The sequence below is a fragment of the Carassius carassius genome, chromosome 36, assembly GCF_963082965.1.
Source record: "Carassius carassius chromosome 36, fCarCar2.1, whole genome shotgun sequence".
Taxonomy (NCBI): Eukaryota; Metazoa; Chordata; class Actinopteri; order Cypriniformes; family Cyprinidae; genus Carassius; species Carassius carassius.
In genome coordinates this window covers 7,570,747-7,673,605 of record NC_081790.1, presented here as the reverse complement: position 1 = coordinate 7,673,605, position 102,859 = coordinate 7,570,747, and the positions used below count along the sequence as shown (strand labels likewise).

The 102,859-nt window shown below is 37.1% G+C and overlaps 6 protein-coding genes and 1 long non-coding RNA gene across 8 annotated transcripts; 6 read left to right on the top strand and 1 right to left on the bottom strand.

Annotated features, from left to right (window-relative positions):
• Nucleotides 1-3,510: 3,510 nt before the first annotated feature.
• Nucleotides 3,511-4,588, top strand: si:dkey-228b2.6 (uncharacterized protein LOC563918 homolog). The gene is made up of 3 exons (XM_059525535.1): nucleotides 3,511-3,772; nucleotides 3,846-4,029; nucleotides 4,189-4,588. Exons 1-3 carry the CDS (start codon nucleotides 3,576-3,578, stop codon nucleotides 4,501-4,503), a joined length of 696 nt encoding a protein of 231 aa, XP_059381518.1. The 5' UTR covers nucleotides 3,511-3,575; the 3' UTR covers nucleotides 4,504-4,588.
• Nucleotides 4,589-5,200: 612 nt separating this feature from the next.
• odf2a (outer dense fiber of sperm tails 2a) lies at nucleotides 5,201-17,896 on the bottom strand. Of its 2 annotated transcripts, none has more exons than XM_059526073.1 (19): nucleotides 17,325-17,896; nucleotides 16,347-16,466; nucleotides 16,093-16,164; nucleotides 15,760-15,933; nucleotides 14,934-15,121; nucleotides 14,705-14,843; nucleotides 14,465-14,596; nucleotides 14,303-14,377; nucleotides 14,147-14,218; nucleotides 13,945-14,061; nucleotides 13,608-13,793; nucleotides 8,061-8,170; nucleotides 7,834-7,969; nucleotides 7,568-7,678; nucleotides 7,125-7,388; nucleotides 6,483-6,583; nucleotides 5,946-6,108; nucleotides 5,734-5,859; nucleotides 5,201-5,651 (listed from the first exon to the last, which is right to left on the bottom strand). In XM_059526073.1, the coding sequence occupies exons 1-19, from the start codon at nucleotides 17,325-17,327 to the stop codon at nucleotides 5,478-5,480; spliced, it is 2,463 nt and encodes an 820-aa protein (XP_059382056.1). In that variant the 5' UTR covers nucleotides 17,328-17,896; the 3' UTR covers nucleotides 5,201-5,477. The 2 variants fall into 2 exon arrangements, with proteins under 2 accessions (XP_059382056.1, XP_059382055.1); XM_059526072.1 differs by having other exon boundaries at nucleotides 16,060-16,164; nucleotides 17,325-17,895.
• Nucleotides 17,897-25,406: 7,510 nt separating this feature from the next.
• fam219aa (family with sequence similarity 219 member Aa) lies at nucleotides 25,407-37,711 on the top strand. The gene is made up of 6 exons (XM_059526071.1): nucleotides 25,407-25,661; nucleotides 32,046-32,145; nucleotides 33,811-33,913; nucleotides 34,040-34,120; nucleotides 36,055-36,109; nucleotides 36,674-37,711. Exons 1-6 carry the CDS (start codon nucleotides 25,602-25,604, stop codon nucleotides 36,830-36,832), a joined length of 558 nt encoding a protein of 185 aa, XP_059382054.1. The 5' UTR covers nucleotides 25,407-25,601; the 3' UTR covers nucleotides 36,833-37,711.
• Nucleotides 37,712-40,384: 2,673 nt separating this feature from the next.
• On the top strand, nucleotides 40,385-48,887 carry zgc:109965 (Nicalin-1-like). Its single transcript, XM_059526070.1, has 16 exons — nucleotides 40,385-40,534; nucleotides 41,213-41,387; nucleotides 42,452-42,642; nucleotides 42,825-42,969; nucleotides 43,864-43,961; nucleotides 44,075-44,152; nucleotides 45,255-45,358; nucleotides 45,510-45,598; nucleotides 45,961-46,100; nucleotides 46,201-46,379; nucleotides 46,930-47,017; nucleotides 47,139-47,177; nucleotides 47,367-47,539; nucleotides 47,808-47,861; nucleotides 48,381-48,459; nucleotides 48,627-48,887. The coding sequence occupies exons 2-16, from the start codon at nucleotides 41,231-41,233 to the stop codon at nucleotides 48,681-48,683; spliced, it is 1,671 nt and encodes a 556-aa protein (XP_059382053.1). The 5' UTR covers nucleotides 40,385-40,534; nucleotides 41,213-41,230; the 3' UTR covers nucleotides 48,684-48,887.
• A 1,313-nt stretch (nucleotides 48,888-50,200) lies between these two features.
• Nucleotides 50,201-53,592, top strand: LOC132116671 (uncharacterized). The gene is made up of 5 exons (XM_059525533.1): nucleotides 50,201-50,752; nucleotides 51,877-51,994; nucleotides 52,155-52,314; nucleotides 52,585-52,716; nucleotides 53,309-53,592. The coding sequence occupies exons 1-5, from the start codon at nucleotides 50,630-50,632 to the stop codon at nucleotides 53,400-53,402; spliced, it is 627 nt and encodes a 208-aa protein (XP_059381516.1). The 5' UTR covers nucleotides 50,201-50,629; the 3' UTR covers nucleotides 53,403-53,592.
• A 602-nt stretch (nucleotides 53,593-54,194) lies between these two features.
• myorg (myogenesis regulating glycosidase (putative)) lies at nucleotides 54,195-59,336 on the top strand. Its single transcript, XM_059526068.1, has 3 exons — nucleotides 54,195-54,334; nucleotides 55,793-56,253; nucleotides 57,270-59,336. Exons 2-3 carry the CDS (start codon nucleotides 55,991-55,993, stop codon nucleotides 59,062-59,064), a joined length of 2,058 nt encoding a protein of 685 aa, XP_059382051.1. The 5' UTR covers nucleotides 54,195-54,334; nucleotides 55,793-55,990; the 3' UTR covers nucleotides 59,065-59,336.
• A 4,175-nt stretch (nucleotides 59,337-63,511) lies between these two features.
• On the top strand, nucleotides 63,512-74,411 carry LOC132116670 (uncharacterized). The gene is made up of 2 exons (XR_009425673.1): nucleotides 63,512-64,990; nucleotides 74,097-74,411. It is a non-coding gene; the product is annotated as an uncharacterized LOC132116670 (long non-coding RNA).
• Nucleotides 74,412-102,859: the final 28,448 nt, after the last annotated feature.

Genomic DNA, 102,859 nt, shown 5'->3' with positions numbered 1-102,859 from the left:
GATTAGTGTCTGATTTTAAGAACATAACATTTTATGTAACATTCAGAACATTTGAACTACTGGTTTACTGCTTTTTAGAACAAATAATAAACCATTAAACATTTTTAAAAAAACTATTATTAATATACATACATTAGTATGACTACTGGTGTTATTTATGCCATTGAAATTACGCTAAATGGTTGCAAATTTATTTTCATCTCTGGTGCCAATTACTAATAATTTTCCAGAACTAAATTTATAAAAAAAAAATGTATTGTATTTGTTTGAGCAGGTCATTTATTCCTTTATTTTCCTATAATTACATTTATTTATTATTTTTGCAAGCTTTGTCCTTAATTTATTATCAGCAGGTCTGGTTTCAATATATCAATCTGATTTTAATATCAAACAAATGACTGTCTCTACAAATTATAATGAATAAGGGGCCCAGTATGAATATTGCAGTTTATTTGCAATGCATGCTAATGTCTAAACACAAAAACATTCATCTTTTTGACTTCAGGAGCTTTTTTATTTGCTCAGCAGGGCTGTTGGCATTTCAGCAAGTGGGCGTGCATATTAAGTCACTGCTTCACTGTAGAAAACTCTATGCCAGCTTCAAAAAGCAATGGTGCAAAGCGTTAAAATCTTGCAGGTATTTTTTTAAACACTTTGCATAAGCCAGAACTTAAGTGCAGTACAGAACATAATATAGTGACAACATAACACCCCAACCATTACACAGTTTAGCCAGAAAAGTGCAACTGAATTATTAATAAAATATTTAAGACCCACCTTCAAAGAGTTTATACAGCATATATTTTATTATAATAACAGTCCAAACATTGTTATACCAGAGGTTTTCCAACATTGACGCGTTATAGGAATAAACCATTATCTAACCAAAACTCAAAGCTATGTTTATAATAAACACTGTAGATTTAAGAAGACCATCAGTAAACAATAAAAGCCAAGCAAAAGCCCAGGCCTCAGTTCAGAGAATTAATCCAATGACAGACCAAGAGAGAAACAGGCGCTGGGTGGATCCTCAACAGCCTAAATGCATAAATTAACATTAAACCAATGCAAACACACAAATTGTGTATTCTGAATCGACAGAACAAGGCACACCGTTTAAACTAATTTCTTTCTTTTTTTTTTTTTTTGGCAGAGCATTTGGAATTGGAGATTGCTGATTTATCTGCAAGTACTGATGCCTTCCCTATAAACCTGATTTAAATGAATCCCGCACAACTTTCTGTATCCGCGCATGTTTAGTTCATAATCTAGCCGTGAATATAGGTTAACTTAGCTCTCTGCAGCTAACGACTTCTTTGGGCAGGGCAATGAAAAGCTTGTCTGAAAACGTATTTAATTCATGATATTGGCATAACAATGTAATAACAGTAAATTTTTAGTAAAATGAGAGAGGCGTACTGTTCTGTATATTGTTAAACTGATGAAAATGGTCGTTGAAACGCCCAGCACGGCCCTCGGCATAGAAAGCGCGACATAAACCCAAGCATTCCCTTAGTTTTGAACTAACACGTCAAGGTATTGTGTTTTCTTTGTAAAAAAAAAAAAATACACAACTGTAAAACTGAGATGTTGTATAATATCATACCTTGCCGAAGGATTTGCTCTGTTTTTCTGGAGCTGTGTGAGAACGGGTGGCGACCTCAACGAATGAAATAGCAGCGTAGCGCGAGCGATCGAATGGAACGCACTGGAGTTGCGCGAGACGGTGACATCATTCACTGCAACAACGAGCCGAAAGTTGACGGAAAATGACGAAGCTGTCTAGTGCGCCCCATAGTGCTTTGAACCTCTGCGTTCTACATAAAACATTATTTCTGTGTATAACATAAATAAATGCTGGCTCAATTGATTTTGTAGTTTGCTGCTGAACGTCAATTTTGGATAGTTTATCAATTTAATTTGCTGAATTTCCTGACTGTAGTGAATTTAAATGATTCTGTGTCTATTTGTTAAAATCCTGGCTGTACTCCTGGTCTGGAAAACACTGCCATAATTCAATTCAATTCAAGTTTGTTTGTATAGCGCTTTTTACAATACAAATCGTTACAAAGCAACTTTACAGAAAATTATGTTTCTACAATATTTATATATATATATATATATATATATATATATATATATATATATATATATATATATATTTATAATAAATCAGATTTCTGCTGTATCATGGTGTCTTGGCACATCCAGATGAAATTTGCAATAATGCCTAAATAAAACAGGACAATAATCAAAAAAGACCAAATGACTGATATAAATTGGAATATACCTGCACATACAATTGTAAATTTGTATATTGTTATTCCTTATTTACTTTTTTTCTGTCTCAACAGAAATGTATGGCAAAATTGAGTTAATTCTCGGGTCTTTTTAAGGGCTGGATCCTGAACCTTGTGTAATTCCTAGTTACCACTGGATGTCAATCCCTTGGCAGAATCAGACAAACAAATAGAGACATAATTAGCGTAGCTGCTGTTTCGACCAAGCAAAAACTATTTGTTTAACCCATGGAATAATGATGTGCATTTGATCAGATATAACTGCAGTGCAAGATTATGAGATGCATCATTTGAATGCTTGTCCAAAGAGATGTCTTTAATCTAGATTTAAACAAGATAGAGTGTGTCTGAACCCTGAATGTTATTAGGAAGGCTATCCCAGAGTTTGGGAGCCAAATGTGAAAAAGACCTCCTTTAGTGGACTTTGCTATCATAGGTAATACCAAAGTCCACAGTTTTGTGACTTATGGAGCGTGATGGATTGTAGCGTGACGGAAGACTAGTTAGGAACTAAACCATTAAGGGCCTTGTAAGTAAAGAGCTTCTGAATCAAAACAGCTTGACAGAGATGATGACAGTGATCATCTGACTGATGCAATTATATTTTCTGACTAAAGCAAAATGTTCTGGTCCCAAAGAACAGAGTAATACAGGTATTAAATGAGATATTTTTTAAATATAGCTTATAATCAAGTATAGGAAAATATAAATATCCTAAAGAGAGAGAAGAGTGCTTTTATAAACAGAAATAAAAATGGCACACAGTAAATAGAATACATGTTTTAAATTAAACTCAGACCTCATTTTATTATACCTTAACAGGCTATTCTTTTGACTTTGGCAGCTAATGGCTTGCAAATCACCCAAGTCTTCCAATAGAGCCGTTCAAGGTGGTAACCAGTTTCTTTCACAGCCCAGTTTTGTCTGAGAATTGTTCTGTTTAACAGTCTTACAAATAATTGGCATTTTATGAATGTCGATGTTCATTTTCTTCTGCAAGAGAAAAGGGGAGGGTACAGAAGATTTAGCAGAGAGGAGCAATGTAGCAAAATCTGCCTCCAGGAAAAAAGAAAAGAAAAAGTATAATAAAAGGATGACTAAATCTAAAGTTGGACATATTCGATTATTTATTTAAAAACTTTTGGTGTTTGGTGTGCAGTTCGTTGAAGTTAAATCTCAGAAATCTTTTTGGGAGGTGTCTAAATGCTGCTGCGAAGAAAAGCCCATCTCATAACCATCATGTAAACAAAACACAAATATATCTATTCACAGGTGATGTGTAAATCGCCCATTACCACCATTTACATGAACGAGAACCAGCAATCACCGCACTATAAAGCCCGTGCATGCAAAATCATTCATCACTCAGGTCAGGAACTTTGGTTAAGGTCTGTAAACAGAGTAAAAGAGATGCAATCGTGTGATTTCTGCGGATACGGCTCTGGCGAGAATACCCACGGTGTCTCATTCAAGTAAGTTTGCAATAAGTTTGCCGTTTAGCAGTATAACAAAACCGTTCAGTTACTGATCATATTGTTCTCTCAGATTCCCTTTAAAAGAGGAACATCGTCGTCATTGGATAGTGAATATGGGGAAGGACGCGGAATGGACTCCATCGGAATCCTCGTCTCTGTGCTCCGCTCATTTCACTCCGGATTGCTTTGAATCTGGATCAGCGCGTTTACACTCAAACGCGATTCCGACTCTATTTAATTTCACACAGTCTAAGGTAAATCTCTATCTATCTATCTATCTATCTATCTATCTATCACAGACTTAAAATTCGGTTATTTAGAGCCTTCATTTTTTTACGCATAACCTTCCAACCGAAGATTTTAACAAACCATAAACAATTATATTTAAAAATGATTAAACTTTTTTGTTTCAGAATCAGATGCTAAATGACACTGAAAATCTCCCTCCACAGCAAGGAGCTACTGAATCCAAAGAGTCTTCCAGATCATCCTGCTCTGACTGCTATAAATATCTGCAGGCCACAGAAAGAAATTACCAGCTAAAATTAGCTGCTGCTCAGCTTCAGATAAAAGAGTACAAGAAGAATCTAGCAGAGGAGTCACGAAAAGCAGCAAAATGGCAGAAGCGAGCAATAGTTTTGCAGAGCGCAATCAGAGCAATGAAACAAAGGGGGTCAATACCTGCTTCAAGAAAAACATCTACACCTAAAAATAATCATTTGGACTGAAAGAACACATAGTCCACACAATGATTTTCAAAATACTTATACATATAATTTACACTTTATATGTATACAAAATATTCTTACCAATTAAAAAGCAACAGTGGAACATTAGTGTTCGGATATTTCACAAGACAGGTCATGAGTTGAATAAAAGACAAAAAAGTGCAAGTTTAACTTTACACAAAAAAAGATGAATGGTTACAGTAATTTAAATGTATAGCACCAACGGACATTTTACTACAGAAATTCTATGCTCTCAGCCTGACAACAACAATGTAACCTTGAATAAAAAGATGTTTCTGCATTATGATATAGATATATTCACATAATGACCCTGCTATAGTTAAAAAACAACTTTGGCTGAAAAATAAAATGATAAATCCTGAGTTTGTTGTCATTTTGTCTTATAAACCAACTCAAGTACTATGCTAATACAAATTTAAACAGGTGATTGTGATGTTTTAAATGGTATTTTATGGATATGAGATTAATTATTAATTCCAAGCTCTTACTGTACTTTATACAACCATTATTATACTGTATATAATGTTATTATTTAAACTGACAATCATATTCTGCTACAACAAAGCAATGTGTATGTTTTATATACAAGCATACAAGCAAAAGCTCTATCCAAATTATTGTAAGCATAGTACAACTGTCATTTTAAAATGTAAATTAAATTTTTGCAAGAAGAAGATAATATCTTGAACTCTCTTTATTGGATAATGGCCACCTTGAGACAAGGCAAAATGACACAATCTGTATATGAAGACCAGAATTTTCATTCTAGGATGGATATGTAATACTAAAAAGAGATCTTTCTTGGTACTCGCCAGTAGCACGTACAATGAAGATGATAAATTAATAATCCTTCAAGAGTAAAGTACAAAGCACAGCAAAGTCGAGGTCATCGGTAGTGACCAATTACATGCCAGTCCACGTAAAGGAAGTCTAAAAAGACACCTGAAAGAGCTTCAGATTGGTGAAGGTGTGCGGAAAGAGGATCCAGTGGGAGCAGGATCTCCAAACACATTGACGTAAGAAGATTTGAGGAACTGGACATAGTTCTGGAGGCTGCGGTTTGTGCTGTCGGACTGCTCCAGTCTGTCCTTGACATCTTGTAAACGGCTCTGGTACCTCCGCTCAGCCTGTAAGACAGATATGGGTGTTTTGACAATTTTTTGACAAAAATATCTAACAGAATTGCACATATGGAGGATTTTCGCTGACCTCCTCTTTGGCTCGTCGTAACTGGTTGAGCTCAGTTGTTGCTCTGCTTAGTTGAGTTTCTAAGTCAACAATTTTGGACTGTGTGACACGCTCTTTAGAGGCTGCTCGCTCCCTGGTCTGGGTAACCTGTTAATCAACAGGGTATCTTCAATAAAAACCGAGCAATGCAAATGATTAAATCCATGTGTTTTCCAAGATGTAGTGGTACAGACCTGCTGGCGAGCATCGTTCAGGGCCTCCTCCAGCTGTCGAGTCAGAATACTGCACTCTCGAGACTTTTCTTCCAGACGCACCTGGTTGCTATGAATTGTTTCTTCACGTTTTGAAATTACCTGAATGAGGTCTCGATTTTGGGAGTTAGCCTCCTCTAGCTTCCTGTTGACAACAGAAGATAAAATGAAACCCAAAAATAAAATCCTCATGTCATTCCAAACATGTATGATTATTTTAAGCAATGCATGCCATTTTTAATGCCATGACTTTATGAATTCTGCTCTGATTTAAGATGTTTTTAAGACCAGAAGAAATTATTTTTAAAGAATGTTAGGCACCAAACAACATTTGAGCCCATGAACAAGAACTACATTTATTAAAATATATTTTTATGTTCAACGGAAGAAAGAAATTCCTCCAGTTTGTGAATGACATGAGAAAATGTTGACAAAATTGTAATTTCTGGTTGAACTATCCCTATAAAACATGAACCACATTTGAATTAATAACAGAAAATTTGTGACAAAGTGGCAGACCGTTCAAGGCCCTCTACTTTGTGCTGAAGCTGCTTGTTTTCTTCTTGCAGCAACATGTTCTTGTGTCTCAACATTTCTGCCAGACTTCCCTGTTGCTCCGCCTAAACACAAACCACCAAAACAAATACAATTCTTTCACTAAAAACATAATATATGTACTACTGGAGATCATTAAAAATAAAACGTCCTTTTACAGTTTGTGTTTGCTTTTGTTTTAATTTGAAAATACAGTAAAAATCCCCAATTAACTCAAATTGTCCATATTATACCCTTTCTTAAAATCTTATTTTACCCCACTTATGTTCATAGTCAAAGTTTCTTGCATCAGAATCATCGTCATTTAGATTTTCCACACTGTTGCTAATGTATCTTTAATACTTCTATATGTAAATTTTACAACCTTTGTTAGGAACTGCTAACCTATTTTCATATTAAATAGGACATAACAGCCCGCCAAGTTGCTGAACACTGAATAGCCATTGATATGGTAAATGTTGGCAGTCACATGTTCACAGAAGTGTTGTTAACACTGAAGAGCTTTGCAGATTTTTCTTCTAAGGCATTTTTGTTCAACCAGTTTTTCTGCATGTTTTCAACATTAAATGCAAACCTATTTCAAGGACTTATACTTAATAAACACACCTTGATGCGTAGCTCTGCGAGGGAGGTGCCAAGCTCTGTGTTTCTTCTCTCTTGCAAGCGCTCCTTCTCATGAGCTTCCTGCAACTGGAGTTCAGCGTGTCTCAGAGCTTCAGGAAGTGGCTCCAGCTCCGCCAAACGACCTTGAAGCTGCTTCCTGACCGTCTGGATCTCCTCGTTTATCTCGTCTCTTACAGCCTGGGCTTCACTTTCAGCCACCTGCAGACGTGCAGAATACTCATCTGCTTCGGCACGGGTCTTCTGAACCTACGTTCATGAGAAACATAAAAAGTCGTTTATAATAAACGTAAAATATTAGTGTATTTTTAATCAAAATAAATGAAAAGACTTCTTTAAAAAACATAATTCCAAACTTTGGTTTAGAAGAGTATTATTAGGAATTCATAATTGTGATTAATGAGTATGTTAGAATATTATGATCACACCTGGGCTTTATAGCTGTCCACCAAGCTCTCATACTGTTTCACTGAAACTTTGAGCTGCTGGACCTCAGACTGGGACAACGTCAACTTCTCTTCCAAGGCAGACAATGTGGCCTGCACAAGCACAACAATTCAGTTTTCATTTGAATTCATTTAACATATTTATTATAAAGGCATAAGGAAGTATTATGGATAAAATGTGACTGGTGCTCAATGTAAAAAAAACAACAAATTGGTGACTTGGACATTACAACTGCAAAGGGACAAACCTTAAGGCTCTGGTTCTCCAGGCGTATAGTAGTGCTCTCTGTAGTGAACTCATGAAGGCGATCTAAAATGCCATCTCTCTCTGCTCGGGCTTTCTCTTCCTGCCCATGCAACTGTTCTGTAAGGTCTGTAATACGGCTAAAAGAACACACAAGAATGGTTTGCATGGCTTTCTGGGATGCAGGATTATGATTTGCATTATAACATAGAGGACACAATCACCACTGACCTGTTCAACAATGTGATCTCCATCTCTAGCTGTCCTTTTTCCTTCATCTCTTTTGCGTGGCGACTGCTCCAATTCTCTGCGGCTGAGACAGCATCTGCCAACTGGGCTTCCTGTAAAGATAATTTGATCATTTTATATCATATACTGGCAATGAAAAATCTACACTAACATTAAAAAGTTTGGGGTCGGTTAATTTTTTTTTTGCTCACAGATGCTGCATTTATTTGCTAGTAAATGCAGTTAAAAATATATATTATTGTAAAATATTAATGGAATTTAAAATAAGTGTTTTCTATTTTATTATATTGTAAAATGGCAAAGCTGAATTTTCAGCATCATTACTCCGGTCTTCAGTGTCACCTGATCCTTCAGAAATTAACAGAATATGCTGATTTGCTTAAGAAACATTTCATATTATCAATGTTAAAAACAGCTGTGTTGCTTCATATTTTTTGTGTAACCCATGATATTTTCAGGATTTGTTGATTAATAGAAAGTTCAAAAGAAAAGAATAAAAATGTTATATATAATCTCACATCAGTCACTTTTGATCAATTGAATGTGTTCTTGCTGAATAAAACTTACTGTCCCCAAACTTCTGAACATTACTGTATATTCGGTTGTTAAAGGATGACGTAAGAAGCGCAGTTTCCGGGTCCAAGCCTCAACTCGCTTCACTTGAGAATACGACCTCAGCAGCCGTTTATGAGCACTGTTTATTCATATTAATAATTTAAGCTAAACGCTTTCAAACTTACGGTGTACACTACAGTCTCCGTGCTCACAGCGTCCCAAACAAATAATTTATATATATATTTTTTATATTTATATTTTCATTGTCTGGTTATCTCGGACTTCGGTATGGACTTAAAGATTAAGATTATAACTTTTCCGCTAGTATTCTATCACATTGTGAGTTTATATTAGCACCTTTTGTTGTTTTCTCGTGGTAACAGATAGAGCGTTTAGACCGAGCGCCAACCTCCCGCTCTCTTTCGTGAGGCCAATAAGGAAGTGACTAAAACTGCAATTCATCGACTGGCCGCTTGAGGCTGGCTGCAAAAGGAAGTCAGTCCCATAGACTCCCCATGTTAAAATGCCCAATTTTACAGCAGGAAAAAAACATGTTTACAGCATGGTTCAAAAAATGATTTTGGTCTAAATAGATAATTTTGCCCTTCATGACAACTGTGAGGGGGGTGAATTTTTTTTTATAACTCACCCGTTTAAATTATATTAAGACTTAAAGTTCTGCATAATTAAGGGCGTGGCCACTTGAGTGACAGGGAGATTGCCGCTGCTGACACTCCCATTTTTGATTGTCCGGGAGAGTCGCGCGGTGACGCGCTGCCAAGATGGCGACGGCCCGCTCTACACACTTTAGGCTTCAAAAACTCTCTTCAGTAGTCTACGGGTGAAAAAAAAAAAAAAAAAAAAGTAGTCTACGGGTGACGTCACGGACACTACGTCCATATTTTTATACAGTCTATGGTTATGTTAAATGGTGGCGTTCTCAGTGGGGCGATCAAATTTTTTTTTCTCATGGTTCTCATCATTCGGCATGTGCCGCTACTCTTCTAAATAAATTTAAAGGCGACGTACTGGAATTGGTTAGCTCAAAAGAAGGTAGATGGTTACTTACAGTTGTTAAACTAGATAACTCTATATTTGTTTTAGGGAATTTCTATGGTCATAACTCTTCAGTTCAAGCAAAAAATATGTCTACGGAGGTCATTCATGCTACATCAACACTGATGGGGAAATATCAAGGTGCCTTTTTGATAATGGGTGGTGATTTTAATGATGCCCCAGATGATTCTTTAGATCGTTTCCCACCTCATATGCATTCTACTTCAAAATTTAAATTTACCACTGCATTATGTACCCATCTTTCTTTAGTGGATATTTGGAGATTCTTGAATTTCAATGAAAAGTGTTACTCTTGGAGTAATTCCTCTAGGTCTTTACAGTCAAGGATTGACCTATGGTTAATCAACCCAGGATCTGTTCAATATGTTATTGAAGTTACATACTGCCATACACCTCTTTCGGATCATAAAATGATTGTTTTAACACTTTCTGGATCCGATATTAAAAATAATAGTATGCGAGGCTATTGGAAGATAAATAACAATGTGCTTAGTAATGAAGGGTTTGTAACACAGGTTCGAGAAGTAGCACATAGTATTTTTGGAAATAAACAAATGTCACATGTTAAGAAATGGGAATTATTTAAGTTTAAAGTTAGGCAGTCGGCAGTTTATTTTAGTAAGCAAGTCAAAAAGAATAATTTGAATAAGGAAAGTGCACTTATGACAGAATTAGGTTTGCTTTTGAAAAAAACGAATCTTACAGAAGATGAAAAAGTCAGATTGGAGACTATAAAAACTCAAATTGATCAGATATATATTAATACAGCAAAAGGGGCATTCATTCGTTCTAGAGCCAAGTGGTTAGAAAAGGGAGAAAAGAATACAAGCTATTTTTTTTCACTAGAAAAACGAAATTATAAAAGACAAACGATCTCCTCTCTTAAAATTAATGATGTTCTCACTTCAAACCCAAAACTGATTACAAATTATGTTGAATCGTTTTACTCTAAGCTATATGAATCTGTATTTGAAATTGATAAATGTTCAGATTTCTTTGAGTCTGTTAAGCAATTTGTCTCTCCTATCTCTACTCCATTTCGAGACCTTTGTGATGAAGAATTAAGGAAACAAGAGATGGTTACAGCTATTCGCGCAATGAAAAAAAAAAAGTCGCCAGGCACAGATGGTCTTTCAGTTGAATTTTATCTCTGCTTCTGGGATATTATCGAAAATCCGTTATTCGAAATGTATAAGGAATGTATTGAGTCGAACGAATTATCGACTTCGATGAAACAGGGATTAATAACTCTCCTTCCGAAACCCGATAAAGATCGTTTGATATTGGATAACTGGCGTCCTATAACATTATTAAACGTAGATTATAAACTATTATCTCTTGTGTATGCAGTTCGCTTGAAAAAGGGTCTAGATGAAATTATAAGTGAGTGTCAAACTGGATTTATGGCTGGCCGGCACATAAGTTGGAACATTAGACTAATTTTGGACTTGTTAGACTATTCAAATTTAATAGATTCAGAGGCTTTAATGGTTTTCTTAGACTTCCACAAAGCGTTTGATACGATTGAGCATCAGTTTATGTTTAGGGCTTTTGAGTTTTTTGGTTTTGGGGATAGATTTGTTTCTATAATTGAAATGTTTCATAAAGGTATTAATAGCTCTATTAATTTATACCCAAACACTTCTAAACGTTTCCCCATCTGTAGAGGAGTGCGCCAAGGCTGCCCTATAGCCCCTTTCTTATTCCTTATTGTAGTTGAGTTTCTCTCCATAAAGGTTTTGAATTCTCCAGATTTTCAAGGACTTACCATCTTTAACAAACAGCTTAGATTAACTCAGCTTGCAGATGATACTGTTCTTTTTTTGAAAGATAAAGAACAGTTGCCCGCAGTTCTGCAGTTGGTAAGTGCATTTTCTGATGCCTCGGGTTTACTGCTAAATATAAATAAATGTGAAATAATGTGCCTTTATGAATCAAAAGAAAACTTTTTTTGTAATATCCCAGTAAAGAATATGATCAGGTATTTAGGAATAAGTGTAACAAAAGATAAAGCGGAGAGACAAGAACTAAATTTTTCCCCCAAACTTAAAAAAACTCAAAACATCTTTAATAACTGGCTTCAAAGAGATTTGACTATTATAGGCAGAGTCTTATTAACCAAAGCAGAAGGGGTATCTAGATTTGTTTATCCAGCTTTATCTCTTTCTGTTCAAGATTCGATTTGTAAACAAATTAATGATTTATTCACAAAATTTGTTTGGAGGAATAAACATCATCATTTAAGAAAGGAGGTTCTTCAGGGTCCAAGAAATGAAGGTGGTTTTGAGCTTTTGGATTTTTTCGATTTAAATTATACATTTAAAGTAAAATGGCTCAGAAACTGTCTTCTTAAATCAGACTCAATTTGGTTTTTTATTCCATATAATATTTTTAAAAAGATTGGAGGTTTAAACTTTTTGTTATTATGTGATTATTCTGTTAGCAAACTGCCTGTGACATTATCCAACTTCTACCAACAAGCTCTTAAGGCCTGGAAGTTATGTTATGTACATAACTTTTCCCCACATAAAGCAATATTGTGGAATAACGCTTATATTACAGTAAATCGGAAATCTCTTTATTTACAGAGCTGGAAAGCTAAAGGAATTTACTTTTTATCTGATCTTTTAGATCAGTCAGCTCAGTTTCTTTCCTATGAAAATTTTATGAATAAATGGGCATTCCCTATTAAATATAGAGAATATCATTCTGTGATAAAAGCCATTCCCGCAGGTCTATTGTTGTTAATGAAAAGTCATATGCAGTCCCTTAGTATTTGTAGAATTGAACCTATACTTTATTTAAATGGGGTGGACATTCACAGTAAAAAGTGTACCAATAAATTTATTAAGAATATATTTTATAAAAATAGATCCTTTCAGCCTAGAGGAAAATTTTTCTGGAATGTTTGCTTCCCAGAGATTATCTGGAAAAAGGCTTGGTTGCTTCCTTTTCGGTTTTGTATATTTAACAAACATCGAGAAATACATTTGAAAATTATTCATAATATTTACGTTAGTAACTATGCTTTATCAAAATTTATGGATATTGATGAAAATTGCTCCTTTTGTTCTGATCAGCCAGAAAAAATTCTTCACCTTTTCTTTGAATGTTATCATTCTAAAAAATTTTGGGAGGATCTATCTTTGCATTTTCAACAAAAATCTGGTTACAATTCTAAACTAACATCCAAAGATATTATCATATATTTTGATTCAAAAATTGTTTCGGTTAATTTTATGATGAATCTTATGATTTTATTAGGTAAATTTCATATTCACAAGAGTAGAATAAATAATTCTAAACCTTGTTTGAAGGTTTTTTTGGCTGATTTTCAGTTGTATATTGAGTCTCTCAAAGGTATTGATAACAAAAAATGTAGTGATACAATTATATTTGCTGAAGAATTGAAGCTAATTGAAAAGTAAATTAATATGCTGTTTTCTTAAATTTTATAATTACTGGTTTCTAATTTTTTATTTATTATAAATAGATTGCCCCTATTGTTATCTAATTTTGTAATTTTGTTTAAGTTCTTTCTGTTTTTAATTTTACTTACTTTTGTATTCTTAATGCAATAGTGTTGATTGTATCTTTTGGATGTCATGTTATTGTTGTATGTTCTGTTTTTGTTAATAAAAAAAAAAAAAAAAAAAAAAAAAAAAAAAAAAAATACAGTCTATGGTTTAGACACGGAAGCGCTGCTACGTTACGTCAGACTTAACAAGCGAACAGTAAGCCATCCATTTCCAGAGTCATGAATTAAGCAGAATTGAAATGAGATGCAAATCACTGAGCTGTCTTTTCAACAGCATACTACTGCTTGAAACATTTATTGTAGCAAACTGTTATTTAAGAACATGTGTAAGCAGTAGACATTAAGCTCATTGAACTCACTATCTCCAAGAGCTGGGAACTGAGCTGTCCCACAGTGTCTTCACTGCGTTGTGCCCGCTGTTTCTGTGCCCGTGTGGCTTTTTTCAGGGCCTCCTTACCAGCCTCCACTTGCTGTCTGAGGTCACGCAACTGATTCTGCAGGTGATCTACCTCCCCCTGCTGCTGGCTGATGGATCGCTCTAGATTCTGAACCAAATCAACACACTTTCATACATTCATAATATACCATATATACTTGATTCTATCAAGTTATTCAGCAATCAACTAGACATGTCAAGTAGAATAAAATGACAGTGGCACATGCCATTAAGTTCATAGCCAATGCTGTATGCATTACCCTGATCTGAACATTGAGACGGTTATTTTCTGCCTCTTTATTGCGTAGCTGACCCTGCAGATGTGCTCGAGTGGACTCCAAGACTTTGGACAGTTCAGTGGTGGTCTTTGCACTGTCCTGTTAAAATGGAAATTTATAAAGGTTCACAAATAATTGTCAGTGTCGTGTCTAAAAAAAAAACCTGCTTAAAAATACAGTTTACCTTTTCACTTTCTAACAAGGAAGTGAGCTGGTTAATCTCTCTGTCTTTGTCCTGAAGCTTTACAAGAATACGCTGGAATACAGAAAGGAGTTAATGGTTATGAAATATAAATAAATCAAAAACACCTGTTTACAGTGCAACATGCTTTACACAAACCGAATTTTCTGCTTCCACATCAGAAAGTTTTTTCAGAAGCACATCTTTCTGCTCTAAGAGTCTTAGTGATTCCATCTGTTATAACACAAAGTAGTATAGAAAGGTGTTTTAAGTACATTAAAATGAAGTTGTTCAATAATATTATTTTGTGCAGAGCAGTACTTCTCGACTATGCTGTTCTCTCAGAAGATGTCTGAGGGCTCTGTTAGTGCTCTCAAAAGTCTCCAGCTTCTGCAGCAAGAGCTCTTTCTGCCGGGTCAAGAGCGTTGAATCGGATCCGGACATCTTTTTCTCCTGGACAAAGGTATGAAAATGTTGTTTCTGGCTCTTTTTCAAGATATTCTAGTTTCACATTTTCACAAAAACCAATCAGAAATGTTTTGAAAGGTGTATTCTGCTCACACTCGGACTCCTGGACATATGGCTGACTGTTTCCCGGAGGGCCGACACCTGCTTGGCGGCTGCACTGCTGTCCATCTCTGCTTCCAGCAGTTTCCTGAGGAGAACATCTTTGTCTGGCTGCAAACTGTCTCTCTCTGATCTAGACAAGAAGAAATGGTTCAAACTGAATTTGAAATTTGTTATACATAATAGCAAAATGTTAAAATGTCATCACACAATTTCATCACACCTCTCAAAATCATTCCCCTCCAGCATTTTTTCCATAGACTCCCGTAGGCGGGAGTTCTCCTGCTCTGTGGCCTCCAGCTCCCGGGCGACCTCTGCAAGCTCCTCCTCCTGCTCAGCGATGACGCGCTGTGATGCGCTCAATCTCTCCGACTGACGCTCTAGCAGCTGCTCCTTCTTACGAAGCTCTACCTGCAAACACAGACATCACACACTTTTATTTATTTCACATGTGTACCACATTAACTGTATTATACAACACTATTCTATTTACTATATAAATGTGTGTGTGTGCAAAATAATCATATTATAATTTATTGAATTCAGTAATTAGTTATTTAGTAAGGATGCATTTAATTGATCACAAATGACAGTAATGGTTTCCACAAAAATATTAAGAAGTACAACTGGTGTCAACATGATGATGATAAATATTAGATTCATATGATTTCTGAAGTATCATGTTACACTGAATACTGGAATAATGGCTGCTGAAAATTCAGCGTTGACATACTATATTAAAATAGAAAACAGTTATTGTAATAACATTTCACAATATTACTATTTTTACTGTATTTATTAACGAATAAACGCAGCCTTGACTGACAGTTAGAAACTTCAGTCATAATCTTAAATGATAGTGTTAAATCATAATCACAAAAAAAAAAAAAAAAATTCTTATACCTGATTCTATAGTGTATATAAAGTGTATTAGTTTTTAATTAGTGGATGAATATTTTCTGGGATATAATTTCGCTGAAAAAAAAAAAGAATGACAATAAAATTGCCTTTGAAAAATTTCTCCATTTCTCCAATCTCTTATTTCTCACCTCATTTTTCAGAGAGCTGACCTCTGTCATAAGGCTGTCGATCTTCCTCTCGTACTGATTGATGCGTCCATGCAGTGCCTCTTCTTCATCCGTGGAGAGATCTTCTATTCGGAGAGGAGACTGGGAACGTTCTGGTTCCTGTGGAGGTGTTATCTCCAGACGATGAGATGGCCCCTAAAATATACATAAATATCAAAACATCTCAAACAACAAAAAACGTTTCTTTCTGCATAGTGTGTTATATTTTACACAAATTGTGCACAAGCACAAATGGGAATTTATCTGTAATATTTAATTGACCTCCCACTTATATGAGGTCTCTCGTGTTGAGACCTTGCCAGGTGGGATCCATGGGACCCTCGACTTCACCTTAGCCGTAGGATGCAAGCTACTTTTAGTTTTAACCTGGAACATAAAAGACATACATGATGAGTGATGGGTTCTTATTTCTCAGCAGCATTTATAGAATTGAAGCTCCACTCCTCTATAGACATTTCTTTATTCTTGTGTAATGATCATTGTAATTAAATATTTAAGAGTATTTTGAGGATGGTTGTCTGTGCACAGACTACAAGCTTATGTTATACCTGGGCTGTCTTTGTAGGGCTGCATTTTGTGCTCTTCTTCACATGCACGTGCACAGGTGTGGTCTCGTTCACATGCACGTGCAGAGGTGGGGAAGAAGAGCTTGTTCTCGTTGATTTTCTCTGCAAAAAAAGATAAATATCAATAAATAGGACTTTGCGAATTAATTTTATAAAAACATCCAGATTAGACTGCTAGAACTAAGAAATATAGAATCCTGTATATCATGTAATGCATAGTCATGTTTAATATACATGTTCTACATCACTGATATTAATAAGTAGGTGGCATGTAATATTTGACATCTCTTAAAAATGGGATGTCTGATGATCTAACAAATAAGTTAAAAATGCATTATAAATAAACAGATATAAAAACATATACGTGCGCACACACACACACACACACATACATTTTAGTATTTTAAATTAAAATTAAAATGCATCCAGTCATAACCACTACACAAGTTATGTACTGGTCTTTGTTTATTGATCAGGGAACACATGTCTGAAGGATCATTTTACTGGTCTTACATCTTCAGGTCATGTTTCAGATGACAGTGCTCAAGACTATCAGAGGTAAACCGAGACCACCACAACAGACCCTCCTACAATTATGACTTACATCTGGCTTAACGTAAAGGTTACATCAAATTCTCTATATCCAAGAACATGTATGTTCATAACCATATACCACCATTACATCACAAATGGACTCAGAAGTGAATGAAAGCCAAATAGGACACTAAGCTACAAGCTAAAAGGCAATTCACCTCCCGAGGAAGCTGAAACGAGCTTTTACGGCACATAAACACAAAGACACATAAACAGAAATGACACAGAAATCATGAGTAAGACAGAGAAACTGCAAATAGAGCAGGAGAATTGTCTATTAATCAGTAGGAGTATGGTTTGAAGATGTCTACAATACAAAGTCGTTAAAACATAAAGCGAAACTTATTTATTTGCACACAGTCTTACCATGCGAAATTACAAACATTCAAGCGTCGATACGGGTAAAATGTATATAAAAATAGTTGCGAACTACTTCAGCTTTCTTTTCATCCCAGAGTCTCAAAACCCCTTACTTCCGGTGGGTAATCGGTCTTTCATTTGATTGGCTGATTCAAAAGGTTTCGTTGCGAGTGCGTGATCGTGATTGGAGGAAATCGCCTGACCTTGGTCAACGTTGTGTAGTACGCTGTCTATAGCAACGGTGTCCCTAGAAACCAAGCCTAACAAAAGCCCAAGCTTCAGTTGTTGTCAAGAATCCAAACAAAAGCTTAGAATCTCTGTTTAACGACACTGCAGCGATGATCTTTGTTCGACCAGAAACTATAAACAAGTTGTGCAAATGCTATCTATTATTTTGTTTCAGCGTCAGTTTGGTGAGCCATGTGACAAAAACCGGAAGCTAACAATAAATTAAATTGTCTATCTAGTAGATTGTGTTTTATTAACATCTACACCTACCAGAACCATAAACATACCCTTACAATAATTCAAAAATAGTATTTAACGTTGTAAAGTGTGAGAAAAAATACGCTATATAGACGTGCGCATGCTCAGTAGTTTTGTATGCCTTCTGAAAACATCAAGAAGCCTAAAAACCGTGAAGCTTTCAAAATAAAAGCGTCAATAAATAAATAAATTGTATATTTTACAAATGTAATCTGTTTGTTTAAACCAACCAATTTTAACGTTAAGAGTATAAGTACATTTCACAGTAAAAAAAATAAAACATCTAGTTTTTTTACTATAATGTTTTCCACAATATAAATAATGCTCATTTCACATCTTTGGCATCAACAAAATCAAGGTTCCCTTTCATAGGTCACTTCGATGCTGCGGTGACATCACCGTATGGGAACACCCCTCGGTGTGACGAATGTCTGAGGCCCTATACCATCCCGCCAATTCTATTGGCCAAATAGCGCTTGGCACCACCCCTACGCATGCGCACGCATCGCATACCTGGGTGCCGCGCGCTATTTCGCTCAGATTTCATTCCTTCAGGGAAGCGAATCATCTGTGCCCTAGAATCATCTCGCGTTCTCAGCGGTTTCTACGAGCAGTGCTAACTCCTCTTCGCGGACGCGATGAATTTCCGAAAATGTAAGGAACCGTGTACCAGGTTCATCACAAAGGGAGACTCACATGAAAGGTGTGTAGTATGTTTAGGCTTACATCACGCACAGGCGGCGCTTAGCGGCCTTTCCTCTTGTCCCCACTGTGATGGCCTGCCGCTCAGAGTACTGCGCTCGAGGGTGGATGTATTTTCTAATGTCACCCTCGTGTCTAACCCCTGTCATGTCACTTCTGCGGCTGCCGAGGCATCACACGAGGTGATAGCTTGGGGTGACACGTGCGACATGGATTTTGAGGACAGCGCAGCGCTGGAATTTTCTCCACGTCGCTCGCTCTCCCCTACCCTGGTGCAGGAAAAGAGCTTTATTGAACCGGTCGTCTTCTCTAGAAAGAAGAAGACGTTGTGGACGTTATGACGACGACATTTTATCCACCGCGGCCTCGGGGTCTGAGGACTTCGCGGCCGACACTAGCTCTCTCCCTCCTAGTGGACAGGAGAAGCATGTTTCCCATCCTACAGTGAGCTGTTGGATGTGGTTTCTCGCGCGGTGGGTAAATTGGGACTGGATTGGGAGGTTGAGAAGGCCGAGGCCCAACCTTCATCTAAGCTGGACGACCGTTTCTTAACTAGTCGTACACCTGTGCAGCCCCGAAGGCCCTTGCCTTTTTTTCCCGGACCTCCACCAAGAAGTTTCGAAGTCCTGGAAACAGCCATATTCGGCGCGTATCACTAATGCTGCGGCTGCGGATTTCGCCACCATTTATGATATGGCGAACCATGGCTATGCAGCGATGCCTCCGGTGGAAGAGACTCGGCCGCGGCATGGAAGTCTCGCCCCCTTCTTCCCTCTAAGGCATGTCGAGACACATCCAACCTCGTTGGGAAATCCTACATGGCCGCCGGCCAGGCGGCTGCTTCGCTCCACTCTATGGCGGTCCTTCAGGCCTACCAAGCGGAGCTCTTAAAGGAACTCAACGAAGGGGAGGGTATCACACCCGAGGCCGTGAAGGAGTTACGACGAGCAACGGATTTGGCGCTACGCGCTACCAAACATACTGCTCGAGCAGTGGGCCGTTCCATGGCTGGTTTGATTACGGTCGAGCGCCACCTCTGGCTTAATCTCACCGATATCAAAGAAAAAGACAAGTCTTTTCTTATGGACGCCCCCGTTTCTAAGGACGGTTTGTTCGGAGAGGCTGTCACTTCGGTGGTGGAAAAATTTAGAGCAGCAAAACAGCAATCAGCCGCTTTCCGCCAGCTGATTCCTCGCAGGTCCAGGGAGGTTGAACGCCAGCGGGCGCCCGCGCGTTCTCGCTCAACCCCCTCTCACCGCCAACGAGTTGCCTCTCAGGAAGAGCCTTCACCTATGGCGCCCCCTCGTAAGTATTGGGGTCATAAGGTTTTTCCACCGGCTCACCAGCGACAAAGGAAGAGGTTAAACCTGAGCTCGACGGCTAATGCCTCTCGTTCTCGGGCCCCGAATAGCAGCTCCTGATGTTCTCGTTGCTTGCCAGGGACTGTGCCCTCCATTAGAGAGCGCTGTTGGACCGCTTTTGCGCATCCAACCCTCTCACTGCAGTCCCCATACTCAAACACTGACTGTCTCGCCGCAAATAGCGCCTCGAGCAGCATTGGATCGAGTTGTCATGCCAAGCGTTCCCTTAGACACTCTGCGCAATTCAGCTTTCAGAATTCGAGGGACGGTTCAAGTCGACCCGTTTATGACGGCTCATACAGTCGCCGCTTTTTCGCTAGCGAACACGTGAACACGTTTCAGGATTATACACAACGATACGCAACGACTTTTACGCATGCACTTTGTAATGATAATAAACCTTTGTATTCATCCGGAAGAAGGAGGCGGGAACCGGCGGACAATCAAAATGAAACTTTAATAACAAAATAAACACAAAACAGCGCACCAGCCCCTCACGGACGACTGGTGCGCACAAATAAAAACCAAAACACAACTAAAAGCCCAGGCCTGGTCCTCTCTCGTCCTTCACTGTCGTCGCTCCAGTTTTATATCCTTCCATCTCCTCCATGGGCCTCGAGACCGGTGGGTCGAACAGGTGTAGTTCATCTCCAATCACTCCACCGGCCTCGCTCCCATGTCCCTCGGCCCCGCCCCACTCGTCACATACCCCCATCGCCCCTCGCAGGCCGGGGGGTACTCCCGAGACTGCGCTCTACTCCCCCCCCCCCCCTCCCTCCGGGGGGGCCGCTCACGGGGACCTGCGGGAACCTGGGGGTAGGACAGACGAGGCGAGAGAAAAGGAGATGGAAGGAGGAGCGACAGAGACGAGAGAGGGGAGAGAGGAAAAAAAAAAAAAAAAAATCCGGTTCCCAGACGCACCGCTGCTCGGCCCTCCACCAGCTGGGTGATCTCCTCCGCGGTGCCTGGCGGTGGCTGGCGGTGGCACTGGACGGCCCTCGGCGGACGGCACGACACTCCTCCGCCGCCCGGTGGACGGCGACGGCTCCTCCGGTTTTGGGCAGCCGGCAGGAGTCCCCCGTTCCCTGCTCCTCCCCGTTCCGGCGGATGGCAGCAGGCTCCGGCCACCTGGCGAACGGCGCCGACTCCTCCGCTCCCCCACGGACGGCAGCCGTCTCTCCACATCGTGGGCGGCCGGTAGCGAGCTCGCCCGTCCCCGGCAACTCGCTCCAGCCCACCGCCTCGAGCGTCCATGGCGGCACACTCCTCGCCAGCTCGATGGCACCGCGGATTCACCACAGCGGCGAGGGATCTTCAGCAGCGCGTCCCTCCTTCTCCCGGGCTTCGGCACCACTGTAATGATAATAAACCTTTGTATTCATCCGGAAGACGGAGGCGGGAACCGGCGGACAATCAAAATTAAACTTTAATAACAAAATAAACACAAAACAGCGCACCAGCCCCTCACGGACGACTGGTGTGCACAAATAAAAACCAAAACACAACTAAAAGCCCAGGCCTGGTCCTCTCTCGTCCTTCACTGTCGTCGCTCCAGTTTTATATCCTTCCATCTCCTCCATGGGCCTCGAGACCGGTGGGTCGAACAGGTGTAGTTCATCTCCAATCGCTCCACCGGCCTCGCTCCCATGTCCCTCGGCCCCGCCCCACTCGTCACACACTTCTCCTGTTCACGAACGCCACAAGCTTTTCGTGCCCGGACATTTTAACGCGTATGACAGCGTAGCAGGAAGTCGAAATTTTGAGACGCTAATGTTGTGACAATTCGTCACGGATACACCATTCAGTTTTGAAAAGGCCCGTCTCCTTTCCGCGGAATTCTTCCCACGGTTGTGAAACCGAAGGAAATAGCGGTGCTGCGACAGGAGATGTCAACTCTGCTGAGCAAAGGGGCTATAGAAGAAGTACACCCCTCTCAGATGGAGTCAGGGTTTTACAGCTGCTATTTTGTGGTACCAAAAAAAGACGGCGGGTTGCGACCCATTCTGGATTTACGCCGTTTGAATCTTGCACTCAGGATGAGCAAATTCAAGATGTTAGCGGTAAAGTCTATTTTGTCTCAGATTCAACCAAACGACTGGTTTGTCACGATCGATCTGAAAGATGCATATTTTCATATTCAGATCATCAAGAGACACAGGAAGTTCCTCAGATTCGCTTTAGAGGGCAAAACGTATCAGTACCGCGTTCTTCCCTTTGGCTTAGCTCTGGCTCCCCGTACTTTTTCTAAATGTATGGCTGCAGCTCTGGCCCCGTTGCGGCTCCAAGGCATTCGCGTTTTGAACTACTTAGACGATTGGCTGGTAATAGCACAATCGCAGACTCAAGCACACTTTCATCTGGATCTTGTGCTGAATCATTTAAACAGCCTGGGCTTACGCACAAATTTCCAGAAAAGTGTTTTAATTCCCTCTCAACGGATAACCTTTCTGGGAATAGACTTGGACTCTCGTGCGATGACAGCAAAGCTATCTCTCCCGCGCCCTCAGTCTATCGTGTCATGCGTGCGTAGCTTCAAAGCGGGTCGCACAGTGGCGGTGAGCTTGTGCCTCTTGAGACTTTGAGCTTGAGACTTTTAGGTCTAATGGCAGCGGCATCCCCCATAATCTGTCTGGGATTGCTTCACATGCGCACTTTTCGGTGGTGGACGAAAAGACGGAACATTTCACCCTGTTGTCTTCCGCATCGGATGATTTCGGTGACACGGAGGTGTGTTACGTCGATAAAACTGTGGATGTCAACCGAATTTCTTCTAGCCGGGGTTCGGCTGGGGATTTGTGCTTTCCGAGAGACTGTCACGATGGATGCGTCTTTGATCGGTTGGGGAGCTGTTTTTCAAGGGCGCCCAGCCCACGGAGTGTGGACAGCGACACAACGCAGTTGGCACATAAACAGGTTAGAATTACTGGCAGTTTTTCTAGCTCTCCAGTATTTCTCGAATCTGCTGATCGGCCGTCATGTACTGCTTAGGTCAGACAACACAGCGGTTGTGTCATATCTGAATCATCAGGGAAGATTACGATCTCGCCCCCTGTGCAGGCTGGCGAGACATATTCTTCTCTGGTCTCAGAACAAATTTCTGTCAATCCGAGCGGTTCATGTCCCCGGACGTTTGAACTTTGGAGCGGATTTGCTATCCAGACAGACTCTGGAGCAGGGGGAATGGAGATTGCACCCCCAAACGGTGAACCTCTTATGGCAGATTTTTGGAGAAGCAAGAGTGGACTTATTTGCGTCGAACATGACTACGCATTGCCCGCTATGGTTCTCCCTATGCCCTCCATTGCCCCTGGGCTTGGATGCGTTAGCTCACAATTGGCCCAAAACCAGCTTGTATGCTTTTCCCCCGATTCGTTCCCCCGAGTGGAACAGCTGATGCTGATGGCTCCGCTGTGGCACACACAGCCGTGGTTTGCGGACCTGATCAGTCTGTTAGTGGGCTCTCCATGGGAGGTTCCCCTCAGACAGGATTTATTATCACAAGCACAGGGAATGATTTGGCACCCAAGGCCAGATCTATGGAAACTGTGGGCGTGGCCTCTGAGCGGAGTGAGCTAGTATGTCCCGGTCTTTCTGTTGAAACCACCGAGACTATACTGAATTCTAGAGCAGCTTCTACGAGGCGCTTGTATGCTTTCAAGTGGAAACTGTTTACGACCTGGTGTGGAATTCGTAATACGGATCCAGTTTACTGTTCAGTGGCTTCAGTACTGGAGTTCCTTCAGGACCGTTTTTCTGATGGAGTGAGGCCAGCCACTCTAATAGTTTACGTGGTCGCCATTTCAGCCAACCACGACTATATAGATGGTGCCTGAGTGGGCCGTCATCCGCTGGTTTCTCGTTTTATGCAGGGTGCGCGACGACTGAGGCCTTTCCGCCCTGTGCGAGTTCCTTCATGGGATTTATCTATTGTGTTACAAGGTTTATCAGGGCATCCGTTTGAGCCCCTGGAAACTATACCGGATAAAATCCTGACTCTGAAGACAGTTCTTCTCATGGCTTTATTCTCTCTCAAGAGAGTTGGGGATTTACAGGCTCTTTCTTTCTCCATGGAATTTGCACCGGGCTCTGTAAAGGTGTTGTTGTGACCGAGGCCTAATTATGTCCCTAAGGTCGCTTCTAACCCCTTTTGTTTTCAACAAGTGGTCTTGGAGGCTTTATCCCCTGCTGAGGCGGGGTCAGGAGATCTAAGTCTTTGCCCTGTCAGAGCGCTAAAGTTGATCAACAGCCCCATGGCGTGAGTCTGACCAGCTGTTTGTCTGTTTTGGACATAAGAATAAAGGCCATGCTGTCACAAAACAACGCATGTCCCATTGGCTGGTGGAAGCAATATCTTTAGCCTATGAGGCGCGCGGACTCGCTTCGCCCTTAGGAATTAGAGCTCATTCCACGAGAGCAGTGGCTTCTTCACGAGCTTTTCTCAGTGGATCTTCTATGGATGATATCTGTGCTGCGGCAGGTTGGTCCTCACGAGCACTTTTATCAAGTCTTACAGTCTGGATGTGAGGATGGCTCCTGGCTCACGGGTTCTCTCCGCTTGAGCAGATGCTTCCTTGGATCCCAGCTATCAGGTACGTCAGGCGTTATGGTATAGCGTTCCCATACGGTGACGTCACCGAAGCATCGAAGTGACCTATGAAAGGGAACATCTTGGTTACGTATGTAACCATGGTTCCCTGAGTAGGGAACGAGATGCTGCGGTCCTGGCCGTTCCATACCTTGATAGCATTCTTCTTCTTCAGTTCATGAAATCTGAGCGAAATAGCGCGCGACACCCAGGTATACGATGCGTGCACATGCGTAGGGGTGGTGCCAAGCGCTATTTGGCCAATAGGATTGGCGGGATGGTATAGGGCTTCAGACATTCGTCACACCGAGGGGTGTTCCCATACGGTGACGTCACCGCAGCATCTCGTTCCCTACTCAGGGAACAATGGTTACATACGTAACCGCGATGTTTGCTCTTTTTATACAGTGTATGGGTTTGCTGTAGACCTCTGAAGAGACTTGACTGGATTTTTGTGGATGTTGTTTCAAAATAAAAGTCAAGCAAAGGCGTAATTTAAGCAATCTAAAACACCACAAGATGGTGATAGCGACCCGTATGTAGTTTTTCACTGACACTTGTCTTTCAAAGTTTCATAAAAGCCCACACATACAAAAAGTGTTTTTTTTATGAAAAACAAGAACAACAACGTTGCCACTTTCCATTTTTTTTAACTTGATTTACAAATATAAAACAAAACCACAGTATTTAACACAACAAACAAATCATTCATATAAACAATAATAAACTATAAAGGTAATATTTTAGCACTTGTACAAGTATTACATTGATATGATAACATTATCTGCACGAGAATCATATTTAATTTGCCAATAATACAAAGCTGGTTTTGATCTGCAAATCTACCGCATATTTAATTTGATCTGGACTCGTTTTCGCCTGCACGGCACGCTCTAATCAATCTTTCAGGCTTATTAATTATTCATCTCCACGTCATTATGGGAGGGTCCCGGACCCGGAAGTCAGATGTTGCTGTTGAGTCACCCCTGACTGGTAATAGCAATATGCAGATAGCGGAAAACAGCTAGAGGTGATGCTGGAGAGCTAGGCATCTTTGAACCGTCCCAGAGAGGGAATAAATGCGTTTTTCAATTAGGATATCACCTCGAGCATCTGTGCTTTACTTTACAAGACTGACGTTTTATCAAAATGATGGAAGAAATTGACAGATTTCAAGTGCCACCGGTAAATCCAGAAATGAAGCTGCTGGTGAGTATCACTCACTCGCTCTACGTAGAGAATAACACTGTGTACCTTTACAGGTCGTGGGAAATGACACTGTGTGAGAAGACTAGTAATTTTGTATTACCTAACTGAACCTGCTCCACAAACGTCAGGCACATTAACTTACCAGATGTCATCTAAAGGATCGGTGGGGTTATTTATACAAAACCGACATATCTATGCTGATACTATGCCAGTTGCTATGGTAGGCTACTGACATGTACTCAGTCGCGTTTATGTTTTCGTAAACCTGCCTTAATGAGACCCTAATAAATCACTCACAACACAAGTTATATACTGATGATGATATATTTTTTTTGACCGACAGAAATGGCTGTTTGTTAATAGCTGTCCGATTCGTGAATATTACGTTCTTTTGAATCGGAGCTTTTCAATGAATCGGTCTTCTTGTTTATTGAGTTTGAATCAGTTCGACTCCCTGTGAATCGGACCGGAAAAGACGCTTAGGCTATTGTTCAAATGAATCGCCGAGAACCAAATGATTGAGTTCAATTTGAGTGATTGTGTGAAATTGTTATTTTACAAAACCAAATAGCAAAGTTTTTACAAATTAACTGCTTTGCAATGTTTTGTTGTGGTAATATCAGGACCACGTGATGATGTGTTATGATGACTCAAACCAGTCTCTAAATGTTTTGATTGTTTTAAGCTTAAAGGCCGTGTTGCAGGGTAAAAATTTTTACGAATTTGTGCAATTTGCTTGTTGGTAATAAACATTTAAACTGTTATCCATTGTATTTTATGTTGTTGGGTATCACAAAACGGAATATAATACGAAAAAGTAGGTACTATCTTACAGCGGTCTCCTTTCCCCCATAATGCATTGTATCACGTCACGTTGGGGAGAGAATTTACCAAAGCCCGCCTTGAGAGCATTGAGAGTGACTAGAGAGAGACGAGTGGTAGACGAGAGTATTCAGATAACGCAGATTATAGATAAATACATAGACTACATATATCGATAGATAGACAGACAGACAGACAGATAGATAGATAGATAGATATCGACCAACAGCGACCCAAACGCACTCACTTCCCTACAACACAAGCTTTTCAGCGCAGTTTCCATGGGACAGCACCCACACAAGCACCTGCCAAACCCAGCGACACACACGCGGCTACGTTTGCAACAACATTTTCACCGGAGAAAGAGATAAACGCTTAGAAACGTCCATATAGCTAGCATGATGCCTTCTATTTCTAGATGACAAAGACAACGTTTACCAGTTCTACGACACTATGACAAAGGTTACCGGTACTTATATGAACTAACGTCATGATCAGTGCCACTAGATATAAAGAAAACGTTGATTTTACACTCGGTGCTACTCAATGACAGTAAAAAAAAAATTATATATATATATATTATATACCTCTTCCACCTCTTCCTCATCCCAGTCAGTCGCTATAACGTTAGTTCTGATGCTGCGTTCCAGGCAGGTTTTTGAGCTCGTAATCACTATTTCATACCACGACTAACGACTTTGTACCGTTCCAGGCAAGTTATGCTAAACTTTCTGAGTACAAGGAATTGTAACTAGATTATTTTTTTTATTGCAACGGTACATTGACCTAAAATTGTTTTTTTCAACGTGTACCACTTGCATAAACACTGCATCCGTAGGCAGTATTATCCGTAGGGGCTGTCATTGTTGTTTCGTGTGCTGTGTGACCTCGGAACTCGGAGTACATCGATCTAGTACGAGACACGAGTTCACGGGTGGGAAGTCACGAGTTTGATTGCCGTTCCTGTGCACTTTCACGGGTTTAAGGTTTGAAAAACACTGGTTACGGGTTGCCTGGAACGCGGCATCATACTAGACTGAGGCTACCTTTCCTCGACTTCTCCCCAACGTGACGTCATCGCCGAGTTGCATAAAAAACCATTAATACCAAAAACGTAAAAAAAGGTCTTTAAGACTATTTTTGAGACATTTAAAAAATGATATACATATCTTGAGTGATTTTTGTACCCATTAATCGAAAGTGGTGGTTAACCTGCAACATGGCCTTTAAACTGAATTAGAATTTGCACACTAAATACAATTAAAAGTACAATAACAAATAAACTCTTCAAATAACACAAATACTGTAGAATTAAAGTTGTAATTAATTACCGTCCTTGTGCTTTCATAGAAACAATACAAGCCGTAAAGTACTTGACTTGAGTAGATTTGATCCCGTCAGCCCAGTCAGACACATACATCTTGAATTTCTTGAAGGTATTATTTGTTTCAGAGCTTGTGTAAACACATCGATTTCCAGTGAAGTAAGTATGTTTTCATTCAGTTAGCAGGCCTGCACTATCTGGCTGGACTGAAGTGTGCACTTAAAAAAATGCTGGACTGGTGAGATATGGCCCGGCTTGATAATGTCATTCCTTTTTCATTGGCGCCCCACTATTCCCAAAGTGGCAAAGACCCAGCTGTTACTCTATACAACATACTGTGCTTTCTAATTGCAATTCATTCTTCTGTGGACAGAAAATGACATACACCGACTATAATATGTCTCCATCCTTTTATGAATTTACTAGTTATTGGCTTTCTGATTTGTTGTACCATACATACATAGATGAAAATGACAGTCTATTAGGTTACATAAATAAGAAAAAAATGACCAATTTAATTTCAGAATGCCATGTGGATAAAAGGAAGGCTGCAATAACAGTTAGCTGCCACAGCGCTTGTCGGTTTGCGGTGACTGTAATTTTGCCAAGTAGGCAATTTTCCAGGATCAGCATCTTTTGTTGGCTCTAGAAAACATTCTTGTCGAACAAACATTGTCCTGACACAAACCCTTATCAGTAAATACCCCTTAGATGAACCCATCCCACCCCTTTTATTTTATATAAATAAATTATAATATAGGGCTATAGAATATATTTGTTGGTTATTGTTGATATTCTGATTAACCACTATCATGGTAGTCACCTTGGTCCAGAGTACATCTTGTCATATAATCCCACCAATCCTTTTCATCGCCTCAGCTGTGTCAGCATTCACTCATCTTCATCTCCTTCATCAACCAACATCACCAAAATGCCACATTGACATGACATGTGGTTCCTGTTGTTAAAGTTGACCTTCTCATTGACATTCATTAGGATGAACATTAGTCCTTGTGAGAGATTTTACATGAGACCTACAGGTGTACAATGTGTCAATGTGTCAGAGTCATCATAGTAACCATGTTTTTGATGTGTTTCTGTTGATGTGTGAGACTAGCACTGCTCTAGATCAATGCAGACTTGCTTATGTGTTTCAGTTCCTATAGATTTCTGATCACCTTAATCTTGTAGATCAGCTTTAAACAATGAGACCAGAGATTAGGGTTGCATCAGATTGGGTTGTGTATGTTCTTAGGCTTGGTTTTCTCCAGTAGATCTTGCATAAATTTCACGGGCAGTTGTACATGTAGCTGGAATATGCATGACTTTAATGTTGTTCTTTGTGGTGTTGCTCTGAGATTGTGTAGCCTGTGTAGTCCAACAAAGACTGCCTGGAAAGCTCAATAACATTGGCTTACTCAACAGAGTCCTTTGTAGACCACAAAGTACAAAAACAGATAGCATTTTTACATTTATTTTGACGTGAAGCATTACCTTGCTTTGAAGGTGTATCCTGATGCCCAGCATATGATTAGATTCTTCAGGAGCTTGATGGTATCCTGCTATTACCCACAATCCCCTGCTGGTCTCTTCAGCTGGTGCTGAGCTTAAAGGGTTTGTGAGAGCCCTTCCAGGCCTAGAGCTGGCACTATGCCAAGACTGAATCAGTGGGCAAAGAGGTTTCCTTCAATAACAAGTCTACTTCAGTGGATTTCTTTATGATACAGATCTAGTGACCCCTCCAAAGGTTTTAGCTTATTTTATTCTGCTGACATGAGCTAAGCATATATATTTATATGTATATGTATATATAGAAACAATTTTTTATTGATACAGTTTGACACTTTTATAATATTTTATTAATAATGTTTATACATGAAATTATATAGTGGCCTTTATATTTTCAGATTAAGGGTACCATCATGTTTGGGTTTCTGTGGCATCAGAATGTTTGAAAACCCTTGTGTTTCACAATTCACAGCATTCTATCTACTGACCAGATTGTTTGTTTTTTGTGGTTTGAAGTTTCAGTTAGTCATCTGGTGTGTCATGAACTTCACCAAAAACATAGCATTGCTATAATCGCATGACTCTAGGGGCTCATGATGACAGCCCAAAGACTCTCAGATGGCCACATGGGCCACATCCAATAAAGGCAGGCTTTTTAGGTCATAATAGGCACTCTGTTGGAATAGGCAGTTTGGGTGTGCTGTCAACATTCCTCCAACAAGCTCCCTCTGTTCTGCCTCTCTCCATCCTGAGTGATATCACAGAGCAATCCGACCCTACATATTGAAGGCTGGAGCTACAAAACATGCCTGGTGTCATGTAGCCAACTATGCAGGAAGTACCCGCCGGTTACTATGACTGCTAGAATCTCCCTCCTTTCATCCATCTCTTCACCAAACAGCTGTGCAGAAAAGAGGTTGTGGAGAAGATAGGGTGTCTATTGGCTCGGACTTTGAGTAGTAATAAAAGCTTGTTGTAAATTTTATATTGTACAAGACCGTAAGATTTGTTTATCAATCTGTCCAATTTCAGTGCCATTATATTTCTAAATGAAATTAATAAAGAATCAAGACTTGAAATATTGTAAGAGACCTTTAACTACTAAACATATTTTACTGGACAGTAATACTTTTAATTTTAAAAACTATTTTTTTTTTAACACTGCAGTTTTGTTCAGAATTTATTTCAATAGATGTTTCGGAAACACTTTACTTAGCCTTTATGTATAATGCAGTATAAATGTTTTTATGCATTAATTATGCCTTGTAATGCATGTTATAATACATTTTATAATCTTATGAATAATGTAACCACAGTTAATACACAATAGCTCTGTTTTACAGACAGGGCTTAGGTTAAGCTAGGTTTAGGCCATAATTCAGTTAGGACATTTAAGTAGCTTTTATTAACATGCCTTGGATAATAATACTACTGGTGTGCATCTTGATACTTAACAATGAAACATTTTAAATTCAGTCAGTGCAAGTTTATTTCAGTCTATGAAACCAGGGGTATCACACTTATCAGTTAATTGTTAGACTATGCATTTTAAATCCGGTTATAATTATTTACGACTTTAAGATATTATGAATAATTATAATGCATTATACCCTTTATAATGCATTCTACATAAATGTCTTAAATGAATAGTTCACGAAAAAATGACAATTCTGTCATTATTTACTCACCCTCATGTCGTTAGAAACTGTAAGACCTTCGTTCATCTTCAGATCACAAATTAAGATATTTTTGGTGAATTCTGAGAGCTCTCTGACCCTCCATAGACAGCAAGGATACTATCATGGTCAATGCACAGAAACGTAGCAAGGACAATGGTAAAATAGTCCATGTGACTTCAGGGGTTCAACCGTAATTTTACAAAGCTACGAGAAGCTACGCAAAGAAAACGTATTAAAAAATTCATGTGCGCACTGTCTGTCTACTGAACGTAAACAACGCAGATTATGTTAATTACATTCTGGGTACACTCCAAAATGGTGAAAGACGGTAACTCGGGGGGAAAGAACGGTTGAATAAACTATGTTGTTAATTGTTTTATTTTCACACGAAAAGTATTCTTGTAGCTTTGTAAAATTACCATTGGAATTTTTTTTGTTGGCATAAATCAGAAAATACTGATAACTATTAGAAAACAATAATTTTCACGATGTTTTAAGGAATAAAATCTTGTATAAATTCAGGCAAAATCTGGATTCATCTGATAACCAGTAGCTTTACAGTACATTGGGAGTTTTCGACTGCACAGACCCTACATCTATCTCTGCTCCCAGAATCAATAAATCGCTGGAGCACAGCTGTGAAAGCAAATCTGAGACGTTTTGAGAGAGATGTATTAAAATGACCCGTTCTGGTGACAAGATGGTGACATTGTGCTGACTCGTGTTATTTCACCCAACCCCAGCAAAATCAACACCCTTGATACACGGCCTGTCTCACCAGATGCCATTATTTACAACCGATTTCGCTGTCTGTTTTTCATCAGCACACCGAGCATGGTTGGAGTTTTGTACCAGAGGGATCCATTCTACATTACACGGTTTCACATTTGAAAGGGTTTTCTCGATTTACACTCTCAATTCTTATTGAATCTACAACTTTCTCGAGATCCATTTGTCAGCTACTCGATATTGGAATTGTGTTGTTTTCTCATGTAGTGAGAATATAGTGTTGCATCTACCTGATAAGTGGGATTGTGTTTTTGTCTCCAGGATCCTGCAGCAGCGTCTACTTTGGAGGCTGAAACAGAAACGAGAGAATCAGAGTCAGTTGCCATCAACTACAAGCCCTCTCCACTACAAGTGAAGATAGGTGAGGCACTTTCAACTTATGCCATATCGTCACCAGTGTAATTTGTTCATTTGAGTGTAAAAACGACTGTATTGATTTTCCCACTTGATATTGTGATTGTGAAGCATACGGTTTGGAGCGAGAGCTAAGAAGCGATTAGCAGAGGCCGTGTAAAATGGATGACCGTGGTTTTCGAAAAGCAGGAGTGTAATGAGCCTTCAAGTCTGAATGTTTCTCTCAGATAAAGTATCTACAGCTCTTTAAATATAATTGTGGAGCCTTTTTGGGCTTTCCTTTTCTACAAAGAAATTTGAAATATGAGCATAATAATTTCTGTGTAAAAAAAACATCCTTACGTAATTCTTTAGGTTTCAAAACCATCTAAATAGTAATATATATTTTTGACCGTCTATTTGAATATTACAATTTTTTAATGCTCAGTTTCATTTAAAGCAATCTACTTTACTTTATGTCACTGGTAATTTAATAATTAATGGAATAATATATATATTTTTTGATTTGGTATAATGCTAAATGTATACATTTATCAGTTATCAACCATAACATTAAAATAATTATTGGTAGTCTGTTACCAACCATGCAATGTTATTTTACATACTATTGTAGTATTTATTAATATTATCTTTTATTTTATATTTTTCATTTTAATGTTTAATTTTGATTAATGTTGCATGCTTTTGTTATTTTAATTGTATGTTTTTTTTAGATTTCCATTTAGCTTTAATTTATTTTTATTCCAGTCATTTTAGTATTATTTAAGTTAATAAATTTCAGTTATATAAAACTACTATTTCAGTCTTTTTTCTATTTTAGAGTTTTTCATAAAATATTTGTATCTTATTTGATTGCAGTGTCATGTCAATTATTTTATTTATAATTATTTATAAATAAAAAAAACAGCAAAATGTAATCTTTGCGGGTTAAATTAAAGTAGAATAATGTCTTGAATTCTTAGGAACTATATCATTTCCACAAAAAAAAAAGAAAAAAAAATTATATATATATAAATTAAAAATTAGTCAGTTTCCCCACAAATAACAGGAATAAAACAAAAACAACTTTGCTTATTGCTCAGCCCTCTCTTCTGCTGTCTCTCTCTCCTGTCCTGCATCTGTATATCACATCACTCTCTGTTCAGTGTTGCTCTGTTTGGGCATCCTGAAATACAGCAGTTGCTGTTGTTAATTAAACTTCACTTTACAGTCCTCCCTCTGACAGTCTTATTACTTATTGCACCACATAGAAATCACACACACACACACACACACACACACACACACACACACACACACACAGACACACACAGATCAATGTGTGTAAGTCACGCAGAAGTCAAGCTCAGAATTCACGCCTGAAGAAACAGTTCTCCAGCCAGAGAACCACACAGAATGGAGAATATTAATAAGACTGTAGTCTCAACTCATAATAAAACTTTGTGTGTTGCCATGGTATTTATCTGGATTCAAAAGAACTACAGTTTATGGAATTTATGCAAAGAAGACTCAGTGTTCAGTATGCAAATGAATAGGAGAATGAGGATCAATAACAATTCCGTATGCAAAATTACAATCGCACCATCGCTGTTGATTACATTTTGAATGCTGAACGTTCTATCAATAGGAGACTTACAATATGTGATTTGTTTTGAATTTGTTCTTTCGGTAGAGAAACAGCGAGAGCTTGCGAGGAAAGGCTCGGTGAAGAATGGAACTGTGGGTAGTCCAGTCAATCAGCAGCCCAAGAAAAATAACGTTATGGCCAGAACAAGGTAAAGTAATAACTTTATTATTTAATTTATCTATCTACCTACATTCACATTCCCATTCAGGCATAGATGTACATGTTTGATTGAACTGGTCTGACAGTCTCTTCTATTTTTCTACTCCTATTACAGGTTGGTTGTCCCTAATAAAGGCTATTCATCCTTAGACCAGAGTCCAGATGAGAAACCGCTTGTAGCACTGGACACTGACAGGTATTCACACTTAAAACGTTATTCTGTTATTCTCTGGGAAGTGTTCTAGAATTCTTTTGTGAATATTTCTGAATGCTTTACTTCAAGGGAAGGATTAGAATGTATCAAATGCTGAGAAATGGTAATAAATCCTCTAATTAAAGCTTTGTGCCATTTTCCTAGCAGACACAATGCCAGCCATCTCCATCTAAAAAGGACCTGACATTTAATCAAAATACCAGCTAATTTTAAAGAGAGTAAAGCTGGTGCTCTTAAGACTGCCGTGAAAAACTGACATAAGCATAAAAGATTTAAAATGAATGTGCTTTTCTGAATGCAAAGCCAGACACCAGCTTTGGCAAAATGAATCAATAATTGCTCTTACAAACAAAAGCAAAAAGTCACTTCAGAGATTTTCTCATCTATCACAGCAGAGACCCCTATTAAATATGGACCAAATTGTCTAGGAAGGCAGAAGCAAGTGTCATTATCTTATATCGTCTTAGTTTTATTACAGTTTAAATGAACTGTTCTATTTGAATATATTTAAAGTGTATTTTATTTCTGTAATGTAAAGCTGAATTTTCAACAGCTATTACGCCAGTCTTCAGTTTCACATGATTCTTCTGAAATCATTTTAATATGCTGATTTGTTGCTTAAGGATTTTTAAAAACCGCTAAATAAATGTTTCAATAAAAAAAAAAAAAAAAGTCCTTACCTTAACTTTAGAACAATAGTGTATGCAAACATGCGTACTGTGATGCATTTACTTAATGATGTGTTTTAAAGATTCATTTTTATAATTAGAGTGAATTCTATTTAGAAATATTAGTGTAAAATACAGTTTTTTGACCTTATTCATTGTCCTTTTAATATAGATTAAAGGCATGGTTAACCCCAAAATGAAAATTCTGTCATCGTTTACTCACCATTTTCTTGTTCCAACCTGTATAAGTTTCTTTTGAAAACAAAAGAAGATCTTTTGAAGAATTTTTGTAACCAAACAGCCTGTTGACTTCTGGTTACCAACATTCTTCAAAATATCTTCTTTTGTGCTTAATAGAAGAATGAAACTCATAGATGTTTGTAACAACACGAGTAAATGATGACAGAATTGTCTTTTTGGGTGAACTGTCCCTTTAAAGATTTCTGACATGCTCTTAGTGCAGAATCACCATTTACAGTATAATTCTGTAATCAAGATTTGCCTTGCTTCTTAGTTTCCTGCCCTGAGAGTTGGAAAAAAGCAAGAAAACATGTTTGTTGACAGAAGTCCAAAGCCCTTGAAATCACCGGTATCATTTGTGTAGCCCACACCCTTCTGTAATGTGATGTGTCGCAGTATGTGTTCAGCCACAATAGCGTGGTTGCTGTTCGGTTCAGATGATCAGGCACAGCGTGCAGCGTCTCACACAGATGGGTCTCTTAACTTAATGCTTTCTGAGCTGCCAGCTGTTTGCTGGATCTCTGTGACCTCAGCTGCCTGCAGTTGTGATTAAGTCATCTTTTTGGTCACTCATCGTTCATTGTCTCTCTGGTTCTCTTTTTCCATTTCAGCCTCGCTAAGTCGCTGTATGTAACACTCATTCCCTGACATTTAGTACGCACACCCACTGTCTGTCACATGCTCAGGCGTTCTGTCCATCACATACTTGTACTAGTTCCTGTAATACTTATTCTTGGAGAGCATAGCTTCATTATAACAACTTGTAATTACTGCAGCAATCAGCAGAAGGCTCCGGACCGTTTGCTGTTGGTTTTTCCTGATAAATTAATTTGGCTGAAATGTAATCTACGTATTTTCTCTCTCTCTCTTGCTCTACTGTGACTAAACAAAGTCTCTTTTTTTAAATATCACTAGAAATATTAAAGGCGTATTATATCGTTGGTCTGTAGCTGTTCGTCTGAAATGAAGGTGCCCGATTGTGACTGTTTACATTCTGTTGTCTTTTAGTGATGATGACTTTGATATGTCCAGATATTCATCATCTGGATATTCCTCAGCCGAGGTAAGACGTCTAAAGGACCAGGTACTTATGCGTTGAAATAAAGCCACTTAACTATTTGAACCCTTTGCCATCTCATTAAGGCAAGGCAAGTTTATTTATATAGCACATTTCATACACAATGGTAATTCATAGTGCTTTATATAAAAGGAAATAAAATAATCATATAAAATAAACAATAATACAATAACACAACAATAATTCAAGGTATTAAATTCTTTTTTTTTTATTATTTAAAATTGTATTTAAAATCATTTTAAAACAGCTAAAATTTAGTGCAATCAGTTTGGACGTAGCTCAGTGCTCATTCAATAAATGCACAGCTAAAGAGATGAGTTTTGAGTCTGGATTTAAATGTGGCTAATGTTTTAAGATCTGATCTCTTCTGGAAGCTGGTTCCAACTGTAGGCAGCATAATAGCCAAAAGTGGACTCCCCTTGTTTTATGTGAACCCATGGTATTTCTAACTGACTCGATCCTAATGATCTGAGTGCTCTGTTAGGATTGTGTTCAGTGAGCATAACTTCTCTGATAACTAACCATTTTGTTATTTTTTTCTTCCTATAGCAAATAAACCAAGACTTGAACATCCAGCTGCTGAAGGATGGCTACAGATTGGATGAAATCCCAGATGATGAAGACCTAGATCTCATCCCCCCAAAATCAATCAACCCCACCTGCATGTGCTGCCAAGCCACTTCCTCCACAGCCTGTCAAATTCAGTAACCCCAGCATCCCTTGAACCCCCCAGTCCCAACCCTGTGGGTTAAGCTCACAGTTAGCTTAACCCTCTCAGTATAGATTAACTACTAAAGAACTTAAAAAAAACAACAACAATAGAATGGGTGTATTAAAATTAACATTAAATCGTGAAATGTAATGAATGAAAATGCACAAGTATGTAACTGTTATTGGTTCCTCCTATGGTAGGATGCGAGTCTTTGTATCACCAGAGGGCGCTAGACTTAGGTGTGTATAGCTTTAAGATGCTTCGAGTTGTATATACATGCATGGTGCAACAATAGAAGAATACAACTGCTTAAATATCTTTTAAAATTTAACAAAACTGAACATTTCCTTCGATAGAATAGTTTTCCCAACATTTTTGGCTTTTGGCCAAATGAGAGTTGTGTCACTTTTAACTTATATAATAGGCCTACTTACTTGAGAAAAAAAGCTTAAAGAGTAATATCAGCAGCCCTTATGATTTTATTATTATTTTATAACTCAGTTTCTGTTTTATAAGTTTTTCCAAGCAAAATCAACATTTAGTTTTTTCCCCCTTTTTGGGATTGCCTGCTCTAGAATATCTGCTCTAGATGCTTTCTGATGTTTTTAGGACAGGTGTGCTTGTTTTCTAATGAAAGGGAATGTATAGTGACCGGGTGAATTTGTTTCTCAGATCATTTTCATTGCAAACTTACATATTAATATATTATGAGTAGCTTTGTAGCAAACACTAATGAAGGGAATACTCGTAAATTGAGATATCCATACCGGAAATTGTAAACACTTAAATGTTAGTTACCTCTACATAGGACAAACAAGATAATCCGGTACAATTTCTTGATTCAGTGCGTTTCATTTTTGAGAGCATTTTTGTTTCGAGGATTTTGTTTTCGAGGATGTTGTGATTTATTAGGAAGGGAAGAAAGCTTGTGTTGATGTAATAGCAGCTGCCAGATACATATTCCATCATCTCTGTCATTAGCAGGACAAAAATACTATAAATTTAGTTCATTTAGCTTGTGCCAAATGCATAAAATGCATTGTTCCTTTATTTTATAAATGGAACATGCATGAAATGCCTACAGCCTGCATTCAAAATCAATTTTACACTTTAGTGCTCTCATCTTTATAGTAATTTTAAAGTGCAATATCATTTTGTGAGACATTAAGTGTAGTACTCTGAAACAGGATGCTCTGCGTTTGCTGTTTTGCTTCAGTGGTATACCTTTCCTTAAAAACGTCTTTATAAATTCATCTCTGCTGTTTCATTCAGTGACCAAATCACTATCACTTCTGATAACACTCATAGTATGAAGGTCCTTGCATTGATTTGAAGACTGCACTGTTCTCTACAGTATTTGTGTCTTCTTTTTGTCATGCAGCTGTTGTTTGTTTTGTGCAACTTTAAGAGCACTTTATTGTCTTGCGTGTACATCGTCACCCAGTTGTCATTGCCAGCTGTATTTAGATGTAGTTTCACCAAGCACAGAACCTAGTAACACTCCAGTTTTCATCTTATTTGGCAAATTAAAAGAATGTATTAAGAGAGATTACAATATATAATAGTATAGAAATGTAATATTTTGTTTTATGCACTACTGTTCAAAAGTTTGAGATCAGTAGGATTTTTATTTTAAATGGTTTAATTTTTTTCAGGAAGAATGCATTAAATTGGCAGTAAAGACATTTATAATATAAAAAGATTTCTATTTCAAATTATTTTCTTTCAACAACTATGGAAACATTTTTCTCGCCATGGCAAAAATAAATACGTTAATTGAGACTTTTTATCACACAATTCAGACAGTTTTATTGCAATTCAGTTTTTTTTTTTGCCATCGAGAGGTTTTTTTCCCTTCACAATTTCAACTTTTCTTTCAAAAGAATTGAATTGAGACGTAAAAAAGTCTAAATTGTATAATCAAAAAGTCGCAATTACCTATAACTATTTTTATCCTGTTGATGAAACGAGCTTCCATCGTTTACTACATTTGCATCATTGGAATAAATTACATTTTAAAATATATATTCAAATAGAAAACATTTCTTTTAAACTGTATTAATATTTCACAGTATTCATGTTTTTACTGTATAAATGCAGTCTTGGCGAGCATTAGAGACGACTTTCAACAACATTTAAAAAAAATCTTACCAACCCAACAAATGAATTGACAGGCTTTTTGTTTTAAATATTGTGTATTGGACTCAAAATTTTAGAACAGTGTGGTGTCATTAGCCAGTTACATATTTTCTTTTTACTGCTTCTCATATGGATACAAAACACAACAACTCCCCAAGACCATATCCCAAATGCTTATATATATTCATTATAATAATATGCAGACAAATATTTCCTACTACACTGCCGTTTAAAGATGCATTCACTCAGTATTTTTGTGTATGTTGTGTCATCGACACCAGCATGAGCATTACACAAACACCAATGCCATTATTAATGTACTCCACAAGGGAAAATGCCCTCTTATGGCCATGTTTCAGTGGGATAGCCCTTAGCATAGCCCTTAGCATAGCAATAGCAATAGTTAACCTACAGAATGCCTGTTCAGTAGACTTACCATATATATGTAAAGTAGATGGAGAATTTGAAGGCAAGTCCTCTTAAGACCGCCGTCTCTAAGCTGTCATGTTACTTTACAGACGTGCCGTAAGACCGACAGATCTGTGTAGTGATGAATGAAGATGTCTGTCATCCCGTGTCAATGCTTTGGTTATTTGGTTCAAGATAAACACTCTATTGTGTAACGTCTAATTCACTTTCTGTTGCTACACTGAAGTGGAGTATGCCTTAAGTAAAGCTATACAACGGGTTATGCTGTTTATTGTTGGTGGTATGTTTTTAATTTATTGGTATACAGGATTTTGTTCAACATTTTGTATTTTTAGTTTATTTTCTTTCCTACATTTTCCCCCTTTCTGTCGATAAATATGATTGTAAAGACATGAACCGTTTCCACAGCAGTATTTATTAATGTTTGTTGTTCTGTGTAGTGAATCATATCAGTAAATACATCTGAAATTACAATTGCAACACCCTTGTCCTGCGTATTATTATGCATATGTATGCTACCAGAAAAAGAAGTGACATACTTGATAGAATTTCTGTACTGAAATTTGAATATTGAAATGTAATTAGACAAATAATGTTTATGAAATAAAATGGATAATAATTTATCTATTTTAATAAATTTTAATACAAATAAATATTTTTTTTATAAATGTATTTAAAAGAGGTGAATTGGTGGAGATAGTGAAGGAAAAGCAGTGTTGAAAATATCAACCATTTTCAGTTACACATTAATTGAGTAATATATATATATATATATTGAGTATTATATTATACTAATGGGAAAATAGTCATAAAACAGAATGGGTAGGTGTGTCAAAACCTTTGGCTCATCTTCAACCATACTTCTTCCAATTTTGGTGTTTAGAGTTCAGTGACTTAAAACAGGATATTGCAACAACTGGAAAGCAGGGTGTGGAAGTGTTGTAGGTTGTGTGGGATTGGAGGAGAGGATTGATTAGCCTGGCTTTATCCCGTCTGGGCCAGATGGTGCACTAGGCTTACCTGCGGGCCTCTCTAAGCCTTGTCCCGGCCATGCTTCGGACATCACATTCTGCTCCGAGCACCAGACAGATCGTTTTACCAAACTGAGGAAGACCTAACGTGGACTTTGGGTGAGTTCCAGTCTCAAACTAGGGCCATGTTTGGCCTAGTACTGCTATAATATCTCATTACATCTATTGTATGTATTTAATCAAGTTTTACACATGGCAGCACATCTCAATATAATTAGCGTATTGATGTGAAGTTCTGAGGCTGCAGTCGATACTCAGCAATTACTGTTACCTTGTGTCCATATTCTCCATGATTATATAACTTACACTATGCATAATATTGGATCTTTTGGATAAAAATGTATTTTTGCTGTTAGATGTATTGATGTATTGATGTTAGATGTATTGCTGTTTGTGACCCTGGGTGAATTATTTTACCCCAAAGGGTGAATTATTTATATATAATCTGAAAGCTTAATAAATAAGCATTCCTTTGATGTATGGTTTGTTAGGATAGGATACAATATTTGACTGAAATTAATTGAGGGTGCAAAAAAATCTAAATATTGAGAAAATCATCTTTAAGTTGTCCAAATGAAGTTCTTAGCAAAGCATATTACTAATCTAAAATAAAATTTTGATATATTTATGGTAGGAAATTTACAAAACATCTTCATGGAACATGATCTTTACTTAACATCCTAATGATTTTAGGCATAAAAGAAAAATCGATAATTTTGACCCATATACTCGTGCAACTTAATTTGTTTTTAATATTCCATCTTGCATTTTTCATAGACATCTTTTAGGACTCAAATGTGGGGTGTCAGCATGAGTCTTCAAGCCTCAAAAGTGGTGGCACTTCTGCTGCTGTCAGTGCATCTCCTGCATGCGTCTGCCCTGCCAGCTGCGTCCTCTTATGAGTTTAATGCATACAGGATGCAGCAGTACAATTTACATCAGGACAAACATGGTAACAGGCATAGTTTACACAAAAACTACAATTCTGTCTGCTATTCTCTTATTTAGACTGATTTTCTTTACTCTGCCGAACTCAAAAGGAAATACTGAAGAAGCTAACCCAAAAATTGTGGTGCCCACTGAATTACATTCTATGGACAAAATGCACTGGAACATTTTTCAAAATATCTCCATTTATATTGCACAGAAGAGAAAAGTTATACAGGTTTGGAATGACAAACCTTTTAGTTTTACTAAATTTAAATTATAAAATAGTCATAGCGTATCTTAATATCTATAGTTGTGCATTTACAACAACACATTATTTGCTCATTTCTTTCCCAATAATACTTTTGTCACTGGATGAGAGTAATAAAAAGTGAAAAATCAATTTAGTTTTTAATCCCATTTTGTGAAGAAAAAAAAACAAAAAAAAACATGCTACCAGTCGATAAAAATATGTATTTATTTATTTTCTGAATTTAAAAAACCTTATGCTTACCAATGCTGTATTTATTTAATAAAAAAATACAGTAAAACATTATTTTTTTGTGAAATAAATGATCATATTTCTTCAGCAAGGATGCATTAAATTGGTCAAAAGTGAAAGCAGAAACATTTATAATGGTACAAAAGATTTCTATTTTTAAACTTTCTATTCATCAAAGAATCAACATTAATATTAAGTAGCATTTTTTTTTACATTGATGATCAAATGAACCATTGTTAATATTTGAGAACCAAGTATGCTATTTCAAACTTTGTTGAATTCAGAACTGTATACTACTCATTCTATTCCTCCCTTAGAAACATAAGGTAAAAATAGTAAGAGTAGAATGCGGTTCTGAATTCAGAAATGGCTTTGATGTATTTTTTAAAATATGCCAAACCACAGAATTTAACTTGAATTGAATTCTGAATTCCTTACTGATTTAGAAAGACGTGAAAAACACCCCAATGGAAATCTAATTTCCTGTTTTAATTAAGAATGCACTCATTTGAAAAGGGCACACACTAATTTCATTGTATCTGTGCAAAGGTGATCATGATATTTAGACTCTGACCTTTGACCCTCAGGTTGCCGTGGAGCTATTGTGGTGGCAGAAGCAAGATCAGCTGTGGATACAAGTCTGACTCGCAGATGTGTGATCATGAAGCTGCCTGATTTCTCCACAGAGCGCTACCTAGAAGCCAAAAAGCAGAATGCAGCAGCCGTTTTGATACTGCTACCCCAAAACATTTCTTCAGTACCAGAGGATATTGTGCAGGTCATTCAGGAACATCTCTTGCAGTTATGCACAATTACGTTTGATGTATAGCTGTTGATTCATTGTTTCTTCCAGTAACTGTAGGTTATTTGTAATCAATGAAGGAAAAAGATTACATTAAATACCTCTCAATTCCCCAGCCTGGTTTACTAAAGGTCAGAAAATGAATTTCTTGTCTCTAGGGCTTTATGGTGGCTGAATCTCAGGTCCTGCAGAAGGAGACTCTCATGCCTGTATATGTGGTCCCAGAGGACGACCAGCTGCTCTGTATGTATGAAGAGGTCACTCAGGCTGCAGCAACTAAATCTGCTTCTGTTCTAGTGAGAGGTGAGAGGGACACTGCAGAGAACAAGTCATAAAAAAGACAAAATAATGTAACATTATGGCTGTAACTGCTGTAGCCACTCACATTTACTATTATGCATTATAGTATGAGATATTTAGTAAAACATTTTGGGAGGGTTTATTAAAAGTTTTATTCAAGGGATTTGATTGGTTAAAGATAAAATACAAAATAATAATAACTAAAAATATAATTGTAGATGCATGTGAGTGAATGACTTGCCTAATAGAGCTAAAAAATAAATTAATTAATTGCACCATTATTAATTAAACACCAATGCTAAGTAAATATTAATGCCTAAATTTAAGATTGATGTATTTGAATTGGATATAAATTTTCCATCTATTTGAATTACATTAACATAAAAACTAATTCTCAGTCATACATACGTGAAACACAAAAAAGAGATTTCAGCATTTTTTTTCAAAGGCAATGTTTACTATTACCTCTGCATCTAGCTGATTTTATTTAAATATTTAAATTGATTAACAAAATGTATTTATTGAGATGGTTTAGAATTAGCATAATTCTGTTAATTCTGGAAACAATTAAATTTAATCTGTTAAAAAGTATGAACGTGATTAAAATGAGACATGAAACAAGCAATATACAATTAAAATGAAATATTCCAATTTTCGGTGTTTTATTTATTAGTACTATTACAGAAATCTTACCTGTTTGATTTGTTTTGTTTTTCTCGGTTTGTTTGGTTTTTGTTTTAGCATATTAGTTAGAATAAAACTGTGCAATCTAAATGGAAATGATATATGCATTAATTATATATACATGAATCTTAGGCCTACATATTTTTGGAGTGTAACTAGCGCTATACTTTGTAAATATTCATAGTCGTGTGAATCATCTTTCTGTTTTCTCAGTTCTCTGTAGTATCATCACCACTACTGCCTTCCAAATATTAGCAAACAACAACTCCCCCATCAAGCCTATTACTGATACCACCATCATTACTTTAGAGGTGAGAATGACATCTACCCACACACAGCAACTCTATCCTTTTCTGTACAACATAAAAGCATTTGGGCTATAATTAAACCTGTCAGTCAAGTCGATTTATTGCTTCATTTCAAGGGAGTACTTCCTGGAGCTGGAGAAGACCCACCCACTATTGTAATTACAGCCCATTATGACTCGTTCGGTCTTGCTCCTGTAAGTCACACTCATTACTGCCCACACACACACACGCAGCACAACTAGATTGAAACAACCTTTCTGATCGTATATTTATAAATGCTTAATCATTTTTGGTCACATAATACATCACACTTCCCCCAAACATGGTTGGGAATGATTAATGTATGTTTTCAATTGACATGGTTCACTTGCTGTGGGAACTGACCTTTTCAAACACCTTGATCAGAAATTAACATATTCACATTGCCGGCCTCTCAAAGCCCCACCAGTGAAAACTGTATTGAATTTAGTGTTGGGAACTGACAAATGTAATTCAGAACTGCCAAAGCTTTATTCAGTGTGAAACATACAGTACTGTATACCAGAATGAATGATTCATTTTAGTGAATTAAAAACATGCAGCACAACAAGTCCAATTCCCAAAAGAATGAGACTTATGAGTCAGTTCTTTTTAATGACTCAAAAAAAGATGCAACCTATCCAATTCCTGAACAAATAATTTTATTAGCCGGTTCTTTTTAGTGAATCACAACCAAATCAAAAAAGCATTATCAATGTAGTATGATTTGCAACTAATGACACATATGAGTTGGTTCTTTTTGTTCATCAGAAACATACAGCACAATCAATCAATTTTTTTATTTTATTGAATCATATCTATGCAACATGACTAGTCTAGTCCAACAGATTCCAACCAATTACTCTTTGACTAAAAAATAAATTGATCTTGATCATTGAATTCCATATGATTCCCATGTGTAATTGAATTTACAGTATGCTTAAATCCGGTACCTTTGATTTAAGTACCAGTAATGATACTGTGGTAATCTTGTAATCACAGCAAAGCATTTTATTACCACTGTGTTTTACGGGTTCAGATGGTAAAATTTCCCACTGGTAATAATGAGTTTTACAGTCACCACCTGGCAGATCACATCCATTGGTGCTTCATAAAGTGAAACAATGTACTTGGCTGTATGCTTAGTATATTGCTGATACTTTAGCCATCTCTTATTTACAAAAAAGAATAGGAATACTTTTGATATTTTAATTCTTAAAGTATGTGAAAGGGTTTTATTAGATTGTATGTGTGAGTGATCTGTTTATGTGTGTTTAGTGGCTGGCGTATGGTGCAGACTCTAATGGCAGTGGCGTCACCGTTCTTCTCGAGCTGGTTCGACTCTTTCATCATCTCTACAGCGACCCACAAAGCCAGGCTCCGTGAGTACTTGCTGTAGTTTATAAACTTAAATGTTTGTGTTAGGAAAATGATTTAAAAACTGGTAACATGAATACAATAGCTTGTATTACCTGATTCATATTCATCATAAGAATTTTTATTTATTTATTTTATTTAATCAAAATATTTTAGGTACCATCTTTTATTCTCCCTGACTGGTGGTGGTAAATATAATTTCCTGGGCACCAAGCGTTGGCTGGAGGAAAATATGGACCACGCAGGTGTGTATTCTTGACACATATTACACTCCCAAAGTCAAAACATTGTCTAAGTATCACATTTGCTCACAGACACACTTCTAAAAATAAAGATTCTTTATTGGTATCTATAGTTCCATAAAGAACCTTTAAAATCTATGGAAACTTTGCATTAAACAAAAGATTCTTTATAGCAGAAAAAGGTTCTTTAGATTTGTTTTAGTGTTTTCCTCACACTAAGAAAAAATGTTTCTTTTAAGAACTGTTCACTGAAAGATTCTTTGGGTACCAAAAATGGGTCTTCTGTCGCACCGTAAGAATTATGCCCTAAAATAAAGAAATACAATAAAAACACCAAAGTTTGAAGTCTGGATCTCTCTTTGCAGAATCTAGCCTTTTGCATGATAATGTGGCGTTTGTTCTATGTCTGGACTCTCTTGCCACTGGAGACGAGCTTTTCTTACATGTTTCACGACCACCTAAGCCTGGAACACCTCAGTACAGCTTTATTCAGCAGCTGGAGCAGGTTAAGTTGAATTGCAGAGTTGCATTCGGTTGGTTTTGAACTGAAATGTTGATTATCACTTGACCCTCTTGTACATTCTTTTCCCTTTCTGTGTTTTCAGATCATCTCTGCCAGGTTCCCCTGGGTTAGATTTGGAACTGTCCATAAGAAGATCAACCTGCAGGAGGCCACCTTGGCTTGGGAGCACGAGCGCTACGGAATGAAACGTATCCCAGGATTCACTCTGTCGCACATTGAGAACCCTAAATCAGAGCTAAGAGGATCAATACTAGACACCATGTGAGAAGAACCTACCAAATGTTTTCAAAAGTTTTGAAAATTCCATTCTGGAACTTCTGTCAGATGTAGTAAATGAATTATTACACTACTACCACTCCATCCCACCAAAATATAGAAATAGAATTCCTGCATGATAAATTAACAACTGAAACCTGCTTGAAGCTAAATGTGGTGTAAACTTGAATAACCTGCTTTAACTTAGCATCCTGCTTCACATTTAATGGCTGCATTTTGAATGTGTAAAATAATCGACTGGTGGAAAGAGCCTCAAAATCTTCTGACTTACTGAACAAAGATTCAGAGTTTTATTAAAACATTTTTTTTTTTTACTAATTTAGTGAAATCTTTCGAGTTACATGTATATTTTCCAGTGCCATTCCATAATGAATCTCCTTTCGTACCTTTAAGACTTCTTTAATCCTTGAAAACAAGTGTGAATTAAGTTTTCTATATCCAATGCAGCTCTGTTATAGCAGATACCGTATTTCAGAATACATTTTAAATGATAGATGCATTGCTTCAGATTTCACTGTTATTTCTGTCTGTTCAGGGCTCAGGTGGACATCAGAAAACTCAAGCGCAACACCGTTATTATTGCTGAGTCCTTGGCAAGATTCATGTACAATCTTTCAGACAAGGTGAGGCAAACATTTGGAGTGTCTCACCAAATGTATACGTTCACGCTAACCTTGAAAGCACACACAGACCACTTTTGTCTTTGTTTGCACTTTTCATTAATATATACTTTTTTTTCTGTAGGGGTCTGCTAAAGACATGCAGGTTTTCAAGGGCAGTTTGGTAATACATTTTTTTCTTCTCTGTTGTTCATTTAATCAGGCTAAAGAAATAACTCTTTACTGTCACTTTCGATCAATTTAATGTAACCTTGTTATATAAAAGTTTTTTTTTATTACCGACCCTAAATGTTTGAACTTCACTAATTTTATGAAATAAACCTAAAACTGTGCACCCCTATTTGCCATGTAGGATATTCAAGACTACCATTTGTCTGCATTGATGACCATGATAACGTCTGTTCCACGAGCCGTTCAGCTGATGGACCGAGAGCCAGAACACACACTCCTGATCAGCAGCCTGGAGCAAGAGTTCAAACACTATCTACGGCAGGTCCATAGACGCACATTCCACCTGGACCGCAGGTACGCACACACAGACACGGGCAAAATATTTCACCTCATCAATTGCCTGAAGCAAGACTTCTGTAGATGGTTTACAGATGCAGATTTCAAATACGCAGAAATTCACAGAGCCAGGTTTCGTTTTTCTTTTTACCTTGACTGTAGCATAAGTTCAAACAATGTTTACCAACACACTCTCTGAAAACAGCAAAACTACAAACCCACACCCACCAAAACACACCGATACAGACATATTAAGATATTTATAAGTTTTGTCTGACTTTTCTAGGGATCCTGAAATCACATTCTTTGATCAAATGAAACAACCAATGATGATGTACAGGTGAGTCTTCTCATTTGTTGTTTTGAGGCTTTGAAGATGGTTTTAAAGTCACCCTGAAACAACATTAAAAACCCTTTTTACATTGGTAATATGGTGCATTTCCAAATGAAACAAGACATTCAAAAAGAAATTTAAATAAGGTTAACTTAAAATCCCTTGTTGTTCTGTTGTTATTGTTCTATTTTTTTTCTTCCTTTGGTTACTTTAGTTTTTGTATTTTCCAGTTTCTACATTCAGTGTATTAACTGAGTATATTAGTTTTTATTTTTGTTTATTTCAGTTTAATACGTTTTTTTTATAATAAACAATGTATTCATAACTAAAATGAATTAATTTAGTATTATTTTAGAAAGAGTTATTCTGAAATAATGAAAAAAATTTAAATGTATTCTAGTGCAAGTTTTTTTTTTCTTGGTAATAGTGTTTTTTTTCTTTTAGTTAGTGTTAATTTATTTTTAATTGTATCCTTTTTATTATTTGTCATTTTACTATTAATTTTAATATTCACTTTTTTTTTAGGGTGAAGCCTGCCACCTTTGACCTGTTTTTGGGTGGCTGTATAGCTGGATACCTTGGAATAGTTTATTATGCAATCCAGGTGAGCCGTGGGTAATGTATACCAAACTAATTAGAGAGCTGTGGTCAGCATGCTAATTATACTTGCAAAGGTTAGAATTGAAAGTCTATCAGTAATCACAATCTGTAATCCCATATTTCTTTAAAGTGCTTGGTTAATTTATTTTAATAATTTATTTTTGTTTGCAGACCTTTGCCAATGTCTACACTAAACTGAAAGCAACTGTGAAAGCCAAGCACCAATAAACTGGAGTAAAGCAGACACATCAAAGAACTAGTACACAGAGATGTCTACAACATGGGCAATGCAATGCCTGTGAGGACTGAACATTTTTGGAATTCACATCTAGAATTTAAAGTGACTATACCTTGTATTTTATAATTCCCTTGCAGTCTTTTCTGTTTCTGTTCAATTCCCTTTTTTAAATTAAAGATCACTTCTCTCTTTTAGTAGTTGGCTACATTCTGCAATCAGAAGTCCTTTTGGAACATGACTGTATGTTTACACTTTAGTCAATGATGCCAAAGAGATCAAATTAAATTAAATATGATATTTCAGGAGTAGAACGGAACTCATGGATAAATTATGAGTCACTTAAAGCCAAATAAGAGTGAGCGGGACTGGGTCACCTATATGTAGTGGAATTATTGTCTCCGAACACCTATATGAAAAAGAAGCTTATGAACACCAGTTGATAATGTTTCAAAGATTAATATAACTGTTTTGTTTAATGACTGGTTCACTCAAAAACTAAATTTTAAACTCAAGTTACCAATATGTCAATGCATTTGTTTTTTAATCTGAACCGATTTGAAGAAGTTTAACATTTTGTCACTTGCTCATTGGATCTTATGCAGTTAATGGGTGCCATCAGCTTGAGAGTCCAAAGAGATGATGAAACGATCACAATAATCCACAAGTAATCCAGTCCATCAATTAATGTCTTATGAGGTAGAAAGCTGTGTTTGTAATAAACATATCGCTCATTAATTGTTCATAATATTGTTTTCTCCATTGAAAAAGTAATCTCGCAACAGATCAAGCACTGTTTAGAAGCAAAATCAGCCCAAAACAAATATGTAGGTGGATTGTATTTATGTGGATTTATGGCCAAACACACATTTTTTTTCTACTTCACATGGTGTTAACTGATTAACTGTAGTCATGTGGATCATTGTGATGTTTTGTCAGTTGTTTGGACTCTGACAGCTGACCTTCTGACAGCACCCATAGGTTTTTTCTCTATGTCAGTGATTATTAAAAAAGTAGAACTTGACAGAAACCGCCCTTCAGACCCATTTCGTGTCATTAATTATTTATGGAACATTTTTCCCTGTGGAACTATCTGAGTAACCTAAACACTGTCCTCTGCATAATAGGCCGCTGACGGGACATTTGATTTACTTGTGTTGGCACAGCCACAGGGATATTTTGTGGTGCTCACAGTGACTGTGGATAAGTGCCAAATGATGACTCTCTTGATTATCTCTTATAATGAAGAACTCCTTTCATTCATACAGGATTAATCATTCATTACTGTCATCCACAATATTGTATCTACTATGATGACATGAGCAAATTAATGTATCCTAATGTTTCATATCGTTACACTCTACTGTGGAGTTTAATGTCAGTTTAATGTCTGAACATTAACATTCTGAAGTTATGGCTGTAGATTCATTCACAAAGAAGGGAAGTTTATTATGTTCACTATTCTTGAGTTCGGACAATTCAAAGACCAACAAAGTAAGGTCAATAATAATAATCCTTAGTTTTAATTTTTAAATGTAGGATTATTTTTATATAATTTTATTTATCTATATATTTGTCTATGTAAAAGCAACATCCCTATTTTTCCAGCAATATTTCTGTGATTTGTCCAGACCAACAAACAGTTCTCGCCTCACCTGTTTAACTCCCAGTCAGGGGCCACAAAAGACACACAGGATCTAAGGCTTGAATTATTGATCACTGGCTGAGGGGGGAATGAAACCTGGGGCTGCTCAATCCTGGTGACAGACAATAAATCCGAATACCCCATGGAAAGATGAAAGGACTGAGGGATTAAGTTAGAGAAGAGGGGAAGAGGAGCATGACAGCACTAGAACACAGGCGCTGATGAGAGGGAGGGAGTGAGGTAGGGTTAATCAGTCTGTGAGCTGCAGACACACTCTTACAGTACACAGGGGAAATGGGTCCTCAGCTACACTTCAGCAGCACCTACTCAGAGGAGTTTAGTTACCCGGCTCGGGTCAAACCCACCCGGCCCAGACCGTCCTCTGCGTATCGCAAGAACAATCCTCATCCACGGCCGGTAAGAGTTTCTTTAAAAATACTTTAACACATGATCATCACCATAAATAAGCATTTGTTATATTTATATGGGTCTCTTTTTAGCATTAGGGGATTTATTTTACCTTTTTTAATATAAATGTAGTCATTTTACATAGAGAGAGCTATACATTCCCTTGATTTGAGGTTGGTCAGTTTTTGGTTCATCAAAAAAAAAAAAAAAAAAGAAGAGGCAGTATAAACATATATTAAATATTTTGTTTTAATACATGTTAACATTTTATTTATTTGTGTTTTCAGCAGCCATTTCTCCAGTCTTCAGTGTCACATGATCCTTCAGAAATCATTCTAATAATGCTGATTTACTTGAGAAACATTTCTTATCATTATACATGTTGCAGACAGTTGTGCTGCTTCAAATTTTGGTGAACATATTTTGAACATATATTTTGATGAATACATGTTTAAAAGAACAACATATAATAAATCTTTATACACTTTTAATCAAATTAATGTCATTGCATTCAAATCTAAGTTTTTGATCATATCAGAAATTATAATTGCAAATTTATATTTTAGAAGTTAGGGATTAATAATAAGCATTTATACCATATTATTTTGCTCTAAGCTTCTAACCACATGTAGAGGTTATGTCGCGTATAGGATGTAAAGTGAAATGTATAGCTCCTAAAGTGTGTTACATTCATTATTTACTTGTTTTGAAATTTTGTGAGGTGTTTGTTTGCTTCCATTCTCTCAATTAGCATTATTTCACTGCTAATGTGTGAATGACTCACATCAGAATGAGCAAAACGATTGGGATAAAATGCAATATTGAGGTAAGAAAAGCACTGTAAACAACAACCAACATTTTTCAATTAACTTGAATTTGACTGCCTCGGCGAAACATTAATAATTCACCCGCCTGGAGAGTGTTGAAGCCGCTTGATTCTGCAAAACAACCTACTTGTGGGGGGCCTTGTACAGGAGGCTCCGGTTACACTGTTTCCAAACCACTGCATAGGGATCAGAGGTTGGGATCGACTCTCACTATGTTAGCAAAACAATCTAACCTCTGCTGGGTCAGTGTTACAGGCTATTAAGTGCCACTTAGCGTTAGTTTTCTGAATCCCTTTTCCCACCCAGGACTTCCTGATGCCAAGAATGCTGCAGACAGGATATGGCTCACGGAAATACTTTCAGACATCTACTCCTTCTACCTCTTTTCTACCTCCAGTCAGACACATATCAGTCCAGTATCCAGGTATCAATACAATCTGTGTCACTACAGCTGAGGTTGAGTCAAAAAAATCACTGTCATTGTCGATCTAATCAGTGTATTGCAAATATTTGAGAGTATAGTACCTGCATATACTGGAACACAATATATCACTATTTCCTTTTTGCTTTGTATTCACTTTAAGACGTACAAACAGCACATGGACAGTCAATGCAGAGCTCATCACAAAGAGACTCCAAACCACCTGTGATCTCGACTGCAGTTTGTACACTGCCACCTGCTGCCTGGCTTCTCAAACCACAGACAAACAACTTTGCTCATCCAACAATCTCAAACACTCAAGGGTAAAGGTTTTGCAATTCTATATTTGAAATGCATGGGCACTGCATAATTAGTTTTAGTTTAACCTAAATGTTATTTTATGACATTGTTTTGTGTTTTTGTGCTTGAATAAACCAGATCTATATTCAGTCCAAACCAGTACTGCAGTATTTTTCTGACTGCTACACTCTCAGCTTATGAACAGATCATGCTATGATTTTGTCCTCAAGTTCACATCTGCCATACTTTTTAGAATATATATATATATATATATATATATATTTTGTACTCAGGAAATATTCAGAGACAGATCGTATCAGATCAGCTTGGAACCAGCAGACGGACATCATGCCATCTTTAAAAACCTTCAAACACCAGGTTACCCATCCTCACAGATCACGCTCAAAATCCACTACTGATTGCAGGTATTTTATTGCAAAATCTTGAGAGCAAAAAGCAAGCAAACAAATAAATCAGAATAATAGTATAATAACTAAATCAATTAAAAAGTCTGTTTTGCTCACCAATGCTGCATTTATTTGAATATACAGCAAAACAGTAAAATTGTAAAATACTTCTAAATTAAAAATTTACTTTCTATTCTACTATATTAAAAATATATATATTTATTCCAGTAATGATTATGCTGACTTTTCAGCAGCTATTAGTCTCCAGGGTCATGATCTTTTAGAAATCATTCTAATATACTGATTTGGTGCTAAAGTAGCATTTCTTATTTAAAAAAGTCTATAACAATAAAACTAACTAAATAAAATACATAAATACACAAATCAAGTACATAAATAAATAGGGCTACAAATCCAATTTTAACTAGCACTAGAGATTAATCACATTTCAAACATATTATAACTCGATATTTTGATTCAGTGCTTTTACTGTTAATCATGCCATTCTGCTAAGCTGTAAATGTGTGCTTTAGCATGAACATGGCTCTGTTGTTAATGCATCTGAATGTCTGAGATGATCCATTTTAAATCCAGATGTTTTGGTTTGCAGTGAAGGACACAGCTGTTTCCATGTGGTGAAGCCATATAAAGTTGGACACTACATCATCCACCCAGAGTTTGTGTCTGAAGCAAAGCACTACTAAAAACCACATTGTTTGGGCATTTTATATTTATTTATTTTCATTTATTGTCATTTTAATAATGTCATTTTACAGTGTATTATTGAGGTACATTATGTGTTTGGAGATCCTGCCTTGTAAAATATGCTTGGGTGCAGCTTCAATTTATTGACTGTAGAATGTATTTTTGGATCTTACATGAAAATAAACAACGTTTATGATGTGCCTGTTAAATGTTTGTTATTTTGTCTTACAAACATTACCATGGGGACCATAGTAGTCCCTACAACATATTCAATCTTGAGCCTCAAGCTTTTTCATAAAATAGAATAAAATAGGTCAAATATATTAAAATAGTTAACTTTTGTTAATACTCACACCGGTTAAATCAGTTAATACCTCTATGGTTAATACATTTCAAATACTATTTTAACAACTGGTTAAAATAGTCACGGAATACAAAACCATTTAAATGTTTAAAATATAGGCTACTTCCTTTAAAATAAAATGTAGTACTTAAAAATAAGAATATGGAAAAAACTAATTATATTTATACCACATTCTTCAACGATCCACATATTAAAATAAAGTATTTTTTTTTAGTTTTAAAGAAACGTTAGTGATCTTAGTAACTTATCTGGTATTTTGCGGCATGCGTTACCATGGTAACGTTACATTTTTGTATGTTTTTGAGATCCACAGAAAACAAACTTGGTAAGCGTTGTTTTCTTTGTTAGACTAGTTGCTGACAGCCGAACAAACTCAATCCGTAAAATATTCACACTTTCGCTGAGTAGCCTATAAAACTCAATTTCCCAGAGTTGCAGAGTTTGTGTGAAGAGCGAGTCGCCAAATAAACTCCTCCCATATTAAGACGCGGAGTTCAACGTCTTGAACTGTTCGAGGGAACATGTCAACAGGACACGAAACCAACAGTCTTCGAGCTGGTGAGTACGGTATGTTATTTCACGTAACTATTCATTTTTAGGCATTTAAATAGCGAATTCCTTCTGTCAGCCTCGGTAATACACTGCATGTGTTTTACAGTCGACCCCCCGACTACTGGCTCTGTCTTGTCTTGTTTCAAATGTCTGCTTTTGTGATAAAATAACTGTTTTGTAAGGAGTTTTTTTTACTCATTATTCTATAGTAATGTAACCATTTAAGCAGTTTTAGACCAGTCACAATGTTATTGTGGGGACTACCGCATGCCTCAGGGCTATGTTACACTTTGACCGAGGTTATATATGTGTGCTAGGTCTCATCTGCCCTGAATTATTAAAATAAGAAGCATGCAAGCATCAGCCAATGTTGATCGTGTGTCCAGTGCTTGGCTATTTTAATAAAAGTTCACTCATCATACAGTGCTTGGCTATTTTAATAAACAACTCTGACCTATTTACATGTGAATGTATGTACTGTCAGTGTCCCGCTGAATAAATTAAGGAAGCAAAGACTGAAGAACCAGTTTTTTTTTAGTCGCATGTTACGAATCAGCAGTTTTTTGTTTACTTGAGTGCTGTGAGATAATACATGATTGCTTCATCCCTTCAAAAACATTTCTTGTTAGGAGAGGCTTAGGCATTTAACTATTAGATTTATTAATTTACTTGGCAAAGTATCCTTGTTAAACTTTCCTGTTTGTCGTCAGTCACTATTTTGCGAATGACATTGAGTAAATTCATACACCTTCAAACAACTATAGTGAATAAATATTTTTTGCCATTATTTCTGAATTGATTTAGCTGTGTCATTTACAGTGCTTTGTGGGACAAGTATAAATGCATGATTACAAGAACAACCTTTTGTTTTTACTTCTCAAATATAATATGCTGATTTGAAACATTTATTCTGTTTTTTTTTATTCAAATCTCTTTATTAATCTTTTTGTGACTATTGACAAAATAAGACTTCCCCAAGGCCACTGAAAAGGTGGGCAGCCACTGTTGCGCCTTATTAGTGTGCTGTACATCTCCCTCAAAAACATAAAGAGAGAGCCTCTGCATGGTCAGTTCAGCTCTTCTAGGTCTTTCTTCAGGAGAAAACATTGTCCATTAACTGTGCTTTTCATTTGAACCAAGTGTGTATGGTGGCACTTAGCCAGTCTCAAGGTTTTGCAGGTGGCGTTGCATACTGCAGACCCAGAGGCCCTTGTGTTGTCCTCTGGTGCAGTCAGTTCACACACTGCCACAGTGAGAAACCTTGGCAGCATGAATAAACTGCTTTTGTTTACGCTTTTACCTCCCAGCAGACAAATTCAGGCCAATATTAATAAAGCTAAAATGATAGTGTTTTTGAAAACTTAATACTAGAATGTGTACTGTGATTCCTACATATGCATAACAAGTAGATTTCTGTTTGGACTTTGTTTCAACCTTTTACATTGACACTTTTTGCCACTCCTTTTTCCACAGGCTTAGAAGGGATAGTGAACAAGAGGAAAATACTACACTGAGAGAAGAAAAATGGATGCATGATTCCATTTTGCACAAATTTAGCAAGTTATTCACTTTTGTTCTCTGTCTGCCAAATGTCTTCCATAGACTGTATACAATTTTAGCCTTCAGTTTTAATTTTCTTTTCAACTGTGAATTTAAAATCTAAGACTCAGGATGTACCAAGTAGTCCCAGGAGGAGCAGGAGGAACAATTACAGATGGTGTGCCCATCAAGAAGATAGACAAGGACAGTCGCCCTCTGGTGGGGGCTGGAGTTATTGGTGCGATTCTGGTTATTGCAGCAGTGACTGCATGGTGCTACTATATTGCCTCCCTTCGTAAAGCTGACCTGCTGAAGACAGAATTGCTTGATCTGAATAAGGATGGCTTTCTCATCCGTAACCAGGCCGGGGGGATTGTCCTGAAGATGGGTTTCAGGTCAGTATGCTTATATTCTTAGGATCGCAAAACGTTCTGACAGCACAGACACCAGTAAAATGGGTCAGCAATTAAGGCCCTGCCCACACGAATGCGGGTATTTTTGCGGTTTGTTCATCCACATGCAAACACAGCACCATGTCACTGAAACCAAACATTTATGAAAAATCCTGCCAGGGTGAAGATTTTCAAAAACTCTGGTTTCAGTGTTATTGTGTAGATTTTGGCTTGTGACGTCACAGCATGCACTGTTATCTCCGCCTACTGGAAACTTTTTCAGGCTTCTGATTGGCCAACAAGGCTTTACGTGTGAGATTATATTGACACCTGTTGGCTTGATATGCTCTTGACAGTGCTTTATTGCAGGCTTTTGTGTTTTCATGTGGATGGAGATTTTTTTTTTAAACTGAAGAAGGAAAATATACTTGTTTATAAAAATACCCATGTACGTGTGGATTAGGGCTGTCACTTTTGAGAAAAATCAAATTCGAACGGATATCGAATGTCATGCAATGTATTTGAATATATTCATATATCTACGTGCCCACCCCCCCCCGCGCAGCAACAGAAGTAAGGCATATAGCCTAGACTAATTCACTTCTTAATATTGTTTGCAAGAAACACCAGTCTACCAACTTGATCTTGATTAAGTGCGGTTCTCTTTTTTATTTACAATGTTCCCCTTGGTGGAGAACACACGTTCGGAGCGCACAGACGTGACTTCCTGGCTACTAGCTCTTATTCGCTTGATTTGGTCATGGGCCTACATTTACAATACGTCTAGAGTGCCCTCTACTGGATAAGATGGCAAGGAATAAAATAAAAAACAAACGGTCTAATCATAGACTGCAAAAAATGCGCTACACATGGCATTTTAAAAACCAGATATTTTATTTATAGGTTGATTACGGATATTTCACGTCATGTTCGAATGCATATTCGAATATCGAATAAAAAGTGACAGCCCTAGTGTGGACATGGTCTAAAAGAAACTGATTTTTGCTTACTGATTTCAGATCTGGCACACTTGATCTCGACTCCTGCTCAAAGGAGGGAGTGATCCTTCGTTGCTCGCGTTCGTTTGCTGGCAAGGTGAACTTCTTCATTATGACCGTGAAACCAAAAGAGACGGTGGTGTGTTACCGTGTGCGTTGGGAGGAGTTGGAGTCAGACCGGCCTGTGCAACATGCCATGTCCTACAATGAATCGCACTGGTATGGTGGTGCTGAGACTGCTGTTCAGCATTGGCCTATTTCCATCTCAGGCCAGCAGGCACCCAAACCTTTTGTCACTAGCGACGTGTACTCCAATCGCCATGACTTCGGTGGCATCCTGGAGCGCTACTGGCTTTCGTCCAATGCAACTGCCATTAAGATCAATGACTCTGTGCCTTTCCACCTGGGCTGGAATGATACAGAGAAAACCATGTACTTTCAGGCACGATATCAGAACAGTCCATACAAACCAGCACCTGGAAGACCTCCCTATGCTGAGCTTAGTTACAGAGTCTGTGTTGGCCCAGATGTGACCTCTATCCACAAGGTCATGGTTCGTCGATACTTCCCCAAACCCAACAAAGTGCCTGCCAAAGAAATGTTCCGGCACCCAATTTGGTCCACCTGGGCTTTACATAAGACTGACATCAACCAGGAAAAGCTTTTAACTTATGCAGAGAATATACGCAAACATGGTTTTAACTGTAGCCACTTAGAACTTGATGATCGTTATACTAGTAAATACGGGGAGTTTGAATTTGACACCCACAAGTTCCCAAATGCTTCTGCCATGTTTCAAAAGCTCAAGGCAGATGGCTTCCTGGTATCCCTGTGGACGCATCCCTTTGTGAATTATGATTCTGCTAATTTTGGGCCATGTGTACAGAAAGGCATGTTCGTGATGGAGCCAACAGGCCAACTTCCTGCATTGGTTAAGTGGTGGAATGGCATCGGTGGAATCCTCGATTTTACCAATCCAGAAGCTCGCAACTGGTTCACGTCCCATCTTCGCTCTTTACGCCAAAAATATGGCATTTCTTCCTTCAAGTTGGATGCAGGCGAGACCAGCTACTTGCCCTGGCAGTTCAGAACTCGAGTCCACCTTCCGGACCCAAGCACCTTCACTCGCCGCTACACCGAAATGGCCATTCCTTTCAACGAACGTGCTGAACTTCGGTCCGGCTACAGCTCTCAGAATATCTCCTGTTTTTTCCGTCTAATTGACCGGGACTCTGTGTGGGGCTATGAACTTGGCCTCAAGTCCCTGATCCCAACCGTCCTCACAATTAGCATCCTGGGCTACCAGTTTATCTTGCCAGACATGATTGGAGGCAATGCATATCACAATCGTACCGATGGAAATGGCAAGCTTCCAGACCGTGAGCTCTATATTCGGTGGCTGGAGCTGTCTGCTTTCATGCCCTCCATGCAGTTCTCCATTCCTCCATGGGAGTATGATGATGAAGTGGTGGCTATCGCTCAACGGTTCACTGAACTACATGAGACACTGGTGGCTCCCAGGGTCATAGAACTGGCTGGAGAAGTTCTGGACACTGGGGACCCCATTATTCGCCCATTATGGTGGATCGCCACCAGTGATGAAACGGCTTATAGAGTTGACTCACAGTTTTTGATAGGAGATGACTTGATGGTGGCACCAGTACTGGAGCCGGGCAAACAAGAAAGGGATATCTATTTACCTGCTGGACGCTGGAAAAGTTACAAAGGAGAACGATTTGACAACAAAGAGCCAATACATCTAACAGATTATCCAGTTGATCTTGATGAAATTGCTTACTTTGAATGGGTTCAGTAAGACTTATGGCAAGCATCTGGAGTTTTGAGTTTTTTTTTCTTCAGGGAAATTATCTAAAGTTATTCATCCAGGGTTTACATTTTACAATATAAAACAGGACTGTTTAAAGGGATAGTTCACTCAAAATGAATATTTGAGGTTTATCTGCTTACCCCCAGGGCATCCAAGATGTAGGTGACTTTGTTTCTTCAGTAGAACACAAACAAATATTTTTTACTCAAACCGTTGCATTCTGTCAGTCATTTAATGGAACTGAATAAGAATCACATCTTAAAAAAGTAGAAAAAAAAATACATACACAAACAAAACCAAATTAAACCCTGCGGCTCGTTACGATACATAGATGTGTAAAGACACAAAATGATAGGTCTGCAAGAAACTGAACCGTATTTTTTTTTTTTTTTTTTTTTTACCTCTGATTCACCACAATGTCTGAACTGTCCTGAGTGTGTTCTCAACAGCTGGTGAGTGACTGGTCGTCGTCGTCTTCTTGCTTTATGGTGGATCGCAGACTTTTAAGTGCATTGCAGCCACCTATCTCTCAAATGGACCATTGACACTTGAGTGACTGTTCAATTTCTCACACAGACCAATCGTTTCGTGTCTTCACACATCAATGTATTGTCACAAGCCGCAGGGTTTAATTTGGTTTTGTGTATGCTTTTTTGACTCTCAAAGCCGAGATTCCCATTCAATTCCATTATATGACTTCTGGACTACAATGGTTTCAGTTAAAAATCTTTGTTTGTGTTCTACTGAAGAAACAAAGTCACCTACATCTTGGATGCCCTGGGGGTAAGCAGATAAACATATTTTTTTTTTATTTTGGGTGAACTATCCCTTTAAGAAGTAAGCTTCCGTTAGCACATTCTGACATTCTTCATCAGCTTGGCTGTGATGTTTTGTGCCATCACGACAATTAAACATGCATTCAATATGTGAAGCTAATGTCTAAAGCTAATCCGTGCCTTGCATTTAAACAGTGAATATCTTTGAGATAAAACCTTGACACAATTAAGCTTTTATATATGCATCTTGCCAAATAAACTAAGGATGCTAAGGATGTATTAATGGGCTGTGACAGGTAATTTTGCACAATGTATGCTTTGTGTTCTCTAATCTGCATTTTTTTTTAAAAAGGGAAATTTTACCAATACTGTACATAAGTCTTCCTTTGCAAAGCGTAGAATATTAATTACTTTTCAAATGTTCTTCTCATTTTCTTAAAATCAACTTGTACAGTTTTGCTAGTGCATTTAAAATGGTGTATGTTTTTTATGACTGCAAGCAGTAGCAGTGATGAACTTCAGTAAAGTTAGGCCATGCATGCAGCACATTTGTGCATAATCTGTCCTACTCTTATCTCATAAGCACCAATACTTGATATAATCACATTAGAAGTTTGTATGTGTAATGAGTGCTTGTGGCTGCATTGGAAATGACCAGCACTGCTGGTCCAGCAGTCTTTTTTTTACTATACTTGCTATGTAGTGCCAAATACAGTACATCACCAACAGACCTTGTTCAAGCATAACTGCCACATTTACAGAATAATTTCCTGCCACATAAAAAACAATTTGTCTTTTCATATTAAATCGATGTGTGCTGCTCACCTTGTTTTGAATATTGTGCTGTGCTGTCTAATTTTTGTGTTTCGCAATAAGGGCACAACACTAAATGCTTAGTCAGTTGATCTTTATCAGATTATATTTTTTGCTGTGCAAGGGTCACCTTTGTGTTTGTTTAACGCTCTTCCAGCAGGCTGACAATCAACTCACACTGCAAGCTTTTTCTAATCTACAACCTTCAAGCTTATTTTTAGCTATTCTCACACAACTGTGAAAGCACACTCATCTACTCTGGTGAAACAATGAATCTGTCAAGCAAAGTGTCTGCTCTAAAAGTAGCTACAGAGTACGTAGACATATGGCAGCTGCCTTTCCAGTACTCGTGTACCTTAAATAACCATTTAGTGTTGCCTCATGGTATTTTAATATCTTTTCTGAGGAGATGCATTTGGGGTGATTTTCTTTACTGGGACTATATGCTTGTGGATTTTGCACTGTTGGAGATCTTGTTAATAGGCCCCTGACAGTGTGGGGCCCCTGGTTGACCTAAACAGACTATAGACTGCTGATGTTCCAGAAACTCACCAGAGCATAGCCACCGTCAGCTTTCCACAGACTGGAATTTCAAGTTTTTTTTTTTTTTTTTGTCATAAAGATTGATATTGTGTTAACATAAATTCCCAGAAGAAAAAATGCTTTGTTTGTACATCTCATACTTTGTCTGTGTGTGTGTTCCTTCACCGTCATCTGTGTGTAGCTGTCAATATGTATGACAATATGCAAAATGTTTGTATTTTAAAACAAACGGTAGTGAGTGAAAGTATTTATTCATTTTGTGCATAAAACTGCATTTCACATGCCCTGGTGAAGCAAATGCTAAGTTTGACCAGCTGCACTGAAAAGAGTATCGTTCTCCAGAGCGTCACAGGAGGGCAGTGTTTCACCTGCTTCTATAATGTGTTGACATGGCACAAGAAAATCCTCTATTTATTTCACCACTTTTTCTCTCACTGAATATAATTAGTCTGATATTGAAGTAAAATGGTACCATTAAACTTTTGACCTCTTTCAAGAGTTATGAGTTATTAATTGTATTTTCTTCTCTGCATTAATTGTACTGCCCTACATTAATGATAGAATGTGTCCTCAGTGGTCGAATGATGCCACCCACTCACTATTCAGTTCACTATTTTCCCGTTTGATAGTGTTTCTGGACTTGAACAGCACATGGATTTTGGCACTGATATGCGATGCAATTTTGGCTCGTCTTTCCAGTGGTTATTAGTTTAGTTTCTTTGGCATTATGCTGTTGGTTCTGCCAGCCTCAGCCCTCTGTGTAGTTCAGTATGGATTTCCATCGTGTTACTAATTTGTGGGCAGTAAATGAAAAAGTTGATGAATGATTTTATGAAACAACTTTGTAGACTTTTGTTGTAAAGTTGGTGCATGCTTTAGGATTTCTGAACGACTACAGAATGACAGAAGTAAGGGAAGCTTGAAAAGCAACATCAATGTTAATACTCAATCAAAACCATTTTGCACAATGTTTGTAATTAAAAAAGGTTTAAGAACAGTAATTACTCAATGGTTACACTTGAGATGATAACAAAATAGACTCCTTTGTGCTTCAATTCCGAATAGCCCTTTGTAATTACATATACAAATAGTTTAGATCTAGTCTGTGAGATATTTTAAGACCACTGTCCACAGGTTTTACAGAGCAGTCTTGAATGTTGGTTTGCTCCGTCTCTACCTCATTTTCCTTACTGGCGGATTGGGCTGCATCTCTTCACTAAGTTCAAACGAGGCTTTCATGCAGGGCGGTCATGGGTCCATGGATTCATTGAATCTCCAACCTACTCTAGCCCCTCACAGGAATAGTAATTATTGCAAAGCAGGTTAAGCCTGATCAAAGTTTGAAACAGACTTTGGTCCAGCATTGAATGAAGTCTCCTCAGAGAGGCATCTTCTTGGTTTTTTGGGCCCTGCTCATCATTGGTAGATAATGACACAGTGTTGAAGTAATTTACAGGTTATATGGAGGTTGCCCTGGATCAATAAATCATTTAGTTGAGTTTGGGACAGAGGTGGAGCAGTGATTTGATGAGCAGGAAAGGGCAAAGACCAAGGGTGGCCTGACAGCATGTTGGGGCCAATCGTTGCACAAGACTTACAACACAATACCACATTAAGAGAATTTAGTTTTCTGTTATAGCATTTCTCTTAAAATGATTTAATACACTGAATGCACAAAACAACATGTAAGTAGACCGGAAACTGTTGATTTTTTTTTACATTTCATGTGTTGTATTGTTGCAAAAGAAAAAATGGTTTGTCTTCATAATGTCGTCAAGATATAATTATTTGCACCAATGCTTTTTTCTTTTGTTTTGACTACCCATCATTTGTATGAAAACCCTGCATGGCTATTGGAGAAAAAATGCAAATGCCTCTGTGTTCTATCCTTTCTTTTACTGTCTATGGTTCTATCCCAAAGATTCTGCATTCCACAGAGAAAGGTTTTTTTTTTTTTTTGCAAAAATCTCAGGGGAATGCAAGACATCTGAGAGAATGCAAAAGCAATGAAATATAATTGAATATAATCCTCCCATCTCATACTTTTTACGTCAACTGGGGCTTTGTACACTTGAGACTCCTTTTCATGATTCAATCAATTCTCATTGGATAAATTCAGAAAAATGCTTACCACTCAAATGTTAAGCATATTGATTTTAAATGCAGCTTCCAAAAAAAAAAAAAAAAAACTTTAAGATTGTTGCACGATTGTAGCCTAATTTACATGTGTGTGAATCACACATTTGGATGTTTAAATTTGCTCAGTCCAATACCATTACACAGTCCCATCATAGACTAATATGGAGAACTACCATGTTATTAAAGTATTTTTCCTCTTGTCACGTCTCATCTTGCCTAGGGCACCAGGAGAGCCAGTGCTGCCCCCTCAAAAAAGGTGCATGATGCCTCAGGATAAAATTAAGTCCAGTCTTGCATTGAATATCCTATTTCCCTCTGTAACGCACATTACAGAAATAAAATAATATTCAACAGCATTTGATATTTATTTGAAAGGGTAGTTCACCCAAAAATGAAAACTGTCATAGGTACTTACCCTCATACCATTCCAAACCTGCTGTGTGACACTGAAGGTATTTTGCAGAAAGAAGAAAAAGTCACAGGTCTGGAACGACATGAAGGTCAGTAAATTGACGACATTTTCATTTTTGGCTGAACTATTCCGGTAGGTGTAAGAAACTGATCCAATAGCTTGATCTAGCGATCTCTCAGAAAGTATTTTGCCCAAAACGATCAATTTTTGTTGTGAATGGAGCGTTCGTGTTTGTGTTTTCACCTAAAGTTCCAGTGTGATTTGGACAACATGTGGCTCTTCTAAAATGTTGGCGCTAACCAGGTCACTAACTGTGCTTTAGAGCAGGTTTACTTTGCCTGTCAATGACGCCTCCACGACATTGATTTGCACTCACGGCCTGCGCAGAAGACACACTCGTATCGATTAGCTGTCTCTATTCCATTCCTCAGAAATCAATACTGTTTGTGGCTTTGCCAGTCTGCAATGATATATTTTTGTGAAGCGATTGGGATTAAAGACAGCATTCTACTAGTGATTGAGGTTAGGTTTACCGTGGTTTGATGAGGTGGGCGGAGTCTGCGTTTCGATAACGTGCCATCGCGTTCGTCACTGATAAATAGTTTTGCCGTTGCGCGGCTGTTGTTTATACCAGCTGAAGCTCAATGACTCATGGTGACACATTGTGAGTAAGCGCACTTGTGCCCAAAAACAACAAACAACGCGGCTGTTCTCATTTAGACCCAATTGAAGCGCTCGTTCCACTGCTTGGTGATGGAATGACCTGTTAGACGAAATCTGTTCAACATTTACTCCAACTGTGCATTCATATCGTTTTCATCCGCTATAAATGGATTTGTTTGCTGTGGAACTGCATAAATTCTCCTCGAAGTTCAAGGTAGCTTCATCTGGAGGCGTAAAGTTTGCGTGGAGAAATATATATGTATTATAATACAGTGTTTGCTAGTTGGTGGTTCCAGGCAGTTGCGTGAAACTCCTTTAGGGGGCAGTACAGCTTCACGGTTTTTCCCGTTTAGTTGTAAAGCATTGTGGACCTAAGCCCAGATGTGATCAACTGGAAACAAGAAGTGCACCTACTCTGAGCTACAAGGACGACACAAACCTGGCAGAGGCCCCCTGCGCTCCCTCCTGCCCTGCCTAATGCCCACCTGCGTGCCCATCTGCAGAAGAGCCCCACCAGTTGTTCTGTTTGTGTGCCAGGGTGAATCAAGCCCATCGGCTCTACTCCCAGGTGTGTATCTGGTTGTGTCCCCCTCCTAAACCCCCACTGAGAGCATACTACTAGCTTTTCTGGGAGGAATCAGTGATCAGATGTCCATAAGTTCACTTGCTGTATTATGGTTTATGAAAAGGAATGGAACCAACTTGTGTGCTGGCTGGTCCAAATACAGTATTGGCTTCAGAGCTTTGAAAAAGGAATTATTTTTTTGACTTAAATGCCATCAGAGAAGCAAAGGCAGAAGTGTTTATGTCTTTATGTCATATATGTATATGCAATATACAAAGACCGATGTCACATATACTTGTTTTTCCCCCAAAACAAAATGCCTTTCATACCACATGCCTAAATGTCTAAAATGACCTTTAAGTCAACATGAAATGAAAATTGACCTGATTTACTTTAACACTTTCCTGCTCTTATTGTGCACATTGGAATGTTAACTATTATCCAAAAAGATACTGATGCTTTGATTTATGTTCCGTTTCCTTATTTAGTTTGATGTATTTCTTTTTTCAAGAAATATATCAGCATTCAATTCAATTCAAGTTTATTTGTATAGCGCTTTTTATGATACAAATCATTGCAAACCAACTTTACAGAAAATTACGCTTCTACAATATTTAGTAGTAGCTTATAAGTGGTGATCAGTTTATGTGCAAATGACAGGAATTTTCAGAAAAAATGTATACAAGACGTAGTCAACCAGACGATGAACACTATTAACAGCAATTATAATATGATTGCATAGTAAGTAGCCTTGTACAGCGTTATACAGCAATACAATTGCAATATCAGTTTAATGTTGAATTTAAGGTCTATAAGTTTGTGCTGTGCTAAGTTATGGAAGTGCCAATTTGTGAGGACCCTGCTGAAAACCAGGTTGGTGGTTTAGTTAACCTTGCATCGAGAACAGCTAGCCCTAAGGTGGCCAAAACCCTCTAAAACCTTTAAAGCAGAACTGCCTTAATTCTTCATGGCATAGATTCAACAAGGTGTTGGAAACATATTGACATGATAGCATCACGCAGTTGCTGCAGATTTATCGGCTACACATCCATGATGTGAATCTCCCATTCCACCACATCCAAAAGCTGCTCTATTGGACTGAGATCTGGTGACTGTGGAGGCCATTTGAGTAAAGTGAACTAATTGTCATGTTCAAGAAACCAGTCTGAGATGATTTGAGCTTTGTGAAATGGTGCATTATCCTGCTGGAAGTAGCCATCAGAAGATGGGTACACTGAAGTCCTAAAGTGATGGACATGGTCAGCAACAATACTCAGGTAGGCTGTGGCATTTAAATGATGCTCAGTTGGTTCTAAGGGGCCCAAAATGTGCCAAGAAAATATCCCCCACACCATTACACCACCACCAGCAACCTGAACCGTTGAGACAAGGCAGGATGATGGATCCATGCTTAAATGTTCTTTATGCCAAATTCTGACCCTACCATGTCACAGCAGAAATCGAGATTTATCAAACTAGGCAACTTTTTTCCAATCTTCTATTGTCCAATTTTGGTGAGCCTGTTCGAATTGTAGCCTCCGTTCCCTTTTCTTAGCTGACAGGAGCAGCACCTGGTGTGGTCTTCTGCTGTTGAAGCCCATCTGCTTCAGGTTTCGATGTGTTGTGCATTCAGAGATTGTATTCTGCATACCTTGTTTGTAACAAGTTTTTATTTGAGTTACTGTTGCCTTTCTATCATCTCTAACCAGTCTGCCCATTCTCTGACAAAAAAATCTTTCATTTTATTGATTTATTTTTTATTTAATTTTTTTTACAATCAGTGGACATTCTGATAAACATAGCAAATAAAATAAATGAGCAACCCTGAATGAGATACTCCAGCTAATTAAAATTGAGTATCACTGTCAAAAAAGCTCATCTGCTGAAATAGTACATTAAATGATAACTCCTGTGTGTGGAGACATTTTAGAGCACCTGTGGCCCTGCTAAACCATTTCCATACATGGACTCTTTTCTGAAGTAGGTACTAATGAGTAGTTAGAAGTATGCTTTTAATAGATTTCTTTTCTTGCTTCATAGTTACAGATGAAGATCCCCTGTGGGGACATGCCACATTTAGCATTTTTACACATCCATGAGTTCCCTGAGCTATGACGCATGCCAGACCTTGTGTGAAAGGTAAACTTAAGTTCTGGTAGTTTGGTCACAAAGGGTTGATGATTTAATGAGAGGTGCATTGATCTAGCTTCATTTCCTTTAGAATTTTTAATCAATAGTCATGGCTGGATGGAGATAATAAAGATGAGGCTAATTAATGACAATGGTAATGGGCTGGATCTCCACAGTGGATCATTCCTGTTTGGGGACCCAGCTGTTCTGATGGACGAGGACGCTAAGCTTTGATACGAGGAATGGAAGGAAGGGATTACTGCTGGAAACAGGACCTTGGCTGCTCCTAGTGCTGCTTGACCTTGAGTAATGTCATACTTTATGAACTGTGCCGAAGTGAAACTCTGGTTCACCAACTGCGATGCCTCTCAAAATCAGTGTCTGAAGAAATGAGGAGATTGAGAAAAATTAGCCATCATTTCTGAAGCTGAAACTTTGAAAATGTCATAAATGAGTGCTTATTGAATGTGACATTGATTAGCCGAGGGAGGAATGGAGAAAGATGACGGACTGTTTCATTAATTATACAATTTTATGACATTCAGAATTACACTGATGTAATGGTGGAATTTATTTGATTGAATGGATAATATTTTCTTTTTCTTTTTGATGGTGGATTATAAATTTTCTAACTAAATGTACCCTTTTAATTATTATTCATTTTTAGGTAGAGGCAGATGGTTGGGTGGGGAGCTTTTAATTTCTCGTAACAACCAGAGGCACAGTTCTACTGATGCAATTTAATTTTAAGTCAGACCATAATTTTAGCTCACCCAGAATTTAAAATGTCGTCATCATCATTTGCAATTGGTTAAAAAATATACACAAAGTTGAATGATATTTTAGAGCTGCGGCAGAGAATGTTATCAGTGAATTAATTTCAGCTTAAAAGGTTAGTTCATTCAAAAATGAAAATTCTGTGATAATTTATACACCCTCATGTCATTCAAAAAGAATTTCATTCTTCATATGAAGTAATTTGTTTCTTTAGAAGACTTGTGTAAACAGCTTAATTCATATGGGTTAGTTTCATAATATTTTTATGAACATTTTTCAAAGTTTTGGTGAAATGGACTTTCAATGTAGGGAGTGAAATCTCTCAGATTTCTTCAAAATATCTAAATCTTATCTTAATAGATAAAGGAAAGTCTTATAGGTTTGGATCAACAAGTGGGTGAGGAAATGATAACGTTACATTTTTAACACATTTTTATTTTCCTTTTGTGCTCCATAGAAGAGATGCAACTCTTTAGGTTTGGAAACTTAATTAGGGTAAGTAAATAACAACTGAATTGAATAAGCTGTCAAGTCTGATATTATTGTTCCTGAAGATGTTTCAGATTTCTTTGTTTAAAACTAACGGTCAGACTTGTAAGATCACAGGGCTGCTTAAACTACTCAGAGTCGAAGGTTTCCCACCATCGCAAGAGTGACCTCCCATCTGCCAAGTCGTGTCTGAGGGGAACTTGTCTGTCCTTGCTGGGTAACAAATGACCCTGACACACCAGAGACTCTGTGCTTGCACCTGCTTAACTTTTCTCACCCGTCTGTTTCCCATCGCGCCAGACTGACAAAGCTCAGGGCCCTGTGGGCTCCAGACGATTCTTTTCGGACCGAGCGGTGCACTAGCAGGCGAGAGCGGCTTACTCTGGCTTTGGCAGCATCTGTCCGCTCTGGGGTTGGTACAGCCCTTGGGGGGATGATAGACTTGCTTATAAATAACCCTGAAATGAATTAAAAGAGATAAAGAGGCGCCTGTTGCCGAGGAGACGGAGAGCTCTCCGTTTTGGCCAGAGGGCACGACGGGGGTGTCAGGACAGGGCGATACGGTTGAGAGGGAGCGGGAGGTATAATTGAAACATTGCACCATGGCAGAGTGGCCTTTGGTGTGATTGATACCATTTTAGAGTACTCCTGTTCGCCCGGGGCTCCGGGGGATTTACCTGAGGCAGAGAAGGGAAGGGTGGATGCTTAGGTGGCTCATCCAGGTTTGGCAGAAAATTGGTGCCATCCATCAAGCACCAGATTTAACGAATGCTGAAACGGGGCAGCCCGGCAAAGGATTCTTATTTAAGGCAGTGAACCAGGAAACGTGTGAGGGGCATGGACTGGTGCGGGTCTATCAATCAGCCAGTCAGCTCCTTTATTCAACAAGCGAGCGACAGCCCCTGAGGCCAGTGCATGGGGTTCCGGCTTGTTGGCCTTGCAACACTCTCCCTGAAGGGAAGTGGTGGGAAGTGAATGCGAAAGAGAAGTGAAGAGGGTTTTGGGGAGGGGGACAAGAAGAGGAGAGGCATCAGGGCATGGCCATGTCCCCTGATGAGCTAGTATGCTTCATCTTTCTTGCGCGTGGACCTGGAACTGAGGCTTGATGGGATTTTCAGCATTGTGGCCTCCATGCCTCGCCGGCGAGCGGTCGGGGGGCCTAAGGCCAGGCTCCTGAGCTCTGCGGCAAAACGCTGATGCCCTCGCTTAGTCTTGGACTACCTGAACACTGCGCCACCTTTACCTGAACTTGCAGAAGAAAATCTAGAGCGCAGGATTTAATAGCTCTGCAAGAGTGAGGAATGAAATGCAACTTCACATCTTCTGCGGTTGTAGAATACAAAAGAATGTCTGAAACCCAGGGGCTCAAACTCAAATTACCTGATGAGACTCCAAAATGGTCCAGTTGAATAGATAGATTTAAATCTATTATCATTTATTTTTTTACATTGAAATGACCTGTGCCATCATGTTACACTCGCTTACAATATTAAAACTTAACCTTTAAAAACACGAATAACTTAATAACACTGTTAAATGTGAACTTTAGCAAATCTCAAAATGAATATAAATTTTCCCCCCTGCTGTTTATTATAACATGAATCAATATCAATATTTGTCAATACTACATCAATATTAGTATTTGAAATTAGAGATTTTTTGTTTTGTTTTTAATGTTATGTTTTATTTTTATTTTTTTAGGCAAATAGTATATTATTTTAATATTAGCCATTTATCAGCTTTTAGCCATAACAAGATATTCTATTTCTACTTATCACATCCGACAGAATTCTAATTTGAAGTCAAAATGAAATAAAAACGTCCTTATTAGTACTATTTTAGTACCTTATCGGTACTAATATTATTTTATATTAAATAAAGAATAGTAAATGATTATTATTTACTTTATTAGTCCAGGGCTGAGTTTCCCAAAAGCATCGTCAGCTTAAGTACATCGTAGACCCATTGAAACCAATGAAGCTACGATCAATTTAGGCTTAAGATCCTTTTGGGAAACGCATCCAGGGTTTCTTGTCTTATTGCAGACAGTTCATAACTGGATGTAATTCCTGAAAAAAAGTTTGTTTTCATTATCCCCTCCTCTCCAGCCAAATTGATCCATTCTGGTACATGACTCTCACTTTTCACAATCCAGTAAGTTCCTGATGTTAACTTTAAGACAACAGTTTGAGGCTTAACACCAATGCAACTACAAAACCGCTGCATGTTTGGCAGTAAACATTCTGTTGAAGTACTGTTTTGATTAATGCCTATTTTAGCATGGTGTCGTTGGAACTCGTACATTCTGGAGGATGAACTGCAGAGCGATGCTAAGAGGACCCCTGCACGCCTCGTGGCATGGAGCAGAAAATGGACCTGTTCTATTTTCTTCCCTCCCCTTATCCCTGGATCCCTCTTCTTTCTTCATTCATCCGGAGAAGGTTACATTTTTTCTTCTATTTATCTATTGTATAGATTTTTCCACCATCTTCTGTTCAGACAAAATGCCGCCCACTAAGAAACTGTGGAGTAAACATCGTTTCATAGCTTAGCCTGAAAGGTGGGAAGGAGGTGAGCGAGCAGAGACAGAGAGGGCGGTGCACTTGCAGACACACAAAATCAATGCTGATCAATGTTTTATATCACCAAGATGCTGCTCCCCTCGACCTGCTCCGGCTGGGAAAAAAACCACCTCCCAATCACCTCTTCTACAAGAGGGTGTCAAGTCCCTCTGGTGTTTTACCCAGAGTTCAATAACCCACTCCACCCTCAATCAAGAGTGAGAAAGAGGACAACAATAAGGAGAAGCTGAAGACACTCAACAGGCATGTAGAAGGTTGGCCTAAGTTTGTCTATTGATAATAACTAATATTAAACATATAGTATGTTAGTGAATCACATACATCAACATTTTCTGAGAAATTCTTTCAAACCATGATAAAATATTTTTATATTGTTTATTTTGCATGCATCTATTGCCATTAACAGCACATTTTTATGACGGTGTGTCAAGTTTAAAAACATTCTGATTCATTCTGTTGCGCTATATCTAGTTGTTTTTTTAAATCAAAAGCATGTCTTAGTCATTTTATATTAACATATTCTTCTGATCGGCAATACAAACTAAGTTTTACTGTGTCTGCATTATTAGGCATAGACAATGCTGTTATTTCTTTATGATTGTCCTTTGGTGAAGGAGTTTGGCCTTATCTGTTAACAAGTGCACACACGCGCGGTGAGGAAGGAGGCAATGTGATTGTTTTTGGCGATACGGGGAAAACATGTATTGCATTCACAGATAGAGTTGGTGTATCCAGTAAGGAATATTACAGACCAAAAAGATAAGGTGTAGCACAATTTGTGTAGCATTGCAAGCTTCTCTGTTAACACCCATAAATAAATAAATAAATAAACAAGAGATCCAAGATATCCCATGTAATTTTCTGCCCGCCTGTGTTAAAGAGATGGAGCGTGCACGTTGTGTAAATGGGCCAATATACTACCAAGACACTAAAATTCAATACCATCTCCCCTCACACAGTAAACAGTATTTTTTAAAAGCATGACCAGCAAACACAGAGACAAGCAAATTTAATCCAGAGTTTTTTAACAGGTCTGAGTGGATCAATACCGCAATCCCTTAGACGCACAGAGCATTTCTAAAGCAACAACAGCAGAGGCAAATAATGATACTTGGGAAAAAAAGGAGCAACTGTCAGAATAGAGGCTGGCACATCGGCGATGGTGTCTGTTCTCTCTAATTAATTTTCTCAGAAATGGAGACAAAGTGTGCCAGAGTTTTATTTCCATGCCCAGCACAAGAAGCTAATGAGTTTCCTACTGAGCAAAGCTGAAGATAACCAGGAAGGGGTTTGCGGGGGGGGAGGAACACATGCATACCATTCCAACTTAATGTGCTTCTTAAATGAATTTCCTATCAGCTCAACTTGTGCCATAATGGTGATTTTATAGCTCATGGAGCTACAGCAGTGGTGAATTGTGTTGCGGATGGTGCACAGGAGATAAAAACCTTAGGTTGCATGTGAAACAATGCAAATTGGGAAATGTGCAAACGGGTACTGGAGCTGCTGTTGTTGTTTGTAATCATGCAGTCCATAAATAATTTAAATCCTGTCCTGTTTTTCAGTTTTGGTACTTTCCTCCTTGAAAGCAATCATATGTCTATGGCAGTCTTAGTGTATAGCACATAAGTTGTATGGGTCACCTAACGATACTTTTATGGCGGTTTTGCCTCATTTTCTGAATTCATTTTCATTGCGTGGCAAACATATTCTTTAGAATTATACTTTTTTTTTTTTTTTCCCAAGCTGAAAGTATAGGGTGAATTATGTGTGTAAATTATGACTTATTATTCATTTTCGAGTTTAATTGTTTGTTTAAGGAGCTTGTTGGGCAACTTTTCAAGAATGAATCTCACCAAATCATGTCCAGGTAACAAAACACAAAACAAAACACAGTTCAAAGTTGATTAAATTGAAAATATATAATATATAATATATATATATATATATATATATATATATATATATATATATATATATATATATATATTGTAATTTCTTACAAACTAATAAGTATAACTTTTTTTGAGATTTTTTGGATCCCATAAAAAAAGATTTTAACTTTTAAATTTACTTTTAAATATATTTTTAATTATTCTTATTCTTACTATTATTCTTATTATGAGTGATTCATTAATTTAAGTTGTTTTTTACAATTTTTATAATTTTTCAGTTTTCACAACTATATATTTTTACTGTTTTTTTATTTAAAACAAAACACAAAAAAACAAGTTGAAACCAAGTACTAAGTAATTAAGTTCTACAGTGAAGTTTTAATACCTTTACTGTATAACATCTAAAATAAATGACTTTTTTTGCATTCCATTAAAGAGATTTGAACTTTTATTATTATTAGTATTATATAGTAGTAGTAGTTGTTGTTGTTTTAAAAATATATATAATTTTGGATTAAAATATAAGGCTTTTCTTGACAGATTTCTTGGATTGAACCAATAAAGCAAAAACCACTCCGCAGTTTTCACCAGATGTTGTCAAGGCACCTAGCATTTCTTTTGTTGTTCATTATAAAAAGCTGATGGTATTATTCCAAAAAATGGCTTGTGGTTGCTTTGTTTCTGTCGTAGCTGCAGGCCCATGCAGTTCCCTCCATCTTCCTCTTCCTGTGGAGAAACTTTCTGTAGCCATACCTTGATTTATGTCTCTGGCTTTGCAGGCCAAACAAAGGTTCAGCGGCGCAGGGGATCGATGGGCAAGCCACGAAATAAAAGGCAACAGACTTAGCAATGACTTCAGCGCTGCATACTGGGTGAGCATCTCTCAGCTGAGACGGCGCTCTCCGCGGGCATACGCTAATTTGATGAGGCTTTAATAAGCACTCTGGAAACACTATGAGTTTAATGAATGATTCAGTCGTTCTGATGGCTAAGATGATGTGTTTTTATATTATTATTATATCTAATAAGACCGTAAGACAGTGCTAGATCACATTGTGACTGTAGCCCCTTTTCCTGCTTTGCCAGTATGTGATGCTGATTAAGTCAGAACATGGTTGTCCTGTCTGCAAACTGATTATTGCAAGAACAGTGGTGCCCACCCCATAATGTATGACGTGCCATCATCCATCCATCTGTCTGATTGTCTCCCTCCTTCTCCACCTTGTTTATTTCTAGGTAAACGCTAATGGGTGGGATTCGCATGCTGATGGAATGACGGTTGTCAGGCGGATTAAAACTAAAGATGAACCATGTGGGAGTTTCTTCCAAAGAGCCTGTGGATAAATCTCATTAGCATACCTGCTCTGTGGATGGTTGTAAATTGAACGAATGACGTGCTGGAGAGGATGAGGTTGGTTGAAAGCAGAGGGTGAATAAACAGGCAGACGCAACACCATAGTGCCACTAAGACCCCACCTGCCCACAATTAATCATTAGAATAGCACTCTGCTAGTTTTCATGCCTCAGAAACCATTAAACATCTGGTCTCAATATGATGTTTGTACATACTGTATTTTTATATACATTGCCATGACCAAGTATTTAAATATTTATTTATACAAATAAAAATAAAACTGTATTGATGATCATTAGAAAGTACTAAAAGGAAAGGTATGTACTACTACTACTACTAATACTACTATATGTATAGACACACACACACACACACACACACACACATACATACATATGTGACTCTGGAGCACAAAAAGTACACGGGTACAGGTATATTTGTAGCAATAGCCAACAATATGTATAAATAATATAATCTAATATATTTATTTATTTTATCTATTTATCCATCTATCCATCTATCCATCTATCTATCTACAATACAATCTGTGGTCATAACTGAATGTCTGGAAGTTAAGACGTTTTTAATCTTAATGTCAACTGTCCTTTTCATTATGTAGTTTAATATAGTGTTCTGCTAAAATAAAATATGCTTTCAGTTTTCTTTATCACATGTCAGCAGACAGTGTTTGATAAAAAGCTTATATTAAATATATATTAATTTAGTTTATTTAGTTTAATATACTAAATATATTAAACATTTGGCATACCAAAATTCAAGTTCTAACAACAAGACTAAACTTTTTTGTTGATTAAAAAGTGTATTTGAATTTAATTGAAGAATTTCCCCTAACCGAATTAAGCTCATTCAAAACATATTATTTTTGAGTACATTTTATGTAATTTGTGTTTGTTTTTGTGAGATTTTTCCCCTTTTAATTTCCTACCCTCATTCAGACACCCTGCTGCACAATACAAACATCTGTTGTAGTTTTCTTTTGTTCACTCAACATAATTAAAGTCACTTATTGAGAGAGGGAGAGTGCAGGATACACTAGCGGTTAATCTGTATAGCTGATAATAGAGGTTGAACTTGAAGCCAAGTAGAATTGCATTTATGAGGCATTTGTTGTATTAAGGGAAAGCTGGAGAAAAAAAGCTCCATTCTGTCTCGCCGTACATGTCCTTAGAGATGAACGGCCTGCCAGGCTGCCCGTGATGGCCTGGGCCAAGGTGCCATATTGTAGCAATTGGTCCTGCATGCTGGTGGCTGTCACTTAGCTCTGCGTGTGTGACAGCCTGAGCTCTCTGTCTGTCTGCCAGGCCTCCCTGCACCCCCCACCCCCCATCCATCTGCTTTCGGACCCTCAGAGATAGCACCTTGCGCCCAGAGACTTAGCTCACTATGCTTCCCATGACTGCGTTACATATTGAACGAGCCGCTCCAAGCTTAGTTCCTCTCCCGTTGTGCCACATTGCCACATTGCTCTGAACAGAATTCGCCTCACCCTCCTTTCCTGAAAGTTGCCCACCTGTGGTCCCTGTGCAGACAGGTCCAAGGGGTCTAGGTTTAGCTGATGAGTTGGCTTTTGCTGGTTAAACCTGTACCTACACCATCTGGGGGGCAAGCAGCATTATTCCCAATTGACAGGCATTCAAAAAATAAAATGAAATGTTTACAAATAACATACTTATTGCTAGTGTTTTGTGTTATATCATAGATGTTTTGCAAAAATAATAGTTTTTTGACTTCCATGAGCTGTAAGCTCTAATCATTCGTTAAAAAATTTTTTTTTTCAATGTTTTACTTTACATGTAATGAATCTAGAATATATGAAAATGTTTGAAATGTTACAGAAAAAAAATCAACTTTTTCACGATTTTCAAATTTTTTTTAGATGTTTATATATAATATAATAATTTTATTTCAGTTAACGTTTATTTTATTTTGAGTCCGTTTTAGTTCACTGTTATAACCCTGGTTCCAGCAACATGTGGGTAAACTAAGACAATCCTACATTTTTTAAATGAATTTTCCCCTTAACTACATGAAATGTACTTTTTGAATTGTAAACACCTATTCAAAGGTTTGTGGTCAATGAGATTTTTAAAATTTTTTGTGATGAGATTTATTTCTTTTATGAGATTTTAATGTTTTTAATGATTTTTTTTTAAATAACACTTTTAATAGTGTTTTTTTTTTCACCAAGCCTGCATTTGTTTGATCAAAAATACAGAAAAAGCAGTAATATTGTTAAATAATATCACTATTCTGTTTTATTATGCTTTAAAATGTAATTTATTTCTGTGATAGCAAAGGTGAATTTTCAGCAGTCTTTCCTCCAGTCTTTTCCTTAAAAAGAACAAAATCCCTGACCCCAATCTACAGTATTTCTAATGTATGTTGTTCATCTTTCATATCACAAGTCATCTGAAGAGTTTGGGACTGTTTGCATCTTTGTGGTGCCAGCAGCAAATCAGCATTGCAGGTTCGAGCTCAGCTTGGAATGATCCGGCGGGATTGTCCTTGTCTGTTAAATGACTGCTTGCTTTCATCAGAAGCTGATGAGGTACTTTGCAATGGCTCTGTTCCACATTAACTGGCCATGTTTGATGTCGTCGTTTCAGGGTGAGCAGAAAATTCAAATTCGACTTTGTAAATGAATTGAAACCTCAATAAGAGGGTTTCTTTATTCACGCCATCGTGGATCCAGCCACATTATTTGTGTCAGAGCAAAGCATATCATCTCCAGAGTTAAAGAGAGTGACTCAGACAGTAAGTATTGCCAGAATTCGACACTCACTCCGTTTCTGAGCTGCTATTTTCCAGGCTGTCTGCTGGTCGCCCGTGCCAATGAAAGACTCCGGTCTGCAGCACGCAAGCCATTTAATGAGAGTTCTGTGCTGATCTGAGCACAAATGAGCCAGGGGAAGTTTGATGTGCCACTCAACACCGGTTTTCCATCATTATCTAAATCTAGAATAAAACCCCCCATAACTTTGAGGCTCAAATTAGTTTTAGAGTATTTTTTGCTCATTAATGTCATGTCAGTCTACAAGATGTATCCGAAAGATAAATGACGAAATGGAAATTAGAACACAAAGGACCGCTCTGTTGAGAGATGCCGGGTGTTGCCGTCGACTTTTCGCACTCGTGTTTTAGTAAGCCTTCCAAAAAAACGTACTTTCTTCCTCAATTAATTCCAGGGTGTTGAATATTTAGATGATACCTGTCCGTGGCACTGTGACCTAACACTGCGTTCGAAAAGGTCATAAATATCTTTCAAAATGCTTGAGAATCTGTCTTGGGGATTATGCCGGCTCAGAAAAGTAATTAGTTGCACCATAGATGTATTGCGGAATGACTCTGCTAGGGAACTAAGAAGCTTTTGGGGCTCCAATTAAAACTTCATAGGAAACTCCGATCTGTATGTTACATTTAGAGAGTGAGAGAAAAGACACCAGGTAGGGGATGATAAGGTTGATTTGCATACATTCTAAATATACTGCATGTACAGTCAGTGCTGCTGAGGTTGTTGGGTTTGCGGTTGCGCAGTATGTTTTCGCTGCATGATTATGAGGTCTTTGAGTACGTTCTGATGCATAAAAGGAGGCAGATGTTATTTGTAAAAGACATCGTTTGCTTTTCATTATGTTTTCCAGGAAGAAGGCGAATAGACTATTGACATTAATGAGCTAGGTCATCTGCAGGCACTTGTTAAGCTGTGCAGGGAATATTGACCTATACAGTGTAAAGGTCAATGATTGATGCTCGGAACCAAAGTAAGTTCTTTGAAATGAGCAGTAAGACTGTATAAAGTGGTGTCCAGAAGTCTGAGACTGCATTGAAAATCTGGAAAATAAACAGCTTTAATATTTTAGGAAATATTACAATAAGAAAAAAATTATAATAAAATAAAAATACAATACAAAATTTAATGCAGACTGTTCAATCAGTGTTCTTTTCTTTTCAAGAAATGAATAAGAAATTTCCTTCTATTCAGCAAGGATGCATTACATTGATCAGAAGAGACAGTAAAGACATTTACAGTATAGTGTTACAAAATATTTGTATTTCAGATAAAAGGAAAATAATTTCAGTATTTTTGTCCACAAAAATATTAAGCAGTGCAACTCCACTTCTTGATTTAGTGTTTAGCTGCAGTTCTCATACTATATTCTCATACTATCTCATACTGTATTCTAATGGAAATGCAGTAATTAATTCAGGCAGACAAGGAACTTGTAAGGATGTTTAATCTCTTGTTCAGCAAGAAACAAAATCACTACTTTATCAGCTCACTCTCTTTTAACAAGTTGAGCCAGAACCAATTAATTCAAGAGTAACCTTGACAAGGAAAAACTTACAGTGGTATGTGAAAAAAAGAAGTTAGAAAAATGCATGTACAGATGCATGCAGCAGCTCAAGAGGTTTCCTAGAGGAAGTGAGTTAGAGTTCTAAAGATGTCACACAAACCAAGATGTTTCAAAGGAGCCACGACAGGCGAGATAAAATAATGTCCAATAATCGGACAGAAGAACCAAAGGTGGCGCAATTTAGGATCAAAGGATTGGCGAAAAATTGGAGAAAATCATTCCATCTTAGGTTTGATACAAAGGGACCATGCCAAGAGTGTGGAGGTGTTTACGTTCACACTAATCAGTATCCATCAAGAGCTGGCCTCTTTGTTTTGTGAGAAGATTTCAGTCACTGGAATCACTGGTAGAGGGTCTTTGATCATTGCTACACTAAGCACACAACCTACTGGCCTCAAATAACCTCGTTCCGTTTTCCAATACTGTTTCTTCCTTCATTTCAACATTTCCACGTCCTTAAGGCTTTGAAATGACTGCTGTAAACTTTTCTATTAATACTGCAGCTCCTTTGTTTCAGTTTTTGGCCATCATACACTGGTGTTGGAATTACTTTGAAACAAATTTCCCTTAGAAATGGCTAGTAAATTTCACAAATAATTAAGTAACACATTGGGCCTTATTTTAACGATCTAAACGCAAAGTGTAAAGTGCACGGTGCAGGTGCACTCAGGGCGTGTCCAATTCCAATTTGTCCAAGATGCTATTTTAACGACAGAAAAACGGTTGATGAAACGGTTCTCTTAATAAAGTCGTACAATAAAACAATCAGAGTCTCATCTTCCATTCCCTTTACGAGCCAGTTGCGCTCGTGCCATGACGGATTTGCTGTTTACACGGTGGAATTTGATAAGCACAAAGACAGAATGTTTATTTTCAGCTCCATAAAATAGCATTGGGCTAGCAATGCGTCTGAACACACCTCTTTTTTTAGACCAGCATGCCCATGGGCACACAAATAGGCGCAAATGCATTAGCTAATTAAACGATGTGGCGCTGGATGGGAAAATGCGAACGGCGCCAGACTGAACCTAACAAACACACTTGTGCTGTGACTTGCGTCGCATTGTGCCGCGTTTATTATAGGGCCTATTGAATTAAAGTTCAATGTTCTGGAGTAAATGGAGACTAAAATAGTTTAATGCATAATATAACATGTAAAATGCATATCATGCAAATTACATACAGGTGCATCTCAAAAAAATGTAATATCACGGAAAAGGTCTCAATTTTTTGTAATTTAATAAAAAAAAGCAAACTTTCTTATATTCTAGATTCATTGCACACAAACTTAAATATTTAAAGAGGTTTTTTTTTGTTTTGGTTTAATTCTAATGGTTACGACTTACAGCTTAGGAAAATAAAAAAATTAGAATATTCCATTTTGAGCTGGATTAGTTTGATTAATTTTGAGTATAAACACTTGGTACTACTGAAAGACTACTGACTTGACAGTTGTCCAGAAGACAATCATCAACACCCTACACAAGGAGGGTAAGCCACAAAAAGTCATTGCTGAAAGGGCTGGCTGTTCACAGTGTGCTGCATCAAAATATATTCATAGAAAGTTGACTGGAAGGAAAAAGTGTGGTAGGAAAAGGTGCACAAGCAACAGGGATGACCACAGCCTTGGGAAGATTGTCAGGAAAAGCTGATTCAAGAACTTGGGAGAGCTTCAGAAGGAGTAGACTAAAGCCAGAGTGTGCACATCAAGAATCACCACACTCAGACGTCTTCAGGAAAAGGGCCACAGCGGTCACATTCCTGGAACCAAACGAAACCACTCCAGAACCAGAAAAAATGTCAGAAGCATTTCACCTGTGGTAGGGATAAAAAGAACTGGACTGTTGCTCTCTGGTCCACAGTCCTCTTTTCAGATGAAAGTAAATTTTGCATTTCATTTGGAACTCAAGGTCTGGAGTCTGGAAGAAGACTGGAGAGGCACAGAATCAAAAGTCCAGTTTCTGAAGTCAGTGATGATTTGGGCTTCTGTGACGTCTGCTGGTGTTGGTCCATTGTGTTTTATCAAGTTTTCTCCAAAGTCAATGCAGCCATCTACCAGGAGATTTTGGAGCACTTCATGCTTCCATCTGCTGACAAGCTTTATGGAGATGCTAATTTAAATTTGCAGCAGGACTTTAGCACCTGCCCACACTGCCAAAACCACTTCCAAGTGGTTTGCTGACCATGATATTACTGTTCTTGATTGGCCAGCCAACTCACCTGACCTGAACCTTACAGAGACTCTATGGGGTATTGTGAAGAGGAAGATAAGTAACATCTGACAAACAATACAGAAGAGCTGAAGGCCGCTATCAAAGCAACCTGGGCTTCAATAACACCTCCGCAGTGCCACAGGCTGATCGCCTCCATGCCACGCTGCACAGAAGCAGTAATTTGTGCAAAAGGAGCCCCAACCAAGTATTGAGTGCATAATTAAACCTGCTTTGGAGATCTTGAACATTTCTGTATTGTAAATCTTTTTTTTTTTGGTCTTTGAGAAAATATTCACATATTTTGAGATACTGATTTTTTTTTTCCTAAGCTGTAAGTCCTAACCATCAGAATTACATAAAAAAACTTTTCTGAACTCTCTAAATAATAAAAAAAACTTTTCCATGATATTCTAATTTTTTGAGATGCACCTGTATTAACAAACCCTTCTTTAAAAACTAAAGAATATATATTACACTGGAAAGTTTGGTGAAATCAACAGATCTGGATGCTTTCTTTCCACTAGTCTTAAAGTTATCAGACTAGTGGAAACAGGCACTTCTGGATGGTGCTTGATTTGTGCATATTTCTCTCCTGATTCAGACAAGATGAGTTAAAAAAAACTAAAACAAAAAAACTATTACAAACATGCAGCTTTCCACTTCACAAGATGGACTGGAGTGGTGTAGATTACTTGTGCAGTATTGTAATGTTTTTATCAGCTGTTTGGACTCTCATTCTAATGGCACCCATTCACTGCAGAGGATCCAATAGTGAGCAAGTGATGTAATACAAAATTTCTCCAAATCTGTTCCAATGAAGAAACAAACTCATCTACTTGTTAGGTGGCCTTAGGGTGAGTATATTTATGGCAAATTTTCATTTTTGGGTGAGCTATTCCTTTAAAATACTATTCCATACACAACATACTAAAATAACCACACATTATATATGATTAATTGGTACAAAAATCATTCAGTGCCTCAAAATGTACAGTCACTGCCTCAGAATCTGTGGGAGGTTTATGTTGCTGTCTGAGCTGTAAGAATATGGCTAATATATTCAACAAAGGGTTTGCACTAAATGACAAGCAGTGCCCCCCTTTCCTGCAGCTCTCTGGCATGCAGGAGATCGGTGGTCCATGCCTGGCTTTATTATGCCACAGTGTATGCGGCTGCCCCCCACCGCACTTCATTAGTTCCCTGTGATACTTAAGCGCAAACACACAGACTCGGCAGTAGTGCTAAATAAAACGGCTCTGTGAGGATGGGAGGCATCGGAACAGTCTTTAGAAGCCCAGGATCAATTGGCTCATGCTGGCTTCATACATTTGACGTCTCTCCTTGTTTTCAGGCTCTTTCAAAAGAATTATCCACCAGCGACTCTGAAATCGAGATGATTTTAGGCACAAAAAGCTTTTTCACCTGTTGAGAAACATAAGAGATGCATAAGAGTCAGCTGAAGGAATGCAAATCAGTTCCTTGAAAAGGTTTGCATTCAGTTAAATGGTTTCGTATTGAAAATATTCAGTTTCTATGCTGTTATAATGCAAATGTAACCTTGAAAGGAAAAAGGCAGACAAAAATCCACACGGCTTTGGTAACAATGGTCAAAGGTCGGTGTCCAGTTTGAAGGGAAGGTAAATAAATCTTAATTGCTTCAAGGTTAATAGTGACAAGCAATAAAATGGAGTTGGTGTCAAAGACAATGAAGGTGATTTGTCACGGAAATATAGGCCCTGGGTTTAAAATAAAACTGCACAATTATCCCCTCCAGATATAGATATTTTACTTTTTTCCTTAAAATATATATAAGTAAATAAAAACAATACATTTAAATCTTACATCTACATTTAAATATTAAACTCTACCAGTAATTTATGAAGAACCAACTGAGATTCTAAAAAAAATGTTTTGCAATATAATCTTTTCCATTGGAAAAATTGATCACTTTTTTTAAGACTCAATAAATTCAAAAACGAACTAGCTTTGAGGACATCTATAATATATGCTGTTTTACTTCTAAAGGTTCACAAAATAAATTTTTAAATGATATACAGTCTTTATCTTTTGGAGAACCAGATGATCTAAATATGATTTTTTAAGAAATATAAATGCATTTAAATAACAACATATCGGGGTTATTATAGTTAACTAAAACTGAAACTAAAATTAAAACCATAAAAAAGAAAAATGTGGTTACTTGAAATAAAATTAAATGTAAACTGAAATGTAAACTTTTTATGTCAAGGCAACATTTCTCATTTTAATTTAGTTCAACTTAAGCAAAAATAAATAAATAAATAAATAAAACCAACAAACCTGTAAACATGTGTGTGTGTGTATGTGTTTTATTGTAATATTTTTGATTTTATTTCAATTATAATTTTTCAGCATTTCTATCGAAATCTCATGCTGTTTCTTTTTCAGACTGTTCATATGACTTCAGAAGACCTATAGGGAAATATAGGGTTTGTGTCTTGTGGACCAGTTTTATGATCCTTCTCTATAGCTTCTGCATCGTCTTTGAAGTGTACGAGCCTCCGCTCCAGTGAAGACTAATTGCACAGAGAAGCGAAGTAAAGCGCTTTGAAAAAATCATACGGGTTTGGAGCGTCATGTGGGTGAGTAAGTGATGACACAGTTTACATTTTTGCATATTCCTTTTAAATCCACCTCGTATCTCATTGTGAATGAATTTTAATGTGTGATTTCATCAGGGATGCAGGCCTGCTGCCGTTCTCTCCTTTTTCACTCTCACTGAAGCCCCAGACAGAAGCTCCTTGGAGACTTTCGCTTCTTGCTTAAACCTGATACAAATTCCATGTCACAATGCCCAGAGTGACGGCGCTTGCAGGCACAAAAGCAAATATTTCCGTTCCTGGTCATACCCAACCCCCTCTACACATCCCCACGACACCTGAACCCTCCCTTTCCTCGCAAGTTCCAGCACTGCAAGCCAGCCATTTGTCACAAAGTAATTATAGAATTATCGATTGGCGAGCAATTAACAGTCCCTCTCTCTATTCACTATCCCCACCCCCATCTTTTAATTTGCATCCAGACTGGCAAGAGCAAAAAAGCTTTAGGAGTAACACATTTAAACCCTTTGGGATTTTTCTACAGTCTTCAGATTAATAGCGGGACGGGGACAAAAGGCCTTTTTTTGCCTGCTGTTTCCTTCCCGCTGTTTCCTGCTCTGTCTGGCTGCATGTCTCCAGGCCCTGGCTCTCCCCAACAGCGTCTCTCATGCCTCCTACAGACTCGCGTCAAAAAGCTCCTTGTATTAGCATTGTGATGAGATGTACTGTCAGATATCTGCTGAATCTGATAAACTCTGAGAGCAGTGCAATATAAAGGAATGAGCCGCTGTAACTTCCTGAGGGTGTGTAATCCAACTGACCGTTTTGATCATTCTGAGAGAAAGTGCGGGGGTGTGTGTTAAATTACATTGTGAATGCAGAACCCTCAAAGTTCACTTCATTTGTACATTTGCATAAGTTTGAATGTTTTTGGATGTTTTAGGTTACCATGCAGAGGTAATGATGACATGCAACAAGATGTGGTGCATTTTCTATTTATAAGGAATGACAGGTTTTTTAAAAAAACCTACACCCAGAAATAATAGTAATAATATTTATAATAATAATACAATTATTAATTTTTGTCTTATAAGTATACTTATTTTTCCTTGACTTTCAAACTCTTTCAAACAACAACTATTTATTTATTTATTTACATAATATTGACTGAGCCCTTCATGATTAATAAAAAAAATAATAATAATATGGTCATAAATCTTAAATACATTATTATTATTAAAAAGAACAACAATATATTTATTATGAATAAATAATGTGATCAAAAATCAGTCATAAAATATTTCATAAAATTAATAATAATAATATTGTTTTTCTATTATAAAATACATTTAATTTTGACCTTTTGAAAACTTTTATTAATAACAATAACAATTTATTTATTTATTATTGTAATATTGAATGAGCACTTCATGATTAATAATAATTATAATTAAAATGATCAAAAATAAGTATTTAGTAAAATATATATATAAAAAATAATTATAATAACAACAACAATAATAAAAACACTACAACTTAACACTTATATCAACTTATTAACAACTAATACCAACTTAACTCAAAACTCAGATCCATTTTTATGGGCAGGGATGGTATATGATTGCAAAAACAATGGTGTTCTTTGTTTCTTGGTTAATTTTGGATCCATCAAAGGAGGTTCAGATTGGTTTCTTTTAACAAGAACTCTGGTTTAAAAACACAAAGACTCACTCGATTCACTAGAGAAAAATCATTAATACAAATGATCCTGTACGTCATAAATAGGGCCCCAGAATTAATGCTTTCTTTTTTTGTCTGGTAAAGTTTGCAGTTGTTACCGTAAAAGTGATACAACTCAAGATTTATACCAAAAAAAAAAACAGATGTTGACTTGGCAAGGGTGTTTTTGAATGCTGAGGCAGGAAATTATTCAGACTATCTCTGTGTCTATGCATTGATATATAAAGTATGACAGATGATCCTTGCAACAAAACTACTTGAGAAACTTGTTCCAAATTCATATAAAAGGGATCTTCAAAAGATGTTGGAAGTGAGATATCAGTACATCTAACATGACTTAAAATGAGGGTGAAAAAACACAGATGGATATTTTCTTTTCACAGTAGCCTGTAACACCTACTCACAGTTTTCCAGCCAAGCCCAGATCAGCATGCAAAGAGCCAGCTAAGACTCTGGAAGCCCAAGTGCTGGCAGATATTAAGACTGGGATCGATTTCATGGAACATCACCTTGGTAACATATGGCCACAGCCGAGGAAGCCCCCCCCCCCCCAAATATATCATATTTTTTAATTTTTTTTCTTAATCCCTCATCTTGGCAGCCCAAAATGTGTCTTTTATTTCATAGAAAATGCATACATTAGCTACTAAAACATTTCCACATTTGTCTTAATGTGTCATCTTGTGTGTTTATATTTGGGATTTTTACACTGATAAAGATCTTTCATATAATGTATTGTAAAAATCAATACTTTCATAGTCATTGTAAAAATCCAAAGCGTGTGAAGAAAGACCTTTTCAGGATAATACAATATCCCCTCAAACAGCATTGCATACTTGCGGTCGGGACACACTAACAAACATGCAGCCAAAAGATTTCCACTATTGCCACCTGATAAATGAGAAATTTTTCAATATCCAGGAAGCTGATTACCAATTTACCGCTGTCAACTTCCATCTCTGCACCAATAAGGACGTTCTCTCAATGCATATGGCATCTCGGAGAATATTTCTGCACATATTGGAAATGTGCTATCTCAGCTAATGTAATAGAACCCAATAGCTGGTGTGATTTTTAGCTTTCTGATTAATATGATGTCATGTACAACACTCTAAACAAGCTGCTGAAGAAATGCAGAGCGTGACAGGATTGCAGACGGCTGGGGTCATTTTGAATGTACTATAAACTTGGCGGGAACTATGTGAATAACGAATGCGAATGGTGGCAAATATGGATGCAAATTCATATTCTTAGTGCTTTTCTTTTTTTGCCTGAATTCTTGTTTAATGAAAACAACTCAAACCTCTTTGGATGGACACAAAATTAACCAATTAGCAAAGAACCCAGGACTTTTTGTGTTCACACCGTCCCTGCCCTTAAAAATGGAATACAAAAACACTTACATTTTAGTTATTGTAGTATTGTTTACAATAATTAATAATATAAATAATAGAATAACAGTAAAAAATATTATGATGATGAAGTGGTCACATATTTATTTTTTATTAATAATAATAATAATAATAATTATCAAAAGTACGTTTAATTAAATACATTTTTTGAGCCCTTTCCCTCAAGTCCACCTCATTTAATTTTAAGCATGTTAATTAAAAAAGGTAAAAAAGTAGCATTTTATTCTGAAACAACAGAATTTAGAATAAATCCATACATAAAACACGGACAAACAGATAAATAGATCGAAGAATAGATTCATAGAATAGATAGATAGAATGCTAGTCACATTCACAATTATGAAACTGTACAGTTTAATTATACACTGTGAATTTAAACCTCTCATCTCCTTTTGTTCAGTCTTTGTTGGTCCAGTTGAAACAAAACAAGTGGAGAAAGCTGTGTAATGGCAAGTTGTAGTATTGCAAGTCTAGGTGAAAACCTTAGTTTAGTAGTAAATGGGTCTGCTTATTCCGATGATTCCAGTTCAGAAGTGATTTGCATTTTTAGAATGAAAATCATCTTTCGTCTTGTTCTTTTATGCAGTTTTTTTGGTGCAGTGAGCTGTATCAGCCACTGTCAGACCTTTGGAGGATGGATGGAAGAGGACTTCTTGATACTGGTGGGCTGGGTTCATCTCCGAACTGAGAGGGTATGAAGCAGTGGAGCTGGTTTTGTTCCAGTCAGGTCAGGTCCCAGGTGTGTCGCCCCCTCATCTGTCTACTCCTCTCTTCCTCCTCGTTCTCCTCCTCCATTCCACCAAAGGCCTCATTTTCTGCATGATTAGGCCTCCACCTGTCCTGCTCTTGGCCCCTGGCCCTCGCCTGGTCTCCAACACACCGTCAATTAACACCAGCAAGTTTTTAGCTGAGTCACCATTTTGAAACCGAAAAGGGAGAATGAAATTAAAATATGAAGTTGAAAGACTGGTAGAAGATTAATGTATTAATTTAGTTATACATGTTCCTTTTTGTGTGCCTTTATTGAACTCTTTTCTTTAGTAGCAAACATGCTGGCTTTCTAAACACAAATCGTGTTGCTTTCAAGTAAACATGCATTTGGTAATTTTTTTTCCAGTTCTATCTCGGATTAATTTGATATTGAAACCTGTCCATGTAATGCATAATAACCCTCATATTGCCAAAATATTATTTAGGCTTCTTTTGGCACGCAACCAAATTACTAGAGAATAAAAGGACCTGCGCCAGGCCTTTAATTTCACCCCTGTAAAATGAACCAATGAGCCAAATAATCTGGCTGGCCCTCATTGTTGCAAATGTGACGCCTGTTGTAAGTGGCATGGCTTAGAAATGCCAAACACTTCTGTAAATTCGCTTAGTCTTATCATTCTGATTTGTTGCGGTAAACAAGCAAGCAGATAAAGGAGAACAACATTATCCTTTTTTTTAAAAGCAGAGACAGATGGTCTTGTCAAAGTTACACTTGTTTGTCAATGAAGCTAAGAGCACTAGTGTAGAGACTGCAATTTTATCGATATGTCATATAGGATATATTCTAAGTCTTCAAAAGTTTTTTGAGAGGAAGAGAGCAAAATGTGAGTTGAGTGCAAAACTTCTAAAATCTTGCTTTTTATTGTATGACACTTGAGGACCAGGCATTGACATTTCCAGTAGGCAGTTTAATTTCAATGCTATTATATGGCTTCAAAAGTCAACAAATACTGTGCATAAGTTGTATGGACCACATTTGTAGTGTTTTATTTTTCTTCTTTTTGGAGTTTGACAGAAGAACATTCGGCTTAAGAAGTCCTTTCGTGTTCAGCGAAGAAAGAAAGTCAGATTTGGGACAACATGAGGGTGAGTAAATAATGACCGAATTTTGTGAACTCGTCCAAAATAAAGGTTGAAGATGGAGTTAGAGAAAGTTTGCAATAGTTTAAGCAGATAATTAATAACTAATTAGTGAGTGAAATTACTTTAACATGAATTAGATGCTATTTAAACCATTTAATTAAAGTGTTTTTACGAATCAGTAAAAGGCGGTGCCACCGACATCAATTGTCGTCTATCTACTCAAAGAGTTTCTCTCAAAGGAAGTTCCACCTGTCAGTGAAGTAAATTAAATTCTACTTATCTGCGTTGTTGCCTTGAAAGCTGTTTATCTTTCGTCTGCAATTCCAATCAGCTCGGTTTGTCTTGCTTATCGTCAAAATTAAACATGCACAGAAATATTAAAAGGTCATTTGCCTTAATGAAGCCATAAATAATTAAGCTCACTTATAATGCGAATGGTGAAAAGAAGATTGGAAATGATTTTAACATGAGATAAGAGAAAGAAAACAAATTCATCAAAGATGAAATCCCAACTTGGCCCAAAACTAAAGTTCACCTCTGTTTATGCCTATTATTGTCCATTAATGAGAAAAATACATTTTAAAGTAACCGTCATTAGAATTCAGCATAATCTTTGTCAATATTGTTATCATTTCAAACGTATACTATGTGTAACCTTTCCAGAAGCCACCAACGGAGGGCAATGTTTCCCATGAAATCAAATGCAATGAGGCTAAATGGAAAGAATAAGTCAATAAGGTTGTTTCCTCTGCTTAAAAAATGCTTGCATATTACCATATTACCCTTATAATATGTTCTCAAATCGTTGATGAAGTCCTTATTTCTTGACTGTTGATGATGTATAATCTGTATTTATGGAGGTGTGTAGCATGAATAGGTGCTCATGTTGGCATTTTCCTTTGACCTGTTTTGTTTTTGGAGCCATGATGTGTAACGACAACCGTGAAATAATGTATTAGTATGATATCATTAAACAACTTCAGCATCCCAACAGATGCAGCTATGTAGAGATGAATTATGTTAAAAACCAATGGACAGATAAATATTTGAATGTGGATGGAAAACAAGATTTGGCATAATTACTTGCAGACAAGAGAATGCATACAGTACATACCTATATGTGTGTGTGTGTGTGTGTGTGTATGTATAATTAAAATAATAAAATAGCTAATATATGTAATAAAAATCAACTTTAAAATAATCAGAATATATTGCCCTAGCCATTTTATTACATGCACTCAATGAAGAATATATAATAAAAAAAATGCATAATTTTTTAAATATAACAATATAACAATAACAATACATACATGCACTGATTTGAACTGTTAGCTGTTGATAAACTATCATACAGATATTTCATAATTCACCAGCCTTCTGTACAGGCTCTCACAAGCAGAATCTTTTCAAAGGGTAAACTTACGAATCCCTTTTGCACCAGACAAGCTTAGATTCTTTAAAGTGAATGCCAACCCCCCAAAAAAGAGGCCGAATGTGTAAGCAATCAATATATTGGTTCTCAAAAGGCTGTAATGTTCTGATGCTTCACTTTTTCTGCAGTCGACGCTTTGATTCGTGTTTATTGCAGAAGGTCAGATCTCATAGAAGAGCCAGGGAGGAGCAGAAGGAGAGAGGGAGCGGAGTTAAATTAAGGATAACATTGGACTGACAGTGATCAGGGCAAGATCCGCGGCTCTGCAGAGCGCCAGACGACGGCACATGGGGAGGGGGAAGGGGGGGCAGTAAAAAGTTTTCCGAGCCGTCTTCCCCCTTCAATTTGCATGCTTAATGATGCTGAGCAGGAGTTAATAGTGGGTGTAATGGCTTCTGACTGACCGAGCTCTGGAGTGGACCACGGGCTGGGCCACCGGAGCAGGGGTGGGGAGGGGTTAACGCACACCATACGGCTCCACACTCGCTCACTCTCTCCCTCTGCCTCTCTCTGCTGTCTTCTGTGAGATAACAGAGCTTGCCGCTGTGGCCTTGTCTTATTAAACATGTTATCATTGCCTGTAACCTTTCTCTCCAGTTCCTTCCTTTTCAAAATAGAGGAAAAGCTGCCTTTGTCTGTTTTTATTCAGGGAACTATCTGACCCACCGCGAGAGGAGAAAGAGACCTGAAAGAAATCAAATGGCAATTCCTGTCTACATTAATGTGCTCCTTTGTTCTGAGAGGGATGCCTTTGTGGGTATCAGGTACACTTTGTCCGTTTAGTCAGCCGGTGGATATACTTGATTGTCAGCAGCATGTCCTCTGTGTAGATACAGCCATCTAAACACAGATCAGCCACTCCAAATCACACAGGAAATAAAAGCAATGGATAACTCGTTTTTTGTGTGTAGATAAGGACTAAAGGGCAAAGTTCAGAAAAAAACAATCTAATAATGGAAAGATAGCTCTGTTGTCTGCAAAATGCATGTGGCAAGAACATATTTTAGCTTTCTTATGGATGAATGAAAAATTATGAGGCAAATATTGTGCTTACAGTATTTCATGTACAATGAAAATCATAAAACAGGCAGTTATATTAAATATTTACAAGTTTACCAGTGTGACATGGTTATAAAGTTACCAAACCATTTTAATGCTCTAGTCACTTTAATACAAATACCTGGGTTTGTATTTCATATTTCTGACTTTTTTCTTGCAAGTCCGAATTGCGAGATATTAAAGCGGAATTGTGAAATATAAAGTTAGAATTGTGAGATCTAAATTCTCAAATCTGAGAGGAAAAGTCAGTATTGTTCGATGAAAAAAGTCCAAATTATGAGATAGTTCGCAGTTATCTTTTTTATTCCGTGGTGGGAAAAAACTGAATTGTTCTCAGAACTCAGAATTCAGAGAAAAAAGTAGCAATTGCGAAAAAGTCGGAATTGTGATAAAAATGACTTATTTTTTTTAATTCCATGATGAAAATGGGCTTTTGTACATGCAGTTAATTTTAATATATTATTTTTTAAAATAACGATTATTCATTTCCCTTTATGCATTTTCTTCTTTTTAAATGAAGAAATTAAAAATTCTGAAACAAAAATCATGTTTAAACTACTGCATATTAATATATATATATGTATGTGTTAACTTATTATTTATTATAATTGTTTTATATATATATATATATATATATATATATATTTATATTATGTATGTATATTTATATATATCTATATATATTATTAATAAATGTTCAATATTTTTATTAATAACATGATAATGTTAATAAGGTAGCATTACTTTTCCATAGACATCAAATTTAAGTGCTTTAATGTACACAATATTTTTTGTTGGTTTTACAAATCATTATGCGGTAATCCACAGCATAAGTATAGCATTACCATATAGTTTAACTTGATTACATGAATTTAAAGTGAATAAAGTGCTGCAAATAGTTCACTAAAACTCTAACATGAAGCAAAAAGTGAGGAATTTTTCAGTTTTTTCAAAACACTTAAGCTAAAAATATTTGAGGTAACCTCATCTAATAGCCGCCGTGTTTTGTATTCAGTTAATAGATTTCACGATTTGAATGATTCAAGAGCCTCTTTGGCAAGATGTGACTGATCATCGAACAGCTGTGAGTCATGGTGACCAGTACCCATAATCCATTGTGATACACGTTTTCCACTTTAATCATAATTGCACACATGTGCTCAAAGAGCAAATATCAGTAATGTGTACCCTGTCTGAATGGTTTTACACCTCAGCTCTCAGTGTGTGTGTGTGTGTTATATCCCCTACCACAGCTGTTAATGTATTTCAAACATCATTTCAGTGTTGATTTGTTTGCCATGTGCTCTGGCACGTACCCGCTCTAGGTTGGCATGGCCCTAGCGGGCCCCGGTGCCAGCGCGGCTGGCCTGTTCTTGATGGCCACAGGTGCAGTTGTGGCCAGTCACTCTCCTCCAGGTGTAACCTCACCGCTGAGTGTCAGTCTGAGACGCTTCCATCTGCCACAGATGGTCGTGTAGTTCCCAACCTCTTCTGTTTGCTTTCTTCCTCTCGATCTTTCATCTCTTTGCTTGTCACATTCATGCAGGGATGATGTCCGTTTATCCACCAGATTTAGCACATAGACAGGATATAAAGCAGTTTTACTCATCAGTTCTCATCAGTATCTCAAATGTTTTCTTTGATAGCAATGGGTTTAACAATACAAATGCACATATTTCAAGAGGTATGTTATACAAATTGATTAGTACTATATTCTGAATGTACAGAATAATAGATTAAAATAATAATAATAAAAACAATAAAAACAACATATTTGTCTTTTTATTTTAGGAATACTTTATTTCTATATTTTGTATTTATTTATTTATACATTTAGGTTTCAATTTAGGAATATTTAATAATAATAGTATAAAGAAATATAACACAAATATAAAGTAATAGTAGGAAGTTTATTAATATTATTGATATTATTATTATTAAATATTCCCCATTTCAAACCTAAATGTAAAAACAAACAAATAAATAAACATAAAACACAAATATCAAGAAATAATAATAATAATAATGCACAATTATTATAATTATTTTCTTTATATTTGTGTTTTAGGTTTAAATTATTATTTATTTATTATGCTTCTAAATATTTATTTATTTATTTACTTATATTTACCTACCTACCACTTTTATATGTTGTATTTTAGGTTTATTAATTTAGAAATATTTATTTATTAATACTCTTCCTTTATATTTGTATTTATTTATAAATAATAAATATTTATTTACTTAATATTTTGGAGAGACATTTATTATATATATATATATATATATATATATATATATATATATATATATATACTATTTATTTGTTTGTTTAGTTAAAAATATTTATATACTTATTTATTACGTTTGTCTTTTCGGTTTAAATTCAGAAAAGTAATTATTTATTTATCCTTTTATTTATGAATTTAACTAATATTTCAAAGAGACATCTCTTCAAAGGCTCCAGAGTTATGAATAATTTTGTAAACAATAGTGAAATGGTCCTAAAACCTGGGCAAAAAATGATAATAAATGCTGTAAATACAGTCTCATGGGTTTCATTGGTTAGAAAGCTTTTGTAAAACATATAAACACAAATGGCAGTGAAACTGATAAAAGAGCATGATTACCGCATCGTTTCATTATGATGATGCGAGTCCACACACTACAGCATTGCATTCGCCTCTGTTATTTGCATTTGCAGAACTCTATCATTTACAAGTGCACCGCAAGCCCTTGTTGTTGTCATCTGTGGTTACAAGCATCCTGTAGGAACAGATGTAAGGGCAACAAATGCTCTGCGTCAACATGCAGAGAAAGACTGGAGCAGCATTAAAGCTCAAAGTGCTCTTAGATATAATGAGTGCAGCTCCCAAATTAAAGAATTGCATGCTGTTTCTCTTGACGTTCCTCAACCCTGACCTGTGCTATTGTCATCCCATAATAACATTGTTTTTATGGCAGTGATTCATCACCCACCCAAAAGGTAATACAATACTGAGGACCTACAGGCGGCACAATTAAGTTTGTGTTTGACAGTGGGAGATGTTTGTCTCCCTCACACACTTGCATACTTAATACAAGTACCGCTCTCACGCTGACAGACGTCTTTGAAACTCTCGGCCTGCGCTTGAAAGCCAAGGAAGGTCTAAAATAAGATCAGTGGTTGACCTTGTCATTAGCATTTATTAGATATTCAAATGATGCGTAATTGCAAATGTTAGACAGATGAAACTTTTACTTTGAGAGGGTCCAGATGAGCCAGATCTCAAAACATGATATTACAATTGGTGATAATTCTTTTTTAACAATAATAACGTTCTGTTGTCATCAGGTTTGAATTACTATTATTGCATGTTTAATATTTTATTTTTCTCATAAAATGCTTGATATTATGCAGGTGCACATGGAATCGAAGTCCTGCAAGGCCTTTGCTCATAATGCCTTATCATACTTTAAGTGAGTGATCTGGCTTCATTGATTTATGAAAATAGTGTTTTGGTGTGCTATATAATGTGTGGTTATACAAAAAAAATATTACGGCCTCGTGATTAAGTCTCTGTACTCTGTAAAACTAATTTTAACTTTGTAATGCTAATATTAATTTGCGTTGTATGTGCTATTATCTTAATATTAGAATCATTTCTGAAAGATTGTGTGACACTGAAGACTGGAGTAATAGCTGCTGATAATTCAGCTTTGGAATAAATTACACTTTAAATGTTAATTAGAAAGAGGTTCTTTTATATTGTAATAATATTTCACAATGTGACTCTTTTACTGTATTTTTGATCAAATAAATGCAGCCCAGGTGAGCAAATAGATGTCTTTAAAACATAAAGAAACATTATTAATGTATACTATTATGATGTGTTCAAAATTCATTTATGGAGTGGTAGTAAAAACTGACTTCTGTAAAAACATGACTCTAATGTTTTAAGAGAATGAAACAAGAATTTTTAACCTGGCTGGCAATGTTCAGATTTCTGTTCTAGAAATGTATAGAGATTACTGTAAAATGGGTAAAAGATGAGACGTCCATTTGGTGTCAATTCATATTCACAAAAGGGAATTTATATTTAATGAATGCATATTTAATGCAAGTGTCTAGTTTAATGTTTCAAATATCTTTTGTGAAAATGAAACGTCAAAATATGGTTCCATCCTCATTCAGCGTAATAGATATATTTATGTACAAATGAAACAACATACTTGAATAAACAAGTGATCATAATTTTTCCCCCTTTTTTTTAAATATATAAATAAGTAAATAATTAAAAACTTGCAGACAAATGGGTAAAGTGGTTTGAAGGATGGGGCAAGATTGGCGAACTACATCAAATTTCATCTAATGATTCTTGTTCCTGTGCATCAAAATTTGGTACATAAAGTATATCTTTATTTTTTATTATTTATCTTCTGTAAATCATGGTAAAAATTTATGATAGTCATTATTTTTTGCTGAGAAAAAATAAACAGAACACATTCTAATGTACTGAATTGCTTTGATACTTGAAAACCTTTTCATCCTTGATCTATATTTAATAAGATAATGCCTCATTTGAATATTTAAACCTAACAATTCAGATCGATTTGCTAAAATTTGTACCCTACTGACCTGCAATGCTTTGTCTTAAGACCAATTAAAAAATAAAAAATATTTAAAGTACATTTTAAAAAACGAGGGAAAAAAATATCAATAGACAGGAAATGACCCCAATCTCTGCAATTTCCTTCTCTCTCTCTCTTTCTCTTTTAAATCTTTGCTCTATAAAAGTATAAATGACTGGTTCTTCCTGCTTAGAAAAGGAAGTGGCTGCCTCTTGGACAGACTCCCTCTTGTTTTGGTGCAGCTGTACTCAGTGATAGCATCCCTGCTAGTCTGTCCACGTCTCTCCTGTCCAACTGTCCCCGTGGTCCCTCGCTGGGTCCGTGTCCAGACGCATGTGATCGTGCGTCTGGCCGCATGGCGTTGTGTCCTGTGGCCCTGTGCTCCCGTCATGTGAAGATGAATGGAGCTCTGTCACTTGGGCCGCTCTTCAGAGGCCCGCGCTCTGCGTGAGGAAAGTGCCAGTCATTAACGGCGGCGGCAGGATGAAAAATGAGTTCATTTACGACCAAGTCCTGCGAGAAGGGTAATGTCGGCCTTGTCCGCTCCTTATCCACCCCCCCCCCCCCACCTCTCCATTTCTCTTTCTATCTCTCTTTTTCTCTCACTCACTGTCTCTCGGTCTCTTTCACATTCTCTCTGTTTTACTCTCCAACTGGGCACCAGAGGGAGGGAGAATTACTCAGCAGATTTTTGAAAGAGTGGCAGGGAAGTGGCCTGCGGTAAGCGAGACAAGGAGAGACGGGGAGGGTGACAGGATAAGACAGGGTGTTAATCAGACAGGGTTTTGCCAGATGAAATCCTTTGCCTTTACAGCAGCAGTGCATGACATGGGCTGTCTACTTCACACCTTAGTCATTATGGCCCAAAGCCACCTTTACAATCCACCCACACTATGTGTCGTGAGCACGACACATCTTGTAAATCATCACTGGTCCACAGGTGCCACTCTACTTTAATATAAATGCGTGATTTTATTTGATTAAGTTTAGTTTGGTTTATTTTATTTTACTTATGTTTTCATGTTTTTTTTGTCTCTCAAAATATAAATACTGCACTTTTAAAGGTCCCATCTAGATTTAATTTAAAAGTAAATTAGCTGTTTTTGATGGCTTTTCTCCATCACCAACAAAGAACAGAATGATACAATAGCTTTTTACAAAAAGGATACAAATTAGGGCCTGAAACCCTTGAAATTCTTTTGCATATAACACAAAAATATTAAAAATTAAACGGTTGTTTTATTTTGATTTGTTACTATTTTGTAATGTTTCAGTGTAATATTGCTTTATATTTCTAATTTATGTACTAAACCAGATGCGGACATGGGTTAGTCTGACAGCAACTACAGGAAAATGAATATTAATCAATAAATGGTGCGATGTGTACTATATGTTAAAGTGTATGGTAAGTCCATAAAGTGAGAGTTCACCTAAAAATAAAAATTCGGCCATATACTCACCCTTATATTGTTCTAAAAGAGATGTCTTTAAAATGTAAATAAACATTTTTAATCTACACTATTATGATGTGTTCAAAATTGATTTATGGAGTGGTAGTAAAAACATGACTTTAATGTGTTAACAGAATGAAACAAGAATTTTCAACCTGGCTGGCAATGTTCAGATTTCTGTTCTGGAAATGTATAGAGATTACTTTAAAATGGGTAAAAGATGAGACGTCCATTTGGTGTCAATTCATATTCATAAAAGTGAATTTATATTCACAGAATGCATATTTAATGCAAGTGTCTAGTTTAATGTTTCAAATAACTTTTGTGGAAATAAAGCGTCAAAATATGGGTAAAATAATGTTCCATCATCATTCAGCGTAATAGATATATTTATGTGCAAATGAAACAACATGCTTATTATGACTTATTAAAATATAGAAAAAATAAAATTCGGCCATATACTCAACCATATATATTTTTTTAAACCTGTATGACTCACTTTTTGTGGAACAAAAAAGAAGATAATTTGAATAAATAGTAATGAATAAATAAATAAATAAATAATTAATGAATAGCTAAACCGTTTCCCATGACTTCCACTGAATTTTTTGTCCATCTAATGAAAGTCAATGGGAACCAAATTGCTTGGCTTTTTTGGGGTGGACTATCCCTTTAAGATTGTACTTTAAACAAATTAAGTAGAGTGAATATTGTTATGACAGTGTGGTGGATGTTTTAATTTGATCAGAGATATTTTGCACGTTTGACAACTACTGCGCTTACACATTTAATTCCTTTTGAATTAATGACAATAGCATTATACATAACAAAGATAACTTTATTGACACCACAGGAATTAAATGAACCTTTGATTTGCTTGTAGTTGATATCTCATGCTTTGTAAGCTCTGATGATAATTAAATTCCATCATACAAATAATTCAAATGATTGTTTTTGTTAAAGGTGAACCAAGTAATTTTTTGTTCATGTTTGGTTGGCTTTTTTTGCGCAGTCAAGAGGGGAATCACCAAGATAAAGGGAGAAGAATTGAGCTGGTCATGTGATCTGAACATGGTGGCCACCTGAGAGGAGGACCACCTTCATGAAGAGAACTGCTTTGTAGGACATAGTGTACTTCACTTTACACATATTTGCTAAAAGTACTTTATTTTATTTTAAAAGTCTCATGTAGGTTTAAAAGAAAATTAGCTTTAAAAATGCTTTTCACATCACTGTTAAAACACAGAGCAATACATGGATTTCTACAAAAACAGGGTACAAACTAGAACATGAAAATGATAGAGCTTAAATAAGATATATATTCTTATGTAATATATCAAATAAGTCTTACAACAACAACAAATACAGTCTTATATCAAACTAAATAAATGCGTTAACTTGTGTTAAGCTAATACGATAACTTTGCCATCTTTTGTCAGTCTTGTCATAATCACAGCTCAGGCTTGATGTGTGCAAATGTTGGCGTTTCCATCAATACGAGCTGTCAATTGAGTCAGAACTGATGTTTTGCTATATTACTTGACGCTGAGTCAAGGGGCTTCCCTGTCCCGTAGTCACCCAATCAAAAATATTTACGATCCATCATGGTTCTGTTTTATTAGATTTTGGTTTGAGATTTCACCTCGCCATAAGGTCTCCTTGATATAGTAGTGAGGAAAAACCCTGAAAGCTATAGAAAACTGTAGCTACAGTGTGTGGCAGGACGTTTTGCCATTGTTGTACTGTATGTCATGTGTCATTTGATCTTTATATGCTTTCCATTTGTCATTTTTTGTTAACATATCCTTAGTACAAGTACAATAACACCTTATAAGCGGCTGTTCACTCAGAAAGCATTATTCAATTTCAGTTGTATTCTATGTAAGTGCACTAGAGAGATTTGTTTTGCTCACATCTTTTGTTAGCATCTCACACAGGGGATCATTCACACGCAATGCATTTTTTGCTTTGGAAAGTGCGAGACACGATCAGTGAAATTGGGAAAAATGCAAGGTTTCAAGATGTGTTTTTTAAAAAGTTGAACTACTTTTAACTTGAGCACCACATTTTGCTGAAGAGTATGAGTGCAATGGTGAAACATATCCGTAAACATACAGTATATATTATATATACATATATATATATATTTTTTTAAATTGAGGACAGCATTTTTGGAATGCCGTGTCGTGCAAGATCCCATAGAAGATGTAAATACAATGGTCAAACACATTAATTTAGCTTGTTTACACATAGAAAAACAATGGAAAAGCATAGTGGAATGGAAAAATGCATTTAGTGCACAGAACATAAAAAAAAATTACGTGCCAACTTAAACATGCCGTAGTTCAACTTTCTACAATTGCTACCTTTGTCCTATTCCACTGCCTACATCTCACGTTTTTCAAAACAAAAATGCGTTTTGTGTGAACGGCCCCTTAGACTCTATATGGCAGCATTTTTATGCCAAACTGTTGTCAGATCAGGCTACAATGCACATCAATTTGCTTAAAATAAGTAAGACTGATGACCGATTTCTTTGTAAAAATGCATGGTTTGTGAATGTGTGTGAGAGAGAGAGTAGCGGAGTGAAGACTTTGATAATCCACTGCAATAATAAGACACCTTTTAAAAGGTAGTGAAGTAAAGACAGAAAGAAGGTGTGTTGGGCTTTGTGCGTGCTGGTGTTCCTGTGTAATTTAATTTTATACATCATAAACGCCAGTGAGCGCTGTAGTCAGGCGTGTTCTACCACTGTGGCGGAAGCTATAAATTAAAGAAGAACGTTTTCTCTCCTCTGAACCCTTTTTTCCCTCTCTTATTCACTTCACTTAGGTGGAGAGGAAGTGAAAAAATGAGAGAGAACAATGAAAACTTATTAATGCAGGAGAACGATGGTGCTTAGTTTTCAAAATAAATGGAGAATGGAGAGGATGAGGGAGATAGAAGATCTGTTGTAAAAACTTGGCTTTCCAAATACAGCCTCTGTGACTCTCGTCATAATATATTCATGAATCCTGACTGCATTTAATTTTACGATTCTCTTTCATATAGTGTGACTCCTCTCATTTAAAGTCTCTTTGTAGAGTGATCCAGTTTCCGAATGAATCATACCCACATACTGCAGCATCTCAACTAGCTATTCCCGAGACAGAAGGGAAAATAAAAAAAGGTAAGGGCGAGTGGGGTAAGATGTGTCGCCCCCCTAAATCGAGCAAACTGTGCAGAAATTGTCATGTCACCATGTATTTCCATCATTTACAGTTGCCTGGGATTGAGTAAAGGGATAAGCATTTTTAAAAAGAGTTTTTGCATGTCAGAGTCAATTTTCAACATGGCAGGTAAAATTAATTTTATGCCAAAGCAAATTTTCCAGGCCTAAAAATATAAATCAAATGGTTGAATTGGCAATACAAAACCATGCAAACTAACTGATTTATCATGAGGAAGCAATTTCTCAAAAGGGTAGCTGTAAAGATTTTGGAGAAAGCTGTGCAATGATCTTAACTAATAGTGAGTTTATTTAAAAATGTTGAATATAATTTCACTTTATTTAGATATTACGATTCATTCTGTTTATTACTTTCTTCTTGTGTTGTTGCCTCAAACACTTGATCACAACACTATAACTATGATTATAGTTTATTTAGATTTGGATTTGCAACAATTTCTTCTAAGGAAGTAATTTTTTTATTAATCTGTTAATTTCAACAAGTTTGATCCATTAGGGCAGATTTATGAACCAGATGCACCTTTAGTCGGTTTTTCATTGTATCCACTGATTCAATTCAATTCAATTCAAGTTTATTTGTATAGCGCTTTTTACAATACAAATCGTTACAAAGCAACTTTACGGAAAATTATGTTTCTACAATATCTAGTAGTAGCTAGTAGTTTGTGCACGTTTGACAGGATTTTAGAAAAATAAAAATAATAATAATAATAATACAAGACGTAGTCAGCTAGATGATGAACTCTCAATATTATTAATTAATAGTAATTATAGGATGCAGTCACACATGTAGCAATAATTGTTAGTTCTGTTTGTTGATTCAAGGTTAGCATCATCTGGGGTCCTCTGAGGGTCAGCATCATCTCTTCTCAGGTGTTCTGGATCCAGACTGGAGCTTGTGTAAATCCTAGTTACCACGGGATGTAAATCCCGTGGCAAAACATAGAAACAAAATAGAGACATCATTAGCATAGCTGCTGTTCCAACAACGTAAAATTAGTTTAACCCAAGCTAAAGAATAAAAATGCAGATGCAACTACACTCACAATTTAAGAGATACATTATTCGAATGCTTGGCGAAAGAGATGCGTTTTTAATCTAGATTTAAACAGAGAGAGTGTGTCTGAACCCCGAACATTATCAGGAAGGCTATTCCAGAGTTTGGGAGCCAAATGTGAAAAAGCTCTACCTCCTTTAGTGGACTTTGCTATCCTAGGAACTACCAAAAGTCCAGCGTTTTGTGACCTTAGGGTGCGTGATGGGTTGTAGCGTGGTAGAAGGCTAGTTAGGTACGCAGGAGCTAAACCATTTAGGGCCTTATAGGTAAGTAATGATAATTTGTAACTGATACGGAACTTAATAGGTAGCCAGTGCAGAGACTGTAAAATTGGGGTAATATGATCATATTTTCTTGACCTGGTAAGGACTCTAGCTGCTGCATTTTGGACTACCTGTAGCTTGTTTATTGACGAAGCAGGACAACCACCTAGAAGTCCATTACAATAGTCCAGTCTAGAGGTCATGAAAGCATGAACTAGCTTTTCTGCATCAGAAACAGATAACATGTTTCGTAGCTTGGCAATGTTTCTAAGATGGAAGAATGCGGTTTTTGTAACATTGGAAATATGATTTTCAAAAGACAAATTGCTGTCCAATATAACACCCAGATTTCTGACTGTAGAGGAAGTAACCGTACATCCGTCTAGTTGCAGATTGTAATCTACAAGATTCTGTGTGGTGTTTTTTGGTCCAATAATTAATATCTCTGTCTTATCCGAATTTAATTGGAGAAAATTATTTGTCATCCAATCTTTTACATTTTTAACACACTCTGTTAGCTTAGATAATTGGGAAGTTTCATCTGGTCTCGTTGAAATATATAGCTGAGTATCATCAGCATAACAGTGGAAGCTAATTCCGTATTTTCTAATAATATTACCAAGGGGCAACATGTATATTGAAAATAGAAGGGGACCTAGGACGGATCCTTGTGGCACTCCATATTTTACTGATGATAAATGAGATGACACCCCATTTAAGTAAACAAAATGGTAGCGATCGGACAGGTAGGATCTAAACCATCTTAGAGCCTGCCCTTGAATACCTGTATAGTTTTGTAATCGATCTATGAGTATGTCATGATCTATGGTGTCGAACGCAGCACTAAGATCAAGTAAGACTAGAAATGAGATGCAGCCTTGATCTGACGCAAGAAGCAGGTCATTTGTAATTTTAACAAGTGCAGTTTCTGTGCTACGGTGGGGCCTAAAACCTGACTGAAATTCTTCATACAGATCATTTTTATGCAGGAAGGTGCTCAATTGAGCAGACACAACTTTTTCTAAAATTTTAGACATAAATGGAAGATTTGAAATAGGCCTATAATTTGCCAGTACACTAGGATCTAGTTTTGGTTTCTTAATAAGAGGCTTGATAACCGCCAGCTTGAATGGTTTTGGGACGTGACCTAAAGATAACGACGAGTTAATGATATTGAGAAGCGGTTCTTCGGCTACAGGTAACAGCTCTTTTAGTAATTTAGTGGGTACAGGATCTAATAAACATGTTGTTGGTTTAGATACAGTGATAAGTTTATTTAGCTCTTCCTGTCCTATATTTGTAAAGCACTGCAGTTTATCTTTGGGTGCGATGGATGAAACTGAAGTGTTAGACGCTGTAGAATCTACAT

What these genes read in the sequence shown, in the direction of transcription:
- si:dkey-228b2.6 (XM_059525535.1), top strand. Translation starts at nt 3,576, where the DNA reads ATGTGTAAATCGCCCATTACCACCATTTACATGAACGAGAACCAGCAA. An exon ending in ACCCACGGTGTCTCATTCAA is followed by an intron (nt 3,773 to 3,845) that starts GTAAGTTTGCAA and finishes TTGTTCTCTCAG; the next exon opens with ATTCCCTTTAAAAGAGGAAC. An exon ending in TTAATTTCACACAGTCTAAG is followed by an intron (nt 4,030 to 4,188) that starts GTAAATCTCTAT and finishes TTTTTGTTTCAG; the next exon opens with AATCAGATGCTAAATGACAC.
- odf2a (XM_059526072.1), bottom strand. An exon ending in GAGATCACATTGTTGAACAG is followed by an intron (nt 7,970 to 8,060) that starts GTCAGTGGTGAT and finishes GTGTTCTTTTAG; the next exon opens with CCGTATTACAGACCTTACAG. An exon ending in TCGCAGAGCTACGCATCAAG is followed by an intron (nt 6,584 to 7,124) that starts GTGTGTTTATTA and finishes GTTTGTGTTTAG; the next exon opens with GCGGAGCAACAGGGAAGTCT.
- fam219aa (XM_059526071.1), top strand. Translation starts at nt 25,602, where the DNA reads ATGATGGAAGAAATTGACAGATTTCAAGTGCCACCGGTAAATCCAGAA. An exon ending in AACGTTATGGCCAGAACAAG is followed by an intron (nt 33,914 to 34,039) that starts GTAAAGTAATAA and finishes CTCCTATTACAG; the next exon opens with GTTGGTTGTCCCTAATAAAG. An exon ending in GTAGCACTGGACACTGACAG is followed by an intron (nt 34,121 to 36,054) that starts GTATTCACACTT and finishes GTTGTCTTTTAG; the next exon opens with TGATGATGACTTTGATATGT.
- zgc:109965 (XM_059526070.1), top strand. Translation starts at nt 41,231, where the DNA reads ATGTGGGGTGTCAGCATGAGTCTTCAAGCCTCAAAAGTGGTGGCACTT. An exon ending in TTATTCAGCAGCTGGAGCAG is followed by an intron (nt 46,101 to 46,200) that starts GTTAAGTTGAAT and finishes CTGTGTTTTCAG; the next exon opens with ATCATCTCTGCCAGGTTCCC. An exon ending in TAGTTTATTATGCAATCCAG is followed by an intron (nt 48,460 to 48,626) that starts GTGAGCCGTGGG and finishes TTTTGTTTGCAG; the next exon opens with ACCTTTGCCAATGTCTACAC.
- LOC132116671 (XM_059525533.1), top strand. Translation starts at nt 50,630, where the DNA reads ATGGGTCCTCAGCTACACTTCAGCAGCACCTACTCAGAGGAGTTTAGT. An exon ending in ACAATCCTCATCCACGGCCG is followed by an intron (nt 50,753 to 51,876) that starts GTAAGAGTTTCT and finishes TTTCCCACCCAG; the next exon opens with GACTTCCTGATGCCAAGAAT. An exon ending in ACAATCTCAAACACTCAAGG is followed by an intron (nt 52,315 to 52,584) that starts GTAAAGGTTTTG and finishes TTTTGTACTCAG; the next exon opens with GAAATATTCAGAGACAGATC.
- myorg (XM_059526068.1), top strand. Translation starts at nt 55,991, where the DNA reads ATGTACCAAGTAGTCCCAGGAGGAGCAGGAGGAACAATTACAGATGGT. An exon ending in GTCCTGAAGATGGGTTTCAG is followed by an intron (nt 56,254 to 57,269) that starts GTCAGTATGCTT and finishes TACTGATTTCAG; the next exon opens with ATCTGGCACACTTGATCTCG.